The sequence below is a fragment of the Choloepus didactylus genome, chromosome 9 (genome assembly GCF_015220235.1).
Source record: "Choloepus didactylus isolate mChoDid1 chromosome 9, mChoDid1.pri, whole genome shotgun sequence".
In the NCBI taxonomy this organism is placed as follows: Eukaryota; Metazoa; Chordata; class Mammalia; order Pilosa; family Megalonychidae; genus Choloepus; species Choloepus didactylus.
Genome location: NC_051315.1, coordinates 131,886,665 through 132,008,560, shown reverse-complemented (window position 1 = coordinate 132,008,560; position 121,896 = coordinate 131,886,665). Strand labels below are relative to the sequence as shown.

The 121,896-nt window shown below is 51.7% G+C and overlaps 1 protein-coding gene and 1 long non-coding RNA gene across 5 annotated transcripts; one reads left to right on the top strand and one right to left on the bottom strand.

The window, feature by feature from the left end:
• Window positions 1–608: 608 nt before the first annotated feature.
• LOC119544741 lies at window positions 609–26,656 on the top strand. Its single transcript, XR_005218916.1, has 3 exons — window positions 609–742; window positions 22,149–22,229; window positions 26,058–26,656. It is a non-coding gene; the product is annotated as an uncharacterized LOC119544741 (long non-coding RNA).
• Window positions 26,203–109,095, bottom strand: TWIST2 (twist family bHLH transcription factor 2). Of its 4 annotated transcripts, none has more exons than XM_037850250.1 (2): window positions 108,424–109,095; window positions 26,203–26,226 (listed from the first exon to the last, which is right to left on the bottom strand). In XM_037850250.1, exon 1 carries the CDS (start codon window positions 108,940–108,942, stop codon window positions 108,460–108,462), a length of 483 nt encoding a protein of 160 aa, XP_037706178.1. In that variant the 5' UTR covers window positions 108,943–109,095; the 3' UTR covers window positions 26,203–26,226; window positions 108,424–108,459. The 4 variants fall into 4 exon arrangements, with proteins under 4 accessions (XP_037706178.1, XP_037706176.1, XP_037706175.1 ...); XM_037850248.1 differs by lacking the exon at window positions 26,203–26,226 and adding an exon at window positions 41,111–41,260; XM_037850247.1 differs by lacking the exon at window positions 26,203–26,226 and adding an exon at window positions 59,962–60,614.
• Window positions 109,096–121,896: the final 12,801 nt, after the last annotated feature.

The following is a 121,896-nucleotide window of genomic DNA, read 5'->3' as shown; positions in this document are numbered from 1 at the left end:
GTCTGGGGGGGCCTTCTGTGGGCTGACAATCTCCAGGAAATTTCAGTGAAAGCTAATGTGCATGACCTCAATCAAAATTCGTTGAAAAATGCTGCATAATGTTTAGAAAGTAACGGAAGATGAAAGCGGTTTGCACAAATCAAAATATGTATTTTTTAAATTATGGCTAAGTATATAAGCATTTACCTGAAATATACCAGCCCCAGAGCTTCCTGTACTTTCGTTCTTAAGAAAAGTGGCTTGTTTTGTTTTGTTTTTAACAAAAGGGAATGCTTGGGTCATTATAAAGATGTGTCATGTTAAAGCTTATTCCAATAAGCAAAAGACCTTGAATGATTGGTTTCCTCAAACTCTGAGCTGCATTACTTTAAAATAATTTTTTTCTAAACAAACAAACAAACAAACAAAAATTCCACTCTTCAAATCACTTCAACTCTTTCTTGGAAACCATGTGAAAAACATTTAAACAAATGCTTATTGTTTAATAATAACATCCCCTAACTGAGTCAGATGACTAATCCTGACTTAATTTTGCAGCGATGAACAGACGAGCCCGGCTGGAGGCTCAGTGGCCCCCAGGCTTTCCTTAGGCACCTGCTGCGGAGAAAGTGCTCTGAGGAAGCAGGCACAATGTCTCCAGAAAGCAGCGTTGTGTGGCTCCTCGAAGGGCAGAGCTGACAGGCCAGAAGAGAATTCCATCTCAAATGGCCATCCTGGGGCATTTCTTGGAGAACACTCTCAGGTAAGCCAAGGAGTTCATGGTGGAAACCCTGGGTGGAGACACGGAGCCCCTAGCATGTCTAACTAAGAGCCCCTCATCTGAAATGGGAACACAAGCTAGGCCTGGCTCAAGAAAGCAGAGTTGCTTTCACATAGAAAATTAATCATAAGATTAAAGGGAAAATCATATGACCAGATCATAGACCAGAAAATATATGTGGTCAAACCCACCATCTGTTCATGTTAAAGGTCTTAGCAAAGTAGGAATAGAAGGGAACTTAATTTAACAAGTTTGCAAAAGGATCTACATTTAAACATCATTCCTAACCGTGGAAAAATGAAAGCTGCTTGTTTGTGCCTGGGGAGAAGACAACAAGGCTCTCCCCACTCCTGGCCGGCATCGCGAGAAACAGAAAAACAATAGCAGCCTTGGAAAGCAAGAGACAAACTGTCTGTATGCACGGATGGTACCTTGTGACTGTGCACGTATAAAAGCACACAAAAGAATCAAAGATGATTTGTTACAATTCATCTGAATTTAATGAAGTTGCTGGGTATAAAATCAATACGCAAAAATCAATTACATTTACATAGACCACAGACAAATAGAAAAGGAAATAGAAAAAACATCATTTAAAATAGCATTTATAAAATGAAGAACCTAAGAATAAGCTCAAACAAAATGCACAAGAACTCTAAGGAGGGAAAACTTTTTATGAAGACATTTTTAAAGAGGCACAAATAAATGGAAGGATTTGTTATGTCTATGGACTGGAAAATTTAGTATGTAAAGATGTAAATTATTCCCAGATAGATTTATAGATTTAATGCAATCCCAACCAAAAAATCCATTTTTTTGGTAGAATTTGATAAGCCCAATCTGAAGTGTACATAAAAGCATGAAGGATCAAAAAAAATCAAGACATTTTTGAAGAACAACCAGCCACAATGTGAGTAATTAGGAGACACCTACACTTATTATAATGCTATAAAATTAAGACCCTGTGATACTGGCCTAGGGTTGGACAAATAGAACAATGGAACAGAAGAGAACCTGGAAACAGAACCTCACCTACACAGGTCCTTGATAGATGAAAGAAGTGGCATTTTAGATCAGTGCGAAAAGGATCAACTTTTCCATGAATAATCTTGGAAAATTGGTTATCCACATGGACAAAACAAAATTGGACGCCTTGATGGCTTATATCTTGCGAAGATGCTGCCCAATATAGATCCCATTCCACATGCTTTCCTTACCCCCACCCAGAGGTGGGGTTCTAGGCACTTGTTTCTGTTTGCTAAAGCTGTCATTATGCAAAATACCAGAAATGGATTGCCTTTTATAAAGGGGGTTTATTTGGTTACAAATTTACAGTTCTGAGGCCATAAAAGTGTCCAAACTAAGGTATCAACAAGAGGCTACCTTCACTGAAGGAAGGCTGATGGCATCTGGAACACCTCTGTCAGCTGGGAAGGCACAAGGCTTGCGTCTGCTGGTCCTTTGCTCCCAGGTTGTGTTTCCAAATGGCTCTCTCCAAAATGTCTCTGGGCTTCTGTCTCTCTTAGCTTCTCTCAGCTCTCTGCTTGGTTCTCCTGGGCTTTTCTCTCTAATTGACTGGGGGGTCTTCCCTTAGCTTCTCCAAGGTAAACTCTGGGCTTCATCTCTTAGCTTAGCATCTCCAAACATACTTCTGTCTGCATCTCCAAGTATCTGGGTCTGTGTTGGCTTTTAGCATCTTCTGCGGGCAAACTCTGGATTACATATCTTAGCTTCTCTCCAAAATGTTTCTCTCAGCTTCTCTGAGCTGCTCCTCTCCGTGAGCTCTCTTAAAGGACTCAAGTAAACTAATCAAGACCCACCCTGAATGGGCAGGGCCACACCTTCATGGAAATAATTTAATCAAAGTTCTCACCCACAGTTGGGTAAGTCAGATCTCTGTGGAAACCCTCAGTCAAAAGGTTCCACCCTAATCAAAAGACTAATAGGTCTGCCCCTCACAAGACTGCATTAAAGAACACGGCTTTTGTGGGGGACATAATGTATTCAAACCAGCACAGTGCTCTCTCCTTGGACCACAACACATGCACAAGAGGCTCTGGGTGATGCCAAGGCTGGGTCAGAGAGGATGGTACAACTTCCACCTGGCTCTTGCCTTTTTGGGCTGCTTGGCCCTGGAATCCAATCTCCATGCTGTGCAGAGAAATCCCCAACTCCACGTGACAAGAAACCGAGGTCCCGGATGACAGGCCGCCTCAAACACCAATGAGGGTTGGGAGAACAACCCAAGGGTTATAGCCCTCAGCCGTCCAAAATTCCAGCTCAAAGCCCAGAGCCATGCAGGCATTAGAAAAAGCCTCCCCTGTGCTGCCCTTCCTAAATCTCTGACACACAAAATCTGTGAGCAGAAGATATGGGTATATTATGCCACAAAGTTTTAAGATAATCTGTTACATGATCTTGATCGTTGGACAGACTGCCACATCATATCACGCCCCCAAATCAACTCCAGGCAGATCAAAAGCTAAAAACAAAAGTCAAACTATAAAGCTTTTAGAAGATAATATAGGAAACCACCTCCATGCCCTCTTAATAGAAAAGAAGTTCTTAAGATACAGAAAGAATTGACTATGAAGGAAAAGATGGCTATACCGGCCCACAATAAACTCAGGACCCTCTAGTTCCTCAAAAGATATCATTAAGGGCCTGAAAAGACAAGGCACAGAACAAATGATGATACTGCCACACACATCACTCGCAAAAGACACGTGCTTGGAATATGCCAAGTAATAACAAAAAACCAGGCAACTCAGTAGACAAAAATGGGAAATAGACTTTTAAGAGACACTTCATAAAGGAAGACGTCCAGATGGCCAATCAACTCATAAAATGTGCTCCACCCACCAGGGTCAGAGAAATGAAAACTAGGCCATTGCCCACCCACCAGATGGACAAAAGGAAAAATGCAACTAAACCAAAAATGCAAGCTAAACCATTGCACTCCCACCGGGTGGACAAAAGGCATGGCAAGGCGGAAATGCGGAGGGCGTGGCCGGCTGGCCGGGGTGGGTGGGGGGGACTGCTGGGGCAGTGGGTGCAGTTTTAACCCCTTTAGACCAGTATGCCACACCCTGCATGCCCTGGAGAAAGTAGTGTCTGTGGGTACTGGGAGAGTGTTCCAGAATGGCTCCACACCAAATTCCCTGTGATATATAATGGATAGATACATTGTGGTGTATTTTTTCAATGGAATGAACTGAGGATTAATGAACTACAGTTACATGCAACAATGTAGAGGAATCTCCCAAACATGAAGAGCTAAAGAAGCAAGAACCAAAAACCGTATGTACACTACAATTCCACTAATACAAAGTTTAAAACCAGGTTAAACTATATATATACTTTTGAGATAGCTACAAGAGTGCATTTGAATAAAGAAAAGCCAGGAATTGTCCAAAATTTAGGATAGCGCCCATCGTAGAGGGAGGGGGAGGAAAAGGTTGTAAGTAGCAAAGGTTTTGGGAGGTTGGTCAAGTTCTTTTTCTTTGTTACACAGGAATTAGCTTTGCAATTATTCTTATTTTGTTCTATTAATTAGAATTTATTGTTATTTTTTATAAAGCAGTGTATGTTCATTGTAGAAAATTAACAACAAAAATAAGTAAACTGAGACGTTATATTCACATCACCCAGAAATTACCACTGTTAACAGCTTATTGCTTTCTAGATCTTGGTCTAAGTATATGTAATATGCATGTGCCTTTCCTGCCAATATGAGATCATACTTTAAATAATGTTTTTATCCATTAAAGTGTACAATTCCATGGTTTTTAGTATATTCACTAAGTTGTATAGCCGTCACCTCTAATTCCAGAACATTTTCATCACCTCCCCCTCAAAAGGAACCTCATACCCATTAGCAGTCACACCCCATTTCTCCCTACCCTCAGCCTCTGGCCACCACAAATCTAAATGCTGAACTCATTTATTAGCCCTAAATGGATTTCCCTATTCTGGACATGTCACATGGACAGAATCATACAGTATGTGGCCTTTTTAATCTGGCTTTTTTCACTTACCATGATGTTTCGAAGCTCATCCATGTCGTACACATGTATTAGTACTTCCTTCTCTCTGTGGTCAAATAACATTACATTGTATTTTGTTTATCCGTGCATCCACTGATGGGCTGTTTCCACATTTTGGCTATTGGGTAGAATCCTGCTTTGCAAATGTACATATAAGGATTCATTTCAGTTCCTGCTTTCAGTTCTTTGGGGTATGTACCTGGGCGTGGAATTGCTGGGTCACGTGGTAACTCTGCATTTAACTGTTTGAAGAACGAGCAATCTGTTTCTCATGGTGGCTATTACATTTTTTTTTTTAATCTTCATTTTATTGAGATATATTCACATACCACGCAGTCATACAAAACAAATCATACTTTCGATTGTTTACAGTACCATTACATAGTGGTACATTCATCACCCAAATCAATCCCTGACACCTTCATTAGCACACACACAAAAATAACAAGAATAATAATTAGAGTGAAAAAGAGCAATTGAAGTAAAAAAGAACACTGGGTACCTTTGTCTGTTTGTTTCCTTCCCCTATTTTTCTACTCATCCATCCATAAACTAGACAAAGTGGAGTGTGGTCCTTATGCCTTTCCCAATCCCATTGTCACCCCTCATAAGCTACATTTTTATATAACTGTCTTCGAGATTCATGGGTTCTGGGTTGTAGTTTGATAGTTTCAGGTATCCACCACCAGCTACCCCAATTCTTTAGAACCTAAAAAGGGTTGTCTAAAGTGTGCATAAGAGTGCCCACCAGAGTGACCTCTCGGCTCCTTTTGGAATCTCTCTGCCACTGAAGCTTATTTCATTTCCTTTCACATCCACCTTTTGGTCAAGAAGATGTTCTCCGTCCCACGATGCCAGGTCTACATTCCTCCCCGGGAGTCATATTCCACGTTGCCAGGGAGATTCACTCCCCTGGGTGTCCGATCCCATGTAGCGGGGAGGGCAGTGATTTCACCTTTCAAGTTGGCTTAGCTAGAGAGAGAGGGCCACATCTGAGCAACAAAGAGGCATTCGGGAGGAGGCTCTTAGGCACAACCATAGGGAGGCCTAGCCTCTCCTTTGCAGCAACCGTCTTCCCAAGGGTAAAACCTGTGGTAGAGGGCTCAGCCCATCAAACCACCAGTCCCTTATGTCTGTGGTCATGTTAGCAACCATCGAGGTGGGGTAGGCCAATACCCCTGCATTCTCCACAGGCTCCTCAAGGGGGCACTACATCTTTTTTTTTTTTTAACTTTCCCTTCTCTTTTAAATCAACTGTATGAAAAAAAAGTTAAAAAGAAAACAAACATACAATAAAAGAACATTTCAAAGAGACCATAACAAGGGAGTAAGAAAAAGACAACTAACCTAAGATAACTGCTTAACTTCCAACATGCTCCTACTTTACCCCAAGAAAGTTACCTAATATAGCAACATTTCTGTGAACTTGCTCCTACTATATCCATCAGAAATTAACAGACCATAGTCATTCCTGGGCATCCCCAGGACGTTAAATAGCTTATCTGTTCTTCTTGGATTATTGTTCCCCCTTCCTTAATTGCTCTCTACTGCTAGATCCCCTACATTCTACATTATAAACCATTTGTTTTACATTTTTCAAAGTTCACATTAGTGGTAGCATATAATATTTCTCTTTTTGTGCCTGGCTTATTTCGCTCAGCATTATGTCTTCAAGGTTCATCCATGTTGTCATATGTTTCACGAGATCGTTCCTTCTTACTGCCGTGTAGTATTCCATCGTGTGTATATACCACATTTTATTTATCCACTCATCTGTTGAAGGACATTTGGGTTGTTTCCATCTCTTGGCAATTGTGAATAATGCTGCTATGAACATTGGCGTGCAGATATCTGTTCGTGTCACTGCTTTCCGATCTTCTGGGTATATACCGAGAAGTGCAATCGCTGGCTCGAATGGTAACTCTATATCTAGTTTTCTAAGGAACTGCCAGACTGACTTCCAGAGTGGCTGAACCATTATACAGTCCCACCAACAATAAATAAGAGTTCCAATTTCTCCACATCCCCTCCAGCATTTGTAGTTTCCTGTTTGTTTAATGGCAGCCATTCTAACCGGTGTTAGATGGTATCTCATTGTGGTCTTAATTTGCATCTCTCTAATAGCTAGTGAAGCTGAACATTTTTTCATGTGTTTCTTGGCCATTTGTATTTCCTCTTCAGAGAACTGTCTTTTCATATCTTTTGCCCATTTTATAATTGGGCCAACTGTACTATTGTCATTGAGTTGTAGGATTTCTTTATATATGCAAGATACCAGTCTTTTGTCAGATACATGGTTTCCAAAAATTTTCTCCCATTGAGTTGGCTGCTTCTTTACCTTTTTGAGAAATTCCTTTGAGGTGCAAAAACTTCTAAGCTTGAGGAGCTCCCATTTATCTATTTTCTCTTTTGTTGCTTGTGCTTTGGGTGTAAAGTCTAGGAAGTGGCCGCCTAATACAAGGTCTTGAAGATGTTTTCCTACATTATCTTCTAGGAGTTTTATGGTACTTTCTTTTATATTGAGATCTTTGGTCCATTTTGAGTTAATTTTTGTGTAGGGGGTGAGGTAGGGGTCCTCTTTCATTCTTTTGGATATGGATATCCAACTCTCCCAGCCCCATTTGTTGAAAAGACCATTATGACTCAGTTCAGTGACTTTGGGGGCCTTATCAAAGATCAGTCGGCCATAGATCTGAGGGTCTATCTCCGAATTCTCAATTCGATTCCATTGATCTATATGTCTATCTCTGTGCCAGTACCATGCTGTTTTGGCAACTGTGGCTTTATAATAAGCTTCAAAGTCAGGGAGTGTAAGTCCTCCCACTTCGTTTTTCTTTTTTAGAGTGTCTTTAGCAATTCGAGACATCTTCCCTTTCCAAATAAATTTGATAACTAGCTTTTCCAAGTCTGCAAAGTAGGTTGTTGGAATTTTGATTGGGATTGCATTGAATCTGTAGATGAGTTTGGGTAGAATTGACATCTTAATGACATTTAGTCTTCCTATCCATGAACATGGAATATTTTTCCATCTTTTAAGGTCCCCTTCTATTTCTTTTAGTAGAGTTATGTAGTTTTCTTTGTATAGGTCTTTTACATCTTTGGTTAAGTTTATTCCTAGGTACTTGATTCTTTTAGTTGCTATTGAAAATGGTATCTTTTTCTTGAGTGTCTCTTCAGTTTGTTCATTTCTAGCATATAGAAACATTACTGACTTATGTGCATTAATCTTTTGTCCCGCTACTTTGCTAAATTTGTTTATTAGCTCTAGTAGCTGTATCGTCAATTTCTCAGGGTTTTCTAGATATAAGATCATATCATCTGCAAACAATGACAGTTTTACTTCTTCTTTTCCAATTTGGATGCCTTTTATTTCTTTGTCTTGCCGGGTTGCCCTGGCTAGCACTTCCAGCACAATGTTGAATAACAGTGGTGACAGCGGGCATCCTTGTCTTGTTCCTGATCTTAGAGGGAAGGCTTTCAGTCTCTCACCATTGAGTACTATGCTGGCTGTGGGTTTTTCATATATGCTCTTTATCATGTTGAGGAAGTTTCCTTCAATTCCTACCTTCTGAAGTGTTTTTATCAAAAAGGGATGTTGGATTTTGTCAAATGCTTTTTCAGCATCTATTGAGATGATCAATTGATTTTTCCCTTTTGACTTGTTAATGTGTTGTAATACATTGATTGATTTTCTTATGTTGAACCATCCTTGCATGCCTGGAATAAACCCCACTTGGTCATGGTGTATGATTTTTTTAATGTGTCTTTGGATTCGATTTGCAAGTATTTTGTTGAGGATTTTTGCATCTATATTCATTAGGGAGATTGGCTGGTAGTTTTCCTTTTTTGTAGCATCTTTGCCTGGTTTTGGTATTAGATTGATGTTAGCTTCATAAAATGAGTTAGGTAGTGTTCCATTTTCTTCAATGTTTTGAAAGAGTTTGAGTAAGATTGGTGTCAGTTCTTTCTGGAAAGTTTGGTAGAATTCCCCTGTGAAGCCATCTGGCCCTGGGCATTTATTTGTGGGAAGATTTTTGATGACTGATTGGATCTCTTTGCTTGTGATGGGTTGGTTGAGGTCTTCTATTTCTTCTCTGGTCAGTCTAGGTTGTTCATATGTTTCCAGGAAATTGTCCATTTCCTCTACATTATCCAGTTTGTTGCCATACAGTTGTTCATAGTATCCTCTTATAATTTTTTTTAATTTCTTCAGGATCTGCAATTATGTCACCTTTTTCATTCATTATTTTGTTTCTATGGGTCTTCTCTCTTTTTGATTTTGTCAGTCTAGCTAGGGGCTTATCAATCTTGTTGATCTTCTTAAAGAACCAGCTTTTGGTGATATTTATCCTCTCTATTGTTTTTTTGTTCTCTATGTCATTTATTTCTGCTTTAATCCTTGTTATTTCTTTTCTTCTACTTGGTTTAGGATTGGTTTGCTGTTCATTTTCTAGCTTCTTCAGTTGATCCATTAGTTCTTTGATTTTGGTTCTTTCTTCCTTTTTAATATATGCATTTAGTGCTATAAATTTCCCCCTTAGCACTGCTTTTGCTACATCCCATAGATTTTGGTATGTTGTGTTCTCATTTTCATTCGTCTCTATATATTTAGCAATTTCTCTTGCTATTTCTTCTTTAACCCACTGATTGTTTAGGAGTGTGTTGTTTAACCTCCAGGTATTTGTGAATTTTCTAAGTCTCTGATGGTTATTGACTTCTAATTGTATTCCATTGTGGTCAGAGAATGTGCTTTGAATAATTTCAATCTTTTTAAATTTATTGAGGCTTGTTTTATGTCCCAGCATATGATCTATTCTAGAGAAAGTTCCATGAGCACTAGAAAAGTATGTGTATCCTGGTGATTTGGGATGTAATGTCCTGTATATGTCTGTTAAATCTAATTCATTTATCAGATTGTTTAGGTTTTCAATTTCCTTATTGGTCTTCTGTCTACTTGATCTATCTATAGGAGAGAGTGATGTGTTGAAGTCTCCCACAATTATTGTGGAAACATCAATTGCTTCCTTTAGTTTTGCCAGTGTTTCTCTCATGTATTTTGTGGCACCTTCATTGGGTGCATAGACATTTACGATTGTTATTTCTTCTTGCTGAATTGCCCCTTTTATTAGTACGTAGTGGCCTTCTTTATCTCTCAAAACCTCCCTGCATTTGAAGTCTATTTTATCTGAGATTAATATTGCTACACCTGCTTTCTTTTGGCTGTAGCTTGCATGAAATATTTTTTTCCATCCTTTCACTTTCAGTTTCTTTGTGTCCCTGTGTCTAGGATGAGTCTCTTGTATGTAACATATTGATGGTTCATTTTTTTTGATCCATTCTGCGAATCTATATCTTTTAATTGGGGAGTTTAATCCATTTACATTCAACATTATAACTGTGAAGGCATTTCTTGAATCAGCCATCTTATCCTTTGGTTTATGTTTGTCATATTTTTCCCCTCTGTCTATTAATATCCTTTATTGTACCCATACCGAATCTCTTTAGTACTGAACCTTTCTCCAAGTCTCTCTGTCCTGTCTTTGTTTCTCTGTCTGTAGGGCTCCCTTTAGTATCTCCAGTAGGGCAGGTCTCTTGTGAGCAAATTCTCTCAGCATTTGTTTGTCTGTGAAAAATTTAAGCTCTCCCTCAAATTTGAAGGAGAGCTTTGCTGGATAAAGTATTCTTGGCTGGAAATTTTTCTCACTCAGAATTTCAAATATATCGTGCCACTGCCTTCTTGCCTCCATGGTGGCTGCTGAGTAGTCACTACTTAGTCTTATGCTGTTTCCTTTGTATGTGGTGAATTGCTTTTCTTTTGCTGCTTTCAGAACTTGCTCCTTCTCTTCTGTGTTTGACAGTGTGATCAGTATATGTCTCGGAGTGGGTTTATTTGGATTTATTCTATTTGGGGTTCGCTGAGCATTTATGATTTGTGTATTTATGTTGTTTAGAAGATTTGGGAAGTTTTCCCCAACAATTTCTTTGAATACTCTTCCTAGACCTTTACCCTTTTCTTCCCCTTCTGGGACACCAATGAGTCTTATATTTGGACGTTTCATATTATCTATCATATCCCTGGGGTCCATTTCAATTTTTTCAATTTTTTTCCCCATTCTTTCTTTTATGCTTTCATTTTCCATTCTGTCATCTTCGAGGTCACTGATTCGTTGTTCAACTTCCTCTAGTCTTGTACTATGAGTGTCCAGAATCTTTTTAATTTGGTCAACAGTTTCTTTAATTTCCATAAGATCATCCATTTTTTTATTTAGTCTTGCAATGTCTTCTTTATGTTCTTCTAGGGTCTTCTTGATTTCCTTTGTCTCCCGTACTATGGTCTCATTGTTCATCTTTAGTTCTTTGAGTAGCTGCTCTAGGTGCTGTGTCTCTTCTGATCTTTTGATTTGGGTGCTTGGGCTTGGGTTATCCATATCGTCTGGTTTTTTCATATGCTTTATAATTTTCTGTTGTTTTTGGCCTCATGGCATTTGCTGAACTTGATAGGGTTCTTTTAGGATTTGTAGACCAATTGAAGTCCTTATCTCTAATTTATCAGATCTACAGCTTCGTGGAGTACACTTTCTCTAACTAACCAGCAGGTGGCGTCCACGAGCCACCTGTTCTCCACAAGCCAGTTCTCCCCTGCTTAGCCTTTTTGGTGAGTGGGGGAGTGAGTCTTGTGGGGTCCAATTGGTGTACCAAGTTTGCGTGTGTAGTTGGTGTTGCCTGCCCTGTGTATGGGGCGTGTTTCTGGGCAGTCAGGGAGGGGGGGTGGTTCTAACAATCAAATCTCCCTGGTGATCCTAGAGTTTTAAAGCTGCTGCAATAGTCTAATCCTTCAGTTCAGTCCTGCCACAGTTTGTCTCTGCCACTGACCCACAAGTCCTTGGTATTGGCGTATGGCTCCTGAGACTTGCAAGTGGGCCCCTCTTCCAGTCCGTGCACCCCAGGTCCTCTGTTGAGGGATGACTGTGCTATGTCACAGGTGAGTGCCGTCCCCCCAGGGCAGTTCTGGGCTGCTGGGCTGTGTAGGGAGGCTCCCAGTCTGCTGAAATGATGGCTGAATGGGGCTTTGTTAATTCACACTGCTCTACCTTCCCAACTCTGGGACAATCAGCTGAGGTTGCAGGGAAGGCTGATGTCCATGCCCAGTTTTGTGGTGTGTGCCTGTTATTTGAAGCACTTCCGTCACACTGGGTTGTCTGGGGCTGTTCTGGGCTATGGGGCTGGTGATGGGCAGGAGTGTTTCCTGTTCACCAGGATGATGGCTGTGAGCGGACACCCCCCTTTTCTTGGGAAGTTGTGGTTTTAGTGAATTTTCTAAGCCACTGGATTATTGCGTTTTGTCTCAGAGCTCTCCTAGTTCTGCTCTTGACTTGACCTGCCCAAATAACAAGTCTTTGAAGCTTTCTGTATTGGGCTTCTTAGAGTAATTATTTTAGAAAAAGAAAAAGGGATTAAAAAAAAAAAAAAAAAAAAGGGCCCTCCTCAGAGATCTAATGGGTTATTGAAATGCTAAGAGACAAAGCAACCAGGGCCATTAAGGAAAGGTCCACAGGGCAGAGAGATCAGCTTTTCTTCGGGATTTGCATATGCGCCTCAGGGCCCTTCCCCTTTCTATGTTCACCAGAACTCCAAAAATCCTCCACTTTTGTTTTGGAGTTTTTCGTGTTGTTTTTTTTTTTTTCTCTATGCCTGTCTCCTCTCTGCTGGGCTGGCTGCTCTCAGATTCTCTGGTGTCTGGTCTCAGTCTATCTATGGTTGGAGTTTGGATCAGTAGAATGAGATTCCGATAAGGGCTGCCACTGCAGTTCTCCCTTCTCCTTCCCGGAGCTGACAGCCCCTCCTCCCACGGGACTGAGCCTGGCAGGGAGGGGCGTGGGTCCCCTGGCCGCAAAAACTTACAGATTTCGCTGATCTCAGCAGTTCCACATTTTCATGAGTGTTGTATGAAGTATGCCCAAAGTCAGATTGCTCTGTGGGGTCCAGTCCATGCAGTTCCTGGCTTTCTACCTACTTTCCTGGAGGAGTAACTAAAACATACAGCTCACCAGTCTGCCATCTTGCCCCGCCTCTCCCTGCCCTTCCCCTTTCTATGTTCACCAGAACTCCAAAAATCCTCCGCTTTTATTTTGGAGTTTTTCGTGTTGTTTTTTTCTATGTCTGTCTCCTCTCTGCTGGGCTGGCTGCTCTCAGATTCTCTGGTGTCTGGTCTCAGTCTATCTATGGTTGGAGTTTAGATCAGCAGAATGAGTTTCCGATAAGGGCTGCCACTGCAGTTCTCCCTTCTCCTTCCCGGAGCTGACAGCCCCTCCTCCCACGGGACTGAGCCTGGCAGGGAGGGGCGTGGGTCCCCTGGCCGCAAAAACTTACAGATTTCGCTGATCTCAGCAGTTCCACGTTTTCATGAGTGTTGTATGAAGTATGCCCAAAGTCAGATTGCTCTGTGGTGTCCAGTCCACGCAGTTCCTGGCTTTCTACCTGCTTTCCTGGAGGAGTAACTAAAACATACAGCTCACCAGTCTGCCATCTTGCCCCGCCTCCCTCTACATTTTATATTTCTACCAACAATGTGTGAAGGCTCCAAGTTCCCCACATCCTTGCCAATGCTTGTTATCCATCATTTTGACAGATTGGTGGGCAGGGATATATCACCATGGTTTTGATATGCATTTCTCTAATAACTGATGATGTTGAACATCTTTTCATATGGTTATTGGCCATTTGTATATCTTCTTTGCAGAAATAGCTATCAGGCCCTTGGCCCATTTTTAAATTGGGTTTTGTCTTTTTGTTGTTTAGCTGTAAGATTTTTTTTATATATACTAGTGACTAGTCCCTTTTCAGATTTGTGGTTTGCTAATATTTTCTCCCATTCTGTGGGTTGCCTTTTTTTTAAATGCAATTTTATTGAAATATATTCACATACCATCCAATCATCCAAAGTTACAACAATTGTTCACAGTATCCTGTAGTTGTGCATTTATCACCACAGTCAATTTTTGAACATTTTCATTACTCCAAAAATAAAAATAAGGATAAAAATAAAAGTAAAAAAGAACACCCAAAATATCTCATAGCCCTGCATTCTGGTTTGCTAATGTTGCTGTTAAGCACAATACCAGAAACGGATTGGCTTTTATAAAGGGGGTTTATTTGGTTACAAAGTCACAGTCTGAAAGCCATAAAGTGTCTAATGTAAGGCATCAACAATTGGGCACCTTCACTGATGGATGGCCATTGGCATCGGGAAAACCCCTGTTAGCTGGGAAGGCACCTACGTGGCTGGCATCCATTTGCTCCCAGGTTGTGTTTCAAAATGGCATTCTCCAAAATGTTGCTCTTAGGACATTTTGACCTCTCTTAGCTGCAGCTCCTCTTCAAAATGTCACTCTCATTTGCTCTGAGCTCCTTCTGTCTGCAAACTCCTTTAACAGCTCCAGTGATCCAATTAACACACACCTTGAATGGGCTGGGTAACACCTCCATGGAAATTATCCAATCAAATGTTTCAGTCAAAGCTGATTGAGTCACATCTCCATGGAAACACTCAATAGAAGAATTCCAATCTAATCAACACTAACACGTCTGCCCCCACAAAATTGCATCCAAGATAATGGTGTTTTGGGGGACATAATACATCCAAACTGGCACACCCTCCTGCCCCCACATTATTCATTTACTTTTTTTTTAACTTTATAAAAAAATTAAAAAAAACAAACAATAAAAAAGCAATATTTCAAACAAAACCAAAACAAAGGAATAAGAAAAAACAACCTAAAATACTACATTGCTTCCAACATGTTCCTACTCTACTCCAAGAAAATAAACAGACTATAACCCAACAAAGGAATAAGAAAAACAAATAACCTAAAGTAACTACATTTCTGCTCACTTGTTCCTACCATACCCCCCAGAAATTATCAAACCATCGTCGTTCCTGAGCATTCCCAGAACATTAAGATACCCTCCATAACTTATCTGTTCTTATTAGATTATTGTTCTCCACTCACTATTTGCTGTCTATCACTAGGTCCCCTACATTCTACATTATAAACCATTTATTTTACATTTTTCACAGTGTTCACATTAGTGGTAACATACAATATTTCTCTTTTTGTGCCTGGCTTATTTTGCTCAGCCTTATGTCTTCAAGGTTCATCCTTGTTGTCATATGTTTCATGACCTCATTCCTTCTAATTGCTGTGTAGTATTTCATCGTGTGTATATACCACATTTTGTTTATCCACTCGTCTGTTGAAGGACATTTGCATTGTTTCCATCTCTTGGCAATTGTGAATATTGCTGCTATGAACATTGGCATGCATATATCTGTTTGTGTCACTGCTTTCAGATCTTCCGGGTATATACTGAGAAATGCAATTGCTGGATCAAAGGGTAACTCTATATCTAGTTTTCTAAGGAATTGCCAGGCTGTCTTCCAGAGTGGCTGGACCATTATACAGTCCTATGGGTTGCCTTTTGACTTTCATGACAGTGTCTTTTGAACATAAAGGTTTAAAGTTTGATGAAGTCCAATTTATCCACTGTTTCCTTTGGTTGCTTGTGCTTTTGGTGTCATATCTAAGAAACCATTGCCTAATGTATAGTCATAAAGATCTACACCTTTGTTTTGTTCTATAAGTCTTATAGTTTTAGCTCTTACATTAGGTCTTTGGTCAGTTTTGAGTTGGCTTTTGTACATGGTGTGAGTTAGGATCTCTGGCTATCTTATGCCTGTGGCTGTGCAGTTTTCCCAGCACAGTTTGTGGAAAGGGCTATTCTTTCCCCATCTCATGCATAGAGCCTCAAGGTCAGCCAATGCTGAGACCTCTCACCTCAGATTTTTCACCTGCCTGCAGACATGCATATGGCCTTCTAGATTCCCAGGAATATGTTGGAGGTTTTCAAATTCCCCTTGTGGTATCTCATTCCACAAGCTTTTTCTTTTAAGGTTTTTGGTCTTCTCCTTGTTTGTTCCATCTGTTCTCGCTACTTTGGGCTGCTGCAATGATAAACAATTGCCACTAATTGTTTTCAACAAATGCTCCCAGGGGAAAGGCTGTCAGCTCTAGGTAAACTCCAAGTCAAGTCAAATAGTGACAGTTATCTGGGGAGGGGCTTTGGAGAGCTCTGATCCCACTCTGTCCCCTGCGGTGGCTTCCGGGCTGCTGGTTTTCATGCTGATTGCAGGGCTGTGGGTTTGCAAGGTCACCATAGAGCTGGGGAGAGGGGATGGGAACAGGGCAGGTCAAAATGCCATAAAGCTCTCTGGTCTTACTGAGATTCAGTCGTTTTCTTGAATAAACATTCCCCAGATGGCTGCAAGTCTTTGACTAATTTCCAGAGTTCTGAAAAAGTTGATTTTGACAATTGTTGCTGTGCTCTCATTGTTTTTATGTAGACGAGGATTCCCTGAGGCTCTTACTCTCCATCCCCACTAATGTCACCCTGCAATTACCTTCATTTTACATGCAGTTTCTATACTCATTTGTGTTTATAAAAAGGATAACAAAAACAAAATCAGTGTGTGTCCTCTCATGTCCGGGAGTGATGATAAAGAGTGTCTCTCTGTCATCAGACTGCTTGAAGTCATCGTCATAATGAGTCAGAGATGCCCCAGGAAAGTGAATCCAAATTTCATTGTTGGATCCTTCTGCCAATAAATAACGCAGACAGAGGAAAGGCTATATATACAAAGATGTTCATTACGGCATTGGTCATAAAATGAAAAATTAACATCAACCTCAAAGTCTGAACTAGGGGAAAGGGTAGTTAAATTACTCCAGATGTTCTCAGAGGAATGGTGTGCACCCAGGCTCCGAAACGATCACAAAGACTAAATAGTAACACGGAGAGCTTTTTAGGATGTGTTTATTGAAAAAAGCAAGGTACAAACTTGTATTTGCACCATGGTTATAACTCCGAAATGATTCTATATGTTCATACACAGCATGTAGAAGGGAAGAGACAAAATGAACACAATTTTTAGGGTGGAGAGAATTGTGGGTGTTTTAAAGTAGACTTTTTCCCAACTCATTGCAATGCTATGAGGGCAATAAATTGAAAGTTTAGAAAACAGATCAACATGTCTAAAAGAGATAAAATGCGCTGGGCTTGGCACGGGCCAGGGCTGTGCAGCGGCAGCGGCTCGAGAGCCCAGGGCGGTTATTTGTGCTGTGACCCAGGGACGGAGCTCTGCCTCGTCAGCCGCAGGGAGGGGCCCGGAGGAACCGAGCTGGAGCTGGAATGCTGCTCCTTGCCAAGCCGCCTGGAGACGGGGGAGGACAGCAGAGGAGGAGGGGGTGGGAGACAGGCTCTCTTCCCTTCCCCTCCTAATGGAGATGATGTTTTTCCAATAAATAACTGTGAAGTCTCAGATGAAATATAAGCCTCATGATATTTTTGGCCTTTTTGGGATCCAGGAATCTTTCACTGTCTGGACAGGGTCATAGAGGCCTGTGATGGATGCCCATGACTCCCCTGGGGGGCACTCCCTTCCTGTGGGGAGTAAGTGACTGCCCCACCCCACCCCACCCCCATTCCACTCCCTCCCCACGCATTTGGGGGCCTTTAGCTCAGCTCAGCAATCCAGCAGCTCTCATCCTGATTTTCTTTCCTGTTTTTTTGACTTATTCTAAATGTCTGAGAAAGGAAAGGAAGAATTAAGTGGAATGTGCTTTGGAAATTGTTTGCCAGAGCAGTTTTCCCAAAGTGGGTTCCATGCAGGGTGACCAATGGCTCTGGTTTGCCTGGGTGGAGGTGTTTCCCAGGATGCAGAATTTTCACAGCTAAATCCAGGAAAGTGCCGAGGAAAGTGGGACAGGTTGGTTACCCTAGTTCCAGGAAACTCTAGTTCAGTTGGTTGTCAGCATTACATGAAAATGTTTCCTGGATCACACAGATTGGCAAAGCACTGGGTTGAACAAAGCCAAACAGATGTTTGCAGCAGGGCTTGTCAGAGCCTTTCTGTGCTAAAATGGTGTATGCCCAGATATTCAAGGCAGGGTGCCCCTGCGGTGACAGAGCTTAAACTTCCTGTTTTTTTAAAGAGGGAACATACTGATCTGAGATGAAAACATTGGGCTGAGGTGCTGGGGGAGCCAGGGGTCTTCACGAAGGAAGGGATTAAGACCTTACTCCCCTCCTTTCAGAGGTCAAATAATGGAACATGCCAAGGTGGTGTGTGTGTGTGTGTGTGGGGGGGTCCTTTCCAAGAGGCTGTTAGGCAGAGGAGACCCCAGGATAGACACCATGAGGGCCCCTCCACCTCAGCACAGAGCTGGGAGTGGAAGGGGCCTGGTTCCAGGTCTGTGACCCCCGGACTGTGCACTCACCCCCCCACCCCATCGGCACAGGGGAAGATGTCCTCCCGGCGAGAGCAAGGCAGAGCCGGGGTCTCCCTGCAGAGGGTCCTAGGAGACGTTCCCTCGGCCGAGACGTCTGGGCAGATCTTGGTGCTCCTCATTCTCCAGTTGGGGTATCAGGGTACCCCTGCCGACCCTCACAGCTCCCTGGACACTGTGCGGGAGGCTTGCCTCACACCTTCACCTGTGGGGGAGCTCCGGGTTGGGGATCCCCTGACGTGAGCAGGGTACGTGCCTCTCCACCCCTGTCTGCAGCAGGGCACGGAAACCCCTTCCTCCCCGGCCACTGGGAACTGGGAAGGGGAGTGGGTGATGGCCCTGGACAGTGGCCAGCCCAAAGGCATCCCAGTGTCACTCCCCTGGGTTGCCCTGCACCTGGGGGCCACACAGGTGCCACAGGGGCCAGGCAGGAGCCTGCACAGGGCTCAGGGAGGAGCTGGGGTGAAGGGCCCCCCTGGCCCGGAGGCCAGCCCCACAGGGCTTCAGGTGTGATTAGTGCCCGGCAACCCCAGACTCTCTCCACCCCACCTCTGCATGAGTGGTCTGGAAGCTTCTCAGACCAGGGCTCGCGTTCTCCTCCACTGGCCACTAGGATGGGGCCTTGGGGGCTGCTTGCCCTGTGAGATGGTGGCCCCTCGGGTGTGAAAGTGCTTCTGAGGGTCAGTGTGAACTCCCCAGGGAAGGAGCATATTTCAAGGGCTTTGGGCACCCCAGCCTAGCCTGGGGGTGGGAGCCAGTGGGCTACAGGAGAGAACAGGATTGTGGCCTGGGGGCTTCTGGGCCAGACACGAGTGTCCTTCTACCTGCCTCTGGCCTCCAGCGGGCTCCCAGGTCCAGGCTGAGGATCTGGATCTGCCCCAATCCCAGGGGGCCCTAACCCAGCCCCTGCAAGTGGTCAGTGACCCTGGCTGTGCTGGAGGGGGTGGCTGGAGCTTGGGGTTGCCATCTAAGGTGAGCCAGGGCTGGGACGGACGGTCTGCTTCAATGTCCCTGCAGGAAAGGTGTGGCTGCCTGGGCTCTGGGGGAGGCGGAAGCTGGGGTTGGCTGATCAGCTGCCCCTGTGCTTGTCCCTGACAAGCCGGCCCTCAGCGGGGTGCCAGCTCCCCACGGGGTGCAGGGGCCCACGGTTGCCATGGTCCAGTCCTCAATCGGATGAGAGCGTCTGACAGCAAGACCCACAGCCATCCAGGGGCTCGGGCACGGGGTACCCCGGGGACTAGATGGGCCTCCCAGGACCCACGTGGGTGACACCTGGGGCTGCCAATTTAAGACTCAGATGTTTGTGTCAAGGAGGGGCGGAGACCCTGAGTGGCTGGAGGGCCACGAAATACAGCCCCACCTGAGCCGGAGGACTGCTGTCCTGACGGGGATGTGTGGGCTCTGGGGTGCTCCAGCCTGCCTCAGGGGAACTTGCCCCACTGACAGGGTGCTGAGCAGGAGGGGGCTCCCCAAGGCCATACAAGATGGTGGGAAGAAGAGAACACCTTTGCATCTTTTAGGATAGACAGGAAAGTTTTAACACCAAGCCAAGTGACCCCCCCTACCCCCCCCCAACCCTGTCTCCAGAATCCCGGGGGACTTAGCCTGGCCAGAGGAGAAAAGCAGCACAACCACTGTCAGCAGCTCCTGGTGGAGCCAGCCGCCCTTGCTGGGGTGTGCAGAGGGGCCCCTGGGTGGGCTGCCTAAGAAAACCCCACAGTAATCGCCTTGGGCAGAGGGGCAGGGCCAGCAGCAGTTGCTGACGGCGGCCACCAGATGGCACCGTGGAGTCCACAGCCAGCCCCTGTGGCCGGCTCATCCTGCTGGCCGTCGGGGAGGACGGGGAGGATGTGGGAGCCCCAGGGCCGAGCCAGCCTCTGCCTTTGTCCTCCGCAGGCAGGTGAGGCCGGAGGCAAGAGGGCTGGGGCTCAAACAAGGAGCCCGCAACAGTCAGGAGCACTGAAACAGAGGGGAAGGGGGCAGTGGGCAGAGGACGGAGGCAGCTGTGCACAGCGGGCAGGGTGGTCACAGCTGGCTCGGGGAGAAGGGTAGCAAAGCATCCGGGATGGAGGGGAGCAGGTGCAAAGGCCCAGAGCCCACCCAGCGCAGGCAGAAAGACCCCCACCCCCCAACCTCAGCCCTCTGAGCCCTGGGGTACAGGGCCAGGAAAGCTCTGCCCAAGCCCACGCCGGGCTTGGGACCCCCAGGACCAGCCCTCCCAGCAGCTCCCGCCCGGCCCCTTCTGGGGTGTCTCTAAACTCGTGCCCCCCAGCATCGGGCCACTGGGGCCTGGCCTTCCCACTGCACTGGCCGGCTCAAGGCAGACCTCTGCTCACAGCCCCCCCGGGTCCGGCCGCTGGACCTTCCCCTGGAGTCTAATGCAGGGAAGCCCGTGCGGAGAAGCCACTGGGCTGGCACCGGGATGGGCGAGCGGCCTCAGCCAGAGTTATAGGAAGGGGCAGCACATAGTGGAGGTCATGGCACTGCATCACCGACCTTGACCTTTGACCTTTCCTTATTCTTTATGCCGGGCACTGACATGAGCTCAGGCCCTCGTGTCCACCACCTCGGTGGCCACCCTGGGCGCACTCCCACCCCCGCTTCCTGCCGTCTGCCATGCCCTGCCCTCGTCACCTGTTGGGGGGCACTCCTGGGGGTCCCTAGGGGCCTGTCGTGCCACCCCCGCAGCCCTCACACTGAGGGGCCCCTTCTTCCTCCTGGACTCCCCTCTCTCCCTGCCAGGAGATGCCCCTGCACCCTCCCTGCCACACACACAAACCACACACACACACAGACACAACACACACCACACACAGCACTCACAACCCACAACCCCCTACAATCACACGCACATGCCACAGCCCACTACACATACAGCACACCACACACAAAACATGCAGCACAGACACAACACAATCACACACACAACCCACAGCCCACTACACACACTATACCACATCACACAACACACACCACAATCACACACACACAACACACAACACAGACACCACAAACACACACCCCACACTCCACTACACGCATGCACACACCTCTCACACACAACACAAACACTTCTATGAGAGATCCAGCAAGGCATTTATAATGCAACTGAGCGCAGGAAAAATAAAATACATTTTGAAGGACGTGATTTTTGGAACGGGCAGGACAAGGCTGTGCAAATATGTTGACAAGACACTGGGCCACTCCTGAGAGAAGTCAACGCCCCACCCATCCCTGGCCCAGGGGTGTCCGTGGGTGCCCGTCCCCCGAACTTGGCTCCTCCCCATCCTCCGCCTCTGGCTGTCCCTCTCTGTTTCTCTCCCCGAGGTCTCGCACCCGCCTAGACCAGGGATCCCACCTGCCTCGGGCTCCAGCCCCACCTCTGCCCACCCCTGGCCTCTGCCTGCCCCTGGCTGTCTGCTGCGGGCAGGTGGGGCCGTCACCTGTGAGTGCCCTTCGGGCATCAGTGGCATCTGACTCATCCAGGTGTGACTAGGAGAGGAACGTGCGAGACAAGAGTGGACGAAGGAATGACTGCATGAATGAATGACCTGTTGAAGCTGGAATGTGGGATCCTGGAGAAAGAGGGAACCAGGAGCCTTCCCTTCCCCCACCCTGCCCTGGGCAAGGAAGCTGGATGGAGAACCCCCAAAGCTAAAACGATCCGAACAGCCGCCCACCCAGACGCCGTCTGGACGGCCCTCCTGGCCGCCAGCTCTCTTGTCCCCTGGGCCCCGCGGGACCCTTTCCTGCCTCTCCACATCATGCTAAGCATCGAAAAATGTTTCTTTTATTGAAGAAACGTGGCGCATGTAGATGCAATTGTTATTTCTAAGCCTGAAACCCCACGCTGCGATCATCTTGCATCAGGGGGGGCCGTCAGGCCTCAGCGTGGAGCCAGCTTGGAGCCAGCTTGGGGCGGGTCCTTCCGCGGCGTGGGGGAGCGTGAGCACCCAGGCGATGCTTAAATTCACCTCGTGTTCCTTTCTGCTTTTGCAGCTCCCGAGTCTCCTCTCCTTGAACTGCTGGGAGGCAGGCTGCAATCGCACAAGACAGTTGGAAATGTGGAGAGGGGCTTCTGTAAGTGGGGGAGAGGGGGCTTCCACGCGGCTGCCCCCAGGCCTTGGGTGAAGGACGCATCTGGGCACAAAGAGCTCTGCAACTCAGATCGGGGAAAGTTCTGGACTTCGAAGTAAAGTCTGGGGGTCAGGCCGTGTGACAGCTCCTTGCCAGGATGGGGCAGGAACGCGGGGTGGAATTCGGGAAGCAGGTCCCCAAGGGGCCCACCCAGGGGCCAGGGCCATCTGTTTCCACCTCTGCGCCCCGTCCGGGCTGGGCGGGCTGGGGTGACGGGAGCCGTGCGGCTGAGCCCCTCTCTGTGAGCTGCTGATCTAGCACGACTGCCCCCCACCACGAGGGCCTGGGTCAGCAGAGGTGGCCGGCCACGACCCGCTGGGGACTCCACTTTTAAACAAACCCATCATGCCCATGACTTGTTTTCCTCCGAAGCCTTGTCACATAAATTTCCATTTAGCGCCATTGCGTTTCCATCCAGGGAGCTGTCGGGGACGTTTTGAGAAGGGCTCGGGGGGGCGAGTGGCTGTGCTCTAGCGGCAGGTTGGGTGACGGCTCAGGGCTGAGCGCTGCAGTTCTGGACACAGCACTCCGGGGAGCCCCAGCGGCCCCGCTCCCGGGGTAGGGGTGGGGGGCTCTCAGCCCAGCCTCAGGCTGGTCACGCTGGAAAGATGTGGCCACTGCGGTTTTACTATGGAGGGGCTGAAAGTCTTCCACTAAATGCCCAGCCTCGTGGAAGACGGGAATTCAGGACTCCCAAAATCTCCCTCTGGTTTTTTCCCAGGGTCTGCAGATCGGAGCTCAGAAGTGTGATGTCTCGTCTTCTCCCATTTTCAAAGCATTTTCTCAGGTTATCTTATTTGGTTCTCACAACCACCTTGTGAGTGAAATAGATCAGGTGCTAGTGTCCCTTTTTAGGGACCAGGAGAGTGAGGTTTGGTGGAACAGGACACTTCCCGAGGGCTCATGCCTGAGAGGCACCGGAAGCTTCTAACCCACTGCCGTCCACCTTGAAAGCATTTCCTTGGTTTAATGCTTGCACTGCACTCGTCATTTTGTGCACGTGGTTGAAGCCTTACAACAGCCCTGCGAGGCCCGTCTCATCCTCCCCACCAGACAATGAGACAAGCAGAGCTTGAAGTTAGACATCCTTTGCCCAATGCCTGTGGCCATGTAATAGTAGGACAGAGTGTTTGGAAATTCCATGTGGCCTGAGGTTCCTGGTGTGGGCTCTTTCTACTCAGCCCCATGGCCCCATAATGCTCCTCATTGGACGCTGGGGTCAGCGCCTTACCTGGGATCCGCAGGCTGGAGAGATCCACAAGGTCCCCGCGGCCTGCTGTCCTCCACACAGCACACCTTGTCTCACGTGTCATCCTCTCCCAACCTGGGCTCTGTGTCCTGCTCCTCTTCAACTCCAGAGATGAGATTTATGGAGCTGAACCCACCAGGCGGGGGAAGGGGATGGGGCAGAGCCGGACCCTGAATTCCCTGCAGCAGGACAGGGAAACAGCAGGAATTGGTCTCACCGGTGGAATCCCAGGAGGGCCTCCTGGGGGGGGTGCCATGGAGCCGGGCCTTGGAGGACTGGGCAACGGCAGGCAGAGTCAGGGGGCCGGGGAGGCAAACAAACCTGGGGCCAAGCCATGGAGCGGAGAGAAGACTCCCAAGAAGGGCTGTTTTTGTTGGCGAAGCTGCTGCCGAAACCATTTTCAGTTTGGATGGCCATGCGATAGGAGAATGCAGGTCAGTGGGTTTATAAAAACACATCCCCGGGCTCCGTGTCTGTGTGAGTGTGCGAAGGGAGAGGCTAATTGGCTTGTCTACTAGGAGATTCATCTGCAATCGTCTCTGCTTGGAAAAAAATCGACCCATCTAGTTAGTTTAGTTGTTCTGGCAGGGGATGGGAGACAGAGAAAAGAGGCGTAGAATTTAATGTCTTCTTATGACATGAAATGAACAAGCCGACATGTAAATCATAAAAGGGTGTTGATTCGGGATCCTGTGGAAAGAAAATACAAAGAAGAAAGTGGGGGCTTCCAGGGAATGTTCCAGGAGAGAAAGGAGAGGGGGCATGAATGGAGGACCCTGGGGCCAAAGGTCGCAGATCAGGGGCAGACCGGGGAGAGAATGTCACCAAGAAGGACTCCCGGGAACCCAGTGCACGCACAGAGCACCACGGCAGACCGCGTGGCCCGCGTCCCCGGGGCGAGCAGCTACACCTGCGCACAGCAGCTCGGCTGCAAGACGTTTCGCTGGTAACGGGGTTCCTCCACTCCGGGAGAACTTTCTATCATCTTCTGGCTATTCTGTGGCTCTGGAAACACATGGCCGAGAATGCTGCTTGCAGCGTCCCGGGTGGCTGCCCGCTCACCGAAGGCTGATGCCCAGGCCCTGCCTGTCCCAGGACTCAAAGCCCAGCTGGCACAGGTGAGCTGGCAGCCGGCCCTGGAGGGCAGAGCGGGTGAAGGCCGCTCACCTGGGGCTACAGGCCCCACTTGGGAGTGGCGCTGTGCAGGGCAGCGTCCCACGGCCCCCGCCCCGGGCTCTGGGCCATGACCTGGCTCTGCCACCCGCTGCGGTGGGTGTGAGGCCCCGGGCCAGTCCCCCACCTCTGCGAGCCCGTCTCCTCGTGTCGCGCCTGCATCCGGGGCTCAGAGGCGCCTGCAGACGTGGCTCCTCTCCTTCCCGCTCCTTTTCCTGCCCCTTTAAAGGAACCTCTTGGCTTCGGATGCGGATGCTGTGGAAGAACGCCTTCCCGAATACCGCGGAACAGCCCGAGAGCTAAGTCCCCTCGGTGCGAGTCCTGAGCTGGCTTCCTCTGCCGGAGTAACTAATGGGATGGGGAGAGACGGAGGAGAGCCAGGCCCAAGAGCAGTGAGCACCAACAATTTCCAAGGCGTTACTGTAGCAGTAAAGAGCCCTCGGGGCCGTCCCCCCACAGGTCAGCCGGCACAGACGCCCCGGGCCTGCCCGCTTGGTATTTACTAAGGAGATGTCACGAGCCTCGTCATCTGCTGTCGCACTTAACATCAGAAATGGATCCATGCAAAAACCAAGGGGGCGGCTGCTGTGGGGTGAACAGGCCGCCTCTGCACACGCAGGACGTTGGCTCAGAGGGGTTCTGGGGTTGCAGGAACCCCACGTGGGCCGACTCCTCCCCCCCCCATGCAGGGTAGGGGGCACTGCCTGCCTCCTCGACGGGGCCAGGCCGTGTGGGGTCCCCGACTGCTAACTGCGCTCCTTTCCCTCTTCTGTGCCCTGCATGATCGATTGCCCTTCGACCTTCAACTTCTCATTCACTTATTTAACAAACACCCACTGGGTGTCTACCACGGGCCAACCCTCTTGCCTGGTGCTTGGCGGGGGTTCCAGGGGATGGGCCTCGGGGACCGATACAGGACACCGGGTGGGGATAGGTTCTGGGGGAGAGTGAGGTGCGGCGGCTAAGAGGGATGCCGGCGGGCAGTGGGTGCCGGGACCGAGGGAGCCTGGTGGGGGTGGCGGAGGTGACGCCAGAGAGAGGGGCAGGGGCAGGAGCTGGAGCCGGGTAGGGCGCGTCCCACCCTGAGGTGAGGTGAGGGGTCCTGGGTGGGCTTCCAGCCGGGGCCTGGTGTGGCTGGCCGAGTCCAGGCAGGGCCCGGCAGATGCGCTTGGGCCGAGCCTGCAGCAAGGTCATTGTTTAGAGCCTCGACGTGCAGACGCCCAGGGCACTTTCCCCGGGGACTGAGGGGCCTCTGCCTCCACCCCGGGAGGCGGGAAGTTTCCCTGCGTTTCCTGGGAAGTAGGGGAGGAGGAGACTAGTGGCAGCAGTGTTTTCTTTTTCCTTCTCAGGAACCTGGGCGCTCTGGTTTCGGCTGGAACGCGGAGAAGGTCCTCAGGCCTCTCCGTGGTCTGGTGCGGGTCTCTCAGCAGAGGTTGTCGGGAGGCTGCCAGCGGGATCCAGCTCTGGGGAGCAGCGCCCAGCATGGGGCCTGTGCTGGGGAAGACGCAGATTCACCTCCTAATGGCCGGAAAAGAAAACACCGCCGGAGACAGAGAAAACAAAGGTTACAGGTTGCAAAATAGAAGACTTCTTTCTTTCTTATTTGAGCCTGGGAAACAGAAGAGAATAAAGACCTTTAATTGTGTATTCTTCTGTCAAACCCTTTATGAAATGTGGATAAATTCCATTCTTTGATTGCATGAGGGGAAAGAATTGGTTAAATGACTGTAATGATAAGTAGCATCTTTTAACGAGAACGTGCAGTGGCAGGGATGCCATATGGCTGTAAACTCATTCCCCGGTTCAGGAAACCCAAGAACATGTGCTAGCTAAGGACTTGCCCCCAGGTTAGATCTTGCGCCATCAGTCTGCTCTCAACTTTGATTTTCTCATCTGTGAAATGGGACAATAATGGTGCTGAGTTGTGAGGGTTGTTTTGAAGATTGAACAGTGCGCATGGCAATGATGCACGTATAGTCTCAGCATGTTGCCTGATGAACTCTGAATGAGGTGATGATGATGACGATAACGATGATGATATTCCAGGCACCGTGCCAAGCTTTGAAGGTTCGGCAATGATCAGAATGTCTGTGCTTCCCACTAGAGGTTTGAAAACAGATTATTGTTGTTACATAGAAGCCACTGTGGGCCTTCAGATGAGAAAATAATTTCCTGTCCCTGGTGAGGATGAGAAAGCACTATATGCAGACTATTTAAAATTTAATGTAATGAGTAAAGTGCATAAAATAATTTAGGTGCCGAGTTCAAAGCTGTGTATTTAGGAAAATTCATATACCCAAATATCTTAAGTATTAAATAAGAAAGACCTAATATAAAAGAACTGAACATTGAACTAGAAAAAAAACCACACTTGAAAAACAAGCAAAGGAAATAAAGGAATTTAGGACCCCCCCCCCCGAAAGAATTGATAGATAAATTCAAGAGCTGTTTCTTTTAAATAAGACCAGTAAAATTGACAAACCACTGGCTAGTCTTGTTGAAGAGAGAAAAAACCCAGATATGCAAACTTGGGAATGGAGGAGATAATTAATTATGATAAAATGATGGAAAATGATATGCAAAAGTTTTTAAATGTTAAAGAAGTGGATGGTTTTAAAGGAATATATATATTGTCAAATTGACTTAAACAGTAAAAGTCTAAATAAACCAGAAAGCATTTAACAAATAAAAACATTGTCAAAGTATTACCTCCAAATTAGGTATCAAGTTTACAGGGGCTTGGGATAAACTGTTTTCAAACATTAAATTTCTCAATATATTTTGCAAACATGTAATGTTCTCAAAACTGACAAAGATAGTGTAAAAAAGACTCTATCACTTATGAAAGGAAGTCCAAGAATACTAAATAAAATACTCGCAAACCAAACTATTAGTCTATTACATGAATGTTTTATCCTCATCAAGAAGAATCTATTTCAGTAATGCAAGGATGGTTTGATATTTGAAAATCTATTTCATTTCATTTGTTATGTCAAAGAGGAAAAATTTAATAAAGAAAGAATCTGTCAGAATAGAATAGACATAGAAAGCCAAGAATAAAATTCGTAAGAAGTGTACAAGACATTTATGAAGAGAACATCATGACTTTGTTGTGAGATAGAAGGAGACCTAAAAAGTGAAGAGACACACCATGGCCCCGCCTGGGGAGACTCAATATTGAAAACAAAAAATTTCCTCCAAGTTAACTAATAGATTTTCCATTTGAATTTACATGCAAATGGGTTTGGGAAGGCGAAGAAATTTGGTAATGATCCTAAAGTCAATATAGTTGGTTTGGCTTTTCTTTGGGTTTGTGTTTTTGTTTGTTGGTTGGTTTGTCTGCCTGGTGTTTTGCACGGGATCATTTCACATTCGGTAATAGCGGGTTTTGTTTAAGGGGTATGTGGAAGTGAGAGAGGCAGGTCTCATGGGGCACTGGAGTGGCCACACAGTCAGGCTGCAGAAGGATAACAGACAGGAGCCCCCAGGAGTCTCTGGAGGCTGAGTGGTCACGTATCCCTTCTCTGATCCTCCAGCCTCAAGGCACTGAGCTCCTCTCTGTGCCTGCGTCTATCCCTCACGTTCCTACCAGCCTTCGACCTTTCTCTCGGGGCTGCATATCCTTTCTCACCTCTGAAGCTTTGTCTGACTCCTGTTTTTGTCTTGCTCCTAATGTCAGCCACGTGGGGTGGAGGCAAGGACATCTGAACAGACAGACAAAGTGCAGATAGAAAGGGGCTTGGTGCCCAGCTTCTTTCATCAGGAGGTCAAGGGAAAACCAGGCAGGGCTTTAAGCAAGGGCATGGACAATCACATTTGCATCTGGAGGCAGAGTAGAGGATGGTCAGAGGGAAAGACGGGCAGTGGGGGCCAAGGAGCCAGTCACGGTCTTCCAGGAGTGGGTGGTGGCCTCCAGGGAAGCCGAGGGCACCCCGGGTCCTTCTTTTCACCTCCCTGCACCTTTACATCATCCCCAGGAGCTTGAGGCCAGATCCAAGGATGTTGGGCTGGACTCTGACTCCAACAGTCAAGAAATTAAAGTTTGGCCCACTGCATTCCTTTCCCTCTGGCCTGGCATGATTTGGATTGGTGCTCAAAATTTCTCTTAAAGAATTTGGAAAATGATCTACTCCTCACATGTTTCAAGTTTGCATCTAAAAGTTTTATTCATGTGTAAAAGTTTGCAAAGTCTGTAATTTCCAGACAATTACAAATGATAGTCTTCAAATTAAAATAGTGCCCTTACTCTTTTAAATGTATCCCTTAGAATGTAAATATCTTGAGTCAAAGCCTACCAATATCTACTTAGAAAACACAAGCTGTTCATTAGACGAGCTCTTTATCAGTGAGTTTGCATGTTTCCTTTTTCACTCCTAATGCCTTTTCATTTCCTGCATATATTTTTATCTTAATGCAGTATCTTTTTATACTTGAAAGTCTCTTATGGATCATCTTATTATTTAGCTCCCCAGCTATTCTCATCAACAGCAAAGATATTTATATAAATTCAAAATTTAAAATTTTCTTTTTCTTCCTATAACCATGAAACTCAAAGTATTAAAACTTTTTTCTTGTGGATCAGATATCATTACAGATGATACTAGTTACTGTATTAGTTTCCCATCTGATAAGACAAATACCATAAATGTGTTGGCTTAAACAATGGGAACGTATTGGCTCGTGGTTCTGAGGCTTGGAGAAGTCCAAAATTGAGGTGTCGGCAAGGCGGTGCTTTCCCCCTGAAGACCGTGGCGTTCCGGGCTGGCTGCCGGGGATCCTTGGACCTTGGCTCTTCTGTCACGTGGCGGTGCACGTGGAGGCCTCTTCTCCTGCTTTTCCAGGTTCTGGTGGCTTTCAGCTTCTGGCTCTCCCTGTGGCATCCTCTTCCGTGTCCAATTTCCTGTGCTCGTAAAGACTTCAGCCACATTGAAGGAATGTCCATCCTCGTTCAGTTTGGGCTCATCTTAGCCAATAACACCTTCGAAGTTCCTATTTACAAATGGGCGCACACCCACAGGACCAGGGGCTGGGGTCTGGACATGCCTTCTGTGGGGGGCCTGAGTCAATCCCTAACAGTTACTGATGATCACAGTGATATATTACAAACACTAATGCTGTTTACAAAAGATACATTTTATTACAAATTTTACTCAGAATATTTCTATGTATTTAATAAAGGGAAGATAAAGGTTACTAAAACAAATTGGCCTGGCACTGGAATATCCTTTAATCTTTTGCTAATACTAAATTGTTAAAAGAAAAATTTAACTATTTTGGAAACTGAGTAAGATGAGGATGAACTGATGGAATAAGTGTTTGAAGATGTGCTGTGAAAAATATGTTTTAACTATCTCAGTAAAGAATAAAGAGCCCATCTGAAATAAATCTCAGTGCTCATCCACTGGTGTTTCCAAACATTCTGGTAGTCAGCTTTTGCTAGCTTATGCCACATAACATTCAACCTGAAAATTTCAATGGCTCACAGACCTTTTATTTCTTGCTCATTTCCAGGTAGGCTGCAGCTTTGCTCTGTGTCCAAAGACTTATTTTTAAAGATAGGACAAAATAGCATGGACCTTAAAGAAAAAACTGATAAACTGGACTTCATCAAAATGAAATATTTTCACTTTATGAAAGACATTGCTTAGAAATTTAAGGCTGATGACACATACTTGGAGAAAATGTTTACATAATATATAACTAATGAAGAATCTATTATCCAGAATATAAAGAACTCTCAGAATTCAAAAATCAGAAAACAAACATCCCTATATAAAAATAGGGAAAAGATTTTAATGGACATTTTACTTAAGAAGGTATACGAATGGTTATAAGCACATAGTTCTCAACATCATAGTAATTAAGGAAATGCAAAACAAAACAAACGAACAAAAAAAACAACCTGCAATGAGATTCCACTATGGGCCCACCAGAAAGGCTAGAAATGAAAAGACAGACAATACCAAGAGTTGACAAGATTGTGTAGCAACTTGACTCAGAGTTTGCTTGTGGAAATGCAAAACGGTCCAACCACTTTGGAAAACAGTTTGATGGTTTCTCATCTAGTTAAGAACACTTTTGTCAAATGACCCAGCAACCTCACTCCAAGGTATTTAAGAGAAATGAAATCATATATCCACACAAAGATTTGTATGTGGATTTACATAGCAGCTTAACTCACAAATAGCCAGAAATTGGAAGCAACCAAAATGTCTATTAATATATGAAAGCATAAGTGATTGCAGTACATTCATACAATGGAATGCTATTCAGAAACAAAAATGAACAAATGACTGATACATGAAACAACATTCATAAATCTCATGGGCATTAGCAAAGGGAAAGCAGCCAGATACAACATAGTAAATGGTGTATGATTTCATTTTGAAATTCTAGAAGAGGGAAAATGAGGTTGGCAGAAGTTCAGTGGTGTCAGGGATGGATGGAAGGTGATTGGCTGCAAAGGAGAATAAGAGACCTTCTGGGATGACGGGAAGGTTTCATATCTCAATCATGGTGAGGGCTACACAACTGTGCACATTTGTCAAAACTCATCTAATTGTACACCTAAAGTCGGTGAATGTAATTGCATATAAATTATAACTCAAAAAATATTGCATACAAATTATAACTCAACCAACTGTTTAAAATACAAAAAAAAATCAAGAAGGAACTAAGACAAAGCAGACAAAACAAACAAATATAAATTTGAGAAATAATATAAAATAAAATGGAATTCAAGGTAGGAAATTTTAAATGGGTCCAAAGGGAAATCTTTACTGGTAATAACAATAATCCCTAATGAATACACTTTGTGTGCTAAATAAAAAAGCATCATATAAATCAAAAGCTCTTAGAAATGCAAGGGGAAATAGTCAGAAACTCAATTTTTATTGTAATTAACACAATATTTTCAGTTATGTCAGATGAAGCAGATAAAAAATAAGAAAGAACATGTTTCCAAAATTACGCTGACATAATGTTGGTGAAGTGCATGCCATTACAGGTGGCCCACCTGATTGCAAATCCCTGTTACGTCATTTATTTCATGTGTCATTGCACAAGTTTCTTAACCAGAACCTCAGTCCCCACCTCCATCTGTCGTGGAGTTGCCTGGAGGATTGGAGACAGCTTCGAGAGGTCATAGATTCTTTCCTTTTTGGTTCACTGCTGTCCCCTGGTGCCCAGAACCCCTGAGACATTTTGGGCACTGAGATATTTGTTGAATGAATGGATGTGAAGAACATACTGCTCAGCACAAAATAACCTCAAGAAATTCTATTCACCATTGTTAAGGCTTATCGTACAGATGCTCAACTGTGCACCCTAAATTTTCTCTTCAAGCATCCAAAAAACATTCACAACAATTTTCACATACTAAGAGAAAAGGAGCTTCAATTAAGTCCAAAAAAAGCAGATTTTATAGTGAAACTTCACCATAGCCCAGTAAATCAGAAAAATTAGCAACAAAGAAGTGATTGAGGAAAAACACCAAACCCTTGGTAAATTGACTTTGCCCTGTCAACTCTTACTATATGTAATTTAGATCTTTATCTTCTATTATTTGTTTGGTTTTCTTATAATTCTAATCTCTGTTCTCTTCTGCATTTGAGGCAGTTTCTCAAGTTGGTTCTTCTCCATGATTTAATTTTCTTTTTATTCATTCATTCAATAAATACTGAGCACCTGCTACTCTCCAGGCCCAGTGCCTGGAATTTGGATTTGTTTCCTTGGACTTCTTTTCTGCTTGATGGGGGCAGTTCCGCTCTCTCTGCTGGTTCCAGATGGGCGAGAGGACAGCAGAGCCCCTGTCTGGGGTCTGTGTCTGGTCACCTGCGGGCACCGCGGTGTGAGGGTGAGAGCGCACCTGTTACCAGGTTGGAGCCTTTGGCCTCCCAGGAGTCATGTGGACAGACTTCCCCCATGTCCTCCCTAAACTCAGGAGATGCCCGGGGGACTGAGCCCCTGCTCCCCGGCCCAGGGGCACCCAGGCTTGTGTCTGCACGGACAGGGCAGCGGTACCCGGTGGGGGGCAGGGGATGTCAGGACTGCTCCTCCATCCTTTGGGCCAGGTCTGGGCAAGCTTGCGTGGTTCCAGAATATTTCTTAGGCATAGACATTTTCCACCCACTTTAGCAATTTACTCTTCTCTCTTTGAGTTTCTAGTGCGGCTGGCCAGTTTTTGTGTTTTTGTATATTGGCATCGCTGTTTTAACGGGAGGTGGAAGGAGGCTGTATGAGAGCCGCGGGCCTTCCTCAGTTAACACTGGGACCAACCCCATGCTGCGGATGAGACTGCTGAGGGTCAGGGGGCGGGATGGACTTGCGAATGCGCGGTGGCCCCTGACGGTCTCCAGGCACCGGCCTCCGAGGCCAGCGGATTTCCCAATGAGCCATTTTGCTTCCCATTGACCTGCGGGGCCGGCACCTCTTTCCAAATGCCAAGGAGTGTCGGAGAGGGCACCTTGAGGACCTGCAGGGCCCCGGCCAGGGGGGCCCGAGGGCAGGAGGTCCTGCTGGCATCCTGGGGCAGGGGGCACATGGCCTTGGGGACAGGACGGCCCCTGGGTGGGGGCGCTGAGACCTCGGCACCGGGCTGTTCAATAGGGCCCTGAGCTGCCCCTCTGCTGGCAGGTGCCCCATTAGCTCCAGCAAAGCCCTCCACAGAACCACAGGGTGGGCCAGCATCCCCCATAGGCCACCCTTCTGTGGGACCCTCCAGGGCCCAGATCCAGCCTGCAGACCTGAGGCCTGGACGGTGGGAGGGGACACTGGGCTCAGGGTCCCGGGGGCCTCCAAAGACCAGACTGTGGAAACCGTTGAGAACAAACGGCCAGTCCAGGGCGCCTGCTCTTTCCTGATCAGTAGCTCCCCACGGGGGAGGCAGTTTCCTGATCCAAAGGGTAAGTAGAGGGCGGATACAGACCCCACAGAGCCCAGCTTGTTTTACCCTGTGGGAATTACAGAGCTGCTTCAGGATTTTCTTTTTTTTTTTTTAAGGAAGGTACTTTATTTTTTTTTAATTATGTTCATTGAACAAAGCTTGTCCTCAACGGGAATGTCATTTCCGATAGGAGAAGGACCCAAGAGCAGCGGCCCCTGGGATTTCATCTGCAGAGCTGACCGTAGGGGGCGGCTGGAGCTGAGTGCCTGGGGAGGGCCTGGGGGGCCGGCCGGGCTGTCACCCCTCTCCAGGCCAGGGTCCCTGTCACCCCACAGACTCAGCTTCCTGTGGAGGACCCCATCCTCTGCGTGAGCCCAAGGGTCACAAACAAACTCATAGCCCCAACACTCGAACACTGCCCAGACGCTGAGCCCCGACACCCAAGGCCACCGGGTGCTGGGACACAGGGTCACGCGGCCGAATCACAGGGAAAGACCCCGACCACGGCAGCCCACTTTTCCCAGGCCCCACAGCCCTTAGTAGCTCACAGAGGTGGAGCAAAACTGTTTGGCAGCCAAGTCCGGCCCGGACTGCAAGGAAGGGGTATGTGGGAGGAGGTGGGCCCAGTGACCCAGGAACAGGCCATTGATACCTGGGTCTGAATGGCGGGAAGTTTCTCTAGGCAGCACCGGGCCTGAAGTTTCCCTGTCCCTGACCCGGGCCAGGATAGCCTTTCAAGCATCTGTGAGGGTCTGGCCATTCTGGGGAGCTTCCCAATTCTGTGTGGGGGGCTGACCATTCCTGGGGACCAAACATGCCCGGGGGACTGGCCATTCCCAGGCAGTGCTGGGGCGTGGGCAGCTTGGAGGGGCACCTGCTGGGCACCATCTGGGAGGTGGCTCCAGGAACCCGGATTAAGCCTCTAGGAGATGAGCTGACAAGGCAGTGCCAACTCTGAGAACTCACACACAGTTGGGGAGATGAGTTTCTGGCCTCAGTCCTGAGGGGAAGGAGCCCACTGGGACAGAGCTCGGGTCAGTGGGTGTCACCACAGGTGGGAGTTGAAGCGGGGGCCAATGCACCAGGGTAACCCCACGAGGGAGAGCAAGGGGTCCCGATAGGGTGTGTGGTGGGGTGCAGTCAGTTCCATTCGTTGGTCTGACACGTGTGCAAGTGCAGGTACCTGATGTGTTGTGTGTCTGTTTTACCTTGATTTGTACCAAGATGGAGATATTGATATTTACTTAAACTCTTCTCAGGGAGGCGGCTTATGTGCTGATGGGAACATGTTGATCTCAGCCTGGGGTGCTGGATGAGACTCTCAGAGGCAAACTCCAGCAACAATAAGCTGCGGGCTGCAGGGGGTGCTGGCTGGTTTCCCCCAGGGCTTTCACGTTGCTGACTTTGCAGGTTTGAGGCCAGCGTCCTGCTCCAGGATGATGAAGCACAGATCGCGGCCTCGGCTCAAGGAGGGAAGGGCAGAGAAGGGGCTGCCTTGTGGGGCCCCAGAGAGCAGGGCAGGAAGGGGGGATCCCAAGAATTCTCCAAAGGGAAAGCTGAGGGAGTCCCTTCCTCTGACTTTCCCTATAAAACCTTCCATAAAATCCAGAGTTTGCACTAGTGCTTAGTGGATGAGTGTCCTTTCTGGAGAATTCTATGAGGCCAATGTCCAGGAAGGAGGAAGGCAAGAACAAAGTTTGCATGGAGGGAAAGTCAGCAACTGGCTACTTCTTTCTCAAAAGAAGCTTGGGAGTTTGTAACCTGCTCCACGTTGTGGGTATGGATGGCATTTTCATTTGTTAAAGCTGACAAAATGCAATATACCAGAAATGGATTGGTTTTTAACAATGGGGATTTATTAGCTTACAAGTCTGTAGTTCTAAGGCTGTGAAAATGTCCAAATTAAGCTGTCAACAGACGATACCTTCTCTGAAGAAAGGCTGCTGGCTTCCAGGACTCCTCCTGCACACCGGAAGGCACATGGGGCATCGGCAGGTCCTTCTCTCCTGGGTTTCATTGCTTTCAGCCTCTGGCTTCGGTGGCTTCCTCTCAGCTTCTCTGAGGCTATTCTTCTGTGTCTTTTAAAGGACTCGACTAAGAGGATTAAAACCCACCTTGAATAAAGTAGGTCACATCTCAACTGAAATAACCCAATCAAAAGGTCCCACCCACAATCGGTCTGCACCGTCCAGAATGGATCAGCTGATCTTTTCTGAACATAATCTTTTCTGGGGTACATGCAGCTTTAAATCATCACAGATGAGGAAGGTCAATTCTTGCCAATGTTAGGCCTCACATTAAAAATGAGAACAGTAGAAGGTGTTCTTTGTCACTGGGAAGGTGAGGGCCTTTATTGAGCTGTCCAGGCCCAAGGGCATATTGATAGGCATTGGGCCAGCAGCGACTTGAGGGGCCTGGGGACTGGTCAGGGCCTCACCTTGTCCTGGGGAGTGTCCATCATACCGTCTGTTCTAGTTTGCTAAGGCTGCCAGAATGCAAAACACCAGAGATGAATCGGCTTTTATAAAGGGGGTTTATTTGGTTACAAATTTACAGCCTTAAGGCCATAAATTGTCCAAGGTAAGGCATCAACAAAGGGTACCTTCACTGGAGGATGGTCAATGGTGTCTGGAAAACCTCTGTTAGCTGGGAAGGCACGTGGATGGTGTCTGCTCCAGAGTTCTGGTTTCAAAAAGGCTTTCTCCCAGGATGTTCCTCTCTAGGCTGCAGTTCCTCAAAAATGTCACTCTTAGTTGCTCTTGCGGTGTTTGTCCTCTCTTAGTTTCTCTGGAGCAAGAGTCTGCTTCCAAAGGCCATCTTCAAACTGTCTCTCATCTGCAGCTTCTCTCTCAGCTCCTGTGCATTCTTCAAAGTGTCCCTCTTGGCTGTAGCAAGCTCACTCCTTCTGAGTTTATATAGTACTCTAGTAAACTAATCAAGGCCCACACTGAATGGGCAGGGCCACACCTCCATGGAAATTATCCAATGAAAGATTTTGCCCACAGTTGAGTGATCACATCTCCATGGAAACATCTAATCAAAAATCTCCAACCCAATCAAGACCAATTTGTTTCCTGCCCACATAAGACTGCAGCAAAGATAATGGCATTTTGGGGGACATAATACATCCAAACCAGCACATCTCATAGATGACTGATTATGCATCTCACAATGGCATTTTGGGGGACATAATACATCCAAACCAGCACATCTCATAGATGACTGATTATGCATCTCACAATGGCATTTTGGGGGACATAATACATCCAAACCAGCACATCTCATAGATGACTGATTATGCATCTCACAATGACTATGAGAAAGGAAGGCAGTTATTATTACCTTAGCATTCTGAAGAAGAAACCTAGGGTCACAGTCTGCCCCAGCATAGCCCAGTCAGGAAGCAGGTCATTTGGGATTCTGATTCCAATTTCTCTGATTCTCCATCTGAAGCTTTGTCTAGTACAACATGCTCCCTCTCTGCACCACAGACACTGGGCAAGGATTGTGACATTTTACTGGGAAAGCTGCCCTCACTGACTGCCCGTCGCTCTTGCCCCTGGCCATGACATGTTCTGTTGAGCAGCTCCATATCTCTCGTTGGCAGCCCCTCCAGCTTGCCACTCACTGCCACGTTTGCTCCCTCCTTGCTTCTGAAGGTCAGTTGCCACAACCTTGCTTCCACTATTCCAGTTATCCGCACTGCTCTCCAGGAGCCCAGTTCTGTTACGGCGTCTCCCAGCATCATCCAGCCTACCACAGATGCCCCCTGGGAGCCTCCTGGCCGTGCTGCAGCCCCTCGCAGTTCAGTCTCTGTAAGTCCTCTGGGCCCTGGCGAGGGACGTGGCCCTCTGGGAGGGGGTGATTTGCTGGCCTTACATGCTTCTTTGAGCCTTTGGACCCCTCTTCCACCATCTGCCGTGGCAGCTCTCGCTTTTCTTCTTCATTAGCGTGGGCCAGGCCTTCTCCAAGCTTCTGAAATGCCAGTGCCAAGTCCACAGCCTCTCCTGAGTGTCCTGCTGTCAATAAACTCTTCCAATCAACTTCATATCCCACCCCCTGGCACAGCGTCCGCGGGGTCTGGCAGCTCCTTCTCTGTGTGGTCCCTTCCCTCTCTCAGCGTGCCCCGCAGGCCCTGGGGTTGGGGGGTAGTTGCTGGGTCTTGACTGCAGTTAGTGCACTGTTGGTCAGGAGTGGGGGTGGGCCCTAAGGCAGGGTGGGAGTGGATCCTGGGGATTGGATCCTGGGGGGCGTGGGGATGCATCCTGGGGATAGATCCTGGGGGATTGGGGGTGGATCCTGGGGGTGGATCCTGGGGCTGGATCCTGGAGGTGGATCCTAGAGGTGGATCCTAGGGGTGGATCCTGGGGGCATGGGGATAGATCCTGGGGGTGGATCCTGGGGGTGGATCCTAGGGACGGATCCTGGGGGTGGATCCTAGGGGCATGGGGATGGATCTTGGGGGTGGATCTTAGGGGGTAGGTCCTAGGGGTGGATCCTGGGGGGGTGGATCCTAGGGATGAATCCTGGGGATGGATCCTGGGGTGGATCCTAGGCATTGATCCTAGGTTCTCTCTGGTTCCCCCAGCTCTCCCTGTCTCCCCCTGGCTCCCCTGTCTCCCCCTGGCTCCGCTGGCTCCCCCCGGCTCCCCTGGTTCCCCCCGGCTCCTCCCGGCTCCTCCCGGCTCCCCTGGCTCCCCCAGGGCACCAGGACCGGGCAGGGAGCAGTGGGCATCCTTCAGGGACAAACAGAGGCAAGCGGGCTGGGCCTGGAACCCACAGGGATCGTCCCCAGACACAGGCGGCCTCGGGAATTCCGCTCCCTTCTAGCAAGCCAGGCTCCAGGCGAGCGAGCGGGAAGGTGGCGGGAGCGCCTCCGTGGGCAACGCGGGAGCCTGCGGGCCAGAACCAAACAACACAGAAAACGCAAAACAGTGAGGATGACGGCTTTGGAGAAATCAAAGTGAATCCATTAGTAATAGGAACCGTGGGGAGGTGGAAGGAAAAGCTGAAACACTGAAGTGTAAAATTCTTTCATTCTGCAAAATAGGTCTGTGTTTCTATTAACAACTAAATAGATACACATTGAGAAACAGAGACTAAAGAACATTCATTATTTGCCTTTGGCAAAAAAAATCACAATTTTATTTTTAAAAACAAACCAAAATCTGAACAGCTAAAGGTATAATAAAAAGATAAAAAGTCAAGAAATGAAGATAACGAAAAAAGGAACAAATAAATATGCAACAAAATATTTACTTTATCCAATTAAAGATATGCTTACTGTAAAATGACAAAGGATGATTCAAAATAAGACTTGGCCAATTCAAAACTCAAATAAAAGAAAAGGAATTCTATATTTCAGATCAAACAGAAATGAGAAATATGTGAAAGTAAAAAGGTATTATAGAACGTTAATAGGCAGTGCTGATAATGTAAAGTAATACTGCATCTGTATTTCCACAAACAACAGCTATAAACAAAGCAAAAGCAGTTAGCTGTGCCGGGAGAAGGGTAAAGAACGAGGTAAAAATTCACTGTGCTGAGTGAAAGAGCCAGATGCAAAAGGCCACACCCGGGATAATTCCACTTGTGTGAAACAAACCAAGCAGAGCAGGTGACCCAGAGAGACAGAGCACACGAGAGAGCTCGCCAGGGCTGGGCAGGGGTCATGGAAACGGGTACAGGGTCTCCCTTTTGGGAGGAGAAAACGTTCTGGCACCAGATAGTGGTGACGATTACACAACATCGCAAGTGTACCGAAAGTCACTGAATTGTGCACTTTTAAAATGGTTAAAATAGTAAAATTTACATTACGTATATTTTATAGTATATTAAAAAAAGAACACTAAAAATAAAAAATCACCAGGTTCCACATGGCCGTGTGGGGAGGGGATTGCTGCTGGGTCTGACCCAAGACCTGAGAATCGGGCGGGAGAGCTGACCGCCTCCAGAGGCGACTTCGAAGGGGCAGTCAGAGGTCACGGCCAGTGTCCAAAGGGCCTGGTGGGCTTGGGGGGCTTGGGCGAGGGGATTGGTGTGGCTCCCACCCTGCGAGGCCTGAATTTTAAGGACCCGGGGGTGGCCTCACCTGGCTACTCACTCTGTCCAGTGACTGGGTGGGCCGAGTCTGTCCAGCGCGGCCTGGAGCACCAGAGCAGGTGGGGTAACTCAGCAGGGATGGCCGGAGGCAGACACTGGCCACAGGGTCTTGAGCCCAATCAGGCCAGGGTCCCAGGGCGAGAACTGGTGGGGTGCAGGGCAGGTGGGTGCCTTAGAGGTAGCACAGAAACCTGGGGCACAGGGGAGGTGAGGGAGGTAATAAGCACTGCATCTCTGCCTTGTGACTTAAGGGCTCCTAAAATCTAGATGACCGTAATTGATGCAGTAGAATTAATGGACATTTCGGGGCACTGACCAGCTCCCCTAACTGATGGCGTGGGAGGGCTCAGCAGAGCTTCGGCCAACACGGGAAGGCTGCAGCCGACCACACTGCAGTTAAACATGCACCAGAAGCAAGAATGAAAACAAGAAGCCCAGGCCACTTGCTAAGGAAAGACCCTTGCCTCAGTGACAAATGGATCAAGGAGGAAATGAAGAATATAGCAAAATGCTTCTTCAATTGCAAGATAATGGAAGCATTGCACATACAATCTTAGGGATGCAGTCCCAGCGGCACTGAAGGATTTTCAGGGCTTTAAGTGTCTTCTTTATAAAAAACAGAGAATGAGCAGACAGCCTGTCATCTATGGCTTTAAGATGGTCTAAGGAAACTGGAGGGGAAAATAATAATATAGAAGTAGAAATAATGGCATTTAAATATAAAAAACTGAAATTGGTCACTAAAGCCAGGAGCTCGTCCAAACCAGACAAACTCGAGGGAATTGAGATCGAATCCAGGCCAGGCTCCTCAGCCTCCACTGACGTCGGCTGCTGGGTGCTCTGTGCTGGGTCCGTCGCGGGTGCTGTGAGGTGCTGAGCCGCATCTCCGGCCTCTACCCCTGAGATGCCGGGAGCTTCCAGCCACGACAACCAAAAGCATCTCCAGACATCGCCAACTCTCCCCCAGGTGAAAACCTCCCCTGGTGGAGAAGCCCCATTCGAGAATAAAAAAAGATCAAGAGCCACAGGCCTTGTGCCTGAAAGATTATCTGGGGGAATCCTCTCATCTTTTCAAGGGACAAATAATTTTTCTATCATTCGCCTTGTTTCTGGACATTCTCTGAGGTACAGATCATGTGATCAGAAGACTTGAAATAAAGTGAGGATCCAAAAAGTACTATTTTGGGGTATGGCAATAAGCAAGGAGCAGGAAAAGACCCAGGGCTTTGAAACAGGATTATGGGAAGGAGTCATTTCTCGTTGAAGAGTAGCAACAATAGAACCTCTGATAACACATCTTCGGATTGATTACACGTTGGAGGAAAAGGCTATGAAGTGTAGCCCAGCCTGGAATTAGCAGCCCATGGGGACAAATCGTCTTGTCAGCACGAGTAGCAAAAGTTTCTTTCCTCCCGGCTCCAGCTGTGGGGGACCCACAGTGCCTTCTGGGCACGGCCGGAGGGGTCTCCCCTGCTCACGAAGCGGTCGTGGGGGTCTGTCCGCCACAGGTGTTGTCTTCTGCTCTGTCCCACCTGCTGTCCACTTCCTCCTGGGTGCTTCGCTGACCTGCCCAGGAGAAGAGAGAGCATCGGGGGCTGTGTCTGAGGCACGGCCTCCTGGGGTTCCCATCGCCAGGCCCCCAGGGGCCACGGCGTCTGTGCTCTGGGCAGGTGGGGAGACGGATCGAGGAAGGGGTCCGGGACGTGGTGTCCCTACAAAGCTCTAGGGACCTGGGTTTTCTGGCCCACGGAAGTCCCTCAGGGGGACCAGCTCCCTGGCACAGGGACGGGAGCTCAGCCGAGGTGATGGCCATGGGGCCAACCCTCCCTTCCTGCCCTTGCTCGGGGGACCCCGTTGGCATTGCACCTGTAACGAGAGTGTAGACAAGGCACAAAAGAGGCCTGTCCACCTCTGTCACCTGCTGCAGCCGTGTAAGGGGTTTGGTCTTACCTTTCAAAGTAAGGTTTGGGGTTTTTAAAACTAATTTAGCTCCCACGTTAATTTAACTCCAAAAAGAATAGCTCAGCGGTTGCTCGGGGCAATCAGACAGGAGAGTGTTAGGGGTTGAATTGTGCCCCCTAAAATGGTACATCAGGTCCTAACCCCGGGAGCTGTGAAGCGACCTTATTTGGAAATAGTTGCTGCAGGTGGAGCTCGTGGAGAAGAGGTCACTCGGCACAGGACAGGCCCTTCGGCCAGCAGGACTGGGGCCCTAAGAAGGGGACACATCGAGGATCCCAGGGAGACGGCCAGGCGAGGATGGGGGCAGGCAGGGGAGCGGAGTGTCCGCAGGCCCAGGGACGCCAGGGCTGGCTGCCACCAAACGCTGGACAAGGCTGGAAGGATCTGGGCCTGTGGGATCGTAGAGGACGGACACCCTGAATTTGGACTTCGGACCCCCGGCAACTTGAGGGAACACCTTTCTGCTGTTTTAAGACATCCAGTTTGTGGGACTTTGCTATGGTAGCCCCCAAAAACCAAGACAGTAGATGACCACAATTTCAGCCTGTGTCTGTCATCCCAGGCAACTTGTGAAAGCCCTTTCACCCTTGAAAGTGACCCAGTGTGGACAACACTCTAGGTTGCCCCTGCCCTGCAGGGATGGTTATCCACCCCTGCAGCACTGCGTGGAGAAATTCTTTTTCAAGACATCTGAAAAAGGCCCCTTTCCAGCACTGAGCATGAGGACGGTTTGGGGCCCTTTTGGGTGGAAACCCCAAGGCCAGCGGGGCCAGCCTCCTGACAGGCACTGCAGAAGGCGGGGCCTTCCTCGGTGGCTCAGGGTTTCCAACCTGCCCACTGCCCGGGCCTGGCCTCTGGGGCTCCCCCAGCTCACGGAAGAATGTCTATCTTTCCTTCCAGTGTTCTACCCCTCTCCGTTCCCTCTGCCCGCCACCTACTGTCTGAGTTCTCTTTGGAAAGCGGGTTCCATTGTACCACTGTCCTTGCTTGAAAGTGGTGGCTCCTCTCCAGGGCATTGCTGGGTCAGCTCTGTTTACTTCTAGGCACCTGGATGGATGTTTTCTGGGCTCTGGGACCTGCACTGGGGCAGACGGACGCATCCTCAACTGTGACAGCTTCCGTCTGCTGGGGAGCGTGGCTTCTAGCACAGGGTCCCTGGTTAGACTGAGGAGCTCTCAGGGACTGTGGACAAACCAGAGGCTGTGGTGTCCCAGCGAGCTCAGGGAGGGCTTCCTGGAAGAGGGGGTGGTGCCTTAGCCGAGTCTTGAAAGACATACAGGAAGTGGCTGGTGGGCAGGGTGGGGAGGTGATCCCTGCAGAGGGACCAGTGAGCCCCTCGCAGGCTGGTGAGAGCAGCTGTGTCGAGCACGTGCCGCCTGGGAGAGGCTGGGGAGTTCGAGGCCTGGGCTCAACCTCACATGCTTGCAGGGGCTTGGCCCCTGGGGGAGCTCGGGTGTATGGGTGAACATGGAGGTGCCTGGGGAGCCTGCGGGAGCCTGTGAGCCTGGGGGCAGCTGGGAGAGTCTGTGGACATCTGGGGGAGCCTGTGGGAGCCTGGAGACATCTGGGGGAGCCTGAGGGCATCTGGGGAAGACTAGGGGCCTCTGTGGGAGCCTGGGGGCATCTGGGGGAGTCTGTGGATGCTGGAGGAGCCTGGACGGGCTTGGAGGAGCCTTGGGAGCACCTGAAGGTGCCTGGGGTCCTAGGGGGTCTGGGGGAGCAGGGGGAGACTGAAGGGGCCTGGGGGTCTTGGAGGGGTCTGGGAGAACCTGGGCCCCTGCTTTCTGGCCCGCTGATTCCAAGTAAGTTCTACAAAGCCCCAAATGACCCTCCAAAAAGGTTAAAGTTGGGGTTGAAGAGACTTCCAATGTGTGGGAGCACCCCAGTGTGAGACACAGATGGGGCCCCAGGCTGTGGCTGAGTGCCGGGGGACGGTGTGAGACTGTGTGTGCCACTGAGCAGTGCTGGGCACACCCGGGTCTTCAGGGGAGAGGCCACTCATGTGGACAGGAAGTGCAGCGGGCCTGGCTGGTGGTCATCACCCCAGGGCAGCCCCTCGCAGAGTGTCCAGTGCGCCCGGCACCTGGCACCCGGGTTCCATGGGATGCAGGCTCATCAGTGCTCGGGCAGAGCCCCCCCCATGTTCTGAAAGCAAAGCGGCCACATGGCGGGACCATGTCCAGGCAGAGGCAGGTGGCCACACCCTGTACCCTGGGTTTCCGGAGAGGTGGACGATAGCTAGTGGGTCGAGGAACGGCTGTAGTTGGGAAAACTCCCAGGAAAACGCACTGAAGAGGGAAGGGGCAGATCCAGAGAGGAAGGCAAGTCCTGAGCATGTGGGAATCGCAAACTAATTTTAAAAACCAGAACGAAAGGAGGGAGGCTCGGGCGGTGGACGTGCCAGCCTGGGGGCTCGGCCGGGTGGCGGCTCTTCCCTGCGTTTCATGTGTGAGATGCACTTTGATTAATTTCCCCAGACTTCACCAGAGTTACACCAGCAGAACTCCCCAGAGGGCAATTGGTGAGCAGAGGCGGGCAGTGACTCATGCTGGAAAGAACCCAACCGCCAGAGCCCTCCCAGCCCCGGAAAGCAGCTCCGTCCCCAAGCGATGGGAAAGGCCTCGGAGCCGCCGCCTTGGCCTGAGCTCAGAAAGATAGTGCGGGCCGAGCTCGGAGGAATGGGGGGTGCCTGTGTGGGGTGTGCACGCGTGCGCAGACACGTGCCCGGGCTCTGGTGCGTCCCCGAGGAAAGCTGGCAGGAACACCTAGCATGCACACATCCTCATGGGGTGACCCTCCCGGGACAGCGGGATCTGCCAGGCCCTCGGGGTTCAGATTCCCAGGAAAACAGCAGAAGCAGGGGCTGAGGGAGCGCCCCGACTCGGCCACCACCCCAAGCTGGGAGTCGCCTCCTCCGGCTGGACCCGAGCACGAAGGGCTGCCCAGCTGCCCGGGCTCTTGCTCGAAAGCTGGGGTGGCAGTGGATGGGAAGTCACCCCCTTCCGGGACGTGGTGGGGGAAGAGGACAAAGCGGACGCCACGTGCCTCCTGGCCTAGAAATGGAACGTGTAAGGGAGGGTGTGTTTTCTCTCAAAGGGAGGCCCGTGGCAGATCCTGCGGTGGCTGCAGAGCGGCCCCACCTGCACCCACAGCCGGGGGCTCCCCTGGAGCCAGCAGGTGGGAACCGACCACATCTGTCTTTGCAGTCCAGAAGCGGGAGCCTTCATGTGCAGTTTCCCCAGGCCGGCCCTCCACTAAGCACCATGGATGCCTTTTTTTTTAAGAGCTCAGGAATTCATGGCCCTCCAGATCAGTGACATAAAAATATTATAATTGCACAAGGCAATTTGTCTCCACACTCAACTCCTGTGGAATGGCTTAAGGCTTAAGTACAGATAAGAACCAGCTTGTCACTCACGCAGAGGTAATATTCTGTAAATCGCCGCATGGTGGATCCATCTTTCGAAGCCATTGTTACTCCTGGGGAAGGTCAAGGGGCAGGGATGCGTGTTGAAAAGTGAGGCAGGAAAACAAAGCGTGTGGATGGAGAGCAAGGGCTCAGACTCTCACTCCTGCCGGCAGGCAACCTGGCTGGGAACGTGACCTTTGTGGGGCTCGGGTTTCCCGCCCCTGGACAGGGACCGTGTCAGCCCCCAGCCCACGGGTTTAAATGAGTCAAGATGCGAAGCAGGATCAGAACAGGGCACGGCCGAGGTGCGCAGGCAACGCTGGAGGATGTGACTGTGGGCCGCTGGGCATGGCAGGCAGCGGGGTGGACTGCGGGGGCTGCTGGGGGCTACAGGGGTCACACCTGAGTGGCCCTGAGAACCCACCTGGGAGCACGTTACAAATGTAAACACCTGCACAGGTTCACAGCCAAAGCATTACATGGCAATGGCAAGCAAGTCACCATTACCAAGATCCTGAATTCCTCGCATGGGGACGAACAACGTGGTGAGTGTGGGATCACCTTACACAATGCAGAGGTGGTGCGATGCAAAGGGCGGGAGAAGAGGGCTGAGCTGCTGGGTGACGGGGACACGAGGCTCAAGGCCAGGGAGGACTGAACGAGGAGGACTTCCGAGGCCGTGCCCGCAGGCGGAAGGGGCAAATGTGCATTTCCAGCTATTGTTTGCACTTTGCATTTAGCTTGGTAAGTAAAGTAAAAAGGCTGCCTGCATTGGGCCCCTTTCCAAGAAAGGATTTTCCAGAAGACAGAGACACTTGACCTGCAGGGGCTTTAGGAGAAAATGGAACAATGGAACTCACCCCGATCAGCAACACCTGGAGATGCACCAGTTCCAGACCAGTAGAGAGAGCTTGTCAGAATGGGCAAGCATACCCTACTAATCAAGGCATGTCTGCTCCCTGCTTTTTAAGACCCCCCTATGTAAAATGGAAACTTAAGTTCAGACAACCAGGACTTGGTCTGCATTGGCCCTACATGAGCAGTGTCCTGGGTCCACCCCCTCGGTGGAGCTCCTTTCACTGCTCAAACATACTCCCGTGATTCATATCTTGTCTAATATATATTTCTAACAGGCTGCCGTTATTTGTTGGTGCAAAACACTTGTGTGCTAGGAGAGACTGATAAGGACCAGTGGTTCTTCCTGATACACTGATGTAGTTTCCCTACTTACCAATTGGGTGTGAGTGTGACACGGCAGAAGAGGCTGCATTTGTTTGGAAAAGTAGAGTGGATATGCACACACACGCACACTCCTCCTTAGGTTGATGCAAATGGACTTGCCATGTAAATCTATTGACTCAACAATTTACTGAGCAGTTACTATCTGCAAAGCATTCTATAGGGCTAGGGTTCCAGCAGGAAACAACACGGATGACAGCCACTCCCTCCCGGGGCTTACACTGCAGTCGGCGGAGACAGACAAGTAAGGCGGGAAAGCAAATTCAAGCTCTGCCCCCTCATCCTGTTGTGTCTCCCAAAGGGACAAAATGAAGAAGCGCTGCTGATGACATTAAGTGCAGACCCCTCAACTCTGCTTTCAGCATGGAATCAAACCTTCGGAAGATTCCAGAGGCTCTTCAGATCATGTGATCTTACGTTTCTCCATAGAAGGAGCCACCCAGAGCCTTGGAAAGGTGACCGGCTGCAGCCACGCCCTGTTTTCAATGGTACCCCTACGATGAAACACAAGGTACCCTCCCACTCTTGCCAGTGCTCTCCCCACAGTAGCCCAACATGCATTGTTTTTGTTTTTATTTTTGTTTCTATTTTCTGCCCGCTGCTCACGTTGGTTAATTTCCATGGCTCTACCTTCCAGATCATGGATTCTTTCCTCCGTCCTGTCCATCCTGTTGCCAGGCCCAAATGCTGAGCCTTCACCTGGGTTATTGTATTTTCTAGTTCTCAAGTTTCCATTCAGTTCTTCTTTATATCTTCTGTTTCTTTGCAGAGCTTTCTGCTTTTTCATTTGTGTCAAGCAGTTCTGTTGTTGCTCATTGAAGCATTTTTATGACAGCTGCTTTGAAACCTTTGCCAGATCATTCTGCTACCTCTGTCATCTCGGTGTTGGCATCTCCTGATCATCTTGTTTCATTCAGTTTGAGATTTTCCTGGTTCTTTCAGTGAGTCTTTTCAGGTGAAATCTGGACATACTAAAATTATGTTCTAAGACTCTGGGTCATCTTGAAATCTGCTTTGGCTGGTTTTTCAGGCTTCTCTGCTGGTAAGGGAGGAGGACGGGCTTCACCTCGTTACCACAGCTGGGTGTGGAAGTCCGGGTTCTCCATTCAGCCTCCAATGACACAGAAGGGGTGGAGGTGGCTGTCCCAGGTCCCCACGTGGCCCCGTCCGACCCCACTCCTGTGGGGGAGCAGCAGCGCCTCGTAACTGCCGGCTGGGGGGGGGGGGTAACCCAGTTCCTTGCTCCTCCTGGGGGTTACCTGTGACCTTGGGGAGAAGTGTCTTCTTCTAGCACACGACTAACTATTTAAAAGCATAGGTTGGGGTTTTTGTCTTGCCTGGTCCACGAAAGCGATGTGAATGTCGGGTGCAAATATGTGTCGGGACTGGCTTGTGCTTACAACTCTCGCAGGTGGGGTTTCCTCCCTTTTCTGCTCAGCTCTATGGAATTTTCCTTGAAGTCCTCCAAGCGTGCTCATGGGACCACTGTGGTCCATTGGCAGGGCGGGGGCGGGGGGTCTCAGGTTCATGGGGAGAGGGTGTCTCATTAGACCCCCCACCCAGAGAGTCTGTGCGCCCTGCAGTCCCCCGAAGCTGAAGTGCAGGTGTGTCGGGACCTGCAAACGCCCCTGGGGCGCCGGCAGCTTCCTTGCTCTGCTCCTCTCTCTCTCTCTCTCTCTTTCTCTCTCTCTCTCTCTCTCTCTCTCTCTCTCTCTCTCTCTCAAATGATACCTTAGCATGCTCATTTCTTACTATCTTATTTGATATTCATTGCTTTTAAGTCTAAACATTTTATCCAGCGTTGTTATCAGTTTTCAGCAGGAATTTGGTTTCAGCAGCTTAGTTTGCCTGTCCTTGAAAGTAGAAGGTTCAAACATTTTTTAAGGGACTTTCTCGTTTGGGCTCCTTTGGTTGCAGGTGAGAGACATTTGTCCAGGGTGACCAGGGAGCCCCAGGGTAGGGAGTGAGAGCCGGCTGCTGCCCCGGCCAACGTGCCCAGGCACACCTGCAGGACTCGTTCCTGAGCCCTGACCGGGGCTGTGAGCCCTGGGCGGTGCCCGAGCCTGTGCGGGTCACCATAGGAACCACGGCCATGGACCGGGAGGCCGTCCTGGGTGGAGGTGGCGGCTCCCTGCTCCGGGTGTGCCCCCGCCAGCCAGCCCTCTCCTCCCCGTGGACGCTGCTTCTTTATCTCTCCAGCCTGCTCCGGGCCCTGCACCCCGCCCCGCCACGGACTCCAGCTACGCATCCTCCTGGCTTCAGCTCTCGCAGCTGGTGAGCTCATGCTCTGCTTCCCGTTCCCCAGAGGACCCTGCTTGGCTGGCTCGTCTCCGTGATCCGGGCCACCCATGCCCTGGGCAGCTCGGAGGTTGGCTGCCCTTGGGCCGTCCAGTGTCCACCCTGCTCCAATCCGCGGGGCGGGGGCGGCCATCGGAGACCGGGGCTGTTTACATGGCAGAGCTCGGGGCAGGAAGACGCTGTCAACACGAAGGACATAAACACGGAGGCAGGGAGCACGCATTTTGTTTTTGTATTTTTACTTTTATGGATTCTTACAACCCCAAAAATGGACAGTGGGAGGGGCTGTGTCTGCAGGGTCAGCCAGACTATCCAACGGACAGAATGTGCAATTTTTTCCGCCTTCATTATCTTTCTTATTTTTTTTAATCTGTGAATTGTTGGGTCAATTCCAACACAATAAAGAGCCAGAGTTTGCTAATCTTGGCAACAAACTGATGTGTTTTTAGGATCTGAGCAAAACTAAAGAAGTAACAAGTTAAAGAAGTAAAACTAAAGTAAAGAAGTAACATACCATTTGGAGGAGTCTGTTTAAAAACAAACAGAAATGAACAAAAACTCTGGGCCGAGAGCTGAGTGAACGTTCCGCCCAGCCATGCTGGACAGCTGAGAGCTTGCACCCGCCCTGAACGTGCACAGACGGAAGGGCTTCTAGACCGAGCTGCCCCTCGAGGTGTTGGGGGGCCCCTCGTCTCCCCTCTGCAGCTCCCCTCCCATGGCAGTGGGAAGGCCACCCATGGGACATGAGCAAGAACACAGGTTTCAGGGACCTCCGGGGCCCCCCACATGTTTTAGGGTGCAAGTCAGAATGACAGAGTCCTCCTTCTCTGCCACTGCTGCCATGCAGTGTGGCCTGACCTAGGCTGGAATGTTCTTGTTCTGGAACCTGGATGGGCTCCGCTTCCAACACTCACTGCAATGTTTCGTGGTCTCTGGGCATTGAAAAGGTGGGCAGTGGTGGAAGCCCCCACAAAGATCGCCCACGTCTGCGTGGCCCTTTGCCCTCGTGGGTTCCGTGACCCTTTCCTAGCAGGTTATCTGTGGTTGTTGTGTTAAATCAGAACCTGCCGCTTTCCACTTCCAAGAGCAGGAACAGGGAGGCCCAGAGCCTCTCCTGAACCCGGGCAGGGGTGACGGAGGCCCTGGATCCCGGCGCTCACCCGGGTTCCCAGAAAGATGCGACTGCCAGCGGCTTCTGTTTGTTTTCCAGTCTCCCTTAAAAGTGACTTCTCAGTTTCCTGGAGCTGCCATAGCCACGAACCACGAACGGGGCAGCTTAGAATAGCAGACACTTGTTCTCTTACGGTTTGGGGGAACAGAGCTCCAAAATGAGGGTGTCAGCAGCCCTGCTCCCCCACGCTCCAGGGGTCCTTCCTTTGGGCGTCTCCTGGTGCTTGGTTTGTGGCTGCGTTGCTCCCCTGTCCCCTCGGTCTCCACGCAGCCTCCTCTCCTCTGCGTGTCTTCTCTTCTTACGTCTCTCCTAAGTCCCTTGTTGTGGATTTTGGGCCCACCCGGAAAATGCAGGCCGATCTCATCTCAAGATCCTTAACCTGTTACATCTGCAAAGACCCTACTTCCAAACTAGGTCCCGTTTGCAGGCTCCGGGGGGAGTCACCATTCAATGGTCATTAGGATGTCAGTATATCAAAGAAAGATCCTTTCCTCCCTCCACAAAAGGGTCAAGTGTTATAGTTTTTAGCAAATAGTAATCAAATTTATATTTTTGGTGGAATTTTTTAACACACTGTCTTTTCATGTTGTAAACTGATAGGAAAAAACTCAAATGGACTTGAATAATAAGCATGGGCTGCCTCACTTCAGCGGAGAGGCCACAGGTGCAGGGCCTTCAGGACATGTTCGATCCAGCACCCAGTGGTCTGCAAGGCCCAAAAACCTCAGGCTGCCTGCTCCCTTCTGCGTGGCTGGTGGCTCCCTGAGGTGCCACATGCTGTCCCCAGAAGCTCTGCAGGGGTCACCTCACTGCAAGCCCTCCACACCCCTCACCGTGAGGAGAGGCAGCCGTTTCCAGCTTCACTCCCACTGAGTCACCTTCTGGTCTCCTCTGCTGACTCAGGCCACTCAGACCCCTCCAGGTACCACGGCTCTCCCAGTCCCAGCCGGCCATAGAGACTGCACTGGGCAGCAGCTGTCCAGGAAGCCACTTCCTGAGAGCCTCCTGCACGGATTTTGGCTCCTCCAGGGCCTCCCTTAGAACCTGAGGCCTTGACCCCCCGAGGCTGGGGTCTCCAAGAGGAGAAGTGCATCCTGCGAGCAGATCCCCCTCTGTGGGCTGGAGAACATTCCTGCCCGAGACCCCTGGCCAGGCTCACTGCAGCAACCTGCTGCTTCCAGCCTCAGGGGCCCCCAGACCCCTCCTTGAGGCTGGCCCCTTCCACCCCAAGCAGCTCTGCCACTGCCAGTGCAAATCCTACAACTGCACCCATGGGGCACCCCCACCCCTACGTCTTGCAACCCCATGCCCACTTGGCTCCAAACCTCCATGCTCCCATTTACTGATCTTCCCATCCCTCCCTCTGGACATCTCTGGCTCGGTTAGCAAAGCCCTGCTCCCCTCTCTTCACAGAGGTCTGCAACCAACCCTTGCCCTTTTCCCAGGGACACCCCTTCCCTGTGCACCCCCGCATGCCACAGACTGAGCTCTCGCTCCCCACGGCTTTAGGCCACGTGGGGACACCCACCCTCCTGGTGCCGCCTGCCCCCACTCTGCGGGACACCGGCTCATGTCCCACAGAGTGGGGGCCCCCTGGGTCTGTCCCCCGCCCCCCAGTTACTGCCCCGGCAACCTCCCCGTACTCGCTGCACCCAGCCTTCCTTTGGGCTGGGCATTCGCCCACTCTGTACCCCCAGCCCTAGATCCAGACTACCCAACTCCTCCTGGACATTCCCCCTCGAGGTCCAAGGCTGCCTCCCACCCAGTGCGCCCCGACCCGGCCTTGTCATCTGGGTGCCAGCCTGGCCAGCCTGTGCCCCGTCCAGGGAGTGGCCACCATCATCGCCCCGTGGCACAGCCAGACACGCCTGCTCCCCCATCCCCTTGCACCCCCTCACTCCCCAAACCCTGTCCGTCCTCCCCACCCCCCACCGTGCCACCTCTTTCCCCTGCACCCTCCTCAGGGTCCCTCCTCTGGCCTGGGCACTCTCCCACCTGCCTGCCCATCCCCCGCCCCCCAGCACCTGCGTCTCCCGCAGGCCCCAGGTGAGAGGGGCCCTGCTGCTCTGCTCCCCCAAGCCTTCCACTGCTCCTCCAGCTCTGGCATGAAGACCACAGTCTGGGACCTTGGACCTCTCAGCCTGGGCCGTGTCCCCACCACAGGTGAGGATTTGGCCCTCCCTGGGCACTGTGCACAGGGTTTGGAGCCCTTCTGTGCTCCCCTTGGGTTCCTCTGCCTCAGCCTCTAAGACCCCCATAGCTGGGCTGCCTACAGGAGGACCCGGAGAAGGGGGCCTCCGCTCCCCAGAGCACTCGCCGCGTCCTCCTTGGAGCACGTGCCCATTTTCCTGCTCATTTAAGCATTCACCCAAACTGAGGGGCCCCTGCTTCTGCGAGCCCGGACGCTGCTCGGCATCACCCCTCGTTTGGTGGGGGGACGAGGGTGGGCCGGGAGGGAGCAGGGAGGGGCACTGACCCTGTGGAGACCCAAGGACACAGCCCCCTGGCTCAGCCAAGCTCCTGCAAACAGCAGCCTCCCTGTTTCTAAACAGAAACTCAGGAGCACTTGGGAGTTGGGATATGTGCAGAGGAGACATTCTCCTGGAATTTCTGTCCAGCGTGGGTGGGGAGCAGGTGCGTGTGAGGGAGAAGTTCAGGGTCCAGCGCTCAGGTCCTCAGCGGATGTCAGTAAGGCCAGCTCCATCCTGTGGCCCCGCGACCCTGCATCTCAAAATTAATCAAGTGCTTAAAGAAAAAGAAAAAAGCTCCCAGCATCATGTTGGCAAGGAGCGGTGTCCGGCCATGTGTCATCCAGGCTGATGGCTTATTTGGTGAGAACAGATGGCACTTCAGGCGCCCAGTGCTTTCGCTTAGACTACTCCACTCAACGTCTCAGGACCCCACAGGGAAGGCAGAATTTCCCACTTCACGGCTGAGGAAACTGAGGCCCACACTGCATTCTCCGCACCGACGCTGCCGGCTGCCTGAGCCTCTGCTTGTTCTGGGCACCACAGGCACGAGGCGGGTTGCGAAGGGCAGCTGCGGACCAGAAAGAAGGAAGGAGGACACCCAGCCCCGACGGAGTGGGACGCTCCCTGCTTCTCTCGGGTCTGCACTGCTCAGCGTCTGGGTGGGCTGCAAAGGCCTCATCCTCAGCTCAAAGTGAGGGCCTTGGCCAGGGGCCTCCGGGCTCTGGGCTCCGTCTAGGAGACACGTGCCCTGCTGCCCCTCCCGCCTCCCCTCCTGGCCAGCACGGGGGCGGGTTCGAATCGTGGCTCCACCATCCCGGCCACGTGCCTTGGAGCACCAGCCCCTTCAGGGCAAACGTCGGAAGCCTCTGGCCCCGACACGGCCACCCTCTTGCCCCCGGCCAGCTCTGACCCCGATGGACGCTCCAGAGGGAGCCCCCTCCCTCCCGCATCAGGGTGTCCGTCTGTCCTGATGTGCCAGAACCTGGGAAGCCAGTCAGTTCTCGGGGCCTCTCTCTCCTCCCCACGGCCACTCGCCGTCTGCATCTCCCTCGCCTGGTCCTCCGGCCCTTTCAAGTGGGTTATGTGGCCTGCACGGTGATGCTGGAGAAGATGCAGATGCCTGGACAGCTGTGCCGACTGGTGCTGACGCCAAAACGGCAGGGAACAGGGAACATGCCGTGGGCGCCCGACGCTCTGCCAGCAGCACCCAAAGCTCCGGGTACCTAGAAGCCAGCGTGGAGCTGCTGGCTGGTTCCTCCCATCCCCTGGTTTTTGCCGTGGTGATGGCGGGCAGGTGGCCGTCCGGTGGGGCCAGGTGGCTCTCTGGGCTGTGTGACTCCACCATGGGGCCAAGCCAGACGGTGCGTGAGAGCCTGACCAGGAAGCCAGGCTGTGAGCGGCCTCCCAGGCTGTATCCGGACAGCGGACATCTGCACAGGGTCCTGACGGCAGGCACCTGCACAGCATCCGGACAGCAGGCATCTACACAGGGTCCTGACGGTGGGCATCTACACAGCATCCGGACAGCGGGCATCTGCACAGCATCCGGACAGCAGGCATCTACACAGGGTCCTGACGGTGGGCATCTACACAGGGTCCTGACGGTGGGCATCTGCACAGCATCCGGACAGCAGGCATCTACACAGGGTCTGTACAGTGGGCACCTGCATAGGGTCCTGACTTCCTGGCCTTGCCTCCTGGGTCTCTGAGCTTACTTCTGGGTCTAAGCGGTCAGTCAGCCTTTCTCGGCCCACGTTCTCTTCTTGGCTCATCCAGATCTTGCCGTGTGACCCTGGCCATGTCCTCTGCCTTCCCCGAGTCCAACTGCCCAGCTGGGAAATGAGGAGTTTGGAACCGGCTCCTCCGAGGGGAGAGGCTGCGAGGTGGGGGCGGGGCCAGGACCCCCTGCTTCCAGAGCACCTGTGGACTTTTCTTTTCTTCTTTCTAACATATTGAGCTCTCTTTGAAGGATTCTCAAGTCAAAGCCTCTGTGCCAGGCTTTCCCAGCCCAACCCCTCTGTACCATTCTGGGCCTCTCGCTCTCTGGAATTACACCCAGAAAACTCCTTGCATACAGTGTTTTAGTTAGAAGGCCTGGACCACAAAACAGGGAGCAAAATACACCTAACGTCTGCTCCAATCCAGCCCTGCCTTGCAGAGGGAAGGCCCGCGATGCAGATGGTCTACCTCGTTGCCCGCAAAACTTAGGAGCCGGAATGTTCCTGGAGCTGCAGCCTGCAGAGAAAATTAGCATCCACCTGCACGTATCATGCAAAAATAAGAGCGAGGGTCCCTGAGGAAGGGTGTGCATCTCGCAGCAAACGCCCCAGGACAGCAGCCTCTCAACTCGCAGCCTCCTCCCTTCTCTGAACTCAGGGCTTGGATGTCGAGCAGGCTCTGCTTCCAAACACCTTTGGATTCTGGTCTTGTCCAGGGAGATGGACCTAATCGGCTGCGTTACAGCTGGAAACATTTTTGAGCCTGGAAGTACCTGGAAGCAGTTTTGGGTCTGACGGCAACGGACTCTCCGTTCCAGCTGCCGCCGCTCCTCCGTCCCTCTCACTGCCCGGGATGCCGTTCTCTGGGGAACGGGGCGTTTCTACGGTCCCAGCGATCGGACTCTTCTCCCTTAAATCAAGCCTTGATTTTGAAGCCCGCGGCACAGTAAATTTAAGTTGACGCAAAGGGGCTAGGACATCACTTAGAAGGCTGCTCCAGTCTCTCCCGCCCTGCTCAGAAAACGCAGCACAAAGGCTCGAACTGCTCGTTTCGTTTGCCCCCTGGGAAAGGGGGTCCCCAGCTGCAATGCCCTTTTCCTGGGAGTACGACACCTCCGGGCCAGGTGGGGGGGAGCGGGATGGCAGCACTCTGTCCCTGTGGTGCGCTTCTAAGCTCAGCTGGGGAAACATTTCTGCCTATTTTTTACCACTATTATTTTCATTCTGAGCTAAGTATTTGGCTTTTAAAGGAGAGGGAGCCGGTCAGCTCACGGCTCACGCGTGTTGGCTGTGGAAACACAAGGGGCTACTCACTGAAAGGGGGTCCTCTCTTCCGGGCCATAATTCTGCAGCCAGCCGAGAGCCCGCTTTCCCCTCCATCAGCGAGTCGCCACGGGGAACGGCCGCTGACCGGTGGCAGGAGGAGGTGGCTGCTCTCGCGTGGGGCTGCTCTCCGTTGCGTCCTGGGGGTAATCTCACCCTATGCACAGCGCCAGCAGGGAGGCTGACAAACAGCATTTCTGCCCATTGCCAAATGATCGCCATCATCAACGTCATCCTGTCATCGCCGTCTGCACCGTCCCTCCTGTCCCCAGGGGAGTGGCGGGAACTGGTGGGCACCTGCCGCTCACCCAGGGTTGATGGTCTCAGGAAGTAGGATGGGTCCCCTGTGGTGTCCCTGCTCTCACTTCCTGGCTCTGTGTCCTCTGTTTATTCTCAACAAGGCAAATGTGGTCAGAGAACCCAGTCCAGCCTGTGGTTTGTGAAAGAGGAAAACTGAGGCACAGTTTGGGGACAAGATCCGGCCACCGCCTTCTGTGACCAGCTGTGGCCACGTACGAGGGCCGGGCACTGGGTTGTCTGTGCTTCACCTGTTGTCTGCGTGGCCCTGACCGCACCTGAGGAAGGCTTCATGCGCAGGTGCCACGACGAGGGGATTGGGACGAAGAAAGGGGGGAACAAATCTGGATCTCAGGAAGCGGATTTTTTATTACTGTTTGTGTTATTCTAAGAACATATTTATCACCCCTGGTGTTCCCCTTGGTCGTTTTCTGGGTAGGTTATGCCCCCCAGACAGCCTTCCCGCGTCCCGGCCTGGCTCTTGGCTCCCCCATGCGCCCCCACGGTCCCCGGGTTGGGAGCCAACACGTCCCCTTGGGGCACCTCCAGTGCAGCACCTGCTAGAGCTGTGCGTGTCATCCTCAGGGCGGTCCTCTAATCCAGGAGCCTCACCCCCCAGCAAAGACACCAGCTGATGCCACATAGTTCAAATCTCTACTGGAGCCCTAAGAAGCCTCCAGTATAGGGTACGCTCTTAACAGGCAGAAGAAATCAGAATTTCTCTCTCCCTGGCCACTTTCTGTATCCTCTGCATTGATCGCTGTGGCTCCCGCAAACCCTGCTCCCCCTCCCAACCTGGATCTAAGAATGTTCCTGGCCTCTGGACTCTGGGGGTCCCCTGACCCTCCTGCTCTGCTCCCTGAAGGCTGAACTAGCAAAGGAGACCTGCCTGCCAGGCGGGAAAAGGGGCAGCCGAGGCCCCAGGACCTGTGAGCCCCCCACTTCCAGGCCCAGGGGAGCCCCCAGGGCTCCGTTTGCTCCTTTAGGCTGAGACAGCCAGAGGTGTCCAGGGGCCCCTGAGGTCCTCAAGACCCCACAGTGAGGCCCTTCTGCCTCCCCCTGCTCATCAGAAAGAAGAGATGCATGTAGCTTTCCTGCTTCCACTGGTCACAGTCTGAGGCAGACAAAACATAAACGGAGGGCATTTAGGCCAACGGACCCAGAGCAAATGGTTGATAAATAAAATAAACAAAAATGTAGGAGCTGCTGCTAAGCTGAATGCAGAAGACGCAACGGGAGCACATTGGTGGAACAGAAATCCTTGGCCCCAGTGTTCCTGATGAAGATCCCTCAAACACGAACGACTGACCTCGACCCTCTGGAGGGAGGAGCTCGTCCATCGGAGCTGTCCCTTTCACCAGGACCAAGGCCAGCGCGAGAGGACGGCTGCCGGCTGAGCTGGTGCCCGTCGCCTGTCATCGGGAGCTGGGTGCCCGCTGCGGAAACGTCTCGTGCGGAGCCTTTCCCTGCACCCCTGGAACCGTGTTCTTGGCTTTGTCCATCCCAGGGGCCCCATTGGATGTGGGTTTTTCCTTCTGGAAAGTGCCTCCAATGACTTATTTTATTACCTGCCTCTATCCCTATTGTCAAATAAACATTTTGGACCCCAGCTTTCACGTCTACTGCTAGAGACTTTCTTAGTTTCCTGGGGCTGCCCCTACCAGGTACCGCGAGCTCAGTGGCTTCACACGACAGAAACGCGTCGTCTCACAGTCCTGGGGCCGTGTCTGCAGTCACGTGTGGGCAGGGCCGTGCCCCCTCGGAGACCTGCAGGGCAGCGACTTCCCGGCCTCCTCACTCCTGGCGCCCGTCCAGTCCTTGGTGCCCACTGTCTCCTTCCCTGCCTGGGTCCTTTCCCCTCCTTACAAGGACAACACAACTAGTCACACGGGTTAAGACCCAGCCTGCTCCAGTGCGGCCTCATTTCGACTCCACGAATTTCCTCTATGTGACCCTGTTGCCATATACGGTCACGTGCTGAAGTGTCAGGAACTAGGGATTCAGCATATCTTTTTGGGGGACAAAATTCTAACCCGTAACAGAGGTGAGTCCTCCAGTTAACAGAGCGGATGGAGCTCCGACATGAACCCGCCCAGTTGGGGTGTGATTATTCTCACCGGGTGTCGAGGAGGTGCTCTAAGTTAGAACCTCCCGTGGTGCACGGGGCAGGCTCGCTCCCTCTTCCCTCCCTGTTCAGCCAGGTGGCCTCTGCGGCAGCTCAGAGCCAGGGTGGGAGCCGGGCAAACCCGGCTGGGCCACGGCCGGCCTCCCTGTGCCTCCAACTCATCCATGAACTGGGAACAATAATCAGCGGAGAGCCCCGATATCCACACTCCCATTTCTGACTTCCCCCGTTCCACGATGCTCTAAGAAGAGGTGTCCATAAAGCAGGAATAACCACCCACGAACCAGCTGCACGTCACGATGCCCCTCGGTCATGGGTCTTCATGCCGACTCGCCGCCCCTCATGACCGTCCGCGGTGGTCGGCCTCTCCCGCTGCTGGACCCAGTGACACGAGGACACCTGCCCACCAGGACGCGAGGCTGGGAAGAGCACTCAAAGAGACACAGCTGAGCACCAACGGGGTCGGGGCGGGGGGCAGGGGGCACTGACAGACCCCGGAACACTATTGCAAAATGATCCTCCTTTTCACAAGCCCGTAAAGATGAAAGGCGAGCTCTCCTGCTGTCACATAGTTTTTAAGTTTAACCTCTTAGTCTCAGACCTTTCTCTCTGTATCAGTCTATCAACCGAACCCCACTCCTTCCTGAGCCCCGATTCCGTGCCCTGCCCCTCAGTCACCTCCCGTGGGGCCAGGCTGTCCGCCCTGCTTGTGCACACACCCCTTGTCCCTGGTCCCACTGTGGGCTGGGTGTGGACAGGCTCCTGGGTCAGTCACCCACAGCAGGGATGCAGGGCTGGTCACTCAGGAGACCAGGGGCAGGCTCGGGGCACCAGGAGAGGAGGGTGGGAACCTGCCATTCAAACATCGAGTAAGAGGCCTTTCCGGCCACCCTAGCGGTGAGCTGTGTGTTCTGGATCTGGCGTTGTTCCCATCTCAAGTGTGTCAGGGCCTCTGCAGCCGTCACGGCCTCTGGAGTCCTCCCAGGGCCCACAGGGTAGGACAGGGCAGAGCTGGCCCTCTGACCGCTGAACACCGCTGCTGCCCGCTGCTGGCTCCCCCAGGTGTCTGCAAGGGGCACGCATGTGTGCTAATGTGTCCGTGCCCACGGCTGAGGCTCATGCTGCAGGGACCTGGCACCCAGGACAGACACACACCCCCACCTGGGTAGTGCCAGCCCAAAGGGAAGCTGGCGCCACTCCGGCCGGGTGATGGCTGTTGATTTCAGGCTGGTGTTTCCGGAGCCCCTGCCCTCTCAGTGGGCCCAGGGGCAGGCAGAGGGCTCCCGGATCACCACAGCTCTGCCAGGGACCACCCCCCAACCCAGGAAACCTGCCTGGGCCTGGTGGGGTCTCTGCGGACCCTCAGGCCGTGGAAAGCTCCATCCAACATCCCTGGTGCCAACAGTCCCCTGGGAGACAGCCCAGGGGCTCAGGTGGTGACCTGGTGGCTTGTACTCTCCAGAGCTGGACGCCCACACGTGTGGGGCCCACCCACAAGCCAGCCCCCACTGGCACCCAGGGATGCCGCCGTGGTGAGGAAGACAGTGAGCGGCGTGGGGGACCCTCTGTGCCTCATGGAGACGTGGGGGCCGCGGTTCCCCACCTGCCTGGACCACACCCCAGCCAGCCTCTCCTTCCAGGACTCTGGTTAAGGGCTCCCTCCTCACCTGAACAAACAGGTGCTCTACCCTCAGCCGCACCTAAGCTACTGGGTAATCAGCTCTGGGACACGGAAGGGTGGACATGGGAACTGTATTAGCATGGGGTCAAGACGCACCTGGAATAAACTGTGGCCGCCTGGTGATGTCCTGCAGTGGCGGCACGAGACCGCGTCTGGGGAGCGAGACCCCCACCTGGGGTGGGGCCGTGTGGAAGCTTTGCAAACTGGCATCTGCCCCAGGGACCGGGACCCGGGAGGGACGTGTTTTGGTGTAAAGAAGAGGACACAGCCTGGAGAGCAGCTGGCTCTAGCAGCTGGAGCAACGGGCCTGCCGGCCGGGCCGAACCAACCTCACCTGCTTTCGCCGTCAGGCCCGTCGCCATGCTCGGCAGGTTCATGTCCGTCCAAAGCACCGTGGGTCTGGGGAGCACAGCACGTCCCCAACGGTGTCTCACCCCTTCGAGGGGACAGTCTGCCTGCTGCCTGCTCCAGCCTTCGCAGGCTCTGTTTCCCGCGCTGCAAAGCCCAGAGGAGAGCAGGGACGCGGGGGGCAGGCTGTGCTGATTCTTTATTGTGCCCGGGAAGGGGCGCGGTACAGACTCGTACGCCGCAGTCGGCATGCGGAAAATATCAATAAATAAAACAAGCCACATATACACTGAAACAGAAAATATAAAAAGTGGTTAGCTGAGCAAATTGGAGAGACAGAAGAGATGTGGCCTCGGTGTTCCAGGCTTGCTTGAGTCGACTATGCAGGGTTTGGGGGTGCGGGGGGAGCTCAGAGTTCATTTTCCAAGAGCCTTGGTCCAGTTTAAACAGTCCTGTACAAGAATGCATTTCTATTTTATTAAAAAAATATACATTAAAAAAGGCACTTAAAAGGAAATACAATTCCAAAATCCAAGTTCTCATAAATGCTTTCCTGAATCTAGAGATTTTTTTTTCAGAAAAAATACCCCCACCCCCCCAAAAAAAAGATAAAGCAGAAAAAAAATCCAAACGGCAACAAGGATGACGATGAGAATGTCACCGTAAATGCCACTTCCTGTTTGGGGGGGTCTCCGGGGCGAGGAGGCTGGGAATCGGGGGGCTAAGCGCGCGGCACGACTGGCCTGCTCCGTCTAAGGCTTCGCTGCAGAGCTGGGGTTGGGGGTGGGGGGACACGACTCCTTGAGGTTGCCCAGGTTCCAGAAGTTACAGGTTTGGACGCATCCCAATTCCACTTCTGCCTCAGATGCACAGCAAGTCTGGAAGATAAGGAAGATGGAGGATGAGGCTCTGTGTCCTCCAGCCTCCCGGAGGACAGATGAGGGGGGCAGGACAGGGCCCCCCCACAAACACCACGGAAAGCCAGGGCTCCCTGCCTCATGCCCTCTTCCTGGCAGAGTAACCGGGGCATCTGCAACCCGCCAACCTGGGCCCCTTCCCAACACCACCCTGCCCTCCCCTCCCGCTCCCAGGACCCCTGACGCCATCTGCACCGTCAGAAGGCTGCCTCCCCGCAGGGCTCCCCGACGGTGGGTATGTCACCCCCAAAGAGCAGTGCTGCATGACCCCTCAAAGGGGAAGGAGCCCAGGCAGGCCACGGGGCTGTTGGGGCTTAGGGCAGTGGTGGAGAGGAGCGCCCAAGGCGGGTAGGCGAGTGTGCGGAGAAAAGCAGAAGCCGCTGGGGCAGGGGGCTGTCAAGGGAGGGATGAAAACCAAATTATTCTGAAATCATTATAAATTCACAAAAAGTTCAAAAAAAATGTACAGGGAGGTCCGTGTATTGCCCTCCCAGTGTCCCCTGATGGAGTTAGCTCGCACAGCCATAGTGCAGTATCCACACCGGGAGACTGACATCGGCAAGGGCAAGGGCTTATTCACTGTTCACCAGTTCACCTGTGTGTGCATGTGTGTGTGTGCACGTGCAGTTGTACGCAGTTTATCACTGATGGTTCTTGTGGCCACACTCAAGATCCAGGCTTGTCCCTTCACCACAAGTCTCCCTCGCGCTCACTGATTTGGATCTTAAATCGCGTGGAGGGCAGATTTGCTGTGCCAGCCCCCAGTGCGCCACCTGGAACTTACAGAGAGTTTCGGGGGGAGAAAAGTCTCCCCAGGGTCACTCGGCGCCACTCCTCCCACCCCGCCCAGGCCCGCCCCAGGCCGGCCAGCCAAACTTGCAGGGGAGGGCGGACGTGCAGGAGCACAGTTGGGTCCTGGGGGACCCGGGGTGGGTGGGGGGTCCCCAGGCTGCGGGCACCGCTGCGTGGGCCGGAAAGGTGGTTGGAGTCGGGGATCCAGGCCCCCGACTTTGTCCACAAGGCCGTTCCTGGAAGCCATCGGGGACACCTGGCATGTTGGAAAGCCCGTCCTCGTGGACCTGAAGTTCATGAGCAGTGAGAAGGGAGGGGACCCTACACCAAGGCCTGTGCTGCCACCTAAAGCGGGGCCACCTCGGCTGCGCCTGGTGACTCTTGGAAACTAGGCCAGGAGCCCTTGGGAGTTTGGTGCCTCCCGCAGGCCCAGGGCATATGAGCCCCCCGATCCTGCCTGTGGAACCCAGAGAAACAGGTCCCTCCGGTTGGTGGGAGTCCACCAACAGCCCTCATGCCTGGGCCGTCCCGGGCAGACTGGTGTGCCTGAGACCCCTGCCCTGGAGGGTCTGTCTGGGGGGCCGAGCACCAGGTGCTGCAAAGGCTGCTCCATGGGATCCCTAAGCCCTTGCAAAGTGGCCGGGGCACAGGGGGAGCGGGGAAGCAGGTACGGCTTCACCCAGGTGGATGCCAGATGTGTTCAGAGGCCAAGAAGCTGGTCACCTGGGGAAGAGGTTGGGGGACAGCGCTGGGGGTGGGTGATGGTGTGAAGAACGGGACTTAGGGAGGACTTTGGTACAGTGATGGTGGGGTGCCCTCAGGGAGGGGTGTGTGTGAGTGTGTGCACAAGTGTGCATGTGTGAAATGCATGTGTGCATGTGACTGTGTGTGTGTGTGTAAGGCTGCATGTGCGTGTGAATGCATGAGTTAAGCATGTGAAAATGGGAGTGCAAGTGTGAGACTGTGAGTGCATGTGCGTGTGTGAGTGTGTGGCTCTGACACACTCGGCAATGGGCAGAAGGAGGTGTGCACTCGCTCTCCCCATCACCCCCCAGGACCCTGCTCCACACTAAGCCCTCAGGCCTGTTTCCTCTGGGACTCGAGAAACCTCTATTGAATGAAGACAAAGATCCGAAAAGGCTAGGGCACATTTTCCTAAAATGCGTGCACACGGAAACACACGCACACACACTTCTTTTCTTCTTTTTGCAAGTTCAGAGCACTCCAAACGTTTAAGCCTTTTTAAGTTGTCCTTAAGTTGGCAGGAAGTCAAAGGCTGCTCTCTCTCGGAGAATATGGTTGTAATTAGATAATTAATGGGGGGAGGGCAGCTAGAGAGAGCTAAATGGAAGGCTTCCTCAGGGGAGGAAATCATTACGACGTTTTTGATATATGAGCTGAATCAACCCTCTGAGGGGAAACAGCGTATCATCCATGAAAAGCCGACAACGACAGGGGCCATGCCGGCCGGCGGTGGGTTCAGGGTCTGCTTCACAGGCCCAAGGGGCCCAGGCTCGAGCAGGGGCCAGGCAGCAGGTTCCGTAGTCTTCCTGACCAAGAGCTGCCTCCAGCCCCTTGATGTCACCCTGACCCCAGCATGTCTGCTGACATGGGGCCTTCTCCGCAGCAAATGCAAAACATCTGGGGCTCAGGACGGCCCCTGCATGCAGCAGCCACCTGAAGCCCCGGCGGGGAGTCCTGGGGATGGTTCACTCCCCTCCACAGCTGCCTGGCCTGGCAGAGAAGCAGAGGTGGCAGGAGGAGTGGGGAGGAGCGGCTGCGCCAGGAAGGGTTGGGAGTCCATTTCCTTGTCTCTCTCCCACTCCAGAGGAGCAGGCAAAGGGTCCCATCCAACTCCATCCCCAGGGCCTAACCCAGGGAGTGAAACATCAATGGGGAGTCTCCAGAGGAAGGGATGGCTTTATTATAAGGCCACCCATCCATCCATCCATCTGTCCACCTATCCATCCACTCATCCATCCATCCATCCATCCATCCATCCATCCATCCATCCATCCACCTATCCATCCATCCATCCACTCATCCATCCATCCATCTGTCCATCCATCCACCTATCCATCCACTCATCCATCCATCCATCCATCTACTCATCCATCCATCCATCCATCCACCTATCCATCCACTCATCCATCCATCCATCCATCCACCTATCCATCCATCCATCTATCCATCCATCCACCTATCCATCCACTCATCCATCCATCCATCCATCCACTTATCCATCCATCCACCCATCCATCCATCCACCTATCCATCACATCCATCCATCCATCTACCCATCCATCTACTCATCCATCCACCCATCCATCCACCCATCCATCTACTCATCCATCCATTCATCCATCCACCTATCCATCTACTCATCCATCCATCCATCCATCCACTTATCCATCCATCCACCCATCCATCCATCCATCCACCTATCCATCCCATCCATCCATCCATCTACCCATCCATCTACTCATCCATCCACCCATCCATCTACTCATCCATCCATCCATCCATCCATCCATCTTTCCAACATGTCCTGAGCATCCGTCATGTGCCAGGAACACAGCTGGTTGTTGAGAAAGCCCCCGGATGAATCAAATGAATCCAGCCAGGCAGAAGAAACAGGTTTGTAAATAAGCAGAACACAGGGTAGACAGTGATAACTCTCAAAAAAGGAGAGCAGATAAAACTCTGCAACCAGAAAGGGAAGGGAACATAGTACCCCCGGGTATGTTGGACTGCCCAACCCCCCAAAAAGGGAGGAGATAAGGGTGGAGGGAGAGGGACACAGACATGGCCTCTCCAGCGGTCATCTCCAGCAGTCTGCTCTCAGAGGCTGGAAGGACAGAGGTCAGGAACCCAGGGCCTGGCCCATCACCCACAGCCCAGAGTGGACACCCAGGGCCCCGCCCCAGGTTTCAACCGGCATGGAAAGAGAAGTAGTCCTTGCCTCCACATGACCCTGCAGCACCCAGCTCACTCGAAAGGGCCTCCCAGTCTGCTCTGGTCGCCACCTGCTGCCTTCTCCCCTCCCGCTCACCACACCTGACCACAGATGTCCTTGAACTCCTGGGCTCCTAACTGCAGGGATGCTGGGGTTTGGGGGAAGGTACAGGTTGAGATGAACAGTGGTGTACACAGCTGCTGAGAAATCTTACAGCCACCACCTGCCCCGGAGGATCGTGAACGAGGGAGGGCAAGCCCACCGCACCCCAGCCAGCCCCCGCCCTCGATGCCTGGGCAGCTCTGCCCTCCGAGTGCGGCCCCCCTGCCCCTGGCCACGCCTGGACACAGCCCGCTGACCACAGTCCACACAGCCCCCCAGACGCCCACCCCCATCAGCCAGAGCTTGATGTCACAAATAAAACATCCCCTGTAGATATGAGTAGACAACAAACGAGGGAGACACGTTAAGCAAACAAGGACCACCGAGGAGGATGCCCCCGTGCTGAGTGTTGAGAGCCACGGCCTCCAGTGAATGAGGAGCAAACTCCCCAAACACCAGAATGTGCATTCTGGTGAGAAGTCAGAGGGCTCCACGGGGATAAAATAAGAATAGTTGGATTTGAAAGAAAAGGGACAGTCAGAAAACAAAAAAAAAAGTGCTCTTGGAAATAACAAAAAATAGATTTTTAAACAATAATGGAAGTAAGGAATAGCAAAATAGACACGGATGAAAAATTCAATAAATCACAGATTGACTCACAGATGTCCTCTAGACCCCAGCACAAAAGATAAAGCGGAGGGGCTGGGGGAGAAGCAGCCCCGAGGGGGTAAAGGGGAAGGTCCCCACGTTCAAGAAAGAGCCACGTGCTCAGATTGAAAGGGAACGCTGAGTTCGGGGAAGGAAAACAAAAGATGGGCAGCCAAGCCATAGCACGGAGACATTTCTGGATTGTAAAAGCAGAGAAAACTCCCACAGGCTTCCAGGCATAAAAAGGAAGAACAAAAAAGAACCAGACTAGCACTGGGTTCTCAAGTGCTGACCCTACCTGCACCATGAAGACTGGTCCCGGGATTTTTCAGTTTTGAAAAAGGAAAAAGAGTGGCGGCCCGTGAGGTTAGCACCCAGCAAACCCGTGTGTCATGTGGGAGAACACAAGAAACATTTGCGCATAGAAAGCTCAGAAAACACAGCACTCAGCCGCCATTTCTGGGGAAATAATACTCATCCAAATGAAAAAGAATCATGGCTTCTGTCTCTGCAAATATAGTAACAGATAATCCAGCATCCTCCCACTGCAACCAATCAATCGATTGCTCAATCAATCAATCAGAATGTTAAGGGGAAAAAAAATAAGAATTGCAGGGAAAATCCTCAGAGGCCAGACTTCAAAAGGAGGCAGGAATCCAGGGACTGCCTGGGACACACCTGTGGGTTTCCTTCTGCTCAAAGTAAGAATAAGAAGGTGGCGGGATTTGGACCAGGCAGCCCATCTGTGAGCTCGTTCTTTCAATTACCACGCAAACCCAATTTCCTAAAAGCACTCAAGAAAAAGTAGGAAACATTAACATAGCAATATCTATAGAATAAATCAACCAGATTATCAAAGATCTTTATGTACCCCACAAAAAGTAACAAACAAGATTGTTTTACAAGAGAATTAAATTGAACCATCTATGAACAGATAATTCCTACATTAGGACACTATTCCAGGATTTGGAGGTAAGGGAGCATCTCCCACTTTATTTTAAAATGCCCACACCATTGTGATCCTTGCCCAAACCCAAAAGGCTAACAAGGTGCCACATGTGAACATAAGTGCAAAAATTCTGAGTTAGCTCCTCAGCAAGACAGAGAAGTAGCTCACTGGAAGACCGGTCTGCCTGACGAAGCAGGGCTTATCCCAGGAGTGCAGAATAGTTAGTATTAGGAAACCTATTAAATTCAGAAGGAAAAACGAGCAATAGTTCAGTAGATCCTGCAAGGTGTTCAATGCAGTTCCACGTCCATCCTTCCCAAGAGCCTGGCAGGACAGGGAGCGAGCAGGACAGGCTCCAGTGCTGGGCCCTGGTCCCGGGTGGCCATGGTGAGTGGCTTAACCTCTCCAGGCCTCGCCTCCTCATCTGAAGAAACACAACATGGGGTAACAATAGGACCGACCCCCTCAGGAGCTGGAGGTGGAGGGAGCCCCCACAGAAGGCTGTGCCTGGTGCACGGTGCACACTCCGTAATGCTAGCTGTCACCCTGAGACCGTGGGTTCCGAGAGGGCGGGGGCTGTGTGTTTCCCAGCTGGGACCCCCAGGTCTACAGCAGCACCCCCACACAGAGTAGATGCTCAGTGAATGTGTGAATGTGTGTTGAATGAATGAATGAATGACCATATGCAAAAGGCCAGCCAGAGGCAACTGTCAGTCTGGAGGGAGACACCAGCGGCCCCCATGGCCTTTTGGAACACACGGGGCAGCCTCCCGTTGCCAGGGGGCACCTCTGCCCAGGCCGGGGCACATCTGAGGGCGGAGAGACAGGAAACCCTGCCTGGGTGCCGAGCTGGGCTGCAGGGTGGGGATGCACCTCTCACTGTGTCGGGGTGTCTCTCCAGTCCTGCAGGATTAGGCTCACCCCAGTTCCATCTGGGCGCGTTGTAACTTAACCACATCTTTGAATGTACTATTTAAAGGCGAGCTCACACCCCTGGGACCGGGCACTGGGACCTGAGTGTGACTTTCTGGGGAAGGTGGTTGGATCCGTAACAGAGGGGAGGCCAACATCCAGCAACCAGGAACTTCGTCACCCAGAAGCCAGCCAGGAGGGAGCTCCCCGGCCCCGTGCTTCCAAACAGGCCCTGGTGGACGGCCCGGGCCTGGGGCAGGGAGATGGGGCCGTGAGGAGGGGACCAGGATGGAGCCAGAGCCCAGGCTGTAGCCGGCTCCCCTGCCCGCGCCTCCCATGTCACCCCCCAGGCCAGGAGGAAAGACACAGGCGGCCTGGCAGGCACAGGAGCCGGCAAGGCTGGGCTGAAACCGGTGCCTCCTCCCTGCCAGTGCTCAGGGTCCCCTGCGGCCCCAGGGGAGAGGACGGAGGCCGAGCACCCAGCTGGAGGCACCCATGGGGGCTGCTCAACCTGTGGGGCTCACGGCACCCCACCTGCCAGGCCCACCGTGGGCTGGCAATGACGCAGCACACCCACGCCACGTGGGGGCTTTGCTCGGGTAGCAACTAGAACCGACCCGAGATTGCCATCCCTAGGGCACGGGAGATGAGTCAGCTGCCACGACTTTGCTACTCTGAAGCGGTCCCCGTATCAGCGGCATCGGCGTCACCCTGGGGCTCGTGAGAAATTCAGTCTCAGGCCCCATCTGACGGAGCGGATCAGCACCTGCTCTTTGCCAACATCCCCAACCCTCCCAAGGCACTGCTGGAGCGGGGAGCAGTGGGGCGCGTGGCCAGCGGCAGACTTTGCACCCGGGTCAACCAGGCCGGTGACCGCAGAACCCTGAGGCGGGCCGGGCCGGGACAGGCCTGAGGTTGCAGGGCTGCTGGGGGACCAGGCGGGAACGGGTCTGGGGATCTCGGTGCTCCCGTCCCCAACTGGCCGCGGGGACTGAGGCTGTGCCGGCTGCGATTCTGCCCGAGCATCCCAGAGACACAGGCCCGGGCCCCCCGGGACAGCGACGGGCAGGCCTGCTGCCCCCGCACAGATGGAAGCAGGGGTCCTGGCGGCAGGCCCCCCGGGGCTGTGAGAAGCCCACTCCCCCCAGGCTGAATAGATTTTCTTCTTCCTTCTGGAAAGTGCTTCGCGAGACTCGGGGCCGAGAGCAGGCCGGCTCTGGGCGGTGTCCCCCTCTGCCAGCCCCGGGCCCCCAGGGCCACCTCCCCCCAACGCGCTGTCTGTTTGACAAATGCCCTGTGCACAGCCTGGGAGGAGACAAAGTGTTTTGATTTCGAGGTAGAGAAGGCGAAGGCTCCTCCGTCGGGGCGGCTCGGTGGAGCTCTAATCAGGCTGTGGGGAGGGAGCCGGCCCTGCCCCAAGGAGCTAGACGCCGGGTCACCTGGGCTGTTGGGGACCCCGGGAAATGGGGAAGCAGGTGGCCCTGCCTCATGGGTGCCGGGCGGGACAGGGACAAGTTGGGGACACCGCTGCAGGACAGAGGTGGGGTGTCCCTGTGGCTCAAGCTTCTCCGCTCCCCCAACCACTCTGCATCCTCTCCCAGAGGATGAGCAGGCCCTGGGCACATGGAGGGGGCGCGAGGACAGAAAAATTACCAGGCCAAACAGCAAAACCTTATCCCCCCCTACCACCACCCCAGGGACGGTTTGAGAATCATCTTCCAGAAATGAGGGAGAACCCAAGGCAGGACGGGTGCTCGGCGCATCTATAATTTATCACTTCGTTTTCAAAGGAGTTTGAGTGTGGGGTATTCTGGCAATTTCTATGGCATGGGCTCAGGGGGAGGGGAGGGAAGCAAAAAAGGCAAAACATTTTCTCTCTTTTCTCTCAAGCAAGCAGTTTGACTTCTGAGATTAACTTCTTTTTGCCTGCGGTGCCCTGCCCCCTGCCTCTCCCCGACACCCTCCCCTCCCAGGGCCCCTCTGCACTGAGGCGGGCCTGGTCTCTCTGTGCAGCCTCCTGGCCTTTTCCAAAGAGTCGGACAGAGGCACGTGATTCTAGGCCGTGGAGACTCACGGAGGTCACCACTGCCCGGGATGCTTTGCAAAATGTGCCCAGGTTAAGATCTGGAGCTTTCAGAGGGGTGGCGAGAGTCAGCAGAGCAGAGATCCCGGGTTCCCAGGTCCGGTGGCGGTGGGCAGGAGCTGGGAACCTGGACACCCAGCGGGTCCCCGTGTTCTGGCTGACCATGCAGGGAGAAGGCCCCAGAAGGTGGGGTCCCGGCCAGCACGGAGGCGGCCACCTGCTCCAAAAAGCTCCTTAAATGACCTCACTGCTTTCTGGAACCAGAGGCTCAGCGACGGCTCGGCTCGAGCAGGACTGCACTCAGCAGGCGCTGACAGGAGGCACAGTTTTGTGCTTGTGGCTGCCTCGACGACACCCGGACCCCCAAGGACACCCCTGGCTGGGGCACTAGCGCCCTGGAGCTGGGGGCGGCCGGTGCAGGGCAGAGAAGTCCCGGCTGCAGCCCCAGCTCTCGGCTGCCCACCCCTCTCTCCAGGCTCCGTGACTCACGGCCTGACCCCTGGCTCCCCTTCGCGGGCGGGAAGGAGGAACCTACTTGGAAGGGCTGTCCCGGCTTGGCCAGGGGAGGGCCTTTCACAGGGCCTGGGGGGCAGAGCCTCTCTCCCTCCCTCTCCCCGCCCCACCCGCTCCGCCCCCATCTGTCCGCCCTCGGGCCTGGCGTCGGGGACTCTGCTGCTCCGTGTGGGGACCGCCCACCTGGCAAGCGGAGTGGGCCTGGAAACAAGCAGAGCAAAGGGCACCACCGGCCCAAAGGGGGAGCCCAGCCTCGGGGAGACCCGCCCTGCAGAGCCCCTGCCCTGTGACGAGCCCAGGCTCTGGGGCCAGCGCCGCTCCCTGCCCAGGGACAGCACGGCAGGAAGGCCCAGCGCCCCTGCTCCCCGCGCCCCTGCCTGCCTGCCTGGGCCAGGAGCCGCCCGTCGCTCCACCGGGAGTCACGGGGAAGTCACAAAGGTGCTCCCGGGTTTCGGAGACGGCGAGGGCTGAGTCATCAGCAAGCACGAGGCACTGGAGCTCTTCCAGGTGGTGGGGGCTCCAGACCCGGGAGAACGGTGACTGCTTCCCAGCAAGACCACGAGTGCAGGCGGGAGGGCGCTGGCCAGCCTGGGTCAGGCTGCGGTGCAGGGAGAGCCGTCGGGTCATTCGGCAGACGAGGGAACGGCCGCGGGGCTGGGCTGGGGGCGCACACCCCAGTCAGGGGACCCGCACTCAGGCCCTGAGACCCCTCCTCTCGTAAGAGCGTGCATCCCCCACCCCACGCACGGGTCCAAACCCAGCGGCGCCAAGTGAACGAACGTCTCCTGTTGGGACCAGCGAACGTCTGAAGAGAAACTCCTCCCCGTGCAGCAGCAGCAGTGGCGCAAGGAAGGTTTTCTCAAAGGTCAAGTCCTTGGCAGGTGCTGCGAGTTTGCCAGCAGAGAACAGTGAGTAAAGGCTCAGTCCCCATCCTCAGCCGGCAAAACAAGATATGACAGGCAAAATACAACGTGTTTATAAAACACGTATACAAGCAATATATTTTTAAAAGTACAAGGAACACAACAATTAAGTTTCTGGGAGATGGGGGTGGGCTGCTTCCCAGCATTAGGCAGTTGGAGCTGGGTCTTCGGGTGCCCGGCGTCCCCGGGTGGAGAGGCAGACAGGGCCCCGAGCAGAGGTGCAGGTGCAGGCAGAGATGGGAGGGCGGTGAGTGAGTTCGCAGGGACGCTGGCGGGCGGTGACGATGGGAAGGGACCAGGTGGGGAAGGGCACCGCGGGGCAGCCTAGAGGTCGTCAGGACTCCAAGGCAATGCACGTGTGGCAGTGAGAACTTTAAGATGGCCACGACAACGTCGGGTCTGCGTTGCAGAAAGAAAACTGGGGAGCAGGCTCAAAAGATGGTTGAGGGGTTAAGACCAAGGGGTGGGCCCTTGGGTGGGGAGGCCCCTGCAGGTCCAGGAGAAAAGTGACGAGGATGAAATGAAGCAACGGCAGCTGCTGGAGGGTCAGCAAGAGGCTGAACCGTAAAACAGAGCGGCCAACTGGGTGTGGGGGGGTGACTGGGTGTGGGGGGTGAGGGCTCCAGCTTGGACAGTGGGTGGTGAGCCCCTGGATTAAAGGGAACACGAGAGAAGGAGCTACTCAGGGGGAGAGAACAGGACCAGCTCTGGGCATTCCGAGTTTTGGGTGTCCTCAGGACAGCCTGGAGGGTGAGCTCGCTCTGGAAACCCAGAGGAGGGCTGGGGGCCTCAGATACAGACGTGAGAGCCATCAGCTCATGTGCAAGGCCGGCGTGACCCTCTCCCTGGAGAGAGGCAGGAGCAGGTCCGGGGAGGGTGGGTAACTCGCACGACCGAGTCCAGGTCTCTAGAGTCCAAGGAAAATGCTCATTCTCAGGTCCAGGTCCCCTCTCCATGGCAGGGCCAGGGGATACGGTATTTAGGGGACTGTGGAGGGCGAGGGGTGGAGGGAGGCTGAGAAAACGAGGCTGATGAGGGGGTCAAGTGTGGTGGCAACTGTGAGTGGGTGGGCTTCGGGAGGGCGCTGGTGGCAGTGCCCCTGCTGGAGGAGGCGGGCGTTGGTGCAGCCCAGGGCCCGCCAGGCAGGGCTGGGGAGGCTCCTGGCCGGAGTCTCCCACATGCAGTAAGACCCACAGTGAGGGAGGGACTGCAAAAGGAGTGCCACAGGCCAGGATGGCATCCACACAGGGCTTTCCCCCTGCTCTACAGCAGGGATTCTGTTGAGCATCTCAGCAACCTCTTAAAGAAGGTGGTTCTACGTTCCCCTTATTAAACACAAATAAACCATGGTTTGGAAGGCGATGTAAACTGTTACCCAGCAAGAGGACGGGAGAGCTGGGAGTCCAACTCTCCAGACACGGGGGCCTGTTCTCTGAAAGACCTGTCACCTCTTAGGGGGAGCACAGAGTGTTGGGGAGTGCAAGAGAACATTTCTGAGACCATCTCCAGGAACAGTTTAAGAGATGAGGGACAGAAAACTGTAGAGAGTGTTGCAGGGACTCTGACAACAACGAGCTATCCGTTAAGTACCACCAACTTTCAGTTTCCCAGATTCATCTCTAAAATGTTGGCAATTTTAAAAATGTGAAACTATTGATAGAAATTACTACATCCAAATCCTGTTTCTAGGCACTTTTTTTCCAAATGACCTGGATATAGTATCTATTTTTGAAATTTTAAGCACGTATGCAAGTATGTTCGGAAGAGCACAAAAGCCTTACTAAGCAGTGGGAAGACTCAAGCTACAGTCCCATCTCCAGTCCTGCAAATCTCTGGAAACCCAGGCTCTGCAGGCACTTAGGGCTGTGACTGCTTTGGGAAAATCAGCAGCACAGAGGGGGACTTTGGTGTGAAGACGTTACCTCCAGGCTTGCAGAATATCTCAGCTTTGGGGAGGGCAGCCAGGGTCTTGGTTAAACAACTCTTTCTGCAATGGGGGCAAGCCCTTTTGTGTCCCAAGCTCTGGATTTGTTTACTTTCAGCTTGTTTCAGAGTCTCAAGCTTCTGCAAACTGATCTCTGTTGGGAAACGTCTGAAATTAAGAAATCAACTGGCACACCCTTGAGTGTTGAAGACTTTGCCCTGGTCCATAAAATCAGCTCACAGAAGCCTGAAATGGTGATAAAAATAACATATTAGAGGAGAAACAAATGGCCAGTGGGGGCACCTCAGAGAATCAATGACGAGACGCGTTGCCTGTGGTCCTTGGCAGCCGCTTGGAGAGCCAGGGGCTGCAGACAGAGCAGGGAGGCGAGAACGGCACTTGGTGACTGTGGAGGCAGCACGGGGTGAGTGACCTGGGCTGGACGGCTGTGTGTGGCCGTGGGAGATCAGTGCTGGGGCTGGGAAGAGACCGACTGGCAACAGCCCAGTTGAAGCCAAGGCTCCAGGGTGTTGCGGGTGACAGCAGGGTGGGTCCCATGTGTGCCAGTTAACACACCACCAGGTCACCAAATAAAAGACAACATGCATGGGCCTAAAAGCCAATGAGAACTGATGAGAAAAGGACAAATGGTCGAACCCCAGGAACAAACCCAGTGCTGGATTCCAGGGGTCACCTTTTACGGTAAAGATATTAAAGGCATTAAAATCCAGCCTTTCCTGCACAGCCCGATTCTCCTGCCTTCTGTGCTCGGTAGCTCAGACACACAGGCATCTCAGGGAACCCGAGAACCGGCCATGGTCTTTCTCAGGGCCAATGTCAAGAGCGGGAGGGGCAGCAGAGAGACTCCCAAGCCAGCCCAGTTTATGACACTTGCCACGTCACCTGGGCACTGCGCAGGGCCCCGTCTCCCAGGCAATTGGTGAGAACCCTGACCTTCAAATGTCCACTTCTCCTCCTCCCTGGGCCTGCACAGGCCTCTACTGACCACGGCCTCCTTCTCGGGGTGAAGCCACCCTTCCGTCTGACATGTCTCTTAGATCTGCTGGGTTGGGTCCGAGAGACGGCTCCCCTGGCCCCCGCCCCACCCCCGGCTACACAGCCCCACCTGAAGCCTGCAAACCTCGGGGCCAGCAGGTACACAAATGTAAGCTAAGACCGGAATCCAGATGACCAGCCTCCTGTGCACATCAGCCGAGCCCCTTGCCAAGTCCAAGAAGACCCAGGGACATGCGAGGACTGTCCACCCAGGGCACAGGGAGGGGTCCCGGCTGGGTGGGCGTACAAGCACAAGGCTCGCTGTTGGCTTAGGAAGATTTCCTACCAGTCAGAATCTTCTGGAACATGGCCGGATTACCTCGCTGATCTTTAAAAAAAGCACCTGGAGTGGCTGTTTCTTCTGGAAAAATGTGTTAGAAATTTTCTCCCAGAAAGGGAAGTCGGTCAGACTCTCACTCAAAGAGCTGCAACTTCCAACGTTTCAGTTCTGACATTCCAACGTGTCGCTTTGTGATACCAGGTCTGCTGGGCTCCGGGAGCTGGTGAGCGGCCTGCGCTGGGCCCCGGGCAGTCAGGGTGGCACCAGGTAGGAAGAGAAGACATGCATTTGCCCCATCAGCTCATAAACAACGGGCAGTGTCCCCATCTTCGCCAGTGAGCATGCGTGTGTGTCCGAGAATTTAAATGTCTTGGTGCTGTTTCTGCTGTGGTGGGGACTGGGCGAGTCCACCCTGTGAAGGGCAGACGTGAGGCAAAGAGTGAGCGCTGGGGTCCCTCGGGCTCTGCCCTCGATGAGAGGGTTTACAGAGGAAGACCCTTGTCCTCCAGACGACTCTCAGCCTCAAGGGTCGAATAAAGACACACAGAAGTATTCTTGTTAGTGTTCAATTTTAAAAACAAAATTTAATATTCCTAGATTGAAATCCCACTTTTATCAATTTTAACATCCTCGAGAAACTCTTATGTCATTTATTTTGTTTTCCAAATGTTTTTCAATAGGGAGAAACAAATTAGAGTGTTCCTAACAGTGAGTCTTTCCAGCGCTAGAAATCAACATAAATGAGAAAGGATTTCTGATGTATATACAAGGTCCCACGTCTGCAGAGAAACTCAACAGGAAACCATGGGCGTAGATGAGGCAGTGCTGAGAACGGGTTCCACTTCTCCACGTGCTTCCAGAAGTTTCTAGCTCTCGTCGCCTTCCAACCTGCGAATGGTTGGAACAAACCACATGAAGGCAGCGAAAAGCTCCTGGAGGTCACCGTGGGAAGCGCTGGCTTCTGCCGGGCCTGCCGGGCCCCTGGCGGAGGAGGGTGCGTCCGAGACCTGGTATGGACAGCAGGTCCTCCCTGGACAGCCCTGCAGCGTGATCGCCGTGGGCCATGTGTGCAGGCCGCCTGACGTGGGCCGACCCGACCTGGGTGGGCTCCTACTTGCTCGGCATGGGGCCCCAAAAAGGGTCAATGTAACCCCCAGTGGGCACCGTCCATGGCTCCACCTGCACCAGACAGGAAAATCTTATCCCTTCTCTGTAATGGGGACCACTCCAACCTTATCTGCCCATTTCCAATGCATTTAGAACCCCAACTTACCCTAACATAATTTCTTCTACCAAGACAAAACCCATGATATGGAAAGGGGCGTTGACATCAATGTTTACAAGGGACGCCAGTCATCTACTTTAAAACCTAGATGCAGAAATCCAACTTTTCTTCCAGGTTCTCTTTAATCAAGCTTTGTCCACAAACACATGTGATGCAGATGTTCCCTGCACTTTGAAAGAACTCAACGTGAACCCACGTAAAACAATACACTAACCTGCAAGCCAATAAAGAGAAGGAAAATCGGGAGAAGAGAGCATAAACCAAACCTGAAATGGAGGCAGGGCTTTGAAAACACTTAGAGAAATGAAAAATGGCTAAAACTTTTCCAGCATCCTAATATGACTGACTTCAAGGAAATCTGGTATCTGGAGATCCCTTCACCCTCAGTAAACAAACAAAGGATGCCATGGTGACACCACGGCAAAGTTTTATGATTTATAAAACTTCAGTGAAAAGGATCTTTGGAAATTGAGCTCCTCTGAAATGATTTTAAATTCACTTGCTTTATAAAGTTTTCTCAAGGAAATACCCATTTCATGAAGCAGAGAAAGCCTGCATCTGGCTCTGAGGACCACATGAAAGGGAGAGTAATGGGGATTTCAGTGCAGTTCCAGTCAGGATCGGGCAGCCCCTCAGTCGCAGGGTTCACACGGCGAAGGGCTCTTCCTGCTCGCGGGGTCTCGGTGCCGCGTGGGGGGCAGGCTGGCGGGGGCTCCGCCTTCTCGTGGCTGTGCCATGTGGAAAACGTGGGACAAGGGAGAGGGGGCGCGAGGGGGCGCGAGGCTGGATCTTCTCTCCTGCAGCCCGGAAGCGTGGCTGCCACTCCCCAGAGCTCAGGCTGCACCAGAGTCAGGGCCCCGGGGAGCCGGAGGGAGCGGATTCGACCCGTGGGTGGGCCCCTGCGTCTGCCTCTGCCGCCAAAGGAGTTTGGTGTTTTAAGTAAATGGATGTCGAAAACAGAAACGGTAATGTATAGAGGTGCACTCGAGAAACTCCCTTTGATAATTTCCATACACCTGCCTCTGCCAAAAGCTAGGACTGGACTCCCGAAAGTTCACCGGGGGACTGAACGATGGTCGGGAACTTCAAGCATTACAAGGTGGAAAAGGTATGGGGGGCAAGATGAATAAATCAATGAAAGGGTTTAACTTAAAACAAAATGTTCAATAAAATCAGCAATAAGGATAAAATGCTAAAGTAAGACGATGACACTGAAATGTCTCAAAGTGGCAATGATGGGTCCTGTTCGTTAACTGGCACCATGTGTTACTGGGATGATGCCACTGTATCAAGATGGCGGGTGAGGAGAGGGAAGGTGGCTTATTATGGGCTGGGCAGTGCCACCCTCTGCATCCTCTCCCTCCTCCAAGCGATGGGCCGCCTCATTCTCAGCGATGCCCAATCGGGTCGTTCCCCTGAAGGTTCCAGTGGGTACCTGAGGCTTCCAGAAGCTCGTCGTGATGGAGCGTGCCTACAGGTCATTTCTTGATGGCCAAGACTTGTGTGAAGCTCCTTTGCTGCACCCCGAAGAAAGAGCCAAGATGCACGTGCATGAAGTCCTCCTCGCATCTCTGCCTGGGGTTGGTGTCCGTTACCAAGCGTGTCCTCGGACATGGCTAAGGCTTTCTCCCAATCAGGCCTCCATGGCCGCCTTGACAAACTGCCTCCCCTCCTTTTCCTGATCCTCCCTGGGGCTGCCCTTCCCCTCCCTGACAAGCAGGTGTGGCAATGGGAGGGTCATGCGAAATCTCCTTTGGCGGGAAGATTTTCTGGCTGCTGGGGATCTGTGCCAAAAGCAGAGCCAGTGGACAAACACGTGAGCCTCCCAGGGCCACTCCGCTCCTGTGCCTCCCCAGCCACCTCAACTCCTATGCTCAGCTCACAGGAATGACCCAGAATCACCCGCTGGGCTGAGAGGGCACAGCGTAAAGATGGCGGCCTGCAGCGACACACCACACAGGTAAAGATCCACTCTCAAATTTGGGAGAGGTTGGCCATGGCTGGACCACGGGTACGTGTTCATCTCCAAAGCACCGGCAATCCATAAGCCTTCTTCTGGAAAGAAATCTCAATTCTCCCTCTTGAACTCATGGACTAGAGTACCAAAAACAAAAAACGCCAACAAGCCACAGGCTGTAGAAACAAACCACTTTTCCCCAATCCAATCCAGCTCAAGTTACAGATGTCTTCACTGTTGAGTTTTAAGACCTGATATGTACCAGATAGGTACGTGTCCTTGGATATTTGTGGGGGTTCATGTGAAAGTCATTCATAACATGATTTTAAACTATGATTACAAATATGTGTTTAAAATGTAAGAAAAACACTATGGTTCCCTTTAGGATGTGATCCTAAAATGTTGCAGTAATATTCCCGTTAACTCCAGTGTTGGCCAAGGCATTTATGTTGTGGTTTGCTGGATTCTTGGAGACCCCAATGGTGAAGTCTTATATTACCAAACAAACCCTCACCTTCTCTGCTGGCTGACAGGCACCAAGGACCCCTGAGACATCAGGCCAGATAAGGGATGCAGACCTAGACGTCTTCCGGGTGCTGGGGGCCAACGTGACGGACACCAAAGGCTCAGGAGCGATGAACGGCAGCGCCGTGGAGGTGACTCTCTCTGCTGGGTACTCCGCTTAGTCAAATGTGCACGATGACGGCACAAAAGGCCGGTTTCCTCTTTCCTCTCCTTCAGCCGGACTTAACAAAAGCGGCTGAACCAGCGAGCAGTGGCCAGGGCTCCAGAGACATTTCAGGCTGCGCACTGGAAGGGGGCCCCAGGCAGGGTGGCCATGGCAGGCAGGAGCTGGCCCTTCCACCCCACGGCGTGTGTCTCACCGGTGGCGAGAGTCACCGTCCCCCTGGAAGCACCAGGTGGCCCAGCTCCTCCAGTGTCCCCCACACCTGGGAGGGCTCTGAGGCCGAGATGAGGAGGTGAAGAAGGTTCCGATGGACCAGGAAACCGGGTCTGGCCCCGGACCGACCCTGAGCTTCTCAGGAAATCGCAGCGTCATGCCTCTCCCCCACGGCCAGTGTTCTCTCCCGCACGGAGGAAGCACAATCAGTAGAAGCCCTTCATCCTCACCCCATCCCCAGGGGAGGGGCAGCCACCTTCCTGACTGGCACGCTCAGCCCAGCACCCGAACCTTCCTCCAGGAGCCACCTGTCTGCAGCATTTTCCAGCACTGTCCACTTCTCTGTGGGCGGGTCCCCCCACTTTCCAGCTCCAGGGAGGCCCTGGTCCAGCTCCACGGGGGGCTGGGAGGAGAGCCAGCTTGATGGGACACTCACGGCCAGGTCCTCCAGCTCAGCCTCTGTCAGGGATGAAGTTTACGCCCCCACACCCTCCTCCTCGCCTCTATTGGGAATGAAGGGGACACTTCCGCCAGCCTCGCCTGTGCCCTGTCGGGGCCCGGGGTCTGTGGTTCCCAGCGTCTCCAGGGGGGCTTGTCCACTCCCACCTCCGGGCTGCGGGCATGGCTGACATCTGCAAACCCCGGTGCAGACTTGCTTTCCAGGGGTGGGTGTGAGTACTCCCCATGCCTTGCTGGGAAGAGGGGCTGCGTTTAACGGAAGGTTTGGGAAGGGAGGAAGAAGACAGGAAGGAAGGAACGCAGAGGAGCAGAGGGGAAGAGGCTGGTTGCATTTAGTGCTGCGGGTCAGGACGGACGGAACCGGACCCCGGCGGGCAGGCTCTCAGGCTTTGCCAGAAGGACCCTCACTGCCACCACCTCCGGAAGCCTTGCAGGTGCACGAGGAGAGAGGAGCCACGGCCAGGCACAGCACACAGCTGAGAAACCAGTGGAAGCACAACCCTTTCGGCGTTTCCTTCCTGGAAACTCCCTCCTCCCCGAGGCACGAAGCCAGCCAGTCCTCCTCATGCCCTGCCGGGCCCTCACGCTGGGGAGCACTCCTCTCCCAACGCACCCCAGGTCCTCAGGACTCTCCCCGGCCAGGCTCCCAGAAAACGCATTTGCTCAAAGGCTCACTCTCTTCCCTGAACCGTCCTCAAAATCCCAATCCTTGTACCTCACCTGGGATTAGAGGACAGCACACGATCAAGGATGGACTCGGCCAGCTCAGCATGGCCTGGGCCGCCCGGGCCTCCTGCCCCTTCTCCCTTCACTTTCTCTCTTCTCTCCATTTTTCCTGTTTAAATGAGCGCAGCAATCCAAAGAACCCAGCTAAAGTAGGGTGTAGCCCGGCTGGCTCCTCGTGTCCACGGGTTCCCGTGGCTCTGTCCGCAATGCACAATTCACAAGGGGCACCGCCATTGGGGGCAGAAACATGTCACCATCCACTCTCCACAAGGTAAAACACGGTTCCCGTTAAACCTGCGTGTCCCCCCAGGGCACTGCACACACCACATGAGTGAACAGAGTGGAAGGTGGAGGTCCCGAGAAGAGATCCTTGCTCAGGTCCCCAGAGGAGCTGGCAGGAAAACAGGGCCTTGGGGGAGAGTCACTGAGGACACTTCAAGTTCATTCTGCCCAATACAGCTCTGAGCCCTCCCGACTAGAGGATGCCCAGCCCTGTGTGAGCAGCCCCAGGCTCAGGGGCTCAGGGGTTCACAGTGATGGCCTCCCTCTCGCTGTCCCCCATTCTGGTCCTGGGAGCCACACTGGACAGGCCTCTCTGCATCTACAGCCACTGAGCATGAGGGAGGATGACAGGACCCAGGGGGCTCAGACTCTCAGCCCCAGAGCGTGGCCCTCTCTGAGCCCTCACCCACTGGACACGCAAACCTGGACAGAGTCCACCAGTCCCTCAGCAACTGTCGCTGTTGGCCTGCTCTTGAGCCGCTGGGACCATCCCCAGGCTTCCAAAGAGCTCCTCAGAAAGCTATTTTATTCTGTCAAATGCAGCTTTGTTCTCAGAGGACATTTAAAATGCATCGCCTCATGGTACTCTGAGCACATGCATCCCCAGTAAGTTCCCAAATCATGGAACCTGTAAGTCACAAACAGATTTTCTCCCTTCCAGAAGTTTTCCGCATGAATCTAAGTGTTTTTACAGATTGTTAACTGCTCGGCAGAGGCCGGGAACGGAGGGAAGAGATGCTGAAGTGGTAGCGGCCACCGCCACCGATGACCAGCCAGAGCTCCAGGGACGAGGCTCTTAGATGACAATAACATGAGTCAACATCAGCCCAAAGGAAACCCACACATACTTCTGGAAGGCCGTGTGTTTTGGGAGCTGGCACATTGGCATGGAGTGTGTGGGGGGGTGGTGACACCGGGCCTTTTCGTTTCTGTTTGGGCCGGAGCGTGGAGTGGGGGAAGACGCACCTGTTTCCCGGACTCCACTGTATCTACGGCCCCCATGGTCCTGGGGAGCGAGCTGGTGCCCGCCGTTCGTGGTGATGGTGGGAAAGGCTGGGGTGCCCAGGCTCACTGGAAAACGCAGAAACAGCCAGCTCCATCCAGGGTCTGGGGGTGCCCAGGCTGCCACCAGGAGAAGGAAGCCCCTCAAGGAGAGGAGGGGGCAGAGCTGGTGGCTGCAGATGCCTGGGGACAGACAGGCCTGGACTCAAATCCATCCTCGCTGAGCACCCCTAAGCAAGCCAGCGTGAGAGTGTGTATGTGCACATGTGAGCGGCAGAGATGGAGGAGAGTGTATGTGCACGTGAGTGTGAGTGTGAGAGGCAGCGAGGGAGGGGCTGGCATCCTCATCTCGGAACCCCCACCCTGGGAGTGGCCGACAAGTGCAGCACCCAGTGGGTGAGCACCTCCTCCCTCCGTGCTCCATCGCCTCCCGGGGGAAGCCCGAGGCTCCTTCGGAAACGCTGCTGCTCAGCATAAGCAATTCTGGAGTCGTGCAGGACCACGGGCATGAGCTGAGCTGGGGAGGGGCAGCACTGCAGGCCCGAGGCCCCCCCATCGACACCCTCCTCCCGCGGAGGGCGGCTGCCCCAAGCCCACCCAGCCGCCCGGACTCAGCATCCTGAGTGTCAGCAGGCTGAGGGCACCAGCAGGTAAGCGAACCAGAGTGTGAGTGTGAGAGGGTGAGCAAGAGGGTGAGTGACTGTGAGGGTGAGTGAGCAAATGAGTGAGCAAGTGAGGGAGTGAGAGTGTGAGAGGTGAGAGTGAGAGGGTGAGCATGTGACAGTGAGAGTGCAAGTGAGCAAGAGTGAGAGGGAGGGAGGCTGAGTGACGAGGATGAGCAAGTGTGAGAGTGTGAGGGTGAGTGAGCAAGTGAGTGTGAGCAAGTGAAAGTGTGAGCAACAAGGGTGAACAAGTGTGAGGGTGAGCAAGTGAGAGTGTACGTGAGTGTGAGCAACAAGGCAAGTGAGTGTGTGAGCGAGTGAGAGTGGGCAAGTGAGAGGGTGACAGTTTGAGTGTGAAAAGGCAAGTGAGCAAATGAGCATGAGCGAGTGTGTGAGAGAGGGTGACTGCATGTGAGGGTGAGTGAGCAAACTGAGTGTGTGTGAGAGGGTGAGTGAGAAAGGGTGAGCAAGTGGGCATGTGAGAGTGAGAGTGCAAGTGGGTGAGTATGAGTGTGAGAGTGCAAATGTGAGTGCAAGAGGGTGAGGATGTGAGCAGGTGAGCACACAGGTGGGAATGAATGAGCAAGTGTGAGTACGTGTGCAAGAGTGACAGAGTTTGTGAGCGGGTGAGTGAATATGGGGGAGAGCTGATGTGAGTGAATGAGAGTTAGCAAGTAAGAGCGTGAGCGACTGGGCGAGCGAGCGGGTGAGCACTGGCTGAGCGCGAGGGGCAGCAGGGACCCGGGGTGGAGGCGTCTGCTGTCCGCTCGGCGGAGCTGGGGGCAAGCAGGTGGGGCCCCAGGGCTGTCCCTCCCTCAGTGCCCATCCTCACATGGCCCCCGCTGCCCGCTCAATAATAATAGTGATAATTTCATCATTTAATTATTGTTTATAATGTTTTATTTTATAGATTATTTATTATTCATTATTTGTTGTCATTTGTAATTACATAGAGGCTGCTGCCGGCCATGCCCCACCTCCCCCCATGCCCTGTGACCTGGTGGCCTGGGGCTCCCTCCAAGCCACCCCGTGCCCCGCCAAGCCCACCCTCGCTGGGGAGTTCACTCCCTTCCAGCTGCAAATGCCCGCCACCCTGCTGCCCCCTCCCAAGCAGCCTCCCCAGCTGGGCCTGTGGGAGCAGCTGGGGGGCACGGCTGAGACAAGGGGGGTTTAGAGACTCCAGGGCCACCCTAACATCCCTGACGTCGGCCCAGCCCCACTTCAGCACTGGCAGAGCACGAAGGAACGACCCAGCAGCCCCAGCAGGAGGGGTGTGTATGTGTGTGTGCATGTGCATGTGTGTGCTGCGTGTGTGTCTGTGCTGCATGTGCGTGTGTGTGCATGTATGTGGCGTGTGCATGTGTGTGCTGCATGTGTGCTGTGTGTGCTGTGTGCGCTGCATGTGCATGTGTGCCGCATGTGTGTGCTTCATGTGCGTGTGTGTGCTGCGTGTGCATGTGCGTGCTGTGTGTGCGTGTGCTGCGTGTGCATGTGCTGCGTGTGTGTGCTGCATGTGCGTGTGTGCTGCATGTCCGTGTGTGTGCTGCATGTGCATGTGTGTGCCGCATGTGCGTGCTGCATGTGCGTGTGTGTGCATGCGCATGTTTGTGTGCACATGTGCACGTGCTGGACTCGACATCTAAAGCGGGGTGCTCCTGCGCGGAAGAGGCCCCATTCGCTATCAGTAAGGATGCCCGGTGACCCCCTTTGATGAAGACATCCCCTTCCGAGGCTCCCTCCACCCAGCAGCCCTGACTCCTGACCTCATCCAGAGGGCGCACCCCCAGCCTCTCCGGGCGCCCCCTCGGAGAGTAAGGCCAGGTCAGGCCCAGCCCTGACGGGGCGCGAGTTGTCGTGGGGAGAGGGCCTGGGGAAGACCCCACTCGGCGTGGCTGTCGCGCCCAGGAGGGGGCCTCTCTGTGCTGCCTGCACCCCTCCTCTGAAGCCCACCCTGCAATCCGCTGGCACACACCAGATTCTTTAGCATCTGGGGCTCGGTGTCACGCCTCAGGTGTCGCAGCTTTCACAGACCGTTACCTGCCCTCCCCGGGGTGCTGAACAGACGGTGCTTCCTACAGCTCCTGAGACAGTAAAGGGGGAAGCCGGCTCCTGGGGTGACCGGCTGTGAGGGGACAGTCCCCGGCACTTCCGGCTGGAGGCCGCACACGGACCGGCTCCCAGACCCCCGCCCCTCTCCACGCACACCCACCCTCGGCCACAGACAGCCACACGACTGCGTGGGGGAATTAAACCAGTGAGTTCACTACTGCCTTGGGAAACGCTTTCACTCCATGGTATCCCCCAGAGGGCGAGACTCCCCACTAAACCTGAGAGCGCTGCTTCACCTGGAAAGAGCAGCGAGCCCGTGCTGCCGCCCACCCTGTGCCTGAGTCCACCGGGACCCTGGGTGCTGGGCCCCCAACCGCTCAGATCCCCATTGGGAGGCTCCCTCTGGGGCGAGGGGCCTGCACTTTTTCCCCACTCTGGCTGCCATTGGATCCTAGATGAGAAAACTTTTCCTCAAAAGTAAAGTGGAACAATAGCTAAGAAAGGCAGCGAGGGGGCTGGCTACATGTTTTGGGTGGACCCTGATAACGGGACTTGGCGGCTGGGTCCTGAGCCCCCTGATGGCCAAGGGCCCCAGGCAGGAGCTATTTAAGCGCAGCCAGGGGCAGGGCACGCGAGTCTGGTTATTTACAACCAACAGAGAACATCCCCAGCCTTGCAGCCACCTCGAAGGCTGATCTTGCCATTTTGGAGCTCATATACCAAACTGTCCGTCCCCTCCACTGGTGGGAGCTGCCCCTTTCCCTTGTGCCCGAGTGGGGCAGGCATCAGGGCTGCTTCTGAGCTACCTAACACTCGATTCCATTCAGTCTTCTCTCTGTCCTCAACCTGCACCACCACGGTTTGAATACCGGGGCTTTAAAATCTGGTAGCAGAGGTCCTTCCTACTTCTTTCCTTTTTCGTGAGTTTCCTGGATATACCTGTTGTCTTTGCCTTCCTCGTGTACCTATCAGAATAATTTTATTGAATTAAACATCATATTAAACATATAATTGATTTGGGGAGCACTGGCATGTTCATAGTACTATGTATTTCTACAGACCCTCATTGTAAGTAGGGTTTATCATTTATAAAAATATTCTGTTGGATTCCCCAAGCCAAGAGATTTTTCTTCATAAATGTCCTCCACATTTCTCATTAAGTGCATATCAGGTACTGTAAAATATCTGTATTTGTGAGTGGCCTCTGTGATGGTCAAGGTCAGGTGTCAACTTGACCATGTGATGGTGCCCAGTTGTTTGGTCAAGCGAGCGCTGGCCTGATGGTCACTGTGAGGATATTTTGTGGATTCAAATCATCAGTCTGTTGATTGCATCTATGGCTAATGACATCTACAATTAACATCGATAGTGAGGGGCATCTCATCCAATCAGTTGAAGACCTTAAAGGAAGAAGTGATGATTTCAGAAGACGGAAGGAAGGATTTCTGTCTCCGCTTCGGCCAGCCAGCTCCTCCCGGGGAAATCATCTGTGTTCCCAACTTGTGGCCTGCCCCATGGAATTCAGACTGCCTGTTCTCACTGTCACATGAGTCATTTACCATAACAAATCTCATAAGATTTACATAATAATACGTCAGTTCTGTTTCCCTAAAGAAGCCTGACTAATATAGCATCTTTTTTTCATTATATGATATAATTGGTTATTGCTTGAGTGTATGAGTGGTTTTTTTTTTAATTTTTTAATTATCTTTGCCTTAATAATTGGATTGTACACTAAAGTCTTTCACTAGTTCTAATGATTTTGAATTGATTTCCTCTTTCACTAGTTCTAATGATTTTGAATTGATTCCCTTTTTGTTGATGGGATGGGGGGCAGGATTCCTAGTAGACAACTGTATCAGCTACAGATATTAATCTTTTTATCATCTGCATTCCAATAGTCCTAGATCTATTTCTGTTTCTTGTTTCCTAGAATCACTGAAAAAGTTCAAAATAATATTAAAAAATAGTAGATTAATGAGCCCCCTTCTGACATTAATGCAAATGACTTGCCTGTCATATTGGTTTTTGAAGCAGATGCTCTCTAAGAAGGTAAAGGAGAATGATTTTATTATAATTTCATTGAGAATTTAAATATCAGAGATGATATTAAATTTTCTTGTGGAGATGATGAGTTGTGTAATTGAGACACAGAATAAGAACAATTTTCATGCTTTTGGTATATTCTGCCAATGTGTCTCAAAAACCAGGCAAAGGTATCCCGATGGTAAACTATCCTTACATTCCGTAAATAAACCCTCCTTGCCCAGAGTGCCTTATTCTTCCAAAATATTGCTGAATTTATTCTTCTTATATTTTGCCTGGAATTTTATCTAAGTTCCTACTGAGATGTATCTGATTTAAAAAAAATCTTTGGCAGGTTTTGGTATCACAGTTACAAAAAATGCTGTGAGAAACTTCATCTTTTTCTCTTTTGCTTTTGGATCTGGCTCTACCATGTTGGGGATGTCCCCTAAGGTGGGGGCTTGGCCTTTGGGCTGCCCCTGGGGCCCCGGACAGAGCTGACCGGCCAGTGGGGGTTAAGGACCGTGTGCACAATCTTTGAAAGTGGAACTCCTCCACCTCCACATAAAATGCCTTGGGCCTGACATTTCTTTTGGAGGCAGTTCATGGAACACTTTATCAACATTTTTTCCTATGTTTCACTCTCCTCAATTTTGAAATTCTTAGGAGTAAGGACAGTTACAACTGCTGAGGTTCCCCGAGGTACCTGCTCTCATTCTCACAAGGGTTCAGCCACGTGGAACTCCCCAGATCAGCCATCTGGTCAACCTCACTCAGCCTTGGGGGAGGCAGCCTGGTGTCCTGCATGCAGAGGGTCAGCTGTTCACTAACCAACCCAGACACAAACCGTTTTAAAGGCTGAGCCTTCTTTTGTAGAGGCCCAGGGACAATGCAAAGCCTCATCAGCCCGCATCCTTACATGTTTTCCAGTCTTTCGCACAAGAGGAGCAGTGGGTAACAAATCAGACACAATAGCACTAAAATGTGGGACTGAAGAGGGATGCTACACATGCAGTTAAGGAATCCTGCCTCCAAAGCTGGAAAGTTGTTTCTTGAAGCAAACTGGATTTTCATTTTCTGGCTTCAGGAATGCATGCATTTTTAATAAGAGCCTCTGGGCAGTTGGGTTTCCCTTGACAGCCGGTGGCCAGGCCCTCCCTGCGTCACCAGTCTCGTCCCCCATTTGTTGGAAAGGGACATGGTCCCTATGGGCTACCAAAATGTCCCATGTACCTGTCTCCAAACAGCTCACTAACTTCTCGAACACACACCCTGCCACCCGGGGAGGCCTAAACTTCACTGTGAATCAATTACTCTTCTCCCCTGGAGAAAGACCCATCAGCAAGTTGAAGAGCCCCGGTTCCCAGGGTGGGTGGGGGGAAAGGGATAGTAAGCGGAGGAGGAGAACAGGCTCCAGCTTCCCCTGAGCAAGACCTTCAGAAACATATTTCATGATTTTGCTTTTGGCACTGAGATGTTCCAGAACGTCCCTTACGGGCCCACTTATCAAATCGTCCCAAGACAAATGAGACTGCTTTGGCTATTATCTGACTTTTGGTCTAGTTTTCCCTCTGCCCTCCCCTGGCCTGGACTGCTCAGACTCAGGAAGTGGGAGTCTTATATCAGGTTAGCATTCTGTATTACTTTGCATGGCATTTACCTTCCTAAATGCGTTTTACTTTGTAGAACACTAAGATGCCATCCGTTTTTACAGCTCACCTCTGCTTACTCCCCACCCCCCAGCTCTCTCTAGTTCCTCCCCGACCCCATGCCATGCACCACCCATGCTCCAGTCCCTCTCACACAGACCCCCACCTTGTGTCCACCTGGTGTTTGTCTCCCGCCACACCTGGCACAGCCTGCTCATCACAGACTTTGGCAGGCTCACCCCTCACTCCATTTAGCTCTCGGTTCAAGCATCAGCTCTTCAGAGAAGCCATAAGTGACAGCAGGACACCAGACTCCTGGCAGCCCCATCCCTTTCCTGCTTTATTTCTCACCACATCACCTGTAATGGCCAACACAGCATCACCTCATTTATGTGCTGACCGTGGCTACCCACTCCCTATGGAAAGTTGCACGGTGGTGGGAATCCTATTTGGTCTTTTTTTCCACCATATTCCAATCTCTAACATGGGGCCAGAACATGCAAGGTGCTCAAAAAGTGCTTGTTGAACGAATAACCAACTCTCCCGACACACACCCCTCGGTCTGGCCTTCCCGCGTGTCCAGGAAAACAGACCCATGCCATCTTTATTTGCAAACTACGGTCAAACAACACGTACACATGCTGTGCTGGGTGGCTGCTGACACAGCCTTTCTCCTCTCTATGGGGAGAGGCACCAAACATGAGCACTGGAAACAGGTGGTGCTCAATAAATGTGTGCATAAGAACAAAGGGCTCTGAACAATTTGCTCCTGCATGACACTAGCTATTCTAAACCGTTCCACCAAGTGGAGTGCCTGCTCTCAGGCCTTCTGTCTGAGATCTTCATATTGTCCATCTGTAGGGGGGAAGACTGGCCATCCATCTGCAAACCCCCCAGTGCCAAAGGTTTACCGGGCCTCTCCTGGGCTGCCGCGGGCCACCTACCTGATACGCTCCATCTCCTCTTGCTACTTAGCAATTTACAGTTCCAAGAAAGTCTCAATCCTTTAGTCTGAATGACCTAGAGGACTCACGTCCACATCAAATTAACAAGACATTTAACCCAAATCCTAGAACACAAAGAGCATCACCTTTTCCCCCAGCGTTGACCAATAGTTACTAAATCTAAACACAGACAAACAAAAAGGCATTCCCTGCCTTCAGCATCTGCCAGGGTTTGGACTCAACCTTCTCTCTGAAATTTGGGAGCACCGCTTCCCATTAGAAGGTGCCAGAAGCCGTGACAGGTCCTGGCCAGTGCAGCTGCAGCCTCCTCCAGCCTTCCGACCCGACAAGGCCCCTAGTCCTGGCTCAGGACTTCTCCTCTCCTCCTGCAACCCACGGCCCCTGCCCCTTAGGCTAAGGGTCCAATGATCCATCAAAATGCTCTCACCTGGGCCAGCCTCCAATGGGGGTGCAAGAAGGTCAGCCCTGAGCAACCAGAACTGGCCCAGGACCCCAAACCCTCTGGGACATGTGATACCAGCAGCTCACGGAGGGAGGGGGTGGGCAGGACACAGGGGCGGGGGCTTGCCCAGAGTCTTCTGTCTTCCAGACAATACACCACGAGCATCTCTTGAATGCTTTATTGAGAAATCCAGATTTTTCTTTTTGAAAGTATAAAGTCCCATCCCTGTGGCATTAGCAGCACGAGCCAACATTTCTTGTGAAATCCCTTCATTTAGCGCACTCCTTATTGCACTTGAATTATAAGAAAAGCCCATGCTGCTGTGGTTTCCTCTGTGGAGCCCTGTCCTCAGCATGTGACTCCCAGGCCCATCCTGCAGCGCCTGAGGCTGCCCTCGGAGCTGACCGTCCGTCCATCTGACAACCTGAGCGTCCACCGCTCCCTGGTAATCAGCACCAGCCCCCACGCCAGGCTGCCCCCCGCAGAAGGGCCCTGGATGCTGACTGGCCAGCTCAGGCCACACTCAACCACCACGGTGGCTCCTCCGTCCCCCGTGCCTCCAAAGCAGCGGGGCCTGGGCCCCTGGGAACCCAGGACGGTCGGGTGTTCTCCCTTCGTGACATGGGGGCCGCGAGGCTGGGAAAGGGGCTCTGGCTGCAGGGTCAGGAGGGAGGTCTGGGTTCCCAGCCTGGTCACTGGCCAGCGGTGACCTGGGCTAAAGCCCAGTACCCCTCAGAGACCCACTTCCTGCCTCCGTGGAGCACAGAGATGCACCCCGCTGACGCAGGACCACCTCGGGGATGAGGGAGACGGGGTGGCTGCGGGTCCCAGCACCCCACCCCATGCTTGCTGAGCTGCTGGAATATGTCCCCGTCCGTGCTGCACCCCTTGGCCGGATCCAATGGCACGCCGAGGCTGCGGACCACGTGTGAGAGCACAAAGGATGGGCTCCCAGTCTCAGCGCGCGGCTGCCCGGCGTCACGGCCAGGGCCGGAGGCTGACCAGGCCAGAGCGTCTGTCTCAAGAGAGCAGCTGGGTTTCCCGTCCACCCGAGGTCAGGGTCTGCCCGTGCACCCCCACCCCCGTGCTGTGTAATTTAGGTAGCCCCTCCCTCTGCGGGACTCCCTGCCTCACCCCACTTAGTGCACCAGAGGTGAGGGGACAGTTTGAGGCCTGGAGCTCAGTGGCTGCAGACCCCACCCCAGAGACGGCCCAGGGTCACACGGGGTCCGTCCCAGGTCTGCTCGCCAGAGCTCCCAGGGACGCGTGCAGGAAGCCAGCATTGCTGGGGAGGGGTCCCCAGGGCGTCAGGGGTTGGTGCCCTGCAATCCACCTGGCTCTTTCTGATGAGGATGGTGCTCTGCTCTTAGTTCCTGACTTGGGGCCTCTAAGGCATAACAGAGCAGTACGCACAGCACTCGCCTTCTGCCTGGCCTGGCGTGTGCACTCGGGACTCTGCGGACCCCTGCCTCCACCCTGGGGTGCATGCTGCCAGGAGCTCACCCGGTGCCTGCCCCGTGCAAGGCCAGGGGTGCAGCCATGGTGGGCAGGGAGGGGTGGGCACTGCTCAGCACCAGGGAAGGGCCTCTGTCTCCCACCGAAGGTCACCGGCCTTGGCCGCAGCCTCCCGCTCGCCCACCCCGACCCAGAGCTGCGCTGGGGCCTCCCTGTCTTCTGTCCACACCCCAAGCTGCTGTATAGAGCCTGGCAAGAAGCGGGTGTTTACTGAGGAATGTGTGTGCATGTGTGCGAGCATGTGTGTGCGTGTGTGTGAGTTAGTGAGTGTGTGTGCTGAGGGCAGGAGAGACAAGCACCTGCCCAGAGCCAGATGCAGCTCTTCCCCCCCCCACGGCTCCCCCGTCTGTTGCAAGCCCCTCCCCTCTCCACCCCACGTCTCCCTTCTCCTCTCCCTCCCGCCCTCCCTGCCCCTCTCTCCTGTCTTCCTCCCTCCTCTCTCCCTGTCCTTTTTCCCTGTCATTTCCTCCCTCCCTCCCTCCCCTTCTCTCTCCCCCATCCTTTCTTCTGCACAGAGCAGTCTAGGGGTCGCAGCCCCCGACTCTGCAGCCCCTGGCTCCCCACACTGGGAAGCCGTCAGAGGACGAGCAGGCTCTTGTCCTCGGCACGCGCCCCGTCCCCGCTGCCAGCAGCGTTCTCCTCGGTGGGCACTTGGGAGTTATAAATCACAAATACTTTCTCCTGCCACAGGAGAAAATGTGTTTTCATGTCACAGACACAACATAATGTCTTCGTGTGCTTGCTGGGGGAGCAGAGGGTCCCACGCCGCATTCCTGCGCGCAGCACACAAGCATTCTCCACGGACTGCCACGGGCTCTGAGCTGGGCCAGCTGGCGTGTGCACAGTGACCAGGCTGCAGTCCTGCAGGCTCACAGCCTGGGGACAGACAGACACAGCGCCCCCCACCCCGCAGGCCAGCGCGGAGGATGCAGGGACCAGGGGAAGAGACGGGGCTGGGGGGTGAGGGTGGGGGTGGAACCTGCCCGACCGGGGTGCCCGGGAGCGAGCAAGCGGATGTTTAGGGTGACAAGCACGTGGTCTTCACTGCGTGGCGGCTGGGTTTCCCCAGCCCCTGCTCCTGGCGCGGGTGGCGTGGAGGGGGCTCATCTTGGAGAAGGAACCCTGGCGTCCGGGGTCTCGGGGAGGCGGCCCCGGCTGGCAACGTGGAGACGGGCCTGGAGGGGTCCCGGGAGACAGGCCCGGGGAGATGCCGTGCGCTGCCCTGGGGCTCAGCGGCTGGAGCTGCTGGGAACAGCGTCGGTCACAGAGGCCGCTGCTGCGTGGACGGTGGGGGCTGCTCTGACCGAGAGCACTTCAACAGCCTGGTATTTATGCCAAACAGTTTTAAGGGATTTCAGACTGATGGTGGGGAGATAAGGGGGGACGTACGTCTCCCTCTGCAGCAGGAAACAGGCTACAAATGGGCAGACCCTGGACACTAGGGAAGTGTCTCTCTGTCCGCACAAAGGCTGCACCTGCCGCTCAGGGCCCAGCGATGCCAGGTGGGGAGACCTGGGGAGGGGGCTCTGGGCCTGACCCCTGCATCCTGATGACAACTGCCAAGGTGGTCAGGGCAGCCGGACACAGGTCAGCCTTGGCCTAGCATGGACCAGATGGGGCCACGGGAAGCCGTGGGCAGGGCCTGGGGATGTCTGCGGGGCCCAGTGGGACCCCAGTCGCACCCCCTCCCTCTCCAGGGAACGCTCCTTCCATAGCGGAGGCAGCTGTCTCGTTTGGTTTGAAACAGGGATGGCCATGAGAGGACACGTCCCAGAGGTCGGGCCTGGGCCGCTATTGTCAGAGAGGAGCCTCGGTTTTAGTCAACGGTGCTGAAGGCCCCGGCCGGGCACCCGACGCCGGGCTCACCTCCTACCTGTGCCACTGCCAGGTGTGCAACCTCTGCAGAGTTACTTGGCCCCCCTGTACCTCAGTTTCCCCATCTGTGACATGGGAGAGAGGGCACCAACCTCATGGGGTTGTCTGGGGTAAAATAATTCCACCTGCAGGAACAGCGACAGACCACATGGCACAGCCGGTGGCTGTCGGCTCTCACCGGCTGCGGGGGACGCCTCCTCCGTGGGCTGAGCTTGGCTTTGCTGCTGTTACACCTGTTTGCAGATGAAGCGAGAAGGCCCCTGTGCTGCGGCAGGCCCTGAAGGAAGCCCCTTTCCAGCCAGGCCTGGGTGGGCCAGGCAGACGGAGCACCGTGAGGGTCCTCGGCTGCACCCAGGGGCTGTCCGCAGAAGCGGCCATCCGGAGAAGGGCAACGGCGAGTGGGGAGGTCCCTGACCTGCGCTGCTGGGGGCTCAGAGGTGCGGGCCGTGGGGTGGCTGCTGCACCCACGCAGGCTGGGCCAGGTGAACCCCAGGTCAGTCTGGGCCCTGACCAGGGTGGGCCCCAGCCCTGCATACCCGCAGAGCACACGGAGGCCCTGCGCCCGAGGCCCATGAGGGAGCCCCCAGGACCCCAAGGGCACCAGGCCTTCCACCGGGCTGTGCCCCCTCCCAGGCCACCCGCTCCCGCCCCACTCCCGGCGCGTCCCGTCCAAGGTCCTCACGCTGTTTACAGAAGACAGAGCCTGAGTCACTCCCGGCAGCTCTGATTCACCGGGAGGCCCGAGTGGGGACAGCCCGGCCCATTAACCTCTTGGTTTCTTCTCTCCGCAGCGAAGTGGTCTCCGACTGGGAGGTGAAGCCAGACGGCGGCTTAGCGTGCGGCCGGGGCTGCTGCCCGGAGCAGAGGACCAGAACACCCCGGGGGCAGCCGGCAGCCACGGCGACCCCCGACACCTCCCGGCACCTTCCCGCCGGGGCTGAGGGAAACCCGCAAACGCTCCATCATCTCTCTGAAAGGGATTTGGTCATTGGACAAGTGCTCCCAGAATTTGCAGGAAACGCACACCCAGTGCCGCTGACGGTGCGAGGAAAGAGAACCTGGAGCAGACGAGATTCCGGCTGAGAACCTGCGGGGCACGGCGAGCTGCGCACGAGGCCGGCCTGAGCCCCCAGGGAGACGCGGCGCCGCCTGCAGAGGGTCCGCTGAGGCCGCGCAGAGCCAGGCCCGGGGTCCTGCAGGAGCCGGCTCCAGGCTTCCCTTGCACTGAGCCCCCCACGGATGCCCACGGAGCGGTGACAAGTGAACGCAGGGCCTCCGTAATTCCAGGAGTGGCTCTTTCTTGCTCTGGATCATAGACTTCTCCTCAGTCTGGGTTAGGGGAATAGTTAAGGAGAGCATTATATTTTCTCCACTAGCTTCCACAAATCTGAAGTGGTTTATGATTTAATCATATGCATCCCCAGATCCATAGAAAGGATTAAAAGATAATGACAAATGAGGGTGCAGCAACATGGCAGAGGGTGAGAAGACTCCTGTTATTACACAGCACAAGGCAGACAGCACCACAAAAGGTGAAAGCCAAGCCGTCCTCCTCGACAAAAAGAGGCTCCCCAACCGGGAGCCCAACTGGGCCACGTTAACAAGTTCTGGAAGAAGGTTAACATGCTAATCCTCAAATCTAATGTGCTGCCTGAAAATAACAGAGAGGTCTTGAGTGGTGGTTTGCAGAATACACAAAAATATATTTTGTAAGGCCACTTCTTACAGTATTTCAATAAAATCCCAAGTTGTAATATTGAGTGAAAGTTTCAGCGAGGACATTTCTCCAGGAGAAGAAAATGCCTTGCACGGGCATTGCTGTGCGGTGGTGGGAGGGGTGGCTGGATTAGCCAGAGAGTAGAGGGAGGGTGGCCGGCGAGCCTCCGGCTTCCCTTTTAAAAGCGCTGACCCCCTCGGCATATAAAGCTTTCCTCAATGCAAAAGTGACACTGACGTTTGGAAGATTTGGAAGATTAAGAAAAGCAAGATTGTTCAGGAAATTTTGGAAGGGACATCCGTTCTGGCTTCTCTCTAGACACACACACACGTGCAACACACACTTTGATTTTCCAACCTGGGATCATCTGATCTGTCCCATTTTGGAACTGTTTCCCCCACATTATTAAATATTTGTTTATGACCCAAAATGTGCTAACTGCATGATGTTTCATCATGTGAATCAACTGACATTTAGAGCTCTTTCTTTACACTTTTCACCAGTACTCGGAAAGCTGAGGTGAATTTCTTTGTTGCCACTTAGCTCCACAATGATTCACTGAAGAAAATTCCTAAAACTGGAACTGCACACTCAAAAGGTATTTCCAATTTTAAAATCTTTTCTTACCTATTGTCAAAATCTCTTTAGAAAGATCGTCCAGTTTATCTTCCTACTGGCGGGGACAAGGCTACCTGGGTTGTAATAACCGTTTCCAAACTAAATAAAAAGACTATGTTTCTATTTTATTTTTAATTTCTTGGATTCTTGTTGAAATTCAATGCTTCTCATGTTTATTGGCCAAGAGAATTTCTTCTTTTGAATTTATATTTTTGCCCCACAATTTCTATTGGGTATTTGTCTTTTTTTTTTGTTAGATTGATAAGGCTGTTTGTCTAGAAGAGCACTGACATATTGTAAAATACTGTCTTTGCGGTTCCTTTTAAAATTTTGATAATTGTAGTTTTTTGGACATATACAAGTTTTATGTTTTAATTTTGTCAGAGTTACTCTTTTTTTATGGCTTGTGTTTGCTATACTTTAAATGACCAGCTAATATTCATCTATATGCTCTGTTATTTAGGATTTCATTTTTGTAACCTTTGCATCTTTAATCTGTTTGGACTAGATCAAGGTACCTTCTCCACAATATTTATTCTAGACTTTAGCATAACTCTCATGTCTTTGATCTGGAACTTTCTTTGCTATACGTGCAGCTGTTCCAAATTTTTTCTCCAAAGAGTCACGTGCTCCTGTGCCTTGGTGAGCCTTCCTTCCCGGCCAGGGGTCCAGTGACACCTTTGTCATGACGAGACTTTGACCCTCTCTGGGGCCTGTTTCTCCACTTTCCGTTCTGTGCCATAGACAAGGGACTTCAGGATTCGCTGAAGAGCCGACAGGGGCCGCCTCTGCCATTGGGCAGACACCTGGGGAGCAGGTGCTGCACCTGCTGGTTGGACGGAGAGAGAACCTTCTGTGGGTTTCAGACACCAGACCAATGGCTCGATCGAGACGTCACCACCTGGAAGACTCAGAGCCTTGTCAGACAGCCGGGTACTCAGGTAAAGCAGCCGAGAGCTTCCAGAACGCCCCATGGATTCCCCTTAATTGAGAGGCAGTACTTACTCCCGGCCGAGGGTCTGTAACTTATTATTCCTCACCCAAACCCCAGAGGCTGCACGGCAGCTACGAGAACACACGCGACACAGCACACACGAGCCTAGAGAGGCGGCTGCGGGGGAGGGGAGGGAAGGCGGGAAGGCGGGCACACGGGGATGCACGCGCCAGGTCCTTTGTGCCACGAAGCCGGCTGCACATCCAGCTCCGGAGGCCAGGAGGAAGCTCAGGAGCAAACGAGAAACATCACACCAGCTGCACTGGAGGGGCAGCATTTCCCAACTCTTGGACCTCCGAGGATTTTCCCCTGAGGGTCCTTCCAAAAGGGACAAGAATGAAATAACGGGCCATTCTCTACTTCAATTGCACTGTGGCCTTTGAAAGATTCGTTCCAAGCATCCCTAGCAAATGATATGCTCCTAGCCATCAGGTGCCTAAAACACTCGGGGAGACCTTGAGCGGGCCCGGCCCATTACTACGGGGAGAAGGGGGATCTGCACCCACGGACCCTCGAGGCTTCACAGAGAGAGATTCCTGGAGGGCATCTTGGATGGTGAGCCGCTCTCCTAGGGTCTACAGAACACCTGGCTCTGAAGGAACGTCTCTGCAAAGAAGCCCTCCTGCTCTCCAGAGCTGACAGGTGGGCGTGAGCCTGGAGCTGCCAACTGTGGGCCCTGTCCCTGCCCGAGGCTGGCGGCCCCCTCCCTGAGGACCAGGGGCTCTGAAGGATCTGGAGCAGCTGCCACTCTCGTTCACGGGATGTTCCATGTGGGTTCCCGTGGGATGCTGACCCCAGCAGGGCTTGGGCACCGAGGACAGGGGACTGTGCTTGATGGAGCCACGGGATCATGAATGGGCCCCGCGGGATCCGCCGGGAAGCCTGGCTGCTCTCCGAGCCTCGGTGGCAGGCGTGCTGGGCAGGAAGCTGAGGGTGTAGATGCAGTGACCCCGGGCCCGGCTGGCCTTGGGGACAGTGAGAAGGGGAAGAGGCATGGAGCAGGGGTGCCCTGTGCGTGCCGTGTACCTGAGGTCACCTGAATGGTACTTCAGAAGGGCAGGTGGGAACGTGAAGGGACCAAGCACATCCTCCTGTTGACGCTGTACTGGCCGGGGAGCTGGCTCCAGCGTCCCATGGCAGGCAAGACACGGGTGGGCAGGGCCGAGCCTTGAGGTCAGCCCTGAGGAGCAGAAGCAGCCGGAGAGAAGCGGAGCACACAGTGCTGCCACATGAGCAACGTGTGAAGGAATCAAAGCTTGTTCCCTGCAGCTGGGCTCCGGGCCTGGTCAGCTGCAGGGGAGACCCGCACAGAGCGAGGGACAAGGGCCGGGGGACAAAGACATGTCCAGCCTGTGGGGCCGGCCCTGGTTCTTGTCAAGCCAAATGCACAACTGGGTGCCGGGCAGGAGGCCAGGGTACAGCTGCTCTTGCAGCTTGAATGCTCTGTCCACCCTTGGACGCTCTAGGACATCTCTTTGTCTTTCTGTCCATCCCTCTGTCCTTCCCTCTGTCCCTCCCTGCTGCTTTCTCTTTGGTGGCAGCCGAGGACCAGGAACGGGGGACAGCAGCCTCAGCCTGCACAGTTTCCCTTTGCTTTCAGCAGCTCATCCTCTTGTTAAGATGCGTTGGGATCTGCTCTGACTTCTCCCGAGCTCCTCCGTCTAGATTTTCAACTTGCAAACAACCCTTAAGCCGGACAGTATCTCTGGGGCTTCTGCACGTGAGCATCTCAACATGCCGATGGCGTAGCACCATGAAGGAGACAGGGTTGAAAAGAAGAGAGGCCTGAGGACTGCATCGCGGCTGGAGGAGCCTCGGGTCGAGCCTGTCTCTTGCCCTCCCTGGAGGGAGGTGACGGCTGCACTGTGCTGGGGACAGAGGTGGCTCGGGGAGCAGGCCACGGGTTAACAGCTCGGGGGGGAAGGAAAGAAAGAAGCATGAAGGAAAGACAGCCTCCCTCACCCCAATCACCCCGAATAACCCAGAGCCAGGCTTCCTTCTCCAGGGTCAGCACCCCCACTGCCCCCCGCCATGGCTGCTCTGGGACTGGTGTGTGTGTTGGGGGCACTGGGGGTCCCCAGAGCAGGCCGGGCATGGAGCAGCTCTGCAGAGGCATCTGCCTCGTGTGCTTTCCCCGAAGGCTGTGAGCCAGGCTATCGGGAGTGGCGGGGAGCAGGAGGGCTGGGGCTCCTCACACATCTTGGGGACCTCCCCCACCCCATTCTTCCACTGTCTTACATCCTGGTTTACAGCCACTGCGATAAGGAGGGGCCTGTCACTCCCTGGTTGGTTTGATATTTAAGCACTTTTTAGAAAAACATCCTTCCCTGTGATTCCCAAACGATGCATTTTCAGTGTAGAAACACGCACAAGTTTAAAGATAAAACTCAGAACCACGCGCCCAGCCTGGATCTGCCACGTTTTCACCCAGGCCGAGGCCCACTCCCACGAAGCTGACCCCTTTTAAATGTCCACAAAATCTGCCTGGAAGCAGGGGGCAGAGGCCTGGAAGCCCACCCGGGGTGGGGACCTGCGGGAAGCGGGAAGGCAGGGTGACACCCCAGCCCGACAGGCAGGGAACAGGGAACCTGCCCGAAACCTCCTCCTGAGACAGGGTCATGGCGGGGCAGAGCCGGGCCCCCACGGGCAGTGCCCTGACCTGCGTCTGTCACCGTGATGCCGACAGCAGCCCAGGACGGGCATGCCACTGGAGAAATGAGCAGGGTCCGCTTAGTGGGGTGAAGAGCTGCCCAGAGCTGGGGTCCCCGCTATCCAGGAGCCATCGTGGCTGTGATGGGCTACAGAAGCTCGTGGCTCCTCTCACACAGGTGTCCCCCATCCCAGGCCTTCATCACCCCACACTTGTTGTCCAGCTGGTCACAAGCAGTGCAGAACCTGGGGGCCATCCCCTGTCCTGTCCCTGTCCCCCAAAGGGGAGGCCTCTGTCTCCCATATAAGGGTCCCAAGAGGCCCCGTCCACTCGCTGCGAGGTCAGGGGGCTTGCCCGGGAAGCAGGGAGCTCTCAGACTTGTCTGAAGTGCCAATCTTATTTTTTTTTAAGAACACTTTTGGAAATGGATGTGGGAAGGAAAGTGCTTTTAGGCAAGCACCATTTGCACAGATGATAAGTATCTGAGGGTCGGATCACGGCGGTAAACTGCAGCAGGGGAGGTGAAGGCTCAGCTGAGCTCCACTCCCAACTCCTTCCCATTATCAGGGATGAAGATTCCATCCGGTATCATGGGCGAGAGACTCATGACATAAAATTTACCTTTTTAACCATCTGAAAGAGAACAGTTCAGTGGCATTGAGCACATTCAGTGCTGTGCCACCATCACCACAAGCTACTTCCTGAACTTTTCCATCACCCCAAACAGAAGCCCCGTACCCAATAGTAGTCACCCCATCCCCCTGCCCCCAGTCCCCACGTGATACAATAATAGGGTACACCTATTTATGGGCATTTCAGGTCAATGAATTGCACAGTCTGTGGCCTTTTGTGTCTGGCTTCCTCCACCGAGCTTACTGTTGTCAAGTTTCATCCATGTTGTTGTGTGGCTTAGAACGTCACTCCTTCTTTATGGCTGAATGATTTTCCACTGTGTGGAAAGACCACATTTTATTTATCCACTTGCCAGCTGATGGACATCTTTTGGCTGTTGTGAATAATGCTACGACAAACATTTGAGTACAAGTTTTTGTTTGAGCACCTGTTTTCCATTCTTTGTGGTATGTATTTAGGCGTGGAATTGCGGTGTCCTGTAGGCTCATGGGTTCTTGACCACAGAAGGGCTATCAGAAACTCAGTCCTTATTTACAGGTGGGGAAACCGAGGCCCAGAGGCCACAGCTTGCCTAAGGCTGCACAGAGAACTGCAGGGACGGAAGTAGGAAGCTGGAGTAAAGTTTTATTCAGAACTGCTCATTTCTTAGAAACAAGGCAACGGGTTTTGCCCAGCAGATTAACACGGGAACATAGCCTGCCACCTGCAAAGACACGGCCTTGGGTTTCATCTAATTAAACGCCTCAAATTAGAAACCCTATTGTCAGAGAAGTGCAGTAAGGAGAACAACGACTGACATTCATTACAAAGTTCATTGTGGAGAGTCACCAAATGTTCTCAGAACTAATTAATAAACTACAGAACTAACAAATGAGTTAATTACAGAATTAATTAATCGATGTGAAGAATCAAACAGGAGCGAGCACGGGCACGTGCTCTCGGCCTCCCCACTTCTCCCTTTCCCTCTTTCCCTTCAGAAAAAGGGAAATGATGTCATTAACTCCAAATGGCATTTGCTGTAACTCAGGAAAAACGATTGTCCAAGAGACTGATTTCAGCACACCCTCAAGAGATGCATTTGTGAGGAGCCAGGAGGGCAATGTTTGTCTTCTGTTCCCCAGATCAGCTCATCACCGTCCACAGGGTCCTGTGTCCAAGCAGAATTATGCTTTCCGAGGCGGACGACTGGTCGTTTGGCCTCTCCCAGCCAAGACAGGGCTCGGCGTCCCCTGCAGGCCTCGGAGGCGGCTGGCGTGAGCCCCTGGAAATCGTCTTCAGGAGAGCTGAGCTTTACAGCAGGTTGGACTGCAGGGTCCATCTACAGCTACTGAAGCCCAGAGGAGGAAACAAAGGCTGAGCTACCCTTCCTTTCATTAACCTCGGTGAGCACTGAGCCGGGCCGAGGTCACGGTATGACGCTGGTCGGCTCGACCTCAGGGGTGGCTGTGGGTGGGCAGCCTCACCGTGCCAGCCCCAGGGCGGCGCCAGGCCAGGGGACAGTCACAGGCCAACGGGTCCCTCCGAGTCACCCAGGGGGTGCCAGCCCGTGGTGCCTTCCCCTGAGCAGCCCGGGCTGGCCAGGTGCCCCCTCTCAAGGCCTCAGCCCTGTGTGCGGCTGACCGGCAGGGGACCCCCGCTTTCCCTGGAACTTGACACACCCCTGGAGGAGTCAGGGCCACCTCTCAGGGCAGAGAGCAGACAGGGGACGGTGGGGTCCTTCTCCAGCCCCCCGAGCCCGGCCTCCTGCCTGCGGTGTGGCCACGGCAGTCTGGAGGTGGCCCTGCTGGATTTTTAAAATGTTTGTGTTTTGGGGGAGACAGCAGGGGGCTGGCACTGAAAAGCCACTGTCTTCTAGGCTTTGGAGGGACAGAAGGGAAGGCAGTGTCCTGTGGCGAGCAGGAGATGGGGGCACACAGCCGCCCCAAATCCAAATCACTCTGTTTCCTTCTCAAGGGCCCAGAATACTCTCAATTGCCCCAAATCCTGGTGAAGCTCTTCAGACATCACTTTGCCTGTTTTTATCTTAACAATTATGTGCTTCACTTTTCATTATTGCAAGTGAACTTTTTCATGTCTTAAATTATAAATGGGAAATAAATGTGTACAAAGGCACTCAGAACCCACCAGGAGATTAAATTGCTCAGCAGTAAAATGATAGGAAAGTGCTCATTTTTTGAAATGTAATAAGACAATAACAAATATGGCAAAGTAGCAATATCTGAAAGGAGCAGATAAATGAATCATTGTGCTCATCTCTTGCTTGTTGTTGAAAAGAAAATCTTTATCCTCAAAAAATAGTCCAGGAAGAGAATTTTGGAATGGGTACTAATTTAATATCCAGCAAAAATATCTTTGAATTGATTCTACCCAGCGCTCCCTGGGTTGGCTCGGGGAGGCCACGGCAGACCCCAGAGGGTCTGTGGGTGCGGCGGATGCCAAGGTTCTCTCACCACCCTGGACACACCCCCAGGCACCATGCAGTTTTGGGGTTGTTGTAGCAGGTCATTGGCACAAGAGATACAAACAAACACAAGACACATCAGGATTCCTAGGGTACCGATTTATGTTTTGGGCATTTTCGATTTAGTATCAGGGAAACATCTTTTTAGAATATCGTAATGAGGACTGGCTGAGGGAGTCACTGGGCGGTCAGTGGCACTGGAGGTGCACCCACCGCTGAGCTGCGGTGACCTTCCGGAATGCTCGGGGAATCCTGCACGATGTGTCTATCCCCTGTGGGTCGTTATGCTATTTCACAGCAACCTCAGTGGGCTTTTCGTTCATCCTCTATTACTTAGTATAGCAGGGAGCCTAATGCAGACATCTGTTAATTAAAAAAACAGCAACGAAAGATGATATCTCAGCTAAAAAAATAAATATGAGTATATGGGGAAGGAGGAGTTGGCTGGCTGGGGGAGGATAAGAGAGGACGGCTGGAGGGCAGGCAGAAAAAAATCGCAGAAATTAGCAAATCTTTCTTAGTTTCCCACCTACACACACAGATAAAGTGAGAGGGAAATCAGATGACTGGGGGTATTTTGCTGATTTTGAAGAGTCAGGAACTAATATATATGTAGTATGCAATCTGGAATTGTTTGAATTCAGGAAAATTAATCCTCAGTGAAGATCGTGCTAATCAATCAAACCCAATTAAGTGAATGAAGACATTTAATGGTCAGTTGGAGAAAGAAAATAACATCTCTGCCTCCCTCCTTTCCTTTCCAATTTTCAATAATTTAGGCAAGTCCCAAAGAAATGATAAGCAAGTTTATCAAGACAAAACAATCTTAGGAAGAATGGGATTCAAAATGCACGCAAGCTTTCCGGAAGGGACCCGAGTGATATGAATCTTGCTATGCCAGCAGGCGAGCCTGACTTCCTCATCCCTCCATGGAGTTGAGCCTGCCTCCCAGAAACACACGAGGAGGTAACACACACTTTATCTTCACCAGCTCCGGGAAGGCTGACGAGGCAACCGGCTTTCGACTTCTGATCCCTTTGTATACCCTTCAAACCAAATCTACTTAAAGAACTGAGATTGAAGACAGGAAATAGCAACTCAGTATTTATTTCCAGACTTTGCATTTGGGAAAAAAAATTACTGCCTGCTGGCATTCTGACTTACACATTGTATCAAAATAGAAAACACAAAGAAACCTACCTTGGAAAAGGAGTTAGAGACCGAAGTTACAGTAGCTGTGGCCCCGGGTTTTCTTTAAGGGAGGTGGTTTATTTTACAAGCTGTCCCTCACCTGGCCCACCTGCCTCTTAAGAAGGCAAAAATCCCTCCAACCTTAAGGAGAGGGACATACACATAAGGAATTTAGCAGAAAGGTTAGGGTGACATTTTATTTATACAGCAAGAGAAACGCAGTTTTAACAACTAAAGTTTGGGCATTTTTTTCACCACCCTACCCTTCCCCTCTCAAGCAAAAGGCTGAAAACCTGCCCCGAGACTTCCTTTCTGAGTGTCCCAACCCTTTGGAAAGGCATCTGCCTGCTGTGGGCTTGGGGTCTGATGTTTGGTCACAGCCAAGGGGAAAATAAAAATCAAAGTTTTTGCCCCAACTTTCCATCGGTCACACAGCAGCCCTGCAGGTTTGAAAAAACAAACATGAACTATCTATCAAGTTAAGTAGTGAGAAACATGAATCCAACAGCAGAAAACATAACTATATTTACTATTTTGTCCCCAAAGACGCTGGTGGCTATTCCTTCACAGAATGTGAACTAAAAAGAAAGCATACTTTCCAGAATAACTGAATTTGGTAACTGAAAGCTCTTTGAGTACAACCCCAGCCTTCATTTAAGTAATGGGAAAATTCTGTCCTCAAGAAAGGAGGGTTTGCCCCAATTTTAAAGGCACCACATTTAGATTTAGGAAGCAAAATTAAAATTCTACATCAGGCTGCAAATGGAGTTGGGTCATCTAAATTTTTTTTCTGACCAAGTAACAGAGGAAATAACATTATGGGAAATTGGATGATAAGTAATGGCTTCAATTATGCCATACCTGCCATTTACTCATTTGTCTCAAACGCACTCTTTCTTATTTATAATCACAGGATCAAGCAATTATTCTCAGCAATGAAACTGTGACTAAAATAATACAGATATTTGAAGGATGTAAAATACAGGTTTTGTTCCAAATGACTCTATTTCCAACTAACCAATAAAACTCCCCCCATGTTGGAATAAGGCTACGTGCTGACTCTTCCAGATTCTGGCTCATCTCTTTTGATGGGAAAACTATTAGTAATTGCTGAAGAAAAAAAAACCCCATTGTACCTTTTCTTTATTAGCCTAGAAATAAATGTATCGATTTGTGTTTGTCCGCTCAGATTTCCAAAAAAAATCCTATTGTACATCATCACGAAAATCACATCGCTAGGGCCACCGTATTTTATGCCAAAATAAACATTCAATTAAGGCACGGTTTTATATACCTAAATTACTTTCAAAATCTACTGTTGAATCTAAACACAAAATATGTTCCTAAGACAAATCTCAATTTAAAATAACCACACCTGGATTTCAGATTCTCTCTCCCTCCTGTCTCATTCCTTCTAGCCACATAGGGTCCCAGAGACTGAAATTTCAATCTCCACACTTGCGATGAATTGTTTTATAAATCATTGACTTCAGAATTTTAAGTGTGTGTCTACTTGTGTGTATGTATGTGTGTCTGAGAGAGAGAGAGAGAGGGAGGGAGGGAGGAAGAGGATGGGAGGGAGAGAGAGAAAAAAAGGGAGGTGAAAGTCAATGTAGAGTTAGTACCTTAAAAGCAAATGCAGTGCCCATTTCAAGTGTATCTTTCCTCAAAACTTCTTTGACGTATATTTTATTAGTCTAGAAATAAATGTATTGATTTGTGTTTGTCTGCTCAGATTTCCAAGATGCTGCTTTGTTTAATAATCCTAGGCAACCACTTCTGATTATGTATTTGAAATATTTTGAGAATGCCAAATATTCTGAAGATATTCTGAAGACCTTTTACAAAAACACAAGTGCCACCAAGGAGAAAAATGTGAATTTTTGCCCAAAGCACATTTTTAGTTTATTACTCTGATTTAAGGCATAATTCCTCATATAATTTGCTCATTCAAATAAAGAGATTTTTAAAAAGTTCTTCTGGGATAGCTCTTCTAAAAAGCTTTGTTTTTTCTTTTTGAGAGAGTTGTAGGTTTCCAAGCAGTTGTACGAAATAATGCTCAGAGGTCCTGTATATTCTTCACTCAGCTTCCCCCGATGATAACAACTTGGAAAACTACAGTACGATGTCACAGCCAGAGCACTGAGATTGATGCAATCTGAAGACCTTATTCTGATTTTGCCAGCTTTACATGCTGTGTGTGCACTTGTGTGTGTGCGTTTAGTTCTAGGCAGGAGTATTACAAGTGTAGATTCAGCTTACCATAGAACAGCCTTTCAAGCAGTCTGTTTTGAGCTTCACCTTAGCTTTTTTTTTCTTTTCACAGAATCTTAGGGAACTTTATTGTCTTCATGATGACACTAAAACAAGCAGTGTGACAACCTGCTTGTCCAATTCTAGCACAATTCTAAGGCAAAATAAAATTTTTCAGGCACTTTTCAATGATTTATTTAAATACACAAAAAATGTAAAATTAAGCAATGACAGCTAAATGCAAAAGTACAGAAAGAACAATCATGGGGGTATTTAGGGATATTTCAGGACACAGAGAAAATTAAAGAGGAAGCTAAATGTGATATGACTTCAATGTAGCACAGATTCTTATTATTAGAATCCAATTAGGCCATGTCTGTATCTCTCAGATTCTATTTCTTCTTTATGGTCTCCCCTTTCTTGGCTACAGTAACTAATCCATCTCTTATTTGGATTTTACTGCCTCTTTTGTGAACTTTATGCTAGTGGGGAGCTTTGCATTTGGTTTGCTTTTTGCAGCACATTTATCCTTTCCCAGGAAAAGAGACAAACATAAACAGACATTCCAACGTGGATTCGCAGGGTTTTTAAAGACACCAGTGAGAATAGAGTAATATAAATACGAAGTTTAAAAACTGTCATAAAAGTTCAGCCTTTAAAATTGGCTTATTAAAATATTTGTTTTCTTTTAAAGCCCAGATTTAAACCAAAGTTACAAGTTATGGTGCTCTGCTCAGAATGTTTACTTTGTGGTCTTTTTGCCAGGCAAGAGAAATCTGGCATCAGGATCGTCTATCCAGAACACAGCGAAGGGAGGATTATGAAAACCCAATTCTTCAGGCTCAAGACCTGTCTGAAAATAGCAGTTTTTAGGAAAAGAACTCATTGCAAATGGCTCCCAACAGCCGCTCTGGAGGTTCCCTGCTCGGGCCAGATAAGTTGCGAGACTTCCTTCATTCCAGGTTAAAAGAAGAGTTACTGATATATAATGAGAGCAACAATTTCAATACCAAAAAAATTACAGTTAAAGGAACAATAATAATGAGTTGGGGTCAACTCCCTACGTCATATTTTACTGCTGGGTATTTCATGACAAAGCAGTACTTACGTACCGGGTAGGTAGCTCAGTCTATCGTTCTACTTTTCCTTCCGACCAATCAAAATTGTACCGCGATTCTGCATGTCCACTCTTCTCCGTGGGGAATTAATTTTCTTTTGATACCAACTAGCATGCAGAATATAGCAATTAGCAGATACCCAAGAAGTAAGTTTCCGGGAGGGGGGAAAAGGTTTACGTGGCTTGGATGGTGAGGGGGTCACACACTGTTCGCCAGCATAACTAAACGTTCTCGGTAACCTACCAAAAATCTGTGCATACTTTGCAGAAATTATAGCTAATTTCTTCAACCGCAAGGCAGAAAATAGGAAAAATGTCTGATAAGTAATCATCGCCTTCCACCACCCTCCAGGCCAGGTGGTTCTGGCTTGCTCCCAGGACTCAGATATTTAATGGGGATACTTGAAACAATAAAAATCCTTTTCAGATTTTTTAGTGGGATAAATTCAGCTGACTGTCCAGACACACATGATTTATTGCCTATTTGTGTTTTTAAATAGCAGGCAAAAGAAGAAAGTCAGAATAAATATTAGGATCAGCTGTACTACACCACTTCCTGAGTTTCTCTTGCTATGGCGGGGACAATTTAGGCTTGTGTGGTTGTTGATGTTGCGGCCTAGACAAGAGCCTTTTTCATATACATGAAAACATCTCAAATTAGACACTGAAATCACAAACAATTTACTGAAACATCTAGAAATTCTTTCCTGATACAAATAATTAATGCTTCTTAGAAATGGATGGTGGAAGGAGAATTGAAAAAGGATTATAAATAAATAACAAATGCCATCTGGCTTCATTTTCAGGAGATCATACAATTAGGATTCCATTTATGCCCAGAGACCAAGAGAACAGTCTCACAATTTTTAGGCGATTTAGGCTAAAAACAAAAAGAAAGCGTTTCGTCTAACATGTCTGATAAAATCGAGATACATCCAGAATCATCAGAGTATCAAGAATTTCCACATCCCTTCTCTTCTCATGGAAGGTGAGAATCTAGCAACTTAAGGAACCGATTTACCTGAAATTAGCCAGCTGCATTCAAGAACGTAAAAATAAAAATAAATAGGCCCCCATGTAGATCATTTGCTCTCCAACCGAATGTAAGTAATACATTTTCCAAGGGCTTTTTTCCAAACCAAGTACATAATACTCTTTTTCATTCATTCATCACGCATACTGCCTTTTATTTTTATATCACCTTTCACTGCAATCTATATTGAATTCTCTAATTGTTAGGAATGTGGTAGTTTTTAAATGAATTTTAAACTTGTGCACTAAATTCCTGCATTAAGGTAATATCTCCTGGTGTTTGTTTTCAATACTTTTCCTGGAGGGCAGTCTTAAGGATAATTCTGTTGACATTTTCCTTAAACAAATCTATATGTGTGTGTTTAAAAAAAAATGGCATTCCTCATCTGTTTGTTCTTATTTCAGATGTGCTGTAAACTGTGGTGGCATAAAGGGTAAAGAGAATTAACTAATGGAAGTTCATAATTTAGGCAGTGAAAAACAGAATTAATGCATTATCCCACTGTAGCGTTTTCATTCTCAGCCAATCCAAACTTTCTTCCCGGAGAAATATGTGATTGAGACACTTTCCATCTGTTTTTGACAAAGACAGGAGAAGATTCCCACAAGTTATTCTCTGCTAAAAAAAAAATCTTTTTAAAATCCTATTTCATCCAAAGAATTTTCAGTGGCACAAAAAATAAAAGCTAATAAAATAAAATAAAATCCACCTGTGCAGGATCAATATTTCATGGCCTTAACAACAATATTTGCAGATCTTCTAAAACCAAATACAAGATATAGGCAAGTTTGGAAGAATGCACGGCTGCACACAAACTCTTGACTAATCTAAATTCCTTCTGTGTGAATAGAGTGTTTTATAAAAACATTGCAAGACTAGGGAGAAGCTAAAACATACGAAATTAAAAAAAAAAAAAATGTACCGCCCCCACCCCCAAAGGATCTTACACCTTTCTTTGCCCTGGGATGGCCGTGCAAAGATAAATGTCTATTTGCCGCCGAAGGACTCTGGAGACTCCGCAGCCTCCGCGTTACAGCTGCCTTGCTGGTGAAAAGGAGCGGGTGCAGGTCGCCCTCAAACTCTCCCCCATAAAACGGGGTTCCCCCTTTTCCTTCTCACCACTCGACTCCCGAGCAGGGCCCGACCAGCATTTCCTTCTTTTTCCTGGAAACCTGTTTCCCAGCCTGGACCCCTCGCGCTCCTCTGCAGGGCAGGACTCGGGGACGCGGTGCAGAGCGGGCCCCATTCCAGGCTCCCCAGGTCCAAGGCAGCGGCAGGAAGCCCCCAGCTCTGAGGTCGGCGGCCTCCACCTGCCCAGGGGCGCGAGCGGCTGTGTCTGCCCCCGGCCTGGCGCTCGAATCTCCCATCTCCGCGCCCTTGGCTCCTGCCCTATGGCCGACGCGATGCGGACTCCAGCTCTCCCGCGGCATGGGCCGGGGCTAGGGCCGAGGGTCCCGGGGGGCGCAAAGCAGGATGGAGAGGGCCCCGGCGCCGCCAGCGAAAATCAGTGCCCTTCCCAAGCCAAGCCCGGGTGCTGCCGGCCGGCATCCCTGCACCCACCGCGCCGATCGCCGCGCACCGCAAGTAAAGCCGGGTGGGGGGAAGGTGGGTGGTCCGCGGGGGCTCCTGGCCAAACGCAGGAGAACCGACTGCTCGCGGGACGAACCGGCTCTGCTGCTCCCTGGGATGAAGGCGACGCCACAAGCCCCGCAGGACCCGGCTCCGGCAGCTTCGCGGGGCGCCTCCGGCTCGTGGGGATCCCAAAACCAGCTGGTCCCCGTCTGCCTATGCTGACTGGTCCCAGGCGGTTCTTCGGACACCCTTTCCCGCCACACTCATCCACAGACACCCACACGCCACCAAGAATGGAAATTGGGACTGTGTGTCTAAAAAGTGCTCTGCGGCCCTGCTGGAAGAGTCGCTCTCAACTGACCCCCACGCCTGGAAGCTTGTGAAAGGCCGCCGTGGTGCCCCCTCGGACCCGCGAGCGTCCCAGCGCCTTCCCCCGTCTGTTGGTAGGGAGAAGAGCGCACCCCTGTCGACGCTGCCGTGCACCCCATCCACGCGGTCGCGGCCACGGGGCCTCCACGAGGAGGGATGCGCGGGCCCAGGCCGCCCGTGGCCGCCGGCCCCCCGCAGGCTAGAGCGCCCCTCGCGCGCGCGGCACTTACCCGGGGTGCGCGGGTCCGGAGGTGGGCGGCGCGGCGCTAGTGGGAGGCGGACATGGACCACGCGCCCTCCATGCGCCACACGGAGAAGGCGTAGCTGAGGCGCTCGTGGGCCACGTAGCTGCAGCTGGTCATCTTATTGTCCATCTCGTCGCTTTGCAGGACCTGGTAGAGGAAGTCTATGTACCTGGCGGCCAGCTTGAGCGTCTGGATCTTGCTGAGCTTGTCCGAGGGCAGCGTGGGGATGATTTTGCGCAGCGCGGCGAAGGCCTCGTTGAGCGACTGCGTGCGCTGGCGCTCGCGCACGTTGGCCAGGATGCGCTGGCTCTGCAGCTCCTCAAAGGACTGTGCGCTCGGGCTGCCCTTTTTGCCTCGCTTGCCCGGCGTCGGGCTGCCATCTTCGCTCGACTTCTTGCTGTAGCGCCGCTTCCGGCCGAAGCGCTTGGGCTGCCGCTCGAGCTCCTCCTCGCTGGTGCCCAGGCTGTCCACGGGGGACACGGGCGAGCTGGAGCCCTCCTCCATGGCGCCCGCCCGGCGCGCGTGGGGCTGGGGGCGCCGGGGCGCCGAGCCCGCCGCTGGCCAAGCCCGCTCTGGCCGAGCAGACGCTCCCCGAGTGGCTGGAAAGGCTCTGATTTCAAGGAGGGCTTGTGCGAAATCGAGGTCTCGGGGAGAGGAAGTTATTCTAACTTTTTTGGAAACTCTAGCCGGGCTCGGTTGCTAAATAGTTGTCAGGAGCGAGGGCGGCGCGCTGATTGGCCGCCGCGGCCGGGGGCAGGACGAGCTCTGGGGCCTTCGCCGGCCGCCCCCGCCCCCCGGCGCGGCACTTTCAGTTTTGCCTCCCCCTTCGGCCCGGGCCGCGGCGGCCACCTCGGAGGCCAGGGCCCTGCGCGCCGCCCGTGCTCCTACCCCGGCCGCCCGCTCCGCCCCGCGCCCTGGGCCAGCCGGGCCGGGCTTTGTCTGCGCCGGTGTTCCGCCGGGCTGCCAGATGCGTTCCGCGGAGGTGAGGACGCCGCAGGGAGCCCCCGGGGCTGTCCTGGCTCATCTGCGCCTGCCCCCCCCCCCCGGGGCGCGCAAAGAGTGCTCACCGCGGCCAGCACGCTGGAGCCCGGGGTGGGGTCCCGTCCAGGCAGGGCTCCCACCGTCCCTATCGCGGGCATGCGGACACTCGCCGTGCCCTTGGAGACGCCAGTCCCCACGGACGCGCCGACGGGATCCGCCGAGACGTTGCACTCTCGGTGCAGGCCGCGGGACCCGGGCCGGTCTCACCGCGGACCCTCCTTCTAAATGCTTGGAAACAAGAGCCATAGCGAGCCTCTGCGGGAACGCGCGGTAGCCGCGATGCCCTCAGGCCTGGCCCTGGCCGGAGTGCGGCGCCCGGGCTGGGGCGCCCTCCAGGACCGCTGTGCGGGACCCGCCCGCTGCGCTCGCGCTTCGCTTCGCGGGCCGGCTTTGAACCGAGGACCGTCGGTGGAGCGCCCCGGCCCGAGCGTTGGCTCCGGGGACCGACCTGCGGCGACTTCTCCTGCTCTGGGCGCCCGGGGCAGGAGGATGCCGTGCGGCCGGCGTGGCGGGAGCGCAGGGCCGGGCCTGGGTGAGCGACCCCGCGGATGCCGCCCCCGCGCCATCTAGACGCTGAGCGCTGGCGCGTTTGAAGCGGCTCCGGGGCCCTTTGTTCGCCAGGCCGCCCTGGCTCGGAGCCTGGAGGTGGTTTTCTGCTTTGATGCCTTTGAACCTATTCCCAGGTGACGCGGGCGCAATTAGGCCCGGGCCGGAGCGGGGCTGTCAGGAAAGCCGGGCGATCAAGGGCAGGACTCGGGGAGCGCTGGGCCCTGGCCGCTCTGAGGGCCCGCGGGCCGCGACCACCGAGTTAGGAGCCCTAAAGCCCCTCCTGGGGCGGCTGAAGGGGATGTCCCCCCCACAGGCAGTCAACGAAGGCAAATGTCTGCCGAGGGCGCCACTTACACAAACATGACTACGCGGCAGCGCCCCTTGTACTCATTTTTTTCCTGAGCCGCCAGATTCATGATCCTATGACCACAGGGCCCTACCGAGGCGCGGCGCCCAGCCCCAGCCCGCCTGCACCCCTTTCCAAGTCTGGGAAGGCCCCCGGCCCACCCAGCGCCTCAAAATACCTTCCCATTTCCCTTTCTTTAAAATCCCCAAATGAAAACTTAAGCAGCTTTCCGCGCGGGGTGCAGCCCTTCCGAAGGCTTCGCTCTTGGGCAGGCCAGCTCCTTCCCGGACTCCTCTCTCCACCTGCACGGCTTGGGCAGCGATCTGCTGCTCTTTCACCTACTCCAGGGCTCACTCAGATTGGGGCGGGGGGCGGGGGACAGAGGACCCAGACCCCTTTCCAGCCCTGTGACCCCACGCCCGGGATGGAGTGTAGTTTGCAGGGAGGAAGCTCAGCCGAGTCTGGTCTGTGTTGAGCAGCCGCCCGGGGTGCCTTTGGGAGGGAAACCCCAACTCCTGAGGGTCACCTTGGCCTTGCGATGCAGGCGGCCTGGAAGCTGGAAGACCTCACCTGAGGCCCCAGAGCATGCTTTGTCTGGGTATTTTCCTCCATGTCATTATCTTTTCCGGTTAAGATACTTTAGCAGTACATTAAAATAGCAGAAGTCTGTGCTTCTGGTGACTGCTCCAGGGGAGCCCCTTTGGTGGAATTTGGGGTGTCTTTCCTAGGCTCACCAACCCACCTCCATAAAGAAGACACAGTGATGCCATCACCACAGGTGGCTGGGAGAGTGACACTTTTTTCAGGTTGGCAGCATTGGAACCCAAATGAGAAAGTAATCAGTTTAGGAAATAACAATCAGGCTACATTTATGTGGTTTGCTATTTTTTTCTTTTAAAAATAAATTCTATGATAAACCTAGTAAAACCAAATTATGAGTAAAATAAGCAGCAAAATGTACTTGTGTGTGGATATCCATTGAGGACTGCCAGGCACAGTTGAACTTGTATTAAATATCATGCAAAAAAGGATTCATGGAAATAAATACAGTTCTTGAAATTTTTATTCAGTATTGAGTATGGAAAATCATATGTCAGCCAATGTTTCCTTTCATATATGTAAATAAGGTGGACTTTGTTTCATATGATTTTGTTTACAAAATTACCTGCTGCTCTGGAAGATTCTTCTAATGCATGTTTTCCTCAGGCAGCAAAGAAGAGAAGGTAGCACATTTTCGTGGTAAATTTGATGGCTATTAGTTTGTCACTAACCTTGCTGGAATTCTCTCCCGGGGACAGTCTTCAATAATAAGACACAATTATACAGCCCCCGGGCTTCACTGGGATGTTAAATGTGCACTTGCTTAGATCTGAAAAATCACTGCCAAACTTCACGAGTTGTATGCGGCAATGTGTGTATACATTCAAATGCTCATCGCAGCTACTTCTGCCAACAGGACTGCAGAGGTGAGCGAACCCACCTGAGCTGTCCGCAGTCCCTGTGGAGGTTTGACCACGAATTTCCAGATGGAGTCAAGAAGCAGAAGCCAGACCCTGACTGAGGCCCTGCCAGACATTTCCTAGTGTTTCATTGGGTTCTTTTGGTCTCTACTTGGGTTTAGTGGACTGAGCTTAAGCAAATACAGGAGGGGAGCAGCCGGTCTTGATGTGACCAAATCAATCCAGCAGACCAAAGAGTCATCACCTTAGCAATAAAGAATAGCCACATCGCTCAGTCTAAGGGCACTGCACTATTTGCAAAGCATGTTCTGCGTTATTATAATAATTATTATTGGCCCTACTTTGGCACACCACTCTACTGACACTTTCACAGCAAAGTAGTTCTGATGCCTTCACTTTGAATTATTCCATCTTGGCGTAAGGTGACAGCAGGTGAGTGTGTATAGCCTGTCATTTTCAGGAGCCACAAATCCCGGAAAAGGGGGCTACTGAGATAATGTGACAAAATTATAGCATTTCTGAGTAAATTGTCAGGGTCCTTGGCATTGCTTTGCTGGATGTTAGAAATACGGTGTCATAGGAAAAAACACTCTTGGACCATATACGTCAATTTTTATGTTTTATTTTTATCAAAGCTTTATGCCTCCTGGCAGCACCCCCTGCCCCCAGCCCTCTACACCCCCACCCCCACCCAAGAGCTTTATTCTCTAGCCATTGCCCCATGTGATGTAGCAGCTGGAGGTGTTCATTGAAAAGACAATTTTTCCATCCTAAGACCCAGGATTTAAGAATGAATATGCTTCTCAGATCCCAGAGTAAAATACCATTTCTTCCTGGTGCTGGATATCCAAAATTTTCTGGAAGTCAGTGTAAGGGTCTGCCTGAATTACGTGCGGTCACCAGCAGGGAGGACTCGTTGCCTGCAATGGGGCTGGAACCTAATGCCCAAGACGCTGTCCAGCCAGGCAAGAGTCCCCAGTGACATGGCCTCATCCAGAGGGCTCCAGGCTCCTCGTCCAGTGCTGTCCGCAGCAAAGTCTAAGTACGTGGGGGTGGGGGCCCCTCCTGTCTGTCCTTTACTGTCCCCTCCCAGATTGCAGAGGAGGAAAGCTGACCACGACATCTCTCGGCTCGGGCAGCTCTGCTCTGCGAGACACACTCACGGGGTGTGGACAGGAAGAGGGACGGACCCTGTAGTTCCTTGTCAAACAGTGGCAGATATGTCCTGTCTCTCTTGGCATCCTAAGAGTGTCCCGTTGCTGGTCTGGAGGTTGAGTGAGGCCACCCACTTCCTGGAGTGCAGCGTGGCAGGTGGCGTGGCGAGGGAGCGGAAGCAGCAGATTCCAGGGCTCCTGACGCGACGAGGCTTCATGTCTGCCGTCCAGGTGGGGAGTCCATCCTTGAAGGTCTGCCAGAGCCTGCCTCTTCCACTACACAGACGGGCCTGTCTCAGCCTGTCATAAAGCTTCTCCTGCTTAAAGTAGCCAGTGCGGTCCCTGTTCTCCCCACTTCTCTGGGCTCTGCTCTGGAAGAGGGATGCGAGGCCTCTGTCCCAGGCTGCACCATTTTCTCAACATCAAGGACATTTGCTAATTTCTAATTTGGGTCTGCCATTGGCCTTTGGCACACACTTACACCTGCCTCCAAGAGCTAATCAAATTTGGTCTTGCAGCAAACTCATGAGTGTTTTCACCTGGAATATACACCAATATATAGCAAGCTCTGGATTTTCAACCATGGTATAGGGTATGGGAGGGGGAGATTGGCGATGGGGAGTGGGGTGGAAGCCAGGCTTCTTGGATACACCCTGCTTTATAGATTGGACTTTGGAATCATATTAACGTTTTACATAATTATAAAAACAATTAAATCTAAAATGATAAAAAGGAGAAAACCTTAAAAAAATCAAATGGAAAATCAAACAAAGGTGCAGAGCTTCACATGCAGAAAGGAATCATTTCAGATAGTTTTAAGACACTATGGTCTGTATGTCCCTGGTGGTATAAATTCTAAGGGCAAAACAACTGCATAAAAGACTTAAACTGTTTTAATAAGACTGAGTAATAATATTGGAATCATTATTCAGAAACTATGTTGTAAGCAGAAACAAATGAGTAATTATTTTTTCCCATTGGGAGCCAAGGTTTTGAGCATGAAAGAAAAGATTTAAAAATATAAAATGAACGAAGTTGAGTAAAACCACATAATTCTAAATTCATTGGAAACATCGGCATGCACTAATGATGCATTTTCCCTTAAACAATGTATTTCCTAGCTCTGGCCATTGAAAAGCCCTAGAAACACTGACTAGCCCAGAGGCAGTGGACACCTGTGGTATCGGATTGTGATTTCTCCTCTAAGAAATGGCAGATTTAAGGTCTGGGGCAAAAAATGTACATAATAAGCCTGGGCCATCTTCTTACACAGGAAAGCACGGAGGCAATCCCAGATCACTGGGACCAAGTCAAAAGGACTCAGGAGATGAGCTAAAAAGGCTTTCACAGGCCAAAGATGGGACAAAATGAGCATCCAAAAGGACACAAACTGCACTGAACTGAAACACATCAAGTATGTTAAACCCACAAGTTCATCACATCAATCAAATAAAAAATTTATTGTTCACCTTTGGATGATGCTTGGAAATTGGCTCATGATTCTGAAAACTGGTAAATAAAGGGAAAGAATCAAGCACCTAACAGCCTTTCTTCTCAAATTATACCTCAAAGAAACATAAGAGTCAATGAGAAAAACTTTCTCTCTGTCAAAATATTCCAGATAATAAATGAAGGCAGGACGGTAGAATTGCAACATCACCACTTTGCAAACCCTAGTGAAAGAAGGGAGTTAGGCAGTGCTCATCCGTGGCTGCTGGGAAAAGGCACGTGTCTCCTGGAGAAAGCCCCCAGCATCACCTGTGGAGCCCTCCTGCCAAGTAAACCAGTATCACAAGCCTCCAACTCTGACATCCTGTTCCAGGATGCCTGGGGCATAGGGCAACAGGTTCAATGACTCCCCAGGAATGCAACTGCATCAGGCCTCTCCTCTGCTTAGTACCCCCCAAAGGCTCATTTCACTTTGTAGAAAAGCATCTTTACAACACTCGCAAGGCCAGGCAATGTGCCCTGCCCTGTTACCACTCTAGGCTCATCTTGCAATACTTTGCCTTAGCCCACTGCCATTAGGCTGGTCTCCTTGCAGCCCCTCCCCTACACAGTGCTGGCTCCCATATGAGAGCCTAGCTGGAACCTTCTTTCCACCAGATATGCACACAGCTGGCCTCCTCACATCCTTCAAGTCTGTCTCAGATATCCACTGGAACATAACAGACCCTCTGCAAATTTTAGTGGCTTGAAACAACCACCATTTTATTGCTCACAGCTTGGTAGACCAGCAACTTGGATTGTGCTCAGCTGGGTGGTTCTTCTGGCAGTCTTTGCCTGGTGTCCCTTGTGATCCTGCAGCTCGACTGGAAGCCAATGGCCTAGGATAGCCTCACTCACACATCTGGCAGGCGGTAGGCTGTCAGCTAAGGCACCTTGGCTATCTGCTACGTGGCTTCTCCAGCAGGCCAGCTGAAGCTCATTCACATGGTGGTCTCAGGATTCCAACCACAGCCCGAAGAGGTAAGCTCCAATGCACAGCACTTTTCAAGTCTTTGTATCATGTTTGGCAATGTCTTGCTAGCTAATATAAGTCACAAAGCAAAGCCCAGAGGAGTAGAAAAATCACATTGCAAAGGGATGTGCACAGAGGGATAGAAGGAATTATGGTGGCCATTTTGCAAACAACCTACCACAGAGTCCTTGATACAAAATAACTTTTGAGTGAAATCTAATTTGACCAGTCAATTAAAAAAATTCCACAGCACTTCTCACTTGCTAAATGGTTTTTGAATGAATGGATGTATAAATAGAAGAATGAATGGGAAATCCCTTCACTGTCATCCCAGTACACTCCCTTTTGCCTCACCCCTGCCTTAGCCCACCCATCTCCTGGATCCTGGTTCTCTTTCTTTATTTTCTCATGTATCTTGATGGCATAGCTCCTCAGTTTCCTGAAAAAGGGCGTTTTGAAGGAAAAAAATTTTAAACTTTTTATGTTTGAGGATATCTTTCTTCTATTCTCCACTTGAATTATACTTTGGCTGGGTTTAGGATTCTAGAGTAGACATCATCTTTCGGGATGTTAAAGAGATCACGTGCTAATCTGTAGTTTTCTGGTCTGTTATGTGTGAACTTTTTCTGTTTGTTTTCTCTCTCTGGGAAAACTATTAGACCTCCACTTTAATTTTGTTGTTCTGCAGTTTAATGATGCCATGCCTGGCCTCTGCATGTTTATGCTCATTGTGCATTCTCCATTTGTTTATTTTAATGTTGGATTTCATTGTGGTGATCCTTGGCTGCCCGTAATTTTTAGAGTATGGGGCTAAAAAGTTTATTGGTAGCTCTGAGTGTGTGTGTGTGTGTGTGTGTGTGTGTGTGTGTGTGTGTGTGTATTGCTGAAGGGAACCCATTGTCGCAGTAGACTTTACATTGGGACGATAAACTGAGGGCCCGGCCACATTATATGGGAAACCCCTAATCATTAGTATTGATCAATCTTCTCTCTGTGGCTTGCCAACATGTCCAGAGAGAAGTTCTTCCCTCTTTCCTCTGGGGTTCTCACCATTTGTAATGTGGATTTTCATGTATTTATCCTGTTTTCAGCAGAGGCCCTTGTATCTCCTCTTAGCTCAGCATGGTACCCCCAGTTTGACTCCCCTGTGCCTCAAATTTTCAAGAGTGAACTTTCTGTCTCCTTCCAGATTTGGGGAAGGGGGCTTGGCACCTGGCCCCTTGGGATGGGGGTGGGGCACGGATCAGGGAGAAGTGACCTTATACTGGCTTTCTAGTAACGGTCGTCTTTGGTGTGGGGCCAGCTGAGCGGAGCTGCGACAGGAAATCAGGCAGCTTGTTTCCCCCGACACCTTTACACAGTGCAACGATTCCAGTAGACATCTGTGCAGGTCGTTCCTTTACGTTCTCTAAGTCCTGTCTTATTTGTTTTGATGTTCAAGTGTGTCACTCAGGGCTTCTGCTCTCCCCCATGCTCCTTGCTCATTGAATTTCCTCAAACTTTGCACCTGCGCATGGGTCCAGCAACTCGTTGACTGCAGTTCTCGGAGAGGTAACGGGACTCCTGGTTGACACTTCTCAGCTCCCCCTGCTGTGGCCACCTTCTAATAAAAACACAGGACGTTATCACACAACTGCAGACAGAAATTAACTGAACACAGAAAATTATTAAATGGGTGAATTTAAATAATTATCCCTTCCTGTGTGTTTAATGCTGTGCTAAGAAGTGGGACAGGAGCCACATAAACAGATTCTTGACCACACAGCGTGCTGAGGATGCGACAGGCTGACGAGAAGCCCGAGACAGGAGCGGCCAGCAGACTCCATGTGCCAGGTGGGACCTGCCCTGAGGAGTGAGGGGTGGGGGGGAGAAAAAGCATCAGGCAAACGGCTGAGGATGAGCCAAGCCCCAACGGAAAGAGGCTGTTCCTGAGGCTGGAAGCTCAGGAGGCTCAGTGGCTTGCCCTCTTTGGGTCGCAAGTGTCAGATATGCAACTGAAACCTGCTAAACAGAAAGCCATGATGGCTTCAGGCTCAGATGGATCCAGGAGTCCCAAGATGTTAGATCCCTTTTCTGCCTTTCACCCTCTCCATCCTTTGCATGTGGTTCTCACTCTCTCCTGGTGCAAGAGGTCCTCCCCCTTGTGCATGACTCTCCAAGGTCACACCTCCCAGGGCAGCAGCTCTCATTAAGGAACAGCCTTGTCCTCTTGCTCTAGCAGTGCAGTCTGGCATGGGTTCCTGACTGGCCTGGATTCAGCCACGTGGCTAGGGGACTGGAGGACCCTAATGGTGAGGCAGGATGGACAGCCTGGGTGCCCTGAGAGGTGGGGAGGGTCCCCGCTGAAAGATAAGGCATGTCCACTGCTGTGTGTGCAAGTGCCACCATCGGGGAAGGGTGGGCCAGCCTTCAAGGGGCTCATAGGAGCTCAAGTGAGAACCAAGGAGGTTCTAAGGGAAGCAGCAATTGAATTCGATCTTGAGATCAGTTGGGAGATGCCAGCCAATTAGGAGGCTGTTGCAAAAGCCCATCCAGCACATGAGGGGACAAATCAAGGAATGGCAGTGTGGGGGGAGAGGGGGGTCACCCAAAAGGGAGAAGCCTCAGTGGTTGACTTCCCTTAGCACGGTTTTAGATCCCCTGAAGGGGGGCTTGGGGTTAACTAGAGAGGTCATGTGAACCCATTTCACCTCTTGCTGCAAGTAATTATGTTTTCATTTCTGGATACACCAGTCAGGAATGGGAAGACAGTCAATTTAAACATTGCTTTATTCTGTAAGAAAAAAAAATACATGACAAAACCCAGCCACAGCACCAGGCTGTGCAGAAAGCAGAAAAAGAACAAGTCTGCATTTTGTCATCAACCAGGGGTGACCTTGGGGTAGCCCCCTCCCCTCTGTGGGACTCAGTTTCCCCTCCGTGAAATAACCAGATTGGGGTGAATGCTCCCAAAAGTTCCCTTAGGAGGACAATCTTAAGTTTCTATCTTCAGGAACTGAAATCCCTCTTGGGGAAGTTAAGCTTTGATTCACACTCTGATGCTTGGTGATGTATTAGAAGGGTACGCTCGTGAAATGGGGAGGGTGATTTTCTTTAATCTTTCTAAATAATGAGCAGGGGGCCTTTGGTGACCACACATACCCTGACCCCTTATAAAGTTCCTGCCCTGCTCTGGCCTCGTCATAAAGTTTCCTGGAAAGGTCGTGTGAGTTTATCGTCCCCAGTATTTTATAATTAGAAATTACAGCCTCTCTTCCTCACGGCACATTTGAGCTTTAGCAGATCGTAAATTAAAACTAAATACGTGTTTCAAAATGCCCTGCAGAAAAGTTTAAACTCATGAGTTAAGAATTTGACTTAAAAATCCCAAACACTTATCTAAATGAACTTTCAGGTTTGACCTAACATGTTTTAAGGAATAAACTTGGAATGAGCCTTGTGTGTTAAAAGTCTGATTGTATCTTCAGTATAAAAAGGCATCAAAGAAGTCTTCTGGAGGAGCACTTCTGGATGTATGGCAGATTTTTATTGGGGTCACCAAAGCAGTGGGGAGCCAGGCCACAGACCCCTCCCAAGTGGCCAGGAGAGAGAGAGATCGGGGGTCAGTGCTTCAAAAAGTGTGCGCATGTGCGAGTGCAGGGGTATGTGGCAATGTGTCACTTCCCTGGGGTACACATGTCACCAAAGAGGACATTTTAAAAATGGTTTTTAGTTCTTTCCTATGACTCCATTCCTCACTTTTGGATTTATCTCCTTCCAGGGAAAGACAAATAAATAAGCCATTTGCATCGGTGAAAATGGGGGACACTGGGTTTCCTCAGTCGTGAGGTCCCAGGTGGAAATGCAGCTGCCTCTCCAAGCTTCATCCTGTAATATGTCCACCCACGATGGCGCCCCATCCTGCTCTTAAAAAAGGCATGCACCTGCTGCTCACCTGCCAGGAGATGCGAGCTGAACTCCGAGAATAAAGGGAAACTAGCTTGGCCTTGTTTTTTTTTTTTTTTTTTTTTTCTTTTTTGACAGACATTGTTATTTTCTTTTTTCTGGAAAAAAAAAAAAAAAAAGTGAACACCGGTATCAATGGATAAGGCTGTCACCTTTATTTCCCTGGGCACAGAGGGGATTATGTTATATTAAAAATGTGTTAAATCTTTAGGGCTATAAAATGTATATTATTCCTATACCCTTAATTCATTTTGAAATCCAAGGCATGCTAACTCATGACCAAGTAACTTAACATAATCATGCATATTTTGGCTGGTAAACACACAAACAGATGTATAGAGGTTTGAAAATTTAAAAGAAAATTTTCTAAAGTGGCTGCACTATTTTGCATTCCCATCAGCAATGTATACAAATTCAGTTGCAAATGGCCATAATAAAAAAGAGAGAAAACGTTTGCAATTATACTTCATTTTCTTATTATTTGTTTAAGGAACCTGGAATATTATATTTTCTTTTAGGAAAAATCCATTGGAAATGTTTTGGTATATAATTCATTACAATGCAATTGGTGGGAATCTTCAAAACACTAGATATTTTCTTTATGCTTAAATTTAAGGAAAATGATCAACTTGATGAAGGAGGAGGAGGGTGGAGATATCATCTGGTAAACAAATAAACTGCCTCGTGAATACCTGCTGCTGATATCAGTGGGGAATTGGTCCAGTTTCCCACACTCTCTCATTTTCCTGTTATTCCCTTATTGTGTCTTGAGACCGCCTGAGAACTTCAGCCACCCAGCAAGTTGTCAATCATTTTCCATACACTAAATCAGGGAAGTGGATCCATTAAAGCATGGAATGGAGAACTGGAGCTCATTCAATGTTTGTTCTAATCAATCTTTTTTTTTTTTAGGTGCAATTTAGATAGAATAGAATGCACTCACTTTTAAGTTTAAAGTTTGATTTGTTTGACAAATGTACTCACCTGTGTAATCACCTCCCCACGGAGGCACGGGACATTTCCATCACCTCAGAGAGTTGCCTTCAGCAACTGTGCAGGCAGCCCCCCCACCCCCAGTCACCCCACCCATCTCATTTCACTTCCCACTTTGGCTTTTCCCAGAATATCGCATACATGAAATCGTATAGGACATAGCGTTTTGTGTTTGGTTTTTTATACTTGGAAAAATGCTTTTGATATTCATCCACGTTGTTGCATTTTCCCCCTTTTTATTGCTGAGTATGCCATTGTATGGATACACCATAGTTTGTTCATCCATCCATTAGTGCATGGACATTGGGGGTGTTTCCAGTTTGGGGCGATTATAACTAAAGCTGCCTAGAGACCTTGTGCAGATGTAAGTTTTCATCTCTCCCAGAGAAATACCTTGGAGTGGGATTTGGGGTCCTATATTAAGCCTATGCGTCACTTCAGAAGAAACCGCCAAACCGTTTTCTGAAGTGGCTGCACTATTTTGCATTCTCATCAGCAATGTATACAAATTCAGTTGCAAATGGCCATAATAAAAAAGAGAGAGAAAATAACAAGTGCTATTTTCCAGGGATGTGGAAAAGTTGGAAACATCACACACTGCCGGGAGAAATGTGAAAAATGGTGCAGCCACTGCAGAAAACGCTTTCGCAGTCCCTCAATAAGTTAAACAGAATTACCTTATGACTGGGAAATCTGCTCCTGGGTCTACAGACAAAAGATTTGAAAACAGCTGCTCAAACAAAAACTAGTCCATGCTCATAGTGGCACGATTCACAATTGCCAAAAGGTGGAAACAACCCAAACGTCCATCCATGATGAAAGGATAAACAAAATGTGGCATATCCATGCAAGGGAATATTATTCAGCCATAAAAAGGAACAAAGTAGTGCCATGTACTACATTGTGGGTAAAGTTTGAAAACATACTAATGAGAGAAGCCAGGCAACCAAAGGCACATATTGTATGATTCTATTCATATGAAATATACAGAATAGGTAATTCTGTAGAGACACAGAGCAGGTTAGTGGTTTCCAGGGGGTGGGAGTGGAATACGGTGTGTGCTTAATGGGTACAGAGTTTCCTTGTGGGGTGAAGACAATGTTCTGGAATTTGATGGTGGTGGTGATGGAGGCAGAACATCATGCATGTTCCAGATGTCACTGATGGTAAACTTTTTGTTATGTGCATTTTACCGTAATTTTTAAAACGGAATAAAAGATTTTGGTTTCTCTGCACCTTTGCTAACACTTGGTGGTGTCAGTCTTGTTAATTTTCGTCACTCTGGTAGGTAAGTAGAGTCTCACTGTGGTTTTAATTGGTATTTCTCTAATGACTAATGATGTTAGCATTTTTCCCCCTACCAACTGTTATTTTTATTTTGAAATCATTTTACACTCACATAAAAGTGCAAAAGTAGATTTGTTTCCATATACCCATCATTCAGTTTTCCCTAATCTCAAATGTCATAGTAAAATTGTGGAAGCCAGGAAATTAATATCAATACAATAC

Coding starts and splice junctions, on each gene's coding strand:
- TWIST2 (XM_037850250.1), bottom strand. CDS start 108,942: ATGGAGGAGGGCTCCAGCTCGCCCGTGTCCCCCGTGGACAGCCTGGGC.